The 144,179-nt window shown below is 37.9% G+C and overlaps 1 protein-coding gene across 3 annotated transcripts; it reads right to left on the reverse strand.

Annotated features, from left to right (window-relative positions):
- Window positions 1–7,614: 7,614 nt before the first annotated feature.
- On the reverse strand, window positions 7,615–116,774 carry CAMSAP2 (calmodulin regulated spectrin associated protein family member 2). Of its 3 annotated transcripts, none has more exons than XM_035010368.1 (17): window positions 115,835–116,773; window positions 95,245–95,504; window positions 55,874–56,035; window positions 44,140–44,223; window positions 30,566–30,707; window positions 30,126–30,265; window positions 26,012–26,105; window positions 24,082–24,175; window positions 21,105–21,184; window positions 20,746–20,815; window positions 18,130–20,347; window positions 15,875–16,011; window positions 15,199–15,419; window positions 14,105–14,204; window positions 13,255–13,370; window positions 11,197–11,315; window positions 7,615–10,559 (listed from the first exon to the last, which is right to left on the reverse strand). In XM_035010368.1, the coding sequence occupies exons 1-17, from the start codon at window positions 115,971–115,973 to the stop codon at window positions 10,254–10,256; spliced, it is 4,482 nt and encodes a 1,493-aa protein (XP_034866259.1). In that variant the 5' UTR covers window positions 115,974–116,773; the 3' UTR covers window positions 7,615–10,253. The 3 variants fall into 3 exon arrangements, 2 of the variants coding, with proteins under 2 accessions (XP_034866259.1, XP_034866260.1); XM_035010369.1 differs by having other exon boundaries at window positions 10,254–10,559; window positions 14,105–14,177; XR_004680227.1 differs by lacking the exons at window positions 7,615–10,559; window positions 11,197–11,315; window positions 15,199–15,419 and having other exon boundaries at window positions 13,344–13,370; window positions 115,835–116,774.
- Between the last annotated feature and the right edge of the window lie 27,405 nt (window positions 116,775–144,179).

The following is a 144,179-nucleotide window of genomic DNA, read 5'->3' on the forward strand; positions in this document are numbered from 1 at the left end:
ATTTCTCCAGTATTTTTTGCTGTTACAGAAATTTGTAACAACTGCACTTACAAACTTTTACTTTCACATTCTTATAGTATAAATGCCCTTGAGAAGGTCAAAGGCTATGAAAATGGCTCAGTACAGATGCTTATAATGACTAGTAATTGTATGGCATCGTATGAAGGGTTTGGGTTCAATGCAATCTTGTCAGAAATATTCATCAGTAAGATAATTTTCACTTTAATAGGTAATGAGGTAAAAATGGTTCCTCATTTTAATGTACATTTCTTTGATTATAAATAAGACTGAAAGTCTTTCCGTACTTAATTCGTCTTATGTGACCTGTCTAATCATGTCCTTCATACATTTATCTACATATTTTTTATATGAACTATTTAGGATTAAGCATTGTCCCATTTAATCCAAATATTCTTCCAGACTTTTTTTCTTGGCTGTTTTCCCTTTATTTTTAGTTTTACATTTTCATATAGTCAAATTTGTTGGTCTTAGCAATTCCAGAATTTAGAATGTTACTTTTTCTTTGATGGTCTAAAAACATTCAACTGTATTCTTCTTTTTAATCCATCTACAGTATAGTTTTTTTTTCTAGATGTCTATCCAACTTTCCCAACGCTGTTACATTAAAAATACATATTTTTTTATTCTTATGTTAATCCCCTACATTACATCATTAGTTTTAGATGTAGTGTTCCATGATTCATTGTTTGTGCATAACACCCAGTGCTCCATGCAGAATGTGCCCTCCTCAATACCCACCACCAGGCTAACCCATCCTCCCACCCCCCTCCCCTCTAGAACCCTCAGTTTGTTTTTAAGAGTCCATCATCTCTCATGGTTCATCTACCCCTCCGATTTCCCCCGCTTCATTCTTCCCCTCCCGCTACCTTCTTCTTTTTTTTTTCTTAACATATATTGCATTATTTGTTTCAGAGGTACAGATCTGAGATTCAACAGTCTTGCACAATTCACAGCGCTTACCAGAGCACATACCCTCCCCAGTATCTATCACCCAGTCACCCCATCTCTCCCACAAAAATATATATTTTTAAAAACCCTGTTCTCCGTGTTGTGATGTCACATTTATTGAATACGTATCTTATATGTCATTGTGTCTGCTTGTGGTCAGTGAATGAACAGAACTTTAGTCAGATTATTAGTGGCAGGAGTCTGGGTTCTGTATCAGCTTTATAACTTGACAGCGGTGTGATCTTGGGCTCCAGTCTCCACGTCTTAAAATGAGTGTGATTGCATCTACTTGATTGGGTGTTGTGAAGATTGTATTAGCCCCAGTGCACTGAAGGCCCTGTCCCCGAGCGGGTTGTGAGCAGGCATCCAGTAGATGATCTCCCCACCCTACGGGCTCTGCATCTGCACCCCCAGTGCTCTGCGCTCCCAGCCTGGGCTGCATCATGGAGGACTGCTCGTTTCCACCTGTCTTGCTGCCAGACTCCCCTGCTTGAGCCACCCCTCCTCCCCTCCAGGACATGAGGCTTTCTGTGCACATAGTGAATGATCAGTAAATGATTTTGGAATGGCACTGGGAATCCAGAAAGAGATAATCCCCATCTGGGGGGTCTTCAAGTCTTGGACAACCAGAGTTCATCGGACCTGGTGTCACTGATCGTGAATTTCACAGGGTGACAGAGGCTGCAGACAAACTGCTGACAAGGCCAAAGCACAGACAGATAGCATGACACCAGTTCAGTTGCGGTTGACAGGGAGGTTAGCAGTAATGGAGACCAGAGTGGGAGGAAAACCTCACAGAACCATGTGTCCTTGGGTGTCCACACCCTCTCTTGATAAGTGTTGAATTGGGAATGCGGAGTCCTCTGTTTTATTATTACTGACTGGTTGCCAAGATGAGGTTTCCCGTAGACCCCAACCCCTGAGCCCCAGAGGGGACCCTCCGGGTGCGTGGGTGGGTAGGTAGGCAGGAAGCCGTAGAATAATGAAGATCACGACAGTTCTTGACCCTGCCCTGCAGCCTCACCACCTAAGGGGTGGCACATACCAGGGAAGGGGCCCCACCCTGGATGCCAGAGGCCATGCAGAATGTTTCAGACGTTCAATCATTTCCGAAACTTTCAGGTGCTAAATACGGGGTGGCTGGGAAAGGACAGCATCTGAGTTAGCTTCAGCCCACACTGCTGAGGGGTGAGTCAGTGCAAAAGCCCATGGCCCGTAGCTGTGTGATTGTCTCGGGATGTACCCCAGACTTCGTTGTTGGCCTTTAGGAGGAGGGGGAGGAGTTCGGATGGAAGTGGAGCGTGAGGGCAAGAGTGTGGCTTTCAAGGAAAGTAAGGCTCCCATCTGTCCTCCGTTGCAGGTTTCTGCAGTTCTTTTCAAGGCCAAAACAAACCCATCAGAAACTTAAAAGACAAGCAGTAGGGAAGTCCCTCAATATAAAAATGGCCCCAGAATTTGTTTGGAAAGGAAGTAACATTTTTCTCTTTGTAATTATTCTGCCCACAGAAGCTTCTAAACTAGGACTTGCAATGACTTTTCAGTGATTTTACAGAAAGTTGGTTATGGGAAAGTTAGTGTGAATTTTCAGTTATTTGCAGCAGGAATTTGGCAGTGTTCCCTGTGGGTTGATAGGGACTCCCCCACACGGTGCCTCGATTCTGCCACGGATCAGTGAAACCAGTTTCTAAGGTCACCTTCAATGCAGACTGACTCTGTGAACAGCCCCTTCCTACCACGGGGCAAGTGCTCGAATAGGTAACATGATGGACACAGTGCTTCCTCTCAAGCAGCTAACACATTACTGGAGAAAATGAACTGTACAAATATCTTTGACGTGAGGCTGACTGTGGTATCCTGCATTATATCAAGGTCAAAGCAGGCCAGCCTTTCTGAAGAAGAGGTCGGTGTTATAGGAAGGAGCGACATGAATGACAGGAGTAAGACCTTCCATGGTCCCAAGCACCAAAAGGTTACAAATCAAAACACCCCAGCCCCATCCTCTCTGCAACCGAAAACAATAAACCATAAAATAAATATAAGAAAGTCCTTACAGTTTGGTTTTTTTTTCATGATTACTGTGATGAGTTATTTTGAAATGTCAAATTTTCCTGAGTTTTGGTGTGCCTGTTGGGTATTTGACTATCAGATGTTCTGATGTTGCTGAGAAGCCAAGTTTCGGCAAGCCTGTGAGGGCTCTAAATGCTGAGCTCACCGTGACGGTAAGGCCCCATGGGAGTTTTTGACTAGTGGGGAGGACGGGGCGAAAGCAGTGCTTTAGGAAAATTCAGTACCAGTTGGCAGCACTGTTTGTGGTGGGAAAATGGAATTAGGGAAAGACGAGCTGGAGGCCCTTGCAGAGTTTAAGCAGGAGCTGCTGGCACCTGGACACGAGGCTGGTGGCAGTAAAGATGAGGAACAGATGGCAAGTGTGAACACGGACAGGATCTGGTGGTTGTCCAGGTATGAGGGAGGTGCCTTCTGTGTCGGACAGAGGAAGGAGGAAGAGAAGACCGTGAGGGTTTCAGCCGTGCTGGCTAGATATATACCAGGTTTTACTAGGAGGTTGACATTTGGTTTTTAAGCTGGTTGAGTTGGGAAAAATCTTAAAAAAGAAAAGAAAAAGAGGGGCGCCTGGGTGGCTCAGTCGGTTAAACGTCTGCCTTGGGCTCAGGTCAGGATCCCAGGGTCCTGGAATGGAGCCCTGCATCCCTGCTCAGCAGGGAGCCTGCTTCTCCCTTTGCCTACCGCTCCCCCTGCTTGTGCTGTCAAATAAAAATCCTTAAAAATAAAAGAAAAAAAGAAACTTTTTGAGCTGGGGACAGTGGAACTTCTAGGTGAGAGGCTTGAGCTGGCAGTCAGGTGCACGAGTGGGGCCACGGGGAGCCTTCGGGTGGGAGAGGGAGGTCCTGGGCAGAGGTGCCAGTCGGAGCTGGTATTGAAGGCCTTCTTAGAAGGGAAGTGGAGGTTGAGCAGGGCATGAAGGAGAACTGAGCCTTGGGATTGGCCCATAATTTGGGGGTGGGGAGGCACATGAGGAGCTGAGAGAGAAGGTAGGGGAATTGAACACCACTGTGTCATGGTCACCAATGGTTTGAATTTTTGAGCTGCACCTGGGTCCCATGGAATAGCCTGTGTAAAGCGGAGGCAGTCAGACCATGGAGGTCAACGTGGGGCTATTTTTAGGGCAAAAAATATCTATAGTAGGAAATCAGTGGTGGCCTAGCAGAAATCATATTAAGTTTTGAGTGTGATTTTGAATCTGGACTAGGCAGTCCTCCTTCTATTTATTCATTTGACAAATCAATTTTGAATACCTATTTAGGCATTGAATGTAAGGATAAAGAATCCAAGCATGACCCGCCTAATATGCACAGATAGATCCGTGGTCCTCCCAGGTGTTCCAAGGCAGCCCTCTGATGAGTCTACAAACTTTTGTATCTGGTAGGAGGGGACAACAGAGCAGCAAAAAACAGTGCAATACCGAGGTCTCTGGCTACGAAAGTGAAGAGGATGCAGTGTACAATCAGCTAGCTTTGTCAATGTTGATGACCATAAAGTGGGCCTTTAAGGCTCTGTCACCAGAACACTGTCTCTGCAACTCAAAACTCAAGTCTCAAGAAAACTAGGATGTGGCCCCTTATTGGCTGATGATGTAACGTAGTCTTAAGTTCTTTATAAAGTCAGTTTTGGTTAGAGTGAACTTGCTTAATAAACAAGACCTCTTAACTATTCATAAGAAAGGGGCTTATCTGCCCCGTGCTTCGGGTCCACGCCTCTATTACAGCGCAGAGTTTATCAGATGCTTGTAAAGGTCTAACCGCATCCGTCTCAAGACGGGGGGCTGCTTGATGAAAGAGCCCCCATGTCTTTGTGACCTAGTCTCTTGCACCTAATTACAGTTTCCTGGATAAATTTGATCAGCCTGTTAGCAGAATTCATTTCTTTCCACATCTGTACTTTCTCCATTCCTCTCTTCTTAGGAATCTAGATGTTTAAGAGTATGAGGACCCACCAGTCTGATTTCAGCCATTGTTGTGTTGATGCTGGTTACAGTTACTAGGCAAGAGAACAAAATCCACTTTAACAGCAGGTTCTCAGTTTTCCATCAATGATGAATGTATTACTAACTAGTATAATTATTAGACCTCACGTATTTTTATTCCGCCACATCCACAGCAGTGGAAAATGCGCACTGTGAGGCACAGCGAAGGGGATGTGAAAGCTGGTTTAGACCCCAGCTGTGATGCTGCCACTTACTAGCTTTGTGTCCCCGGCCATTACTGACCTTTGAAGCTTGACCTTCCTCATCTATGAAATGGAGATCTTCATATCTCTTCACGGGAAGGAGGGAGGAAGGGAGGAAGGAAGGAAAAGAAAAGTACTTTTACATCATAAAGCAGTATTAAAGTGAAGAGTTTCTACTTGCTTGAGGGTTGAGAGCCACATTTCCTTTCTCATATAAACATGCAAACCGTGAAGTATGAATAACTGGGTGGGGTCAGGAATCACTGCAGCTGAATATAATCGTAAACTGGCGGCCACGACACATGCCCTCCTGCGTGTCTTCCAACCCTGGGGTGCACTTCTAACACCAACAGGTGCTACTGAAGGAACAGATCAGCCACCTGAAACAACAGATTGAGGTTAAGCAGAATGAAAGACATCTGTATTTTAAGTACCACAGTGGCTGTGCTTACCATGTTAAGAAAACAAAAGCCTGAGTGGGTCTTAAAACATTTTTCTTAACTTGTTTGCTTTTATCATCTTCAATGGAAAGTGAACTCATTTTTTTTCTTTTTCTGACATAACTATAAGCCACTGTGGATAGAGGTAACTTGAGTTACAGACAGCATAGTGACATTAAACACACGCACACACTAATCCTCGCTGTCTGTGCATCTGGACTTGAAATACCGAGGTGCCAGAAGGCCTGAACCCCAGATGCCAAACGCAGACGACTGAAACCAGATTCTAGACAGCCTTATGTGACGAGCAGCTGGGACGTACCGACCCAGGCACACACCACCCTCCCCAAAACGGTACAGAATTTCTTTTAAAAGCAAAACTACCATTTAAGGAGACACGGATCTTTATATATTTCTTGAAGATTTTATTTATTTGAGAGAGTGAGCTCGTGAGCAGGGAGAGGGGCAGGGGGACAAGCAGACTCCACACTGAGCGCAGAGCTTGACACCAGGCTCGTCTCAGGACCCTGAGATCAGGACCTGACCCGAAACCAAAGAGTCCGATGCTTAACTGATTGAGCCACCCGGGTGCCCCAGATAAGATCTATACAGATAAGCATCCATACACTTCTGAGGGATAAGAGAACTTCACACTCATTTTATAGATGTGTTTTTCCAATGCCTGATTCCTAGGTCAGTATTACAGCTACATTTCTTTTGCTAGATATTATTCTTTATTATTTCTCCGTGTGCACAGGTTACAAAATAAAAATGTTCTCTTCACTATAGAACATTTCCCTCTGCCTAGTTTTTTTTTTCAAGATTTTATTTATTTATTTGTCAGAGAGACAGCACAAGCAGGGGGAATGGCAGGAAGAGGGAGAAGCAGGCTCACCGCTGAGCAGGGAGCCCGATGCGGGACTCCATCCCAGGACCCTGGGATCATGACCTCTGAGCCAAAGGCTGACGCTTAACTGACTGAGCCACCCAGGCATCCCTCCCTCTGCCTAGTTAAGAACTATCAAGCAGGGTGCCTGGGTGGCTCAGTTGGTTAAGCGACTGCCTTCAGCTCAGGTCATGATCCTGGAGTCCCGGGATCGAGTCCCACGTCAGGCTCCCTGCTCAGCAGGGAGTCTGCTTCTCCCTCTGACCTTCCCCCTCTCATGTGCTCTCTCTCTCTCTCTCTCTCTCATTCTCGCTCTCTCAAATAAATAAATAAATAAAATCTTAAAAAAAAAAAAAAAAAGAACTATCAAGCAGCCAGATCAGGGAACACACTCTCAAATTATGAGTGGGCTCTAGGGTACCGTAGTTTGTGTAGACTTCTCTAATGCTGCATGAGTCTTACAGTTAAATATTTTTATTTCTGAATACTACAGCATTACAAAATACTGTGGAAGTACAGCTCTGTTTTTGAAGCTGGGGTACCCTATCAGGATCTAAAGGTAGAGAACCACACCTGTATTTAGCAATGGCAGAATTTCTTCAGGTATATAATTGTGTATGAAGATTTTGTTGTTTTGTTATTAGATCTTTTTTTCTTAGTTGCTCTGGACTGAATGAATATAATCTGCAAAATCAAAGTGAAACTTAGAGTAAATCAAGAACTGTTTTGGCTACTATAGATCAGTGAGTTCATTAGCCATTCAGTTTCAAAGGTATAAAGTGTTGATTCTGGCACATTTTAATCCTTCACCAAAAGAAAGCGATTTCACATGACAGAAAGATGTATCATGAGTATAAACATTTATACACCACAACTTAGATGGCCTGAGCTAAGCACAGAAAGTTACAGACTTTTTAACATTGCCTTAAGTCAGTATTCAGACAATGTCCAATATTATCAAAAGTTGCCAAATTGTTACATTTAAACATAGGTTAAGAGGTAGGAAAACTGATGAGTTCACCCAAGTTCAAATATTAGGGGAAAAAACACTTTATTCAAGAAACAGAAAAGGAGTCATTTGGTGCCATGCTTTTATTCAAATGAAAGGGGAAAAACTACACTGTACCAGGAAATAGCAAATATGACAGTATTTTACAGCACAGCATCTTAAAAAAACCTGTAAGCAATGCTCTAGAGTGGACAGGTAAGCACACCATACACTGTACATTGCCCAACAGTGTCCATGAAACCTTAATTAAAAAGCTGAACTTGGCTTTAAACAGCCAAATAAAAACTGAAACAGTCATTCTAAAACAAAATTCAAAAGTCAAGAGGAACTGAAAGCTTTCCAAAGCTGCGTCAAACAGAATTTGACAGGCTACACTGGAAACCCTGACAAGTGTTTGGCAAACTTAAACTCAATCATCATCATCATAATTTGACCTCTAACAATGAAAGCACCAGTGTGTTTCAGTAAGGTTGATGGAAATCTCCAGACTTTATGAAATGCCATAATTTTCATTTGTATAATTTTTAAAACATAATTTTTTTAAAAAGCTGCACCATAATAAAAAAAAATCTGCAGACTTAAAGAAATATATCCATATTCCTTCTATATTAATAAAGTAAAATATTATTCTGAGAGCAATGAACTTCTGTGGCAATGTTCACGTTCTACCTTTAGACATTATGGACATTCATTGTTGGACACACATAAATTTAGGAAGAAAGGGTGGTCCTACTTAGCTTTATATAGTTCCTCCATTGTCTTGCAGCCAATTTTAAAAAATTTAATGGCCAAGTAATATCACAAAGAAGATTGATTTGGTAAGGGAAATTTGATTGAAAAGAACAAATTTAGTAATGTAAAGTGCTTATTAATTCTCCCTTTGACTATTATTTACCGTATTTCGATTAGATTTACTATTTTTTTAAACTAGGCTTAATCTAAACATGTATCTGGCAATCATTTCCTTCTGTGATAGAAACTGTTGTCTGAAAGGTAAAATGTGCAAGTCCCCATTCTTAATATTCATATATTATATACACAATATGTATACACTTAAAATATAAGAGTTACATATCCTGGTCTCTTACATGCAAACAGTAGATCACAAATAGTTTTGAGCTACACATATATCTTGCACAGGTATTGGAAAAAAATCTGTGAAATTTTTTTTTACAGTTTTAACAAATATACATAAATATAAGAACATAAATTACAGTAAAATATTGACAGCATTTGAGAAAATGTTGATAACCCAGATGCACTGATGCCTAAAGGCCTTATAATAATAGAAAAGTACAGTTCAGGGACATCTCATTCCTATTCTCTTTTAAAATAAGTAAATACATCATATGATATTAGTTATTTCTCTAAACAACTCAATTAGAGAAATGTATATATTTTAGTCTCTACTTCCCACGAAAGAAAACCAACCCTGCATCTCATTTATGATACAATAGTGTCTCTCCCCTCTACGTGTACACAGTTGTCACAACACTGAAACATAACAGGGTCACATAATCATTCAAGTCTTTTCCTGAGAATGAAGTTTTTCCCCAACTAACCCTCTGATACATTGTTAAAGGAACAAAGATCATGTAGAGAAGATTTCAAGTGTGTACTTTAAGCTGTTCCACTTGAAAAGGATAAAAAAAGAAAAACTCAATATAAGTAAAATAATGTGAAGCTATTTTAAAATTAAAATGTAGCCCTTTGTACATGTTTAAAAATTCTAAATATATTTTTTGTATCAGTTATAAATATAATGTAAGGACCTCTTGAGAACTTGTGGCAGGAAGTCTTACATCTTCAGATTGAAAGACTACTCTCAAAGTGTCCTTCACTTCTGCCAGCTTATAAAGTGACTTACTTTAAAAGAGATAGAAATCCTTTTTTGTTAAAAGAACAATCTAAATTATTCTGAGTTGGCCAGAAGTGGTGTAAAAACAGCACTGATTTAATCAGCAACTTCTTAGAACATATTCTTGGTTAAGCTCATGTGGTTTAAAGCGAACCTACTAGCAGCTCTTTACAATACCTCCTCTTATTTAATAGAGAAATGTTAATACTTGAGTGAATAATAAATACAGAATTGTAAATACTTAGAATAATTCTTGCAAATGCTCTAACACCATTAAAACATGAGGGTTATTGTAAAACTAAACACTAGTGTTTGTCTTAGCATCGTAAGAAAGGTGCGAGTTATTTCTGAAGGCGCATTTCCTACGCTCGTGATCTCCACATGAAACAAAATACAAAGGTATCTTAGATTAAACCCCCAGGAGAGAAAAACAGAAAAATAAACCATCTGAAGACAAGAACGTACATTAAAAAGTTAAAAAAAAACAACAACAACAAATAAAACACATAATTTGTAATCTTAGCCATATTTCAACCATAAGTCCAACTAGTGTCCATGAGAATTCAGTGCTTCAGTGTGTCTACTATCAAGCAGGTGAACCCGATGACACAAATCTCCATTTGTGAATCAGAACATTTCCTTCATCACTTGGACTTTACCACCTATGTGAGAATCTTCTGCACTCCAAAATACTGTGGCTTACATTCCAGTTGTTCATGACAACAGAGCTTAATGTTCAGTTTCAATTAATAAAAGTTTTGTTGACAATCAGAAAGATTTTCTATAGGCAGGAAAGATGAAGTGCAAATTTACCACGAATGTTCTGAAGCAAGTATTTCCCAACTCCTATGCTTTAGTGGGTAGAAGTTTTTTGGGTGTTACTGGTCTCTTGGTCTGCCATAAATGACTATGAATGGTAATCGCATCAACACTGGCAGATAAAGTTTTAGCAGGTATGTGGCTAAACTGTTTCCTGTCAGAATTATATTTGTACAGTCCCTCAATCATTTTTTTAGTGATAGATTTAGGGCCTATCCCAGTCAGTTTATTAATTTCTTCAGTTTCTGGGCAGTAAGTATACAAAGACCTGAATTGGCAGCCTGAATCCCGGAACAAGATTAAGAAGTTGTTGGCATCTGACTTCTCCATTTCCTTCAGAATAAAACAGAAAACAAAAAACAAAAACAATAAAAACTCTTAAACATTTCACTGTATAAAATTTATATAATTGTTTTACCCCTATCTTGGTCAAATATTATGACATGATTTAAAATACAAATTCTGAAGAACTAAAAATGTATATTATAAAAGCAAAATACACTATAATTAACAATGTATGTGAACACTTCACTTCTGAGGTTCTCTTGGCTCTGTGTGGATATTATTATCGTTCAGGAAGATTTGAAATATCTGCTAAATCTTGATCTTAGTCAAACAACATTAACAAACCAGGCACTGATTATCAACTTTGCAATACAGCCTCCTTTTAAAAAAGGAAAATTACGTTACTTACATTTATGAAACATGAACAAGTAGCTCTGGGCAAGAAAAGAACTTATAATTTTATATTATTATCTAAGTCTATCCTAGTCTTAATTAAGTCAGTCTTCTAAAACCCCATTTGAAAGTGAACTAACTCAATCTAAAGTTAAAACATAGCTAGAGATCTTTTAAATACTGTTGAAATCCTAGGAGGAGATGAAGGGTATTTTCTCTTGAATTGGTAGCAGAGAAGACTCCCACAATTTTAGAATACTGCCAAATTTAATTTTCATGCAAACATACTTACCTCCAGTATTTTTTTCTTCTGACCTTCATTTACTTTTCCAGCCAAACAGCAATGAGCTAAAGCATTTTGTATTATGTGCTTATTGGATTTTGCACTGGGTTCTTTGTAGAGCTTTGGTCCTGTGATAACAATTTAGCAGCAAAATAAAAATACCATTCCTAAGTCAGAAATACTGTTTAAATGATGTAATTGTTCCTATACTGAGGAAACACTAACAAAAAGTCAAAATCTGTGCCTAAAGGCATCTGAGTGGCTGTACTCCAATCGGAACATTGTTTTATCCACACAGGGAGACATCTTAAGGACCTTGCCAAGGCTGCTCTGAGACCGTAGCGCTAGAAATCAGACAGGTCGTAATTGCCACACTGCTTCACCTTCTTTCTCAAGTCTGCTATGGTTACTGGTGAATTTAAAGCAGAATGGGCCCATGAGTAATTATAGATTTTAAAAAGACAAGAAAAAGCTTCATCTTTTTCTTCATCCACATACCTGAGTTTTTTAAGCATTTGTTTTCTTTTTTTTTTAATAAAGATTTTATTTATTTATTTGACAGACAGCACAAGCAGGGGGAGCGGCAGGCAGAGGGAGAAGCAGGCTCCCCACTGAGCAGGGAGCCCGACGCGGGGCTCGATCCCAGGACCCCGGGATCATGACCTGAGCCGAAGGCAGACGCTTAACCATCTGAGCCACCTAGGCGCCCCATAAGCATTTGTTTTCTTTAACCAATTCTACTCCTCGGTCTGCAAAGCAACGGAAGTACCTTCTGCCATTTTCCTGGAAGATTCCTACTAGGAAGGGTAGTAGAGTACAGACTCCCTACTTCATACTGACTCACCTCTGTCCCAGAACGCAAGGACTGTCCTTACCCTTCGTAGTGAGCTGAGAAACCAGCCCTGATTGGCAGCATTTATGTCTTTCTGTGATATAAATCATTCCTACCATGGCTACTATCAAGCTACCAATGGTTCTGCAGCTGGCGTAATTCCTGGAAGTTGAACAGTTTCAAGAGCCCTATGATAGGAGCTAGTCCAGCACACCACTGCCACTGTGTAGCTCTAGGTTTGAAATAGTGCCTGGCAAATATGCTTGTTAAGTGAACTTACATAGAGAAGCAGAGGGAAAAACAAGGATATACCATCCAATTCCTGGCATTAAAGGCTGTCCCACTGGCTACAGGAGTGAAATGCACATGGGAAGTCAGCAAGTGCTAACCTCCTTAGGCCTTCATGGGGCTTCCATTTCTAGTGGGTCACATGTGGACGGAGGCAGTCTCCACTGCCCCCTGCTCTCCCCCTGCACATTCTCCTATACCTTTCCACTTTAGATCCCAATGGCTGCTCACGTTCCTTCTCATTTTCTCTCCTGATTCATTTCTTTTCAAGTGTCTTACATTCTGTTCAATTTGCTTTTGTTTCAGTAATGCCTACCCAAATAAAGGCTGGAAGAGGATCAGATGTGAGGCTGGATGCCTTCCCGGATCCAATGCATTCTTATCTTTTAGAGCCCCTTCATACTTTGTTGTTGTTGTTTTTAGTAGGCTCTATGCCCAACATGGGGGTCAGACTCACAACCCCTAGATCAAGAGACAGAGCCTGCTAGGTGCCCCCATCCCAGCTTAATACATTTTAAAGATGCACAACTCTAGATACCTGAAATCCCAATGTTAGAGAGGCCTTTGTGGATTCTAGCCTTTTCTCAGTACTCAGAACCTATGTATTGCTGGTAGAACCTCTCTAAAACTTCTTTAGACCCAAACCAGAACACAGATATGGTCAGCATCTTAAAAAAAGAAGTAGAGGGATGAGGTATAAGTGGTACTGCTAATTTTGTTTAGAAACTGATCTCAATTCATCTGGGACAAGTCACTGCCTCCCTAAGTGCAACCGTATCACAGAAACTGACCTCCCTGAAAGGGATCATCTGCACTCTGTGTTCTTGATCAGACTCCCCCGTGTCTAGACCAAGAGAAGAGCCCATGAAACTTTCATTAGGATAGCCTATATTTGTTCTCATGACTGTGTTAAATTAAAATGTCTCCCCAAAAATACAGACCCTGACCTGTGTATTCTGTTCCAGAAGCCACTGAAGAAGTTGTTGATGCATTTTCCCAGTCCTTCTCCCCATTTCGACTGCCGCAACGACTTGGAGACAAGAAGCCTTCTACAGACTCGGATCTAAATGGTAAATAAAACATTTTTTATGTCTCAAACAGAAGACTATTTGGGGGTCAGAAGGGATATATGTGAAAGTACCAACCAAAATCAACCTAGAAGCTTAAAAATCAAAAGCTGGTGTAGCTGCCTTATTCCAGCTATACATCCAAGTGCCTGGACACAACGGGCACTCCGTACGTACCTGCTCACTGAGAGGATCAGTGTTTTCCCACGTGAAAACTGGCAATTACTGCAACAGGATGGTGATACAAAGATCACAGCTCAGAACTCATGCCTGTCACTACACACATTCTCTTTCTATATGGGTATTAGAGTGTGACATAATGAAATAGAACTTCAGTTTCTAATCTACATCCAAGAGAGACAGTACAAAAGGGATTTTTCCCAAGTTAGGCAGCCTCACTTTGGAATTATTCTGTGGGGGGAAAGTAGAGAGGCTGGCACTTATATAGATGATGTGCTATTTCTGCACACTATGATTTTACCACAACCATGTCAGCAATTACTGTTAATGTTTTATAGTTTATAAAAAGTATCTTATCAATGTCAGTAATCATAAAAGATAAAGAACAGTCAAATATGAATAGCCTCTTTATACGTAAACTTATTTTAACAGAAACACAAACAGTCCCAGTCAGCAAAACTATAAAAATTTGTTATTCATTCATTATAAAATACAACATAATTGCTGGAAACATTCTTTTCTGTGAAAAATGTTCACATTATGGATTTACCTTGGTGTCCTCTTGCCTGAATGCACACTCTCGTTATCACCTGTGTTCAGTGATGCCAAAGAAAGGCTAGAGACTGAAAAAACACGATAAATTCGTGATCCTGAATAAAAACAAAATTAGAAATTTAAAAGGAGCAACTAGAAAAGAGTCTGTTCATTAGATAACACCAGCATATGAAAACTGAGCTTCTGTAGTTTCTTTTTTTTTTTACTTTTACTCTAAACACATAGTATGCTTGCATGCATATATGCACAATTTATTTAAAATTAGCAGTGTACCTACTTTTAAGAAATAATGATAAAACTAATTGCTGTTAGGATTTATTCCAAAAGGAAAGTGGTTAATATGAGACACTGATATTGTAACTGTAAGAAAAAAGTTAACAAAAGAAATTAACAAAAAGAATAAAATATATTTAGGAATATTTAATTCCTATGTGGGAAATTAATTTACTAATTTTAGCCAGTACTAGGTATCAAAAAATTCTGTTGGCTAGAAAAGGCAGAGTTCTCTTTAAACAGTCAATGTTATATTATTTTTCCTCAGTTTTAAAGTAACTATGGGAATTCTCTAAAGTTTTCCATGGGGTTTAGTTTTAATAAAATATATATTTTTTTAAAAAGTGAGTATGTGTGCTGAGTTTTAGGATACGTTCTCTCAACTACAAAAATTATAGATTTGGACATTTGACCATTTCTGTCTTAAAGGAGGGACTCATGAACTCTTGCTTTTATATTCCTTATTATACCAATGTGTTTATGTATTTCCGTGCATACAATGTTTATCCTTAAATGGACAAGTATGGAAATGGTATTAACAATTCAGAGAGATTATATCTGAGGGCAGAGTTCCCTGATAGGTTAGTATTTATACTGGATGCTTTAGCACTCACACTGGCTCTACTGAATATATGCATGCACACATAACACACTTAAGTCATAAAAAACATTTGCTCATTTTGGTTTTACAAATTAGGAGCATGCATCATCTCAAATTGTGTATCCAATTTAGCATACCAAAGCACAGTCGAGTTAGTATGACAAACCAGGCTGGTGTTTTTTTATGAACAGACTCTTCATAATAAGCTGTGTTACCTGGAGGACCTTTTATTGGTGTTTTGGGAGACTCGATATGATCTCTGTGAATAGATTTTGGGCGCTGTTTTTTTTGTTTTGCTATTTGAGGACGGGGTTTAATTACTGTATCCATGTCTTCCATTAGTTTCAGTTGTTTTCGCCTCATATACTCCTGTCTGATAAATTCTCTGCGCGCTTTCTCATCTTCCTTCTTCTGACGCTCTTCCTCAGTTTTACGCCTAAGAAACCAAATGGTTGAATTTCTTATTCTGCACACTAAAGAGGGAGTATGGCTTTGATGCGAGAAGGGAGAATTATTACATTTCAGCACCTTGGGAAAAAATGGTTTGTTTAAAATACGCTTGAGATAATTTAGATCATTAAAATATACATAAACATACCATTAGTAAATGACTGCTTTTAAAAAATATGTGTGTAAAAACCAGTGAAGTTTTTTTAAATTAATGTTTCTGGAGAACATTACTTTGAAATGCCTCAAACTTAGGATAAAAATGTACAAGCGACCAATACTTTAGGAAAATAACTTGTAAAGAGCACCAGAAATCAGCATTAATTCAGTTGTCTCCATACGCTGCAAACGTCTGAACAAGCTGTTAAGTATCCCTGAGAAAGCACAGCCCAGCTGCATACCCTCAGCACTCAGATCCAGGGCCGGCACGGCCCTAGCCTTTACCTCGTTTCCTCTTTCTTATGCTCCATCTCTGCTTCCAGCTGCTGTTTCCGAAGCTGAGTCTCCTTCTCCCTCCGCAGTCGTTTCTCCAGCAAAGCTGCCCGTTTCATTGCCATATCATTTTCTGCTTTTTGGTCATCCTAAGCATGGATTTCATTGAAAAACGTGTAATGTTGTGTGCACCAATATTCTCATTTTCAATTGTGGTCACATTTATAACTGAAAATTCAAACTATCTAGTCATCCTTATTCCAATCCCACCATATGTGGACATGTTCCAGAAATTATGAAGGAATAAGTGAATCAGGGGCGCCTGGGTGGCTCAGTCGGTTAAGTGTCTGCCTTCAGCTCAGGTCACTCAGTGGGGAGTCTGCTTCTCCCTCTGACCCTCCCCCCCCACCCTTGTGCGCTCTCTCAAATAAAATATTTTTTTTAAAAAAGGTGAATTAAAGTGGTAACAGTTCTATCAACTACCAAAGGACACTTAAACTTACTTAATAACATGTTTACAAAACCTAGGAAGTTTGCAAAGAACAACCGTAACGAGGGGAAAAAAAGGGGCGGAGGTTTTTTTTTTTAAACCTTAATAAATAACTTAAAAGCAGGGAGTTTTCCCTCAATTTTAAAAATTGCATTCAAACTAGGGCACCTGGCTGGCTCAGTCGGAAGAGCACACGACTCTTGATCTTAGCGTCATGAGTTTGAGCCCCATGTTAGGTGTGGAGATTACTTAAAAATAAAATCTTTTTAAAAACTGCATTAAAAATTGTATTTAAAATACATGCTCAATAAAGAAAACTCAAGTAAAAGTACCCAAAAATTAGCTATATGGTTATATCACATAAATGAAACCACTGCCACATGACAGAATGGACATGAAGGTACAGATATGCTGCCTGTTTCACCCTGAAGGATTCTCTCCCTTCCGTTTTCCTTCCTCTGCAAGGAACAGAGGTAGCCAGGGTCTCTAAAATTAGTAAACTGTATCTACTCATGTCTACAGTAGCATTCTATTAAAAATTAGTCATGAGACTAAACATGACTCACGTTCAAATTTCTAAACTTTAAAAGGGGCTAAAGGGCAATCACCCTGAGAACAACTTTAAAATAAGTTACAAATTTCCAATATTAAATGAGCAAAAGTAAAACTAGCGACTGTAATCACTTCAGTATTCTTAGGTTCTTATTCCAGTAGGACTGCTGTTTTAATTTAAAATCTTAAATTATAAACTGATGCTGTTGAGTGTTTTTTTCCTCTGTATTCCAAATTGTGGAGCTAGACAGGATCAGAGATGATCTTTAGTTCCTTAATTAAAAAAAGAAACAAGAGTAACACATCCACATGTTTCTGATTATTAAAAAAATATTCTTTCCTATAGGTAATTTGGAAAATACAGGAAAACAAAGATGAAGAAAATGGGTAATTAGGAGAAAAATTTAAAAATACTAAGCTCTTGTTTTTCTAATACCTATGATAAATTTTAAGATCTTGACCATCAAAAGGTGATATTGTTCAATATTTGTGTTGGCTGGCTACAGTACGTTGTATACAATATCAATACTGAGATTAGGAGTCATATGCTAGACCTTTATCCAATGCTTTTAAAAGGAGCTATTTCTGTTCAAACTATATATGTTACTTTTAAATGTTTCACCTTGCAAGATTATGTCTGGTCAATTTTTTAAAAAGATTTTTAAGATTTTTATTTTTATTTATTTGTCAGAGAGCGAGCACAAGCAGGGGGGGTGGCAGGCAGAGGGAGGAGGAGGGTCCCTGTGATGCAGGACTTGATCCCAGGACCCTGGAATCATGACCTGAGCCAAAGGCAGACACTTAACCAACTGAGCTACCCAGGCATCCCTTAAAAAATTTTTTAAGAAACATAAAAGGAAAGAAAATTTTAAAAAAACTAAAATATTCTTACATGCAATGCCAAATTATGTGCTTTTTACAAACTGACAACTCTTGGAAGAGATCCAAATAGCTTAACATTTTTTTAAAAGGCTTTTGTAAAAGCAAGCAAGAGAGGCAGAGGAGTAAAAACAGCATATCTAAACATGTACCATGACCTTGGTGAAAGGAAGACTGTTCAGTGTGCTTGGATGTTACTACAGTCCACCAAGGGGAGCCCCAAAATATATTTCAGGGTTAGTGGCAGGCTTGTAACAAAAGGGACTACTTTTAAAAGATGTAAGCACATCAACTAAAACCAAACCCATCTAATGATGATGCCCAAAACGATGAAGATTAGTATTACCTTAAAAAAGAATCCACAGCATACTTTCTGGTCATCATCAAATTGTTCTTTATCACTTTCTCCATCATATTTTTCAACAGATACATCAGCCTTTTCAGGAGGTTTCAGATCTGAGAGGGAAACTTCAATCAGGTTAACATTTTTAGGAGCAGCAGGTGGGAAAACAGGTTTAGGAGGAGGCTCTGCAGGCAGGTTCAGCTGGTCCTCATTTGGCGTCAGTCGGATGGTCTCTGTGATAGGCTGGGACAGGACTTCAGAAACTGTTGACTCAAGAGGCCTGATCTCCTTTTCTTCTGGGTTATGTACATGCTGTCCCGCGGGCCCTTTGGATTCCAGTTCTTCCTTTTTAACTTCTTCCTTTTTAACTTCTTCCTTAGGTTTGGATTCCTTTAACTGAGGCTCTCCATCATCCCCAAAACATACAAATGACCTAGTCTGAATAGGAACCTGACTTGGTGAAAACCTCCGTAACCGAGGAAGACTATCCACAGACCTAGGGGGTGTCAGCGTTCGATTCAAAGGTGTTATTTTTAATTCATTTGGCCTAGGAGTCCTTTGATTTTTAACAGAAAAAGATGTGCTCTTCCTGTTGGAAGACTGTGGGGATGGATGGGTAGGACGGGGGGCATCTGACGAGAAGGGTGCAATGGCTGACGACAGGCCTGCCTGCCTGGAAGGTTTAAAATCTCGGATCTGTTTTTGTGGAGAGGGCTGAGGAGGTGAAATCACCCAGGACTGCTGCTCCCTCATCTGCATTAACATCTCCTGCTGAAGTGACAAGCGCTGCATTTCTTGTTGTAGAAAATGGAGAGATGAATTTAACTTTTCAATGGACTTTGTATATTCTAAGATCTCTCCCTCATTTAAAGTCTCCTCCGAGGGGCTTGCCAGGTTCCACTGCTTCTCTGGATCAATGGGTGTGGTTGGAGACTTCAGCCATTTGGCTTGAGGATTCTCCATGCTTTCCTTCAGATCCGCCAGAGACTTACTCCTCTGTCCATTAGCCTTTTGTGAATCCTTTTCTTTTGCTCGATCGGTATACACTTTCTCATCTTCTGCACCGGCTGCTTCCTCTCGAAGAGGGGAAATGCCATCCCCTCTCTTTTTCACCACAGTAAGAAATGCCGTCCTTCCCATCTTCTGCCTCTGCTTAGTGAAAGCAGCCTCCATCTTCTTCTTCTGGGCTTCTATAGCACGCCTTTTTTCTTCCAGTTTCATCCTAAGATGCACCATTTCAGAGGCCAACAGCTGGGTAGTGTCCCGGCCTTGTGGAAGGCCTGTTTCTTCTGGAATTTGTCCCCAAGCAACCACGTGCGGAATATTAAGTTCAGAGCCTTCTGGCGTAGTTTTCTGAGAACTGCTCCCGCTACTTTTCCCATCAGTATGATTCAGTTTCCTGAATTTCTGTTCAGCAAAGCTGGTCATTTTAACTCCGGCACTAGAAGAAGCACTGCTACCTGGTTGAGACTTGGTACTTACAGTACTTGGACAAGGACTCAAAGCTTCTCTGGGGTTGCTGGTTCGAATATCATAATCCTGAAGAAATTTAGATGCGTCGTCCATGTCAGAGTCTAAGCTTACAGTATAATCTCTCAAAGAAGAATCTTCATCCATGGTTTCAGGGATATCTTCTGAAGGAACATGAATTCCAGTGTCTACTTCAGTATTATCGGTTATGGGACTCAAGGCACCTTTTGTATCAGTTATGTTATCAGGACTAGACTGATTTAGCTTGATGTTTGAATTTAGGATACTCATTTCCTGGTTATGAAGAAAGAAGCCATTAGCAATGTGGTCTGGCTGAGATGTATGGGGAGATTTTTCAGTATCATGAATTATTTGTAATGCTTCTTCAATGCTTGGTGTCTCGATCTGATTGCCAAACTCATCTACAAGTACTCTATTTTGTAAAGCTCCGTTTGGAAGCTTATAATGAATATTCTCATTGGAATTTAGTTCATTTGTATTAAGGGGCGTGTAAGATTTGAGGCCACTGTGAGAGTCTATATCAAGTTCTTCTTCAATGCCTTCTGCTTCCTCTTCTCCATTTACTGGCTTAAAGGACAAGTTTTTCCTAACATTTTTAGATACACGATTACTGTTCAGAGTAAGTCCTTCATTACTAATAGAACGAGTGATTCCTCGGTTTGGAGTGGATCTGTGTACAGTATTTTCTTTATCAAAAGAAATATCAAATGAAACTCCATGCACTGATGATCTACAAAACATTTAAAGAAAAAAAATCCTTAAACACACCCAGAAAAGAAATGATTTGATACCCTTTAACAATTATTTAAAATTATACTTCCTTTCTTTTCCCATTTCTCATAATCCTATTGTGCTCAAGGTAAGTGTGGGTTACTGGGCTACCTTTAACATTTAGCCCCTTTGAACTCTCAGTCATCTGCCTACATTGCCCTTTTCAAAGTGAGGTACTAATTGCAAGTTGGCTATCAACAAAACAGAGAGAAAGAATTAGCATTTCTTTCTCTCTCTTTTTAAATTACTGAAGTATAGTTGACCATGTTATATTAGTTGCAGGTGTACAATATAGCGATTCAATAAATAGCATTTATTGATAATGTGAATATACTAAAAATAATTCCCTTTGTTTACCTTTTCTCTTTGGGCCATGTCCCTATGAAACCATCAACATAGGACATAGATGAAGACCTTCTAATTCCTCCTTCAAATGCGAAAAAGAGAAAGTCATTGAAAGTATGTAAAAAATTTTAACTTACAGCTTAACAGATTTCAAATATTTCAGGATTCATTAAGAGCACTAAAAAGTAAGTAGGTGGGATATATGGAGAAATAGAGATCATTTTATTAAGAAAAGCAAGCACAGAGAAACAAATTAACCTTTTAGTGTATATATTAACACTTTTCCAAAAAAAAAAAAAAGACTAGATATTTTTATTTACATTTATTCTCAATCATTTCCCAGTTAACCTAGGTTTTTTCAAAAATACTACCTGAAGCTGAAGAATGAGCTTGGGAGCGTGAATGTCTAGAAGGCAAATGATGAGAGTGTGTAAATGCAGCTCCTTCCCCACTGCAATGTAGAATAAATTAAAAATGTTTTAATATGTTTTAGTTCTTTAATATAAACTTTACACAGAACGGCTGAAATTAGAAACAACATTATCACCTCTGACTCTGCATCCTAAATTAAAAAAAAAAAAAGGAAACACATTGTTTAAACCAAACATGGCCGTTAGTATATGTATCTCTATGTATTTTATATCTTTTAGTCAAAGAGCCTGAAATATTTTCATACACACCTCAATGGCCTTGTGAGATAAGATACAGCATATTATTTTCATTTTACAAATAGAAAAACAAATGAGTAAGTTAAATGAAAGTCATCAGCTGGAAATATTTAAGTCTCTAGAAACTACATGTATAATAAACCCTTGTAAAAGATCCTGACAGCCTCCCTGCTCACGGACCTGTGTCTGTACATCTCTAACAGTTACATCAAAATTAATATTAATATACTGAGCTGCACCTTGAAGACCTCAATGCCTATAAAGATAGGAAGCTTTCCTATTTCTTAATTCGACCCCATTCAAATTAATTCAGGGGATGAGGTAGTCTATTTCTCAAATTATCATGACATGTGGCCCAAATTTAATTTTTCTCCAAGTTTAAAGTCTGTTGTAGCCTACCTTATAGTCAAGTGCAGAAGTTACACGTCCCAACCCCTAATCAATTGAGAATAAATTGGGGAACAGGATGTTATGTAGTGACTTCTGTAGTCCCCCTTCAAATGACATCTTTTGGCTATTGTAAACTGAGAACATGAACAAGTCAACCAAAAAGTGCAAATGAAACAACAATATCGTGTTCTTACTATTTAATGAAAGCTTTATCAGTGAGCTTCTAAAGGCAACAATACCTGGAAAACTTGCATAACCTTGTCTCCAAAGCAAATGCTTATCTGCTTCCGTGTGCCTTTCGCCCCTAAACTGCACATATTTTCTCTCAGAGGACTATCAGGAAGTACTCACCTGCCCCCTATCATGTTTGTTTCTGTTATCCCTCCAACATCACTGCCCCTGTTTCTACTCTCCCTTACATCTATGATAGGAGGCTAATCCTGAAGATACACAAGTTAGTAATTAAAATATATTCACTCTCTTCTTCTCCAGATAATGGCTAAAGTGTTTTAAATTCTTATGAATTGCCTCACTTTCACATCTGCATCTAGTGTAACTGCTGAGCAGGTTAGTGGTCAAGTGTGTGGATTAGCTGCTACAAATGTTTTTTGCTTTGCCTGTCTTCTTCCTTTGTTTTCCCCTCACAACTTCATTAGGGTCATTCACATTTGTACATGTGACTGCATTATTCTCAGGAAGAGTGGAAACTTTTGACTCCTTCCTGCAAAGTTCTACAATGGGAGAGCTCCAGTGGACCACGTGGGGACTTACAGAAATGAGAGGATTAGTAGGATCCTAGAATGACAGCTACACAGTGTCTCTTCAAGGAAAAGAATTTAGACATCCATCTGCTAGGAAAAATGAGTAAGGGCAGCCACTGAGATATCTGAGAAACAGAAAAGAGACGAGTCTTCCAGAGGGCCGTAAGACATTTTCCACTGTCAGAAATGTGAAGACGGTCCAACTAAGGTTCCTAAAAATAGTAATTTTGGGATAATCTAGCCTCAAAGCAGGAAGTTTCAGAGATTCTAAAGATTTAATAGTATAAGAGTCCTAACCTAGAATACTGAATGTTTTCTAAATTTTCAAGGAAGGAAATGTCACTATATAATCAACCCAGGAAAACACCAAGAAAATTAATGTGTAGAAAAAAGTTTCCTGTAGGAAAAAATATAGAGAAGCTCCTAGATCACCAATATCCTAACTTAACCTCTTTTTGTAAAATCTCAAGCATAGTTACAGAATAGAAAACTTAATGGACGTAGTAAGACAATCCATAGTAGTAAATCAGAGGGTAGGGAAGAAAAATGCTTTCTTAATCTGTAGGAAGGACTTTAGAGACATCAGCCAGTCCAGAGGTAAGAAGCCCTACAGAGGCAGTAAGAGTACCGAAAGGGTTCTGTCAAGGTTCCAGTTTTACACCCATTAGCACCCACTTGAGAGAGAAAACTTCTTAAATGTGTGAAGTGGGTGACAGCTCAGTACAAGTTCATATTTTTATGTTAAGCCAAGAATTCATAAAGTACTTTCAATTGCTTGTTCATCATTTTTAAAATGTAGTTTTAATGGATCTGCTTGGATTTCTGAAACGCTGCAAAATGTAACAATTTTAAACTTAAAAAAACAGATAAATTAGGAGTCCAAAGTCAATATAAATTTTAGGTTCTAATAAATACACATAAAAGACTACTTATAGGATCTGCTGAAAAACATTTTTAAACAAACTCATGTGTCTATCATATGTTTGGGTCAGAAGTCAGGATTATCCTGATAGTAAATTTTTACTTTGCTCTCAATTCAGTTCCTGATATATAAAGAACATCAAACATAAAGATTCAGTATTACAATAAACATTCTATTGTGATCGTTGTTTAGCTACAGTAACCAGCAAACAAAACAGCAAGGGAAACTACCCCAAAGATTAAAAAAATAAAAAAAATTAAAAACCCAAATAGAAATTTAAAATTCCCCCCACCCCGAGGCCTATCATTTAAGCAGTTCTCAATGATAAACAAGTTTTACAGCAAAAATTTGGTTTTAAGTTGGTTATTTGAAACTCAGAATGTATTCTCCCACTTTTGAGTGTGATTCATTAAAGCCTATTTATGAAACATTCTTTTCTGTGTAAATTCAATTACATTTAAGTTAAAACAAGCTGTAATACATGCTGTTAGCTAGTTAAAACTTAGTTCAAAGTCCAACTGAAATTTTAAAAACTAATGAAATTTTATTTTGATTTCATTAGCAAATGGACTGGAAACAGTGAAAATGAAGTCATTCTGGACTCTACCTTGAAGTGAAGTCAGAACTACACGAACTGTCCAAGATATTTGTTTTGGCTGCATTCAAGACAGGAATTGAAGGCATATCGTTCACAGGTTCAGCTACAGTAAAAGAAAAAAGCCTCAAAATTATGTATTTAGCATGTTTCTACCATTATTTCAAGAACTTCCATTTTCCTATTGTAGCATATTGAGAATTTTCTTCTTAAATAATTTTCAAAGGTAAAATTTAAAACTCTTCAAGTTCTCGCTTAAAAAATTGATTAAGGCTAACTGGGGGGAAGGAAGTCAGGGGAAGCCTAACATAAAAAATACAGATATTTAAAAATAAATCTGAGTGTCTAATTTTGTTAAAGCTTTCATAGAACTTCAGTTACATATGGTAATTTTTGTTTCTTTATGAAATAGTTGATATTCTGGTAGTCAATTAAGAGAGACAGAATTTCACTGGTCAATAATTAAACCCCCTGTAGAGTTCATGTTTTTGTAAATAACTCTGGGGAAGACTCCATTTACGTTTTGCCTTTGAGACCTAATGTAATAGCTGTTGAATATTTTGAATAGTGGGCTTCACAGATAAAAATCACAGAACACAGTGTAAGTGAAAATTCTGTATTAACTGTAAAAAGTTGTACAAATATTGTTTATGATAATTACTTAAGACACCTGTCTTTATTTTTTATTTTTATTTTTTTTTAAAGATTTTATTTATTTATTAGACAGAGAGAGACACAGCGAGAGAGGGAACACAAGCAGGGGGGTGGGAGAGGGAGAAGCAGGCTTCCCGCAGAGCAGGGAGCCTGATGTGGGACTCGATCCCAGGACCCTGGGATCATGACCTGAGCCGAAGGCAGTCGCTTAACCGACTGAGCCACCCAGGCGCCCAAGACACCTGTCTTTATTACATGGCCTTAGGGAAGGATCTTAACTTCTTTGTAGGTACTTTGATACATAATGGTTCAATAATCAGAATCTGCCCTAAGCAGCTTAGAGATGGAACAGATGAAATACTCTTTATTGCATAGTTCACAGAATTTTGCCTGAGATGCAGTGGGCACGCTGGAAGCAAGCTCATTCTACTCACTACGGTGACATGCCTTTCTCTTGACTACATATTTTTTCCTCCTTCCTGATCTTTTTCTTTTAATTTTTTTGAGAGGGAGGAGACAGAGGAGAAATAAGGGTAATGGTGAGAAAAATACCAAAATTTGGAGCCAAGGAAAGCAGCTAAGTAGTTGGGAAGCACAATAATCATGTTTTGTGTTTGGCAGGACAGCCATCAGCAGCAGAAAGAACTGGTCCTGTAGTTATGCTAGAAGAAAAGTTCTTTAGTTGAGCTAAACTTACAATTTAAAATCCTTTTTCCCCAAGAGAAATAAACCTCTGGTTTCATAATGGTAGCAAAGGAAAATTTGTTTTAGAGAAAATGCAGGAAGATTTTTTGTTCTTTATTTCTAGGGATCTTTACAGTGACCCCTTTATTTTTTAGTTTTCTTATGTGCAATCAATAGATCATGATATATAATAATCATAAAACATACCGGACTTAAAAATATATATATAAACCTTTTTATGGTTTAATGGTCAATTCAAATTGTAGGTTAAAGCCAAGACATCATTTAAGTGGATTCTGGGTAGGAATATTAAAAACTCAGCATCTAACAGGGAATAAAAGCTAGAGATGGGGGTAAAAGATGCAAAGAGAAGAAAGTAGGCCAAGAGTTAAAGCTAAAAATTCCACAACATAAGGCTTCAAATTCAGAGCTGTTCTCTCCTACATCATCTCATAGAGAATTTAGTAGCTTTAAATATTAAAATATTCAGAATTTATCAAGGCTAATAGCTGTTTTATAACAATAATAGGATTCCCTCGAACAGAATAACCAGGGGAGGTTAGATAAACTCTCCATTTTGTTTGTTCCCAGGAACACCTACTACCTCCTTGTGGACGAACGACACGAGGCTGCACAAACGAGGGCTTCACAACTTCGAACCACCAGAAGAGCTCTGCCATGAACACCAAGTAATTACTCTACGTAAGAGAGTTAAGAAAAGGAGAAAAATCAGGTAAGATTTGACCAGAAAGTAATGATAAATACAATTTTATTGTTTTACCTATTAAAATATAGGTTTAAATCTCATTCCTTCATTGGAGTATATCTAATCTAGGCTATTAAATCTGGGATAGAATATTAATGCTTATAGGTAAAATTTATAACAGCTATTCAAAACCTCTTTGCTGCTTTTCTCTATATTTCCAGAACAGTAGTCCAATTTATGTGGCAGGCATGGGTACCTCTAACTGTAGAACTCTGAGATAACGTATAAGGCACTCTTCATCCAAAGTCAATACAATACAAACAACTTAAACAGCCTCTGATGCTCTGAAGAGTGGCTATCATTTAAAAAAAAAAAAAAAAAAAAAAAAAAAAAAAACTCTTCCCAGATCCCTAGAAATTTCTCCAAAACTTAATCAGGTATCCATGTGCTTGATGATGCTAAACTCAACTGTAATCCAGGCACTAAATATAACAGAAAGATTCTACATCATTATGGCTAATTAATAATTTTGAAATGTACATACAGAAGCATTATACAATTTAATATATCAACCTAACTTTGAAAAGTTACTAGTAAGTTAACAATGTCCTTTGCCTTTTGATTTATATTTGAAAATTGAGTAATTTTTAAAATATCTTAAAATTATAAGAAAAGACTGAGGGTCCTCAAAAGCACATTTCTAAAACAAGCTTATATTTTAGAAGTCTAATGCGCTATCCATTGCGCCACGGAGCCACCTTAAAACAAGCTTATATTTTAGGATCATACATCATAAAAGCTATAAACATGAAGAATTACTTTCATTGTAGGCATCTGGTAAGTTTAAAAATTAACACTATACAAAATCTGCTTTATAATTATTTAAAATAATATACCTTTAAATTTGGCATCTAATAAATTATCAAATTAATATTTAATGAGGTTTTATTTCATATTAAATTTTAGTTTTGAAAATTATCATTGGAAATAAGGGTGTTTTCCAATACCATGCCTTCCTCCTGTTTTGTTGTTGTTAAGATTTATTTATTTTAGAGAGCTATAAGTAAGGGCAGAGGGAAAGAATCTCAAGCAGACTCCCTGCTGAGCGAGGAGCTGCCCAGGGGCTCAATCTCACAACCCTGAGATGATGACTTCAGCCAAAATCAAGAGCTGGATACTAAAACAACTGAGCGACCCAGGTGCCCCACTCCTACCTGTTAATTATGAATAATCCTCAGAGCGCTATATACGCTCATTTAGAGTTCATCTACTCTGTTTTCTCATATTTAAGCTGGTAACTTTCAGATATTCATCTTTTACCTCATAGTTCGAGAAGGCTAATTTGTATGTAGAAAAGAGACGAATCAAGGGTAACTCAGGTTTTTGTCTTCAGCAACTGATGGTACCATTTAATGAAATGGGAAAGATTGGGATAAATAGGTAGTGGAAGGAATCCTGAGTTAATAGCTTTGAAATATTCATTAGACATTTAAGTGGACTGCCTCTGTTCAAATCTCCCAAATGAAAAACAAAACAAAACCACTCAGTAAGTTTCTCCTCACTCCCACCTTCTTACCTCTTCATAAACTTCTCTAAGGTAGGCCTATGCTAACAATCTCCTTTCAGCCTTCTGGCGCTCTCATCCACTCCAGTCTGGCATATAAGGGCACATCATTCCTCCAAAACAGCACTTGCTCAAGTCACCTATGTAAGTCATTTGTTGCTAAATCAAACACATTTTTCAGTCTTCATCTTACTTGACCTCTCAGCAGCATTTGAAACTCCTGATGTCTCCCCTCATTGAAAACTGCCATCCATGCTCATCAGCTACCAAATGACTCCCAAATGTATTAACTGTACTTACATATGCACTGGCCAAGAAAGGGTTTTCTCTTGGATATCTCAAAGGCACCTCAAATGTCTGGAATTGAACTAGTGATCTTCCCCACAAATTTGACCTTCTTCCAGTTTTACCTCACTGAATGGCATCACTAAATGTGCAACCATCAAGGATGCCTCCTACTTTCTCCCTCCCCCTATCCAGTTCATCACCAAAACCTGCAAATTTTGCATCCTGAATATTTCTGGAATCCACCCACTTCTCTCCAACTTCATAATTACTGATTCAAACTGTTTCCATTTCTTGTTTAGAACACAATAGCTAGATGGCAAGATCTCATTCTTTTTTTTTATGGCTGAGTAATATTTGTGTGTGTGTGTGTGTGTATACACCACATCTTTATCCATTCATCTGTAGATGGACACTGGGTTGCTTCCATATCTTGGCTATCGTAAATAATGCTGCAGTAAACAAAGGGGTGCACTTATCTTTTCAAATTTGTGTTTTCATTTTCTTTGGGTAAATACCCAAAGTGGAATTACTGAATTCTATTTTTAATTTTTTGAGGAACCTCTATACTGTTTTCCATAGTGGCTTATCAGTTTGCATTCCCACCAACAGTGCACAAGGGTTCCTTTTTCTCCATATCTTCACCAACACTTTTATTTCTTTTCTTTTTTACTCTAGCCATTTTGACAGGTGTATCTGTCAGTTATCTATTTTAAATATGCCTGATTTAAGAAAATGTCTTTATATGTAGATCATGCTCAGACTAAGTCAATCTAAACATCAGGGCTACATATTATTATTTGGAATTCCAAGGTAAGCAACTTAAACCAATGTACTCGATCTTATGTCTCAATGTATTTAATGAATTCTTCAAGATTATAGAGGTAATATTTAAATTTTTTAAAAGGCAAGTGCCAGAACAGGCATTAACAAGATATATATGGAAACAGTTATTTCCTATCTTCCATTTTGATAAAAATGGCAAGGTAGAACCTTCAAAATAAATGAATGTTTTTCTTCTGATGTGTCAGGTAGTGGGGAGTGGGCCCATTTTGGGTCAATAGGGATAGTGGCTCATTTTGGAAAGGCCTTTACCTTTCGCTCTTTCTTCTACCTGTGGTGATCCAGAAATGGGTGAAAGAAAAAGAGATCAGAAAGTAAGAATGTCAAGAACCACGAGGCACTAGTATCATGGTAAGAGGGGTCCATTAGCAGTTTCTATTAAAGTTGGTATTGGAACTGTGAATAGAATGATACAAAGTTATTCCTCTCAGCCAGACTTTAAAAAATCTATTATAAGATTATCCATCCTTAAAACCCTAAAGCAGAACTGGTAAACTTTAGGCAGGTCTGTAAGAGATATGAAGGAACTTTGTAGCTATGAGCTGCTGGGAATACCAAGGTACTATGTCACATCACAAAATTCTGGAACAAGCGGCTGCTGCTGCTTAACTTGCAGCTCAGAAGCAGTTACGCATGACACATGTCTCTCTTCACCACTACAAAGTAAGTTCCACCAGCACATGGAACTTACCAACACGGGATGTTGGTTTTGTTCACTTAATTATCCCAACCAGCCCAAACACTACTAGGTGCTCAATAACTGTTTCTTGAAAGAACGCAGTGAGCAGTGGCCTACAGCTCACAGACAGTGTGGTATTCTGAAGCAAGGGGACAAATTCATGAAATTGAATTCCTTTTTAAAAGGTTCATTTCCAGACTATTTTAACATTTTCCTATCCCTTTGTCTTTCCCTAGGTTTTGTCTCAAGTCCTGGGACCTTAAGGATTCCTTCTTCCCACATTCCACAGGCCTGTTGAATGCTGAAAGTGACCAGAACTTCCGTTATGCTCCCAGCATACTATCACAGCATCTAAGATTCAGAAACATGTAGTGGCTTATCCTCTATTTTGCTAACTTTAGGACAACAGGTCAGTTTTGTACCACAACTTTTAAGTTTAGTTTTGTCTTGTAAAAGAAACCTGTAGCTAACAGTGCGTTAAAACCTAAAATAAGCAGAAAAATAAAACTTTTCCCAAAAGTTCTTTTGACTGATATTACAGTTAATTTGTAAGCTTATAGTGACTATGCCATTTATTTTTCTAGTTATATTTTTTTTTCAAAAACCTCAAGACAAAACAAAAACACCAAGAATTAATTTACCTTTATGGATGAAGCAGCATACAGCATATCTTCTAGGGTGAAATGGCAACACTGGTTCAAATATTCTTGGCAAAATTCTTGAATCAGCTGCAGATTATACAGGCTATCAGCCAAAGACATGGTTTCTTTCAAACAAATATCTTCAAATAGGAAAAGAGCAAGGTGATGACTGTGGGTTAATTTGATAATATACATTTCATATCTAATTTTATAGTTAGTGGCTTAGTACAAATACACAATTATGTGGAATCTGTTTTACAAGCACATACAAATAAATATAGGGGCTGCTACACAGAAAGCCTTAGCACTGCTTTACTAAACTATCTTCCTCAGGATTATATATAAATTTTTTTTAAGCCTTCATTACTTATTAAATACTGTTGTCTCAATACTTGTCACCATCTGTCTAAATCCCAGAAATATTTCACTGGAACACTTACCCTCTAATCTGACAACACCAGGACAGTAAAAATGAATAAGAGCAGCTATAGCACAGCCATCTGTACCATCTTTCAACAAATTTTCTACCAATGGAATGCAGGGCAGTTGCTTGAGCAATGTCTGCTCCTTCCTATAACGAGCCTACAATATAAAAAAAAAAGAGAGAGATGAAAATAAATACTAAACAATATACAGGAAAAAAATTGCATTGTAGATTCTAATGTACCAGTAATATACACCAAGAGAAATGAGAATTATTCAGCAACATCCTTTTCTAAATAATACTAGACGTTACCAAAGTAAAATACAGAGCAACAGCATTATAGTTTCAAAGTACTTAATATAACATTATTTGCCAATTTACATGACCTTTAGGCTAAATATTTAAATATAAAAGCATCACAAAATAGATTCTGAACATTCTGTATCCAAATCATCAGTTATGTTCTTTTGTAGATAATAAAATTCATTTATTTTAATGTTGGACTTAATTTAGACCACAAGTTCTTAAATGCGAAGAGCAAGAGTACTACTAGAGCATAAAGAATTATAAGAGTTCTCAAAATTGGGGAGCAGGTATAAGAATACGATACTATTCTTACAGGAAATTTGGCAATAAGAAACATCACTTTGAGGAACTAGACTATCGCCAAAATATTCTAGTTTGGTATTTGAATGTTAAGATAATGTAAATAAAATGTAACAACTTTGAAACTGAAAAAACCAACCCAACTGAGGTTTCATTCACCAGTAACAGAGCATATACAAGGATTTCTGCTCCCCCTCAGAAAAACAGAAGAAATCTTTGTTTTTTAAAGACTGCTTGGTGTGACTGGATACAAATTTGTAAGACAGTTCTCTAAAAATGAGACGTACTCTTAAGTCAGATTACCTGGGTTCAAATCCTGGTTCTGCCACTTACTAGTTCTGTGATATTGGACAAATTACTTAAACTCTCATTTCTCAGTTTCCCCATCTGTAAAATGGGGATAATAATAGTACCTACTTGATAGGACCACTGAAGGATGAAGTAAGGTGCTAGGCACACTGCTGGGGACATAGTAAGCAATAACTAAAGGTTTGTCTGTTTTTAGCTGTCAGCTCTCCCAAAGCCAAGAAAATAAAGCTGAAGACTTAATGAAAATGCATACTGAAGTATTTTATTAGAAAAATTTATTATTATATTGGTTACTAGTATTTAAAGTTTTTTTAAAGTAACCAAAACTGATTTTTCTTCTAACTCCATCTGAACTGGTTATCTATATTTTATAATTAAAATATAATTATGAGGGGTGCCTGGGTGGCTCAGTCGTTAAGCATCCGCCTTCGGCTCAGGTCATGATCCCAGGATCCTGGGATCGAGCCCCGCATTGGGCTCCCTGCTCTGCGAGAAGCCTGCTTCTCCCTCTCCCACTCCCCCTGCTTGTGTTCCCTCTCTCGCTGTGTCTCTGTCAAATAAATAAAATCTTTAAAAATATATATATATAATTATGAAATAAAATACTTTTGTGAGAATAAAAACAGAAAAATAATTTACTGAAAGGGAACATTTATGATTTGGTGGTGAGCTTAAACTTCCTTTAAATTGTATCCCTCAGAAAAGTATATGCATTAATGAAGAAAGAAATATTTATTCCTATTTCTCTTTGGCTACCCAAGAACAAGATTCATGGAACATTTTTTTCCTCTTGAAATACTCAGAGAGCTTGTTCTTTTTAATCAGTGCACACTAGACATATGTATTTAATGGTATGTTCCAAACTCAAGAGTACCTATATTCAAAAAAAATTACGTACACCACTATATAAATTCTTTAACTGATTGCTGATTTTCATATCCTTAGAAACCTTCCTCACTTTGCTGCTAGTAGAGTTTAAAATTGAACCATGAAAAAAGAGCAGAGAAGAAGGGAAGGGTGAGAAAGAAGAAATCAACCAGTAGCATCTTCTAGCCTTAAGTTACCCTTCTCACATTTAGTAAGCCACAGTTCTAGATCCTTACACTCCTTTCTCTGGCCAGCTAGAAACAAAATAGTCTCCCTCTTAGAAATCCTCTAACTTGGCTGGCTGGGCTCATTCCCAAACTCCCAGATCTCTAGGAGTAGCCTGTTTTCAGCCTATAATCTGAACTGGACTGAGTTGAACGCCCAGGTCAGGGAATAAAGAACTGAATTGTGATTTGTCCTACTGCTCTCTGCCAAGTAGCACTTCTATACAAGGCACACACACATACACAGAGCCGTATAAGGCTTTAGCAATAAATGTAGATGGTTTAGAATAGATTATTAGGGATTTATGAGCAGCATGCTAAAACATTTTCCTGAAGATTACATCCTAAAAGATGTATCAGGTAAATCAACTTTTAATCTTGAAGTCATGTACAACTCCCATTTGAAGTTCATGAAAGTTGTCATCTTTTACACTTGACCTTATTATATGGTTTTATAAACTTGCTGTATGGAAACATTCCCTGTTCTTTCTACAAACTGAGAAATCTGGTATTTAAAAGGGGCATCGTATTTTCTACCTTCCAAAAACTATAGTGTATTTCTAAATTATCTATTTATTTCTGAGGGTATAAAAGACTTAAGTGGTCTAACCACCCAGATTTAATCCTTAAAGAACAACCCTTCAGGTCAAATCAGAATCAAATATAGTTTAGGTACAATACTGGTGTGGCCACTGAGAGAAAATGTCACTTTTTTATCACACAAAAAGTGTACCCTACAACTCAGGAAATGATTCCTTAAAAGAGATTTAAAAATACAAGAATTTACATGTGCAATTCATATTTACTTTTCCTAAAGTTATTAAAACTAGTCAGAGTCTCTATCCATGCATGTTTTTAACCTAGTTACTGACAGTCTGTAAATATCAATAGGACTAACAAAAGAATGCTTATGCTTTAAACTACTTTTGAAGCTTCTAATCCAAACTTTGGCTAGATTTTTTAATCTTTTTATTTTATATTATGATCAAATACCTTAAAATCCAATCTCAATGCAGTAACTAACAGAATTATATGAAATGACTATACCATCAAGACATAAATGATACCATTCTACAATTCTGGAGAGCAAACTGAAGTAGCTGGGCAAACTTACTGGAACCAGTTTCCAAAACCATTTGGAAGGAGACTTCAGAGAAAGCAGCGGGGAAAAAAGGGAAAGCAAAAGGTAAAGGGAAAATTCATCAGAATGATTTTTAATTAACAAGTGACAGTAAAGCTTCTGAGAGTGGAGTTCCAAATTTATAGTTCTCATATTTTTAAATGCTAATTAATATTTTAAAATATACAGGCTCCTAATGATAAAGACTTCCACCTTCTCCCATCATCTCCTCTCCCAACACAACAATTCATTTTTCAGATACTCAGGATATCTGTGTACTCTGGCAGCAGAGAATTTTATTTCCAAGTTCTAGAATCACACATCATATTAAAAAGTAAATCTGTATCACAAAAGGGAAGTAGAAAGATTCCAGGGCTGGATTTGCAGTCATTATAATGCTTAGACATTAGTAAACCAAGTCTGATATGGCAGTTTCTTTCCAAAGAGAAAAGAAGACTATATCAGTAAGTGTATGAATAAAGCAAATAGCATTGTAGACCTGAACAAGATAATCATTTCTTTCAACTATATGAAGAATTTCTTTTAATTAATGGGATAGTGGCAATTCCTACTAAGATTTTTACAGTCTCTAAAGCACGTAGCTACTTATATAAAGAGAATATGTGTTATTAATTTTACTATCTAGAGGTATCCCAAAGAATATAATTTTACTTTAAAATGATGAATAAACTCATAATTTCAGTTAATATGAATAATTTGTGATTATCTTTGTATTTCCTAGCACAATCTCTAACAGCCCTGAATAAACATTTACTGAACAAAACCAAATTAAATGGGGTCTGAGTTAAAATTCATGTTCAACTTTTATGTAGAAAGTTTATTCTGCAGGGGTGCCTGGCTGGCTCAGTAGGTAGAGTGTGTAACTCCTGATCTTGGGGCTGTGAGTTCAAGCCCCACGTTGGGTATAGAGATTACTTAAAAATAAAATCTTTAAAAAAAAAAAAAAGGTTTTCCTAAATAAAATTAACTGTAAAAAAAGATTATTTGGAAAATAATATAAATAAGATATTTTCAAGAACTTCAAGAATCAGAAAAATGTCACCTCAAGAATCAGAAAAATACCAACTTTCCATAAAGAGATAACATGTCCAATAAGTTTTCTTTATTGCATCAGGAAGAATAACCTTAATAATTTTGTTGCATGTATTTTAATCTCTCATTTAAAGTACAAGAACAGGAGCAAAGGAAGCCACTGAGAATGCATCAGGATCCCAATGTATAATAGAAATTTCAGAAACAGGGGTTTTCTTGATTTTGAGACTGGAAAAATTCATTATACACAAACTGATAACAAATTTATTGTGAACTATTAAAACAGGAGATATGCAAAGGAGTCTCTAATGGTTCTATATATCTGTATTTCTATATATCTTGTAAAATATTCAATAGGACTTTTCACTAATTCAGATGCTCTGGCCTTCCTCCCACCTCTCCACTGACCTAATTTAGTGATAGCAATCCTATTTGAGGAAAAAGGAAAACCATACAGATTGCCTAGCTGAAGGAAATAGGACTAAAAAAAGTAAATATACTAAAAGAACAAACACATATCTTTGCTATTCATGCTTATAACCTCATGCTTCCATAAGCTCAAATATATGCAAAAGCTCCTTGCTGAAGGATAACTGTATTTCTGAAGGTAACGGCAACTGCCCCCTCCTTTTAATTTTCTGCAACCTCAAATCCTGTTTTAAGATGTAACTATGAGACCAAAATGTTTTTAAAAGGGCACAGACAACTGGTGGAAAATTTTTTATTAAGTCCTTACTGATGACAAAGACCAACCTGGGCAGTTCAGATTTTTTGGAATAGTTCTAATTTCCAGCATTCCTTTCTACTGTCTTCTTCACACGTTTGGCTCACCCTAAATTTTGGTTGTTTTAGGTCTTGCCATTAATACTCCCCAAACAGTTCTATGTCTTCCTCTGGATATCCACAATCACTCTGGGATTTGGGATAATTCCTGAACTACTTCTGGGTGCTCTCAAGACACTTTGGGAGCATGCTGGTTTGACTGGTCTTCACTGGAGACTTCATGAAATTGGAATTCTTTAAGGAGTTAATCGTAGTGTGACCTGTCATCTCATAACCCATTAGATTTAAGAATCTCTTTCCTGCTGTAGGTCCAAAAGTTGTGCTGAACTGCTGATAGGAATGTAGAATGGTACAAACCCCTCTGGAGAAGATTCTGGCACTAGCTACCAAAACTACATAGGCATTTACCGTCCAAATCTAGCAATCCAATTTCTATGGAATTTACCCTGAAAATCCCAAGAATACAAAAGGACATTATTCTTTGTAGCATTATTTGTAATTGCAAGATACTGGAAATTACTTAAATGCCCATAGGAAAGTGGTTGAAGAAACTATGGTTCATACACACAACAGAGTACTATGCTGCTGAAAAAAAGAATGAGGAAGGTATCTAGGGACTATGGGGAGTCATTTCCAGGATATACTGTCATTGAAAAACACAAATTGTGAAAGATTAAATATGTTTTGTTAAAGGAGAATAAACAAACATATATACATGTGCTTACTTCTATGAAAACAAGAACAAGAAGGATAAGCCAACTAGTTACCTATATGGGTTGGTGGGGAGTGAGGGATAGGAAAGAGGTAGAAGAGATAAGGGGAGAGACTGATACCTGAGTACAACTTTTGCATAGTTTTGACTTTTGGAATTATATTAATGTCTTACATATTCAAAAAATGAAATTATATCAACAAGGATGGAGCAAAAAAGCCCATAAAAACTAAATGAAAACAGAAACCAATAAAACCAAATACATTTCAAAGGAATAACAGAACTACAATGAAGCGGTGGTGGTGGTGGTGGGGACCCAAGTAATTTTAGAACACAGCATTTTGACCACATATTATCAATCTAAAGAAAAAGGAATTATACCATATCTATATGAGATGATAGATGTTAACTAAACTTACTGTGGTCATCATTTCACAGTATGTGTAAGTCAAATAATTATGTTGTGCACCTTAAACTTATACAGTGCTGCATGTCGATTAGATCTCAATAAAACTGGAAAACATATAAAAGCATTAAAAGGGTAAAACAAACCAAAAAAATTTAAAAAGAAAAAGGAATTGCAAACAAATCTTAAACTCCTTAGTAGGTTTCTTTTTCATATTGGTATACACATAGCAATTCTTTTTTTTTTTTTTTTTTTTAAGATTTTTATCTATTTGACAGAGAGAGACACAGCAAGAGAGGGAACACAAGCAGGGGGAGTGGGAGAGGGAGAAGCAGGCTCCTGGCCAAGCAGGGAGCCTGATGTGGGGCTCAATCCCAGGACCCTGGGATCATGACCTGACCCGAAGGCAGACGCTTAACAACTGAGCCACCGAGGCGCCCTACACATAGCAATTCTGAAGCTACTTTATATGTATTGTAGAATTGGGCAAATAAGTACAGTTAACCCTTGAACAGTACAGGCCTGAACTGCACAGGTCATTTACACATAGGGGTTGTGTTTTGGTTTTTTTTTTTGATAAATACAGTACAGTCTTGGAAACATATTTTCTCTTATGATTTTCTTAATATCATTTTCTCTAACTTTACTGTAAGAATACAGTATACAGTACATATAACATACTAAATACATGTTAATTAACTATTTATGTTATTGGTAAGGTTTCCAGTCAATAATAAGTTATTAGTAGTTAAGTTTCTGGGGAGTCAAAAGTTATAACCAGATTTCCAACTGCATGGGTGGTTGGCACTCCTAATCCCTGCATTGTTCAAGGGTCAACTGTAAATATCAATGTCCTCTCAAATTACTTATTATAAAAGTAAAAATAGGGGGCGCCTGGGTGGCTCAGTTGTTAAGCGTCTGCCTTCGGCTCAGGTCATGATCCCGGGGTCATGGGATGGAGCCCCGCATGGGGCTCGCTGCTCAGTGGGGAGCCTGCTTCTCCCTCTCACTCTGCCTCTGCCCGTCGCTCCCCCTGCTTGTACTCTCTCTCTGTCAAATAAAAAATAAAAAATCTTTAAAAAAAATAAAAGTAAAAATAATAACTATGAAGTTAAGAAACCAGACAATATCTTAACCAAGTGATCAAAATTAACATTACCTAGTAGGGGCAAATGGTATCACATGCCTCTGGATGTAATACTGTGAGAAGGACACAATTCCAGTCCAAAAAGCACAACCTTAATTTAATTGTAAGGAAATACCAGAAAAAAATAAATTGAGGGATGAAAATGACCTGTATTCTTTAAAAATGTCAAGGTCATGAACAAAAAAGAAAAGCTAAAGAACTATTCCAGTTTAAAGAAGACTAGAGATATGAAATTAAATATATTACATGATCTTGGATTGGATCTTATACTGAAAAAAATATTATAATGTACAATTGAGTACAACTGGGACAAGTGACAAAACTGAAATACAGGCTATAAGACTGATCAAAGTATTATACTAACATTTAATCACCTGTACTTTGGTTATACAAACAAACAGCTTTGTTCTTAGGAAACATAAAGAGTTATGATGTATGCACCCTCTTTCGAATGTTTCAGAAACATTTACATACATACATGTTTGTGTGTGATGTATATATCTATGTATGTGTATATACACACATACACACACACAAAATTAATGTGGCAAAATGTTAAATTGATGAATTTGGGTAAGGAGTATAAGGGCTCTTTTTCTATCTTGAAACTTTTTATAAGTCTAAAATACTTCAAAATAAATATTCTTAAAAAGCCATATTAAGTCTATACCAATCCAAATCTTTGTAGAGTCTGTGTCCAAATGCGTAAGATCTATAGAGCTGTTAAAGAAATCTAATTTTTACAGCCCTCTTAAGCAAAGATGAGTATCATAGTACTAGGACATCTAACTAATATTTAAGTCTCTCCAGGTCAAGTCATCTTTATAAAATATTGCTTGGAAAAAGTCATGGTACCATCTCTGAATTTTAAAAATGTTTAAAATGCAAAGTTCCTCATACTAAAATGAGTTGATAACACAACAGGGGCATATTCTAGATTGGGAAGTTACTTTACCAGTAAGGGTGAGAAATGACAATGAAAGAGAAAAGGTATATTGGCAATAGGTATAAAGAAAGAAATGAATCAGCACTGACCACAAAAGCCCACATAAGAATAAACTGTAATTACAGAATAGAATCTTAGGGGTAGAATTCCTTAAAAATGATCTAATTTAGGCAGGTCAGGTCTTCACAATTATTTGAGTGAAATAATGGTAGGAAAAAGAAACCAGATAAATCTAAGAGTCAGTGCAAATGATGTATCTGAAAATGATGTAGAACATTAAATGTTTCATATATATATATGAAACAGACAACTTAATCAATTACAAAATTTTAAGTTATAAATCAGTGTTTCCCAAAGCATGCTCCAAATAACACTAATTCTACAGGATGTTAGTAGATGTCATTCACAAAAGAGGTCAAAGATTAAATACGTTTGAGAAACAGCTAGACAGGCTTCTTAACTGGCCTTCAATGTACTAAAATGGGCTGCAACATTTTTAAAGGGGCACAGACAAGGCAGCATTTCCCAAATGCACTTGACTTTAGAATCTTTCTTTAGGGGCACCTGGCTGGCTCAGTTGGTAGAGCATGCAACTCTTGATCTTGGGGTCGTGAGTTCAAGCCCCACACTGGGCACAGAGCTTACTTAAACAAAACTGGATTCAATAAAAATTTTTAAAAAACTGATGTTATTAAAAAAAAGGATCTTTCAAATAGTATCTCAGGTACTGTTTGAAGAAATAGAATTTAAAACAAAAAGTTGGTCGTAGTTTTTAATTGCTAAGGAACTTTGGTAAAAATGGAAATTCACATGGGCTGAGGTAATCAAGCAAAGATGTACAAGCATTCACCTACTGTCTCACTGGGAAAAGTGTAGTCTATTTTGAGACTATACCTTTAAATGAAAAGCAATTAGAGCTCAGTTAATATCCTTTCTCCAAAGGTAATTCCTTCAACCAATTCCCAACCCTCTGTAAAATATCTCACCAGTACTTCTATTTTAAAAGAGGCAAATGTTACATTGAATAGACATGTGTCTTTAATATTATGAGAAAGACTTTACTCTCTATATAGTTAGTACTGTAAATTTAAGAATACAAACCCATGAATTTGCAGCTATCTCAAAATCTATCCAAATGGTCTACTTACTAATGCCCAAATATGTCTTTTACTTGTAACTTCATGTCTCCACTCATGTTATTCCCTATGACCTAGTGCCCTACTTTGCAAATACCATAAAACCTACCAAGGCCCCATTCAAGTCCCACATCTTCTAGAATACATTCTTAGATATTTCACTCCCACAGTTATCATAAATCTGCAAGTTATATATATATATATATATATATATAAGTTATATATATAAATATATATATTATATATAAATAATATATATAAATATATATAAAAAATCTACAAGTTATATATATATGAAAGTTCATAATAACCAACTACTTAATCTACTTAAACTACTTAATCTTTTTTTTTTTTTTTTAAGATTTTATTTATTTATTTGAGAGAGAGAGAATGAGAGAGAACACATGAGGGGGGGTGGGTCAGAGGGAGAAGCAGACTCCCTGCCGAGCAGGGAGCCCGATGTGGGACTCGATCCAGGGACTCCAGGATCATGACCTGAGCCGAAGGCAGTCGCTTAACCAACTGAGCCACCCAGGCGCCCTAAACTACTTAATCTTTTCACTAACCTTTTGCTTTGAATCCCTTACTTTTACTAATATATTAAGAAAGGAAAATTTGAGAATCATTTTAGTCATAGAATTTAGAAGCCATTTAATTCAACTTTTACATTTTTACAGATAAAGAAAATGAGGCCCAGAGAGGTCAAGTGCCTTGGTAAAGGTCATGAAGCTAGTTAGTGGCAGAACTATTCTGACTTTAAGTCCATACTCATCTTACCATAGCACTTTGTACAAACTCCTTAAAAGAATGAATGCTGGACTCAATGTCATTGGCTATAAACTTTAGAGATCTTTCAAGTAGGGTTGTCAGGTTTAGCAAACAAAAATATGAGATGCTCATGCAACTTACACCAAAAATTTTTTGGTGTTATCTGAAATTCACATTTAACTGGGCATCCTACTTTAGAATAAAAAGGAATATTAGAAGGAAAAAGAGCAACTTGAAAAAGAAACCTGAGAAAACATTAGTAAACTGCTTAAACAAAACATTTTCCTAGGACATGGTACTACTTAAAATGCCTTTCTTAGGACACCAACCAATTCAACAATCAGAAATACATCATCAACAGAATGACATATCAGATAGAGGGCTAGTATCCAAAATCTATAAAGAACTTATCAAACTCAACACCCAAAATACAAATAATCCAATCAAGAAATGGGCAGAAGACATGAACAGACATTTCTCCAAAGACAACACATGAAAAAAATGCTTAAAATCACTTGGCATCAGGGAAAAAGAAATTAAAACCACAATGAGATACCACCTCACACCAGTCAGAATGGCTAAAATTAACAAGTCAGGAATCGACAGATGTTGGCGAGGATTCGGAGAAAGGGGAACCCTCTTACACTGTTGGTGGGAATGCAAGCTGGTGCAGCCACTCTGGAACAGTATGGAGGTTCCTCAAAACGTTGAAAATAGAGCTACCCTATGACCCAGCAATTGCACTACTGGGTATTTACCCCAAAGAGAATGTAGTGATCTGAAGGGGCACCTGCACCCCAATGTTTATAGCAGCAATGTCCACAATAGCCAAAGAATGGAAAGAGCCCAGATACCTATCAACAGATGAAATAAAAAAGATGTGGTATATATATACAATGGAATATTATGCAGCCATCAAAAATTGAAATCTTGCCATTTGCAACAACGTGGATGGAACTAGAGGGTATTATGCTAAGCGAAATAAGTCAATCAGAGAAAGACAACAATCATATGATCTCACTGATATGCGGAATTTAAGAAACAAGGCAGAGGATCATAGAGGAAGAGAGGAAAAAATGAAACAAGACGAAACCAGAGAGGGAGACAAACCATAAGAGACTCTTAACCTTAGGAAACAAACTGAGGGTTGCTGGAGAGGAGGGGGGTGGGAGGATGGGGTGGCTGAGTGATGGACATTGGGGAGGCTATGTGTTGTGGTGAGCGCTGGGTGTTTTGTAAGACTGATGAATCAGACCTGTACCCCTGAAACAAATAATACTTTGTATGTTAATTTTTTTAAAAAAATGAATAGGAATAAACCTGCAGACTAAAAAAAAAAAAAGAAAGAAAGAAATTCCCTGGACAATTATCAATTATGCAATATTTTTGGTAATGAGGAAATGTTAGCTCACTAAATTAAAGTCTGAAGTAAAAAAAAAAAATACAGTACAAGTATCCCTCAACATATGCATATATTTTACCAAGAAGATGGTTATAAAAGGAAGTTTCATAAAATAGATTTTACTGGACATCTAAGTTGAGAATAGGTGGGCAAGGACAAAAGGTAAGAAATGTTATCATCCAAACCATGGGCTCTGTCTATAGCTGGATAAATCAGAGACAACAAGGTTAGCATCTGGGTCACTAGGCCAGCAAGCCTGAGTAGGTGGTGAGCGTGGCAACTTCTTGCCAATTATATAGCAATAAAAAAGAACAAGTCATTCTACCTCTCATCCCTAAAAGGAGAAAAGGATCAAGAATTTTGCTTCTACGGGAATAAAAATCAAGAACGAAGTGATTAGATTTCCAGCCAAACCAACCAGTTCAAATGCCAAAAATCTCACTGTTAGGTAACAGAGATTTCTGTTCCTAGTTTACACTGTCACAGAGTGGTTCTTCATCATGCTGACACCTACACTTCGCAGTAAGACTATGTAAAATTAACATGGTCTATGTGAAATTTTCACAAAGACTCTAACAATTGGAAAAAAAATTCATTTGAAAATAAAAATATGTATTCTGCTAAAATAAAAATATGTATTAATCAAAATATTTAAAAATGAATCACATTCATTGCTTCAATTACTCAATGACTCACTTAACAAATATTGGTTGTGAGGTTAATCTGTGCAATTGTATGAGACTAAGTGCTATTAAAACATCAAAGAGGTATAATACAAGTAGTGTCCAGATTCCATACAGCTTTTCTTAAAGGTCATTTACACTGTTTGGAATATAAATGGCATTTTTTATTCCATAAAATTATGTTTATTGGGTCCTATGTCAGCAAATAAAATCCCCATTTAGTTCATGATGTGTATGCAATACTACAGAATTTAATCATTATATTTAATAAACAAGATTTCTATGAAAAAAGGCCATCAGTGTTATAATTTAGGATGATACCATCTTAGCTTATTCCTGATTAGAGCCAGGAGCAAAACTGGGGGCAAAGGTTTCAACTCCTACGGATGAAAAAGAGAAAAGGAGGGAAGTTAACAGGAAGGACTGGGGGACGAAGGAGGGAAGAGACAGGGACAGAGGCTGGTGGAAGTCAGGGAAATGGAACATATGATCTGGGGTGACGGAAAAAAAAAAGATTCCCATTCTGATGTACCTAATTTAGGGGATCAAGTATGGACAGTATTTTCAGCAGCTAGTCAGTAAGCTAAATGAGGGAAATCATTGTGATCCCAAAATAACAAATTTAGATAAAATTTAAGGTGATCTCCCACAGAAGTTTTCTACTGAAGTTGATAATATACAAAATCCCTTTCCCTTTCCTTCCTTTTTTCTCTTTCTCTTCTTATAGAGGTATCAGTGACCAGGAGCATTAGACCATAATGAACAGAAAAACTGTGTAATAATAAAGAAACTTTAAATAATCCAACTGGAAAATTAAGATCTCTGAATACTTATAATTTCTTTCACCTCAATTCAAATGCTACAGAACATGTTTTAAGAGCTCTCACTATGATACATTTTAAAAAATGTGATATACTATAGAGTAGGAAATGTACTTCTGGTCTTAGTACATGACAAAAACACAAATTTTCAAAGAAGAAAAATCTAAAAGCCACAAGAATTTTTAAAGAATGAATCTGTATTTTCTTCTTTCTTCATAGAATAACCATGTATAACTTACAATTCCTGGAATATACTTTAAAGGCTGGTCTTACTACAAGTCATTGTAAGGCTGATACACTGAGAATGTTTTCTTGTTGTTTCACATATTTTACCAAAGGCAAAGCCATTGTTTTTGCCAAAAGTATTCCAGAAATTGAGTTCTAATCATTAACAGTTTTTCCTAAACACCTTCATCCAATTAACCTCCATTTTGTACTTCTACTTACTTGGCATTTATGACATGCTTTCTAGGACACAGTTAACACCACCAAAAAATAATTTAATGAATATATCTATTAATTAATATATGTATTTCCCAAACAATACATATATGTGAACATACACAGTCTATTCATAAAGGCACCTTTTTTTCTTTGAAATATATACCTTTTGACCTCCTGGAGCTTCAACTGTGTGATGTTCTTTCAATTTCTGTTCTTGTTCCATAATGTCTTTCAAATGTTCATTTACCTTAAAATATAAAAACACTAATTTGAATTTATACTCAAATATGACAATAAAATAACATGAACCATAAAATGTCTGTGGTCAGATCTCTGATATCAAATATCAGCACCACTCAAATGAGAAAATTTCATTTTCCCAACCAGAAAAAAGGTATTTTACAGGTGTTTTATTTGATATTCTAAAACTAATTTATTAAAATTTTGTTGAATACCTACTATATGTCAGGAGCTGGTTAGAGTTCTAGAGAAAAAAGGTACTCAATAATTTCCAATTTTAATGCTTAGGAAACAAACTTTTTTAATTTTTATTTTTTTTGAAGATTTTATTTATTCGAGAGAGAGTGAGAATAAGCAGTGGGGAGGGGCAGAGGGAGAGAGAGAGAGAGAGAGAGAAGCAGACTCCCTGCTGAGCAGGAAGTCCGACTCAGGGTTCGATCCCAGGACCCTGAGATCATGACCTGCTCTGAAGGCAGACACTTAACCGACTGAGCCACCCAGGCGCCCCAATGAACTTTTTTTTTTAAAGATCTTATTTATTTGAGAGAGAGAGAGAGAATGCAAGAGAGCACAAGTAGGGTGAGCAGCACAGGGAGAGGGAGAAGCAAGATCCCCACTGAGCAGGGAGCCCAATGTGGGGCTTGATCCCAGGATCCTGAGATCGTGACGTGAGCTGAAGGCAAATGCTTAACCAACTGAGCCACCCAGGCACCCCAACAAACTTTTTTTTAATAAAAATTTTATTACTTCTTTTAGGACTAGTAAATGGAAATTATTTGCCTTAAAAGTAATGTTTTCATTATCAATAGAAAACACTTTAGGGTTTTTTTTAATGGCATGAAGCATTTATTTTATTTTACTATTATTTCAATTCCAGTATAGCTAACATACAATGCTATATTAGATTCAGGTGTACAATACAGTGATTCAACAATTCTGTGTATGACTCTGTGCTCACCAAGGTAAGTGTACTCTTCATCCCCTTCACCTATTTCAACCATCCCCCAACCCTTCTCCCCTCTGATAATCATCTGTTTTTTCTCTATAGTTAAGAGTCTGTTTTTTGGTTTCTGTCCTTTTTTTCCTTTGTTTATTCTGTTTCTTAAATTCCACATATGAGTGAAATCTTATGGTATTTGTCTTTCTCGGACTTATTTCACTTAGCATTATACTCTCTAGATCTACCCATGTTGTTGCAAAGGGCAAGATTTCCTTCTTTTTTAATGGCTAAATATTATTCTACATAATAGAAAACACTTTGAATCAAGTTCTTAATCTGTGATTTCACAGACATGTCCCTGAATCATGAGAGGGTTTTACTGCGGTCATAAGGCCACAGCTAAAGTAGATGAAAAAATTTTCCCTAGAACTTTCTTGGGAGAAGGTCTAATTTATCTCCTATTAGATTATTCAAACATCCATAATCCAAAAAGGTTAAGAAACAGTCTACGTAATACATAAAATCTCTCTTAAGAACAGTTTAAACAATTCTGGATTTTGAGCTAATGATTTTAAGGTCACTCTAGTAATGAAAAATAAATGTTCGGCTTGTTTAATTATGGCACTCTGATTAATGCCATTATCAACTACCATAACTCTAAATTAAACCCATAATTTTCTGAACTCTTCTATTACCTAAAATTTAGTTCAGTGGCTAAAAACAAATGGTGACTTTTAACTTATGATAAATTTTTAGAAAGATTTTACTTATTTATTCATAAGAGACAGAGGCAGAGGCAGAGCGAGAAGCAGGCTCCCTGCTGAGTGGGGAGCGCGATGCAGGGGCTCAATCCCAAGACCCTGGGATCATGACCTGAGCCGAAGGCAAGCCACCCAGGCAACCAATTTATGATAAATTTAACTAACAATAATCAATAAGAGTCTTCTCTATTCATGATATTTCTAAGGGGTTATAAGGGATTTAATCAACAGATTTATTTTGGTATGTGAATCTGCAGCACTCTAAGATTTCCCAGTTAATCTCTTAGATTGTCAATTTGGTTGTATAAAATACTCTACGAGAAAGCAGCATTAGAAAAGACCTGGGTCTGAATCAAAACCTGCACTTACAAGCTATGACCTTAATAATTTCTTGATGCCTCTCAGCCTCAGATGCTAGTCTGAACAAAAGCTACCTCATAAAGCGATTTGAGGTATTACAGCTCTAAAATGGTCCCCAGTGATCCCCCTGAGTGTGGGCAAGACCTAATTTGCTTCTAACCAACAGAATACAACTAAGGTGATAGGCTATCATGTCAGTGATCATGTTACATAACATTCTAAATTCCATCTTGCTAGCCGACTCTCTTATTGGCTTTGATGAAGCAAGCTGCCATGCTGTGAGCTACCCTATGGAGCAGAGACAGTAAGAAACTGAGGCCTTCAGTCCAACTGCCTGCACTGAGCCCTGCCAACAACCACATGAACTGGGAACTAGATCCTTCCGTAGCCACACTTTCAGATAATACTGCAGGCCTGGCCAACGCCTTGCCTGCAGCCTTGTCACAGACTCTGAGCCAGAGGATGTAGTTAAGCAGTGCCTGGTTTTGTAACCCACAGAAACTGGTTAATACTGAAATAATAATAAATAATTAAATAAGTAGCTGAGACAATACAGAGCATAAAAGAAATAATGTGTAAAACGTACCAAGTAAAGTGGATACAGAGCACATACACCATAGATAGAAACTACAGCCACTGCTTATAAACAATATATCCCCAAAGCAATACCAGATAGCTGAATGTCTGTAAAGGGCTTCAACAAACCCTAATAAAATACTTTAAGCTGTTGTAATGGTATAAATCATCCTAAATATCAAAATCATGATTATAAGAAAATCTGACACACTGATAATTCATAAACTTTCATAATAGGGAGAATAAAAGAAAACTTTAAGACATATTATAGACATGACAAGACATGCCATGCTATTAACCTACTTAGGTACCCAAGACAGAGAAATGAAATAATTAGCTTAGTGACTCTCAAACCGGTTCCCAAATGCTGGCTACAAAGTTCTACCACTGAAGCTGAATCATGATATTTTTTGTGCAACTCAAGGATAGAAGTTAAAGGAATGTATCACAGAGCTCATGATGACTTTGAGGTAGTTCACTCCCTGAACCAGTGTTGGGGACTAGTAAACTAGAGAACAATATAACAAATAGTTGGCTTTAGCCATATGAATTAAAAATAAATTTGCTAAAATGATATATTAAATTTAAAATATCCATTAATTTAAAAATACTCACTAGCTTTTAATTTTTTTTTTCATTATAAAATATAAAATAGTAGGGTGCCTGGCAGGCTCAGTCAGTAGAGCACACGATTCTTGATCTCGGGGTTCTAAGTTCCAGCCCGAGGCTGGGTGCAGAGATTACTCAAAAAAAGAGTAAGAATAAAGATAATTTAAAACACAAAATTGTAATGTGTGTCCTTGCTTTAATATAAGTCTAAAGTTAGTCAATATTTTACCTTCCTCCTGAGCAATACAAAAACCTTACAAAGGCTTTAAATCAAATCACCTCGTCTCATCTCCATGTTATTTCACCTAGAATTATAGTTCTTCCTTCTTATGGGTCTCAAAATTAGTAGGATTTTCTGTAATACTTATTTACATTTACTCATATGTACACTGATTTTGCTTTTTATCATTGCTTCCTACATCCCACCTCTTTCTCCTAGGTTCAATTTCCTTCTTACTGAAGTACCACCTTTTTAGTAGTTCTTTCTGCAAGGGAAGTGATGAACTGTCTTTCTTTGAACAAATCCTGATTTCACCTTTAATCTTGAATAAAAGGTCTAGAATCCTAGGTTCATTGCTATTTTTCTTCAACACTTTGTAGATTTTGCTGCATTGTCTTCTGGTTGCATACATTACTGTTAAAAAGTCTACTATAGTCTAACTGCCATTCTTTTTTTTTTTTTTTTTTTTTTTTATTTATTTGACAGAGAGAGACACAGCGAGAGAGGGAACACAAGCAGAGGGAGTGGGAGAGGGAGAAGCAGGCTCCCCACGGAGCAGGGAGCCCGATGCGGGGCTCCGGGATCATGACCTGAGCCGAAGGCAGATGCGTAACGACTGAGCCACCCAGGTGCCCCTCTAACTGCCATTCTTTTAAGAGACTTTTATTTTTGGAGTTCTGCAGATTTATTACTATACATGTGTCAGTGTGGATTTATTTTAATTTATCCTGGTTGGAACTCACTGTGTTTCCTGAATTTGAAAGTTTCTTTGTTGTAGAAAATTTTATATCTTGGGGCGCCTGGGTGGCTCAGTTAGTTAAGCACCTGCCTTTTGCTCAGGTCATGACCTCAGGATCTCGGGATGGAGCCTGCAACTGCTCAGTGGGGAGTCTGCTTCTCCCTCTCCCTCTGCCCCTCCCCCTGCTCGTGCTCTCTAACAAATAAAATCTAAAAATTAAAAAAAAGAAAATTTTGTTATCTCTTCAAATATATTCTCTATCCCCCACTTCACTCTGATAATCTCTTTTTGGAATTCCAATTAGGCCTATAGACCTATCTATGAATCTTGATTTCATATATTCCATCTCACCTCTCTGGGCTTCATTCTGGGTAATTTCCTCTCAGTTACCTAACTCCCTCTTGAACTATGTCAAATCTTCTATTTTAAACTTCTGATTTTCAATGACTAAAATTTTTCATTTCTAAAGTTATATTTGGTTCTTTTTCCATTATGCCCTCCATGGTGCTTTTTTTTTTTTTTTTTCATTTTAGTGAACATAAATGCAATATTGGTTTCAGGAGTAGAATTCAGTGATTCATCACTTATATACAACACCCAGTGCTCACCACAACAGGTGCCCTCTTTCATACCCATCACCTATCTAGCCTATCCCCCACCCACCTCCCTCCCATGGTGCCTTATTCTTTCCTATAGTTGTTATTCCATGTTTTATTTTCGGTCATTTAAACATTTATTTTTACAGTCTTTTTCAGACTGTTCCACTCTCTGAAGTTCTTGCAGTGTAACCGTCATTTGTTATCTTTACTAACTCTCATATGTGCTAGATCACTTCTTCATGTGTTTCATAATTTTTGATTGTCAGTACTTTCGCATCTGAAGCGAAGATACTCCCTCCCCCACTGCCTGAAGGACTTGTGGCTTTGGGTGTGGAAGTGAACTTCCAGAGTATTTTTAAATTTGCTTCGACTCTGACAGGTGCCAGAAAGATATCACTGGCCTGGTACTAATATTCTGGTAATGTGTTGCTTTCTCCCTTTTTTTCCTTGCTCATCAGTTGGGTGCTCATGTTCCTACATGGTCATTCAAGGAAGCCTCTTTCCCAGACCTAGACAGAGACTCACAATCAGCCTAAGACAATCATGATAGCCTCGTTCTTCTTCCTAGAAGATGGTTTAGGTATAGGCATGAGAACCAATCTTAGTCAATGGACAGCCTGGTGGGAGGACCGGCTGAGGGAAAGTCTTCCTTGTAAATAGAAGAGTCCAGAAGACCCTCTCACCTTTGCTAGACATTATTCTGACTACATATGATCCCTGGAATCATTATACACTGCTGCCATTATACAACCATGAGTGGAAATATCATATACAGTTAAGAATAACAAAAGATGGAAAGCCCCTGCATTCTTGTTGACACTGCTGAGCCCCTAAATTAACTAACCCTGGATATGCCCTACCTCCAGATATGCTGCTATATGAGATAATAAATCCTTTAAGCTACTTGTAGTTGGGTCTTCTGGCACTTAAAAGCATGCTCTCCCTTTTACTGAGGGTAGTACAGCTTTTCATGTGTCTTAACTCTGTGCGTCTAAACAGATTGTAGTTCCAATGTCCCACAGCAGGCAAAACTAAGACCTTATTCTTGTGTCCAAGTGATTTTAAAACTCCAGTCTAGGGGCACCTGGGTGGCTCAGTTAGTTAAGCGTCTGCCTTTGGCTCAGGTCCTGATATCAGGGTTCTGGGATGGAGCTCCGCATCAGGCTCCCTGCTCAGTGGGGAGCCCGCTTCTCCCTCTCTCTCTGTCCCTCCCTCCCTCCCCGGTTCGTGCTCTTTCTCTCACTCTATCTCTTGCTCTCTCTCAAATAAATAAAACCTAAAAAAATACAATACAATACAATAAATAAATAAATGAATGAATGAATGAATGATTCCAGTCTAGGCTTGGTAGACCACTGGAGAAGGCCACCAACACTTTCAGTCCCCACTTTGTTTCGGGCACCTGAGAACTTCCTTTTCTTTCTTTAAAGCACAGCTATATAATATAAACTCTTCTAATTACATTTTATCAAACAATTTGAGGTGTTTATAACCAGGAGAGTTGTAGTCTTAATCTAACAGGAGAGTTGTAGTCTTAATCTGACATGTTGCCAAAATCACTAATATTTTCTGTCTTGGTAATATACGTATTATAAGGCAGTTTTATAACTTACATTCATCTTGAAGCATTTTGGTCAATTTACCAATTGTGTGGTGGGGAAGGTTAGGCAGAGTGGGGTGATAGGACTAAAACCAGTTTTCTGACCGGGAATATTTATCTTTTTTTGTTGTTTTGGGGGGTTTGTGTGTGTGTTTTGTTTTTTTTTTAAGTTAAAAAAGAAATACTTTCAGGGACACCCAGGTGGCTCAGTCAGTTAAGCGTCTGCCTTCGACTCAGCTCATGATTCCAGGGTCCTGGGATCAAGCCCCGCATTAGGCTCCTTGCTCAGCAGGGAAGTCTGCTTCTTTCTCTGCCTGCCTCTCCCCCTGCTTGTGCTCTCTTTCTCTGACAAATAAGTAAATAAAATCTTTAAAAAATTTTTTTAATTAAAAAAATACTTTCTAATTCATTATCATATAGTTGTAATTGATCTATCAATTTGGAAATATCTTCATGATTTTTTTAAAAGTTTTTATCTAATTCTGTTCAAAAAGTAGACTGGTCACATATTAACATTTTAAACCACTATTCATTCATTTATTTATTCACACATTCAAACAGCTACTTACTGAATGCTAGTTACATGCCAGACATTGTATTAGGAGGCTAGGGATACAATGATATATAAATCCAGAATGATCCCTATACTCATAGAACCAAAAAAAGGGGCAAGAGACCAAAAAAAAAAAAAGCAATTCATTAGAAGAGCTGTAAATAAAGATGTGAGAAGAAAAGAATGGGGCAGGGGGCATCTATCTTAGAAAGGCTGGATATATCAGAGAGGTAACTTAAGCTGAGACCTAAAGATGAAAAGCTGGCCATGATAAAAATAGAAAATACAGCATTCCAGACAAAGAATAAACAATACAAGCAAAGGCCCTGTGGTTGGAGAAAATTTGGTATGTTTGAGGAACTGAAAAAACAGTATGGCTGAAACATGTTGAACCCAAAAGAGGGGTTTTAAGATAAAACTGGAAAGAGAGGTAGGGCCAAATAATGTAAGGTTCATGTGTTCATAACTTCTGTGTACCCCTGCATGGATTTAGTCATTTAGTACAATCTTGTCTTCTGTGGTTTTGCTTGTTTTTAAGTTCCAATTCATTTTCAGCCAATAATGCTGAAGTTAGCCATGTTATTCCCATTTTTCTATGATAAGTTTTTTATACCTATGGGTGTATTATCCAGAAAAAATGGCAACTTAGGGTGAACCAAAATAAGAGCCAAAAGGAGCAAATACATACTAAATCTGAGAGTACAGAGTGAAGTCATGATGAGAGAATAAGTAATGAACTGGAATTGGTAGACTGCAGCAAGAAAAAAATACACTAGGAGGTTCAGGTTGAATCAAAGGGTTTCAGCCTTTATCTAAAAACTGAATAGGGTGGATATGGCTGCATAAAGGTGGTAAACATTCCCAGTTAAGTGAATTCTTTATCCTTCTAGAGAATCCCAAAGTTCTAACATGCCTAGCTTAATTCTGTAACTTTATCTACCTCTTTGATTTATTAAATATCATCTCTCTGCCAAGCACTGCACTAGTCTAGGCACCAAGACTAAAAAAAGATGGGCACTGTACCTGTCCTCACATAGATTATTCTAGTTTGTTTAAGCGATTTAGCAAAGTAATTACAAACTCTCAAAAGTGCTATGATGTAAAGAAATGGAGTGTTACAGCAGAAAATAAGACATGACAGATGCCTACTTCAGATAAGGTTGTGAGGGAAAAGTGCAATCTAAACTGAGAAATGATGAATGGAAGCCACACAAAACCTTGGGAAATGAGCTGCCCAGGAACAGGAGACATGATCAGAGACCCAGGGATGAGGCATACAGCTGGAATGAAGTGAGAGTGGTGAGAAAGGAGAGCAGTGGCCATGAGCCGAGGATGGAGAAGTACACAGGGTCAGATTAGATGGTACTCTGTAGGCCATGGCACATTCTGCATTTTCAATGAAAACTGAAGCCCCTATGGGTTTTAACAAAGGAATGACATGATTCAAGTTACATTGTAAGAAGACACTCTAACAGAGTTCCGGTTCTGGTAATAGTGGAATAGCATATATTACACTAAGCTTCCCAGAACCGCAATTATAAACCGGACAAAATATAAAAAGCAACTGTTGAAAGTACTGGAGAACGACCAAAAGCAGGCAGAAATGGGAAAGGACATGACCTTTGAAAGAAAGGAACATGTTGAGTGAAATCTATGTTTCTATGGCTTTCTCCTCAGTCCACACAATGCACAGTGGCTAGAACTCAAGCAGAAAACTAGTCTCGTTGGAATGAGGAACTGAGGGAGAAATCGGAGACTGTGAGAACGGCTAGACTTTGAGGAAGAGTATCCTGGGAAAGAAGGAATCACTACGAGGGAGAGCCCAGCTCCATGTAGAAGCTGCCCTCAAATCCCTGGCTGAGCCCTGAACTGTGCAGGTGGAGGAAGACCCCAAGGAGCACAGAGAGGGGACAAGTGCTGGCAGGCTGAAGAAGCGGCCTGCTGCAGAGGACACGGTGTGGCACTCCAGTCCTGCCAACACCTTGGGTTCTCCACTGAAACTTTAGAAGGGTCACACATGATTTAGAAGACTGAATTTAAGATGAGTACAGAGAAGTATTACTGGATTTGTCAAATGGAAGCCATCTTCCAAACCAACTCAGGAGCAATCTCAGGAGGATAGGAATGGGGATGGGAGAGAGAGCAGAGAAGGCGAGTGAATGAGTAAACAACTCTCTGGAGAGGTTCTGTGTATGGAGGAATGGGGTTGTATCTGGATTGGGAAGTTTTGTTTATCAGGATGGGAAACACTACAGTAAGTCTATATTCTTGGGAGAATGACCCAATAGGAAGGGAGAACTGGATGATGCAGGAGAGTGAGGGAATAACAGTGTGGTCCACACACCAGTAGCATTAGCATCACCTGTTCTTAGAAATGCAGACTCTCCACCCAGACCCCAGACCCATCAAGTCAGATCCTGCATTTTAACAAGTTCCCAGGTGACTCATACGCACATGAAAGCTTGACAAGAACCAAAGCAGAGGATCAATGACCAGGACAAAAGAAGAAAGAGCTCTAGAGCAATAAGTAAAGAGAAACTGCCCTTTGACAGAATGTGGGAGGGGCAGATTCTCTACTTCAACAGCAGAAAAGAAAGAAGGAGTACTGATGCAGAAAAGTTTACAGATTTGGTGGCAAGAAGGGAAAATTCCCACCTGATGGCTCCCCATCTCTGGTCTCAAAAAAGGATGAGGCAAGGTCCTCAACTGACAGTAACAGGGGATGTATTATAGAAAGTGTGAGGACCAGAGAAGAAAGGATGAAATCGCCTTGAAATGTGGGGAAGTGAACTTCTTAGGGACACACTTCTTAGCCTGGCAGTAAGCACTGAGTGTCCATTTGAAGTTTGTACTTATAAATTTAAAGTGAAACTGGCTTCCTTGTGTAAATTTCTCCAGCAACATTTATCTCCATAATATTTCCAATATTTATCTCCATATCTGCACCCTAGACAGAAGGTCGATAACTGAGCTCAACCAGGGTTTTATCAGATAAATCACAGGGAGGGAAAAGGAGGCAGAAAAACTGACAGGACTTGCAAGAATCTAGTTCAAAAAGGAAAAAGCCTGTAAGAATTAACGGGCTCAATGGTTTGGAACTCATGATGAAGCTGAACACTGTTAATAGCAGGGGGTATTAGAGTAAGTGAAGGAATTATTTAAGAATGAGACGCTTGCAAATAGGATATTAAGGTTATAACCTGATGATGAATAGGTCTAGGATGTGACCATAATTCTCCATAGCTAAGGAGGAGTGCAGAAAAAGATCGCTAAAGATGAAGAAATAAAGGAACTCCAGGGGCAGAGTATTAAACGGGCCTTCTACATTGATACTGATAATGATGATAAATGAAGTTTTTACATTTATAGCTTCTTGTTATGCAAGCATTCAAGAAAGGATACCTCAAGATATAACCTTGTTAATCTGCTCAGGTCTTGCTCATGGATAAGGTTTCACTTTCTCTGGAGTAATAGTTGCAAATGAATGCAAATCAAGAGGAATTAACTACTCAATCTGGCAAAGGGAGTGAGAAATTGACAATTTAAGCACCTTCAGAGCACAAATAACTAATCACAGTTCCATAAAAATTTCCAAAAGGAATCTACAATCTTATGCAACTTAGTCAAGCAAACCTAAGAATCACGTAATAGGAAATAGGACAAAATTATTTCATTCTTGTATTCAAAAAATATTTACTCAACACTCACAGTGTATAATACCCTACTCTGAGTGCTAGGAATTTTATAATTACCTGATATGAACTAAATCATTATTAAATGCAATTATAGATATTGCAGAATATATAGAAATCTATTTTAATGGAATTTTTTTTTTTACTCAAAAGGTAATGGGAAATTTTAAGTAACTTAAACAACTTTAGCTTTCATTTTGATTTAAAACAAAAACAGTAATGGAGTGTGCCTTAGTCTGTTCAGGCTGCTGTAACGGAAAAACCATAGAATAGGTGGCTTTTAAACAACAGAAATTTCTTTCTTTTTTTTTTATTTTTTATTTAAATTCAATTTAGTTAACATATAGCGTATTATTAGTTTCAGGGATAGAATTTAGTGATTCATCCATTGCACATAACACCCAGTGCTCATTATATCAAGTGCCCTCCTTAATGTCCCTCACCCAGTTACCCCATCCTCCCACTCACCTCCCCTCCAGCAACCCTCAGTTGGTTTCCCATAGTCAAGAGTCTCTTATGGTTTGCCTCCTTCTGTTTTTATCTTATTTTTCCTTCCCTTCTCCTGTGTTCATCTATTTTGTTTCTTAAATCCAACATATGAGTGAAATCATATATTTGTCTTTCTCGGACTGACTTATTTCGCTTAGCATAATACCCTCTAGTTCCTCAAAGTTCTGGATGCAGGGCAGTCCAAAATCAAGGGACCAGCAGATTTGGTGTCTGGTGAGGACCTGCTTCTTGGCCATCTCCTTGCTGTGACATCACATGGTAGAAGGAGCAAGGGAGCTCGCAGGGCCTCTTTTATACAGGGGGCCTTAATCCCATTATAACCTAATCACCTCCCACAGGCCTCACTTCCTAATATCATCACACCGGGGGTTAAGATTTCAACATAAGAATTTTGGGCAGAAAAAACCTGCAATCTGTAGCAGAGTGGCAATGCATAATTGAGGATTTCACTTTTTCTGGTTATGAGACTCATTTGCACTCAAGTGAGTATATTCCTACCTTATTAATCCAGTACATGACAGCATCCTCAATATCATAGGGCAGATCCGTGGCTTGAAAAAAAGCTGAATACTGTTGAGCACACGCAATTACTTTCTCTATACTGACCATTTCTACGGTATAAGCCATCATTAGGGTATCTACCATGGCCAAATGAGCACTCTGCAAATATAAAACAAAAACACAGAGTTTAAAAATTACACTTAGAAACTGCTGTTTATGTATTTTAAAATATTAATAGTAATTCCTAACCAACAGTAACAGAACTAAAGACTACAGAAGACAAGCCTTAAGAAAGTACAAATGAGATGAGCTAACTGAACCAAACTAATTTATCATTGAAATAATTACTGAGGATTTTTAAGACACTCATATCTTCTACTCAGAAAATGTTCCTTTTCCTGTTTTTCCTATTTTTAATAATGTTGCAATCATTTACTCAGCAATATAATTTACAAACTTCAAAATGCTATGTCTGGTGCGCTGATTATTAATGGTACTAGTCAATTTCCAATCTTTGACTATGCTCTTGCCTCGGGCTTCACATCCGTAGAATTCTATAGATTCTACTTCTAAAATGTCTCTCAAATCTACTGATTGCCATAGTTCCAGTGCAGACCATCAACATTTCTCACACTTGAAGGAGACAAAGAACTCTCTGATTCTCCTGGTTCCAGCTTCTTCCTCATCCTATTCACCCAGCAGCACAGGACTTCCCATCTTTCCTTTGCCTTTTTTGTTTGGTTGGTGTTATATATGGTTGCTTGTTTTTAAATACAAAAGTGTTGTTATATGGTGATCCCTAAAAGTTCCAAACATTACAAGGTACATAATAAAGTAGAAATTACCTCTCTCCTAGTCCTCCTCCCCTAGCAATGGGTACAGTTTGGTATGTATTCTTACAAAAACATTTAATGCACATCAAATAGGTAAACATTCACATTGTTTCCTATTCTCTGGCATTACAAACAATACTACAATATTATATTTCTCTAGAGATAATTCTCTACTGTGGGGCTATTGGGCCCAAGAGCAGCCACATTTTAAGTCTTCATAAATACCCATTAATCTGCTTCCTAGAAAGTTTGTGGCAACCTTTATCTCCTGTCAAGAATGTTATCACTGTGCCTGTTTCCCCACATTTTTTGCCAGCATTTGATATCGTTCACTTTTTATCATATGTATCAGTCTGAAAGGTTACCAAAATACCCACTCTTGTTTGACTTTGCATTTCTCTAAACAAGGATGAGCATCTTTTTAAATGTTAAACAAAGAATTTGTATTTTTTCCTTGGAAAACTGCCTCCTCATATCTTTTGCCTGTTTTTCTCTTTGGCATGTTCATCTTAATTTCTTGATTTGTTAGAGCTCTTTATATATTAGGAACATTAGCTCTGTGTCATTCTGATAGCAAATACATTTTCCTAGTTTGCCTTTGGATTTTCAACTTTGTTTAGAGTATAGTGAGCTATAGGGAAGTGCTAAACATATTCCTGGTAAAATCTCTCAATCTTAATGTTCTCCTTTATGGCTTCAGAATTTACCTCATGTTTACAAAAGGCTTCCCCCCACCCCAAGAATATGGAAATATTGTCCTCTTTTTTTTCTATTACTTTCAATCTATCTAGAATTTGTTTTTGAAGACAGTATAAACTAGGGCTCGTCATTTTTCCAAATCAGATTTCATCATATCATTCTCTCATGAAGTTTACCTCATTTACTTTATAAAAGTCTAAACTCCTTAACAGAGATAAAGTTCTTTAACAGTTGGTCCCTATCAGTCTAGACTTATAACTTAACATTTCTTTCCCCCAATCCACACTCCTTTCAAAATAGCCACAGAAGACTGCTGTTTCCCAAATCTGTCACCAATTTTCAGGTTTCCATGCCCTTGCTTTTGTCATCTTCCTTACAATATAGACTGAAGTCCTGACATTGGTCTGATTGTCACCTTCATTCTAAAGGTTTTTTCCAATCATTTCCTGATCAAAATGACCCGTTTTTCCTACAGAATGAGTATAGGTTCCTACAAAATAGTGTTTGTACTTGCATTAAATTCTGACTTATGTGAAGAAGGGCATGGACACTGGTTTTGTTTTTTTTTTTTAAGATTTTATTTATTTATTTGACAGAGAGAGAGATAGCGAGAGCAGGAACACAAGCAGGGGGAGTGGGAGAGGGAGAAGAGACTCCTGGCTGAGCAGGGAGCCCGATGCGGGACTCGATCCCAGGACCCTGGGATCATGACCTGAGCCGAAGGCAGACGCTTAACCGACTGAGCCACCCAGGCGCCCTGGACACTGGTATTTTTAAAAAGCTCCCCAGAAGCCAGGCTGAGAATCACTAACTTATCTCACTATAGTAGTCACCTGTACACAATACTATTTCCCTAGTGAGGACGTAAGACTCTTGAGGGCAAGGACATGATCTTAGTTATCTTCATACTTCCTACACCTAACATGGTACCTGGCAACTAGCAAAAGCTGGAAAGAAGGAAAGAAGCAGGGTGTCTGGGTAGCTCAGTTGGTTAAGCGTCCGACTCTTCATTTTGGCTCAGATCATGATCTCAGGGTCATGAGACTGGAGCGTGCTTAAGATTCTCTCTCTCGGGTGCCTGGGTGGCTCAGTTGGTTAAGCGACTGCCTTGAGCTCAGGTCATGATCCTGGAGTCCCAGGATCGAGTCTCACATCAGGCTCCTGGCTCAGTGGGAAGTCTGCTTCTCCTTCTGACCCTCTCCCCTCTCATGCTTTCTCTCTCTCTCTCTCTCTCAAATAAATAAATAAAATCTTAAAAAAAAAAAAAAAAGATTCCCTCTCTCCTTCTCCCTCTGCCCCTTCCCGTTCGTATGCTCTCTCTCTCTCAAAAAAAAATTAAATTAAAATTAAAAATTAAAATAAAAAAGAAAGAAGGAAAGAAGCTAGTCTGTGGGTCAACGTAAGGAATGAAGAGCTAACTTTACACTGGAGCTTAAGAAAGAGGGTTTTGACTAGGAGATGACAGACTAGCCTATCAAAAGGTTAGCACTATTTATAGAAAGGCAGATACTTTATCTTAATAATGGCAATCATAAAACCAATGGTAACTCCTACTTAATAAGTCTAACTTATGTGCCAGATACCATGCTAAGTACTTCATTAATATATTAGTTTTTTCATTTCAAATCTTTTCTTTTTTTTTTTTTTAAGATTTTATTTATTTATTCATGAGAGAGAGAGGCAGAGGCAGAGGCAGAGGGAGAAGATGTGGGACTCAATCCCAGGACCCTAGGATCATGACCTCAGCCGAAGGCAGACGCTTAACCGACTGAGTCACCAGGCGCCCTCAAATCTTTTCTGAAATAAGGCTGGAGATAATATACACTTTCTATAACCCTCACAACTCTCTAAAGGAAGTATCATTTACATTTCATATGTGAGGAAGCTGAAGTTCAGACAATTAAATAGTTTGTCCAAACCTAATGTGCTTTTTCTACTGTATCATGCAGTTGGCAGAAATTAAGTCATTTAGTTAGGCAAGAAATATGTTTTGGAAATGATAAATGAACATCATATGCAAGAAAGAAAATAAACATCCATAATTGTTTCAAATTCAGATCATATTTTCATATTCTACCTTATCCGAGAAGTCTTTTCCAGACTGCTATTGCCCAGATAGCCAGTTATTCCTTCAGACTTGAAGTGGCACACTGTATCAATTCTAGCATTTCCTTTCACTCAAGTCATTTATCTGTATGTGTCCTATTAAACTCTAGCCCTAGAGAACAGAGATCCTGTCTTTTTTTACCTTAGTTCCTAGCACAAAAGCTCTTAGAAATTAGTATTTAAGAGAATTAAAAATTTTAGCATAACTCTTTTGAACAAAAAGGTGAGAAAACATTTCAAGAGCCATAAAACCATTTGTGTACTCTTTATTAAGATTCTTTCTCTCAGCAATTTATTCTACAGATATAACTTGAGAGGAAAAAATAACTATGTGAATGAAAGTGGCCATTATATTACATATATCCAAAAGGAAGGAAACAATGTTACAACCATAATGAGTAATTTATGTTATCTTAAACTATTTAACAATAGAATATATGCACAATACAATATGGAGGGAAAAAACAAAACTGCACATAATAATGTTCAAGATATATATACACACATCCCCATATATGGATACCTATATGTACATCCATACATGTATGGATATACACATATAACATATAAAACAGGAAGGGAAAAGCTGCAAAAAAAACTTACTTGGAAACTACCTTGTTATAGTATATAAAAAAATGCATATAAAATCTATCATTTACTTCAAAAATTAGGATACTAAACACTAAGTATAACTAATTAGTAATACATTTTCAAAACAAAAACATTTTCTCACTTCACTAATTACTTCTACAAATTCAAAAACAAATTTTTAAGAATTTCACTCTTGTCCTTACAGTTATTTCTATATGATATTCAGCCACTTTTAAACTAAAAACTTTAAAACTAAATAAGTAAACTAAAAGCTTTCAAATTTTAGTATTTTTTTTTACCCTTTAACTTTATAATATGTGATATAGAGGTAAATTAAAAATTATGTAAAACAGAAAGAAAGGGAAAAGCTGCAAATAAAAAACTTAGTACATAATGTAAATATAGCTGCAGATAAAGCTGCAAATAGAAGAGAATATACATAAATGTATCTAGAAAAGATCAATAGTAAAAAAAAAATAAACTCTAGGCTACAATCAGTAGAGTAATTTATATCTCTAAATAAAATATACATATGTAATTTCTTACCTAAAACATTAAGATCAGAATAATAACGATGACAGCTAACACAGGGTACTATGTGCCATATAATGTTTTCAGCATTTGTATTAAACTCATTTAATACAGCAACCCTGTGAGAGGAACTATTATTACATTTATTTTACAGATGAGAAAACTGTGTAACCTGTTCAAAGTTACTCAGCAAGGAGGTAGTGATGTAGGGATTCAAACCTAGAAGTCTGACACCAACACTGCAGACTCATCCGGATGCTCCCCACGCAGTGTGCATATTGCGTAGGAGGCGAGGCTGCAGAGGCAGAAGTAACAGCTGCCACCACCAGGTGGCAGAGTAGAACGGGCCGTCTCAGGGCAGCAGTATAAAGACTGCTTACGGAATAAAAGCAGTTCCAATGGACAAGGAAAGGATACAGAATCCCAATGAATTTACTTAACAGAGCTTAAAGTATCATTACAAAGGCCAATCGCAGGTTCTGTATCTTTGTTACAAAAGTTATATTTTTGTTACCTCCAATCAGTAGAGTCTAGATAAAATAAGTTACATTTATGTATTAGAAATGAAAGTTAAAGCTATGACATAAAGAAGAGTGTTTAATTAAGCCTCATAAATTAGTAAGATAGACTTTCTAGTATTGCATGCCTCTTATTATTCTTGTATCAGATTTAGACACAGAACTTAAAAAAAAAAATTCCTAAGAATCCAGGTCTTGGTTGGCCTACTATGGTATAGCAGTTCCAGCACCTACCATGTCCAAGCAGTCCTAGAGGGATATAGGAGGGAGCCAAGACTTAACAAATCACTCAAGAACATGAAGTATTTGAATTATTCTGCTAAAATGATATGCACAGCATATACATATCAGACTGTGGTTCATCAAAGTTAATTCCAATTCAGAAAATTATACCTTGCATATTATTTTTAAAACAGGTTTACTGTATGTTTATCTTTAGTTTACATGGAGATAAAAGTAAAATAGCACTAAACCTACTGAAATACCACTACACACCCATTAGGAAGGCTATAATTAAAAAGTCACATAATAACAACTGTTGGCAAGAATGTGGAGAAATCAGAACCCTTATACCCTGCTAGTGAAAATGTAAAATGATGCAGCTGCTGTGCGAAACAGTTTGGCAGTTCCTCAAAAAATGAAACAAAGAATTACCCTTTGGTCCTACAATTCTACTTTTAGGTATATATATGCAAGAGAAATAAAACTGTATGTCCACACAAAATCTGTTCAGAAATATTCATAATAGCTGAAAAGGCAGAAACAACCCAAAAGTCCATCAACTGATGAATGGATAAACAAAATATAGATATTCCATACAATGGAATACAATTCAGCAATAAAATAGTGATATATACAACACAGATGAACCTTGAAAACAATATGTTAAGTAAAAGATGCCAATCTCACACACACACGCACACACACAAATACGTATTATATTATTCCATTTATATGAAATGTCCAAAATGGGCAATATATATAGATAGAAAGTAGATAAGCATTTGCTCAGGGTTGGGGGTGGGAGATGTGGAGATAGGATGGTGATAGTAAAGGGTGTAGGGTCTCTCCTCAGTTTGATAAAAATTTTCTAAAATTGATTGTGGAGATGCCTGTACAATTCTGAATATACTAAAAACCATTACATTGTACACTTCAAATGGTGAATTATATGGTATGTCAACTATAGCTCAAGCTGTTACTCAAAAAAATCAGATTGATTTGTGACACTCTTCTCCCACTTTTCCAGTATAAATACCTCATATATCACCATTTCTGGCTCTAAGTAAGCCATCATCCATATGTTTGCAAAGTATCTTCATAAATGCTTCAAGGTGAAAGGTGATTTATTTTTCTAGATAGTGAGGTATTTTAGTATTTTGAGTAATATCTAAGAAAGATCATAAATGATGATCTTTAAAAATAAACTACGTATCTTTTATCTAGATTAGCTGGAGCCATAAGAAATTGGAAATAAAAATCTGTGAAAGGAAAACAGAATTTAGCGTATTTTTCTTTTTATCATCAATATATAGGTATCTTCTGCTTAAAGGCATTCAGAATGCAAACTTATGGAAATAAACAAGTGTTAATTTATTTTTAATACTATCTAAAATACCCACTGTCTAGAAAAATAAATCACCCTTCACCTTGAAGTAGCTAGAATCTTAGAGAATTCTATAGTTGGTATGAAAATAGAAATTTTCCAGAAAAAACAGACACTTCTAATCATAATGTCTGTCCTCTGCTGTAAGGAAATCATAGCACATCAAAAATCCAGCCTATCAAAAGTGGGTTGACCCAAGAAGCAAAAACGCACCAGCCTTAGAAACAAAGTCAGGAGTACACAATGACCAAAAAAGATTTTTAGCTGTAACCTACAGGGACTTACGGCACGGCTCTTCATGACCTCCTGGTGTTGTACCCAACCTGTATTAAACAGAGGACCAGGGAGCACCACTGCAGCTCTGCTATCACCAGATGGAATGGTGAAAATGGCAACACCGGCAAGGGAGGCGATGGCCGTGGGATTCAAAATACCCGTCTCCTGAGATTCAATACTAATTCGGCCTAAATTTAACAAATCTAGCACACAACAAAACAGCTGAGATCTCTCTTTGTTTCTGTAAGGGTTGCGTGGGCATCCAGTTTATATTCTGTCATCTACATTTGGTGAATTTGACAATCATACTACCCGATGGAGAACTGTTTTCAAGATAATGTTGAATCAAACTGATACTAATAATTGCAAAAGGAATATATACAAAAAATGGTACAGCTCAAATGTCTATTAAAAGCTCCTGACCAATGAAAGATACTATGTCTCCTGAGCAGTTCCATCAACTTCATCTGGAATATGTCTAATCTCTAACAGCAAGTGTATTTAAATGAGGATCTACTGGGTAGACACATACAGGAACAGCATAATAGTAACCAAATACATACGGTAAACGAAGAAAATAGTCTACCACAGTGGTTCTAAATCTGGCTGATCATCAAATCACAAATTCCTTAGCCCCAAACCTTAGAGATGGGGATTCTTCAGATCCCCAGAGAGAGGCCCAAGAATAGCATCCTAACAGGAATCTCGCCTCCAAGAGTCCCCACAGCCACAAGAAATTAACCTTCTACAGTGCATCTCTAATCACAACATTCTACAAGCAAAAGCCTTCTGTGACTTCCCAGGGCCTACCAAACAAGTCCAAAATTATTTGATTAATGAAGTTCCTCATGATCTTAAAATAATCACTCTTGTCCGGTCACATCTTCCACTACTTCTTTTTTAAACCTTATAGTCTGGTCCTTGAAGAGCAAGGACTATTTAAGTGGAGAGCCTAGGTTCAACCTCGACTGTGCCACCTACTACGTGGTTTTGAGCAAAGTCCTCAATTTCTCTGTGGATGACAATAATAGTACAAGGCATTTTGTGCTCTAAAAATAACATGGTTTCTGTCCAGGATAGGGTTGCGGCAAACCACTCAAAAGCTATGCCACTTTGTAACCAGGAGGTAACCTGGACTGTCCAAGCAGACAACTCAACCTGGCTGCAAGCTGCCACAGCAGACTTTGGAAAATGCACAAAAACAACTGTGAAAATGCTGCCGGCCCTCTAACTAGAGCACGGCTGGGGGATGCTGAGATACTGCTGATGGAGCCATATGAAGATGGGCACAGGAGGCAATGCAACGGTCCCTAACCAAGAGCTGCATTAGGATGGGGACACACCTCTCTGGGAAGGAGTCCTGGGGGCAGTTGCTTATTTTAAGATTCAAATATGGAAAAACTCTATGGTTCCAGTTTTGAGTTATAGGCAATCCGTAAGAGCTCGTGATTATATACATATATTTTTCCTAGCCCTAACTTGCTTGAAGAAAGGGCCTAGAAGCAATAACTACTAAAGTAGCAATAAATACATCTATGCCCAGATCTTGGTATCTAAATAACATTTCCCCCATTAAAATAAAACCAAGGATCTTTAGAAAATGACTGAATCCAAGTCAGAGACAGAAAAAGGACAAAGTGAGCCTGGAATATACAGATGTGTCAGAAAGAAAAAAGTATTCAAAGATTGATGGGGAGATGTCAAAAAGTTATAGAAGCCAGCTTGCATGGGGCTCCCTCTGGCCAAATATAGGCCCACTTGAATATAAAAAAAGATTAATGACAATAATGAGTTATATTACAAGGAATTAAAAAGAATCCTTGAGTCCATGGTGATAATTATTACAGGGGAAAGAAAGAAAAAGCTTTTCTTTACAGAACAATACCAAATAAGAAATGTAAAAGGAACGAAAGTATTTTAAAAATCACCATATTCCAACCACCAATGCTGTAATTAATTCAGCACAGATAGATCATCAACAGATACTGAAACCACTAGGTAAAGCATTACTGGGAAACAATATGCAATCGATGTCAAAGTATCACTTCACACAATACTTCCTAATTACAAAGGAAAATATGGTCAAACTTAGTACCACCAATAATGGGACCAAATGACATGATATGCCTCCTGATGAGATTCAATGGAAAGTACACATCGCCTATGTAGCATTCATGCCAAAAAATTTTAATCTGAATCTAATTTGGAGGAAACAACCAGACAAGAGTGGGTTAGGGTATAGTCTACAAGCTAAGTTGTTCGCACTCTTCAGAAATGGCAATGTCATGAAATAATAATAAAATAAGGTAGGGGGAGACAACTGTTCTAGACTTAAAGAGAACAAAAACACACGGCTAGTAAAAAGTAGTAAATGATCTTTGATTGGTTCCTGGTTTGAGAAAGGAAAAGAAAAAACTTATTATAAAGAACATTTTAGGCACAATAATTGCAGAAATATAAATATGGGCTATCTGTTAGATAATATTATTGCAACAACATTTAATTTCTTCGTGTGATCATAGTACTATAGTTATGCAGAAAAATGTTGTTTTCATAGGATTCTGAAATGTCTGTGTGTGTGCGCGTGTGCACCAGCAAAGAGACTGGGAGCCAGGGGGTAGGGGGAAGGGAGGGAAAGCGAGGAGAGAAGATAAAAGCACATATGGCAGAATGTTACTGTCAAATATTTTTTAACTTTTTAGCAGAACAAAAAGTTTAGATAGAATAATTTAGAAACAAAGCTCATATTCATTTTCCACAGAAATAGGTAAGTACATTTTATACACACATCCTTATATATGCTATACCTAAGTCATCTAAGGTCTAAAGAACAGGGACGCCTGGGTGTCTCAGTCGTTAAGCATCTGCCTTCAGCTCAGGTCATGATCCCAAGGTCCTGGGATTAAGCCCGCATCAGGCTCCCTGCTCAGTGTGAAGACTGCTTCTACTTCTCCCACTCCCTCTGCTTGTGTTCTCTCTCTAGCTGTCTCTGTCAAATAAACAAAATCTTTAAAAAAACATTAAAAATGAAGAAGAAATTTTAGGATCAGGATGCCTGGGTGGCTCAGTCTGGTAAGTGTCTGCCTTCAGCTCAGGTCATGATCCCAGGGTTCTGGGATCGAGTGCTGCATCAGGCTCCTTGCTCAGCAGGGAGCCTGTTTCTCCTGCCTGCCACTACCCCTACTTGTGCTCTCTCTCTCTCCCTCTGACAGATGATGATAGATAGATAGATAGATGATAGATGATAGATAGATAGATAGATAGATAGATAGATAGATAGATAGATAGAGGAAGGAAGGGAGAGAGGGGGGAGGAAGGGAAAGAAAGAGAGAGAGAGAGAGAAAGGAAGGGAGGGAGAGAGGGAGGGAGGGAGGGAAAAAGAAAGAAAGAAAAAAAGAGAGAGAGAAAGAAAGGAAAGGAGGAAGAAAAGAAAAGAAAAGAAAAAAGAAAGGAAGGAAGGAAGAAAAAGAAATTTTAGGATCAAGTGAAAATAAATTCTATCCCTTTTAGTTATCATTTTGCTTTATTATACAAGTAACCATTTTTTTGTGAGAACTTCTAAGATTTACTCTCTTAGAAACCTTCAAATGTATAATATACAATTTTTTAAACTGAAGTATAGTTGACATATAATATTAAATTAGTATAATGTGGGCGCCTGGGTGGCTCAGATGGTTAAGCGTCTGCCTTCGGCTCAGGTCATGATCCCAGGGTCCTAGGATCGAGTCCCACATCGGGCTCCCCGCTCCTTGGGAGCCTGTTTCTCCCTCTGCTTCTCTCTCTCTCTCTCTGTCTCTCATGAATAAATAAATAAAATCTTTAAAAAAAAAAATTAGTATAATGTTAGCTACAAGTCTGTCATATACAACCTTTGTTATGTTGAGATATGTTCCTTCTACATTCTGTGTTGAGAGTTTTTATCATGAAAGGATGTTTAATTTTGTTAAATGCTTTTTCTGCATCTATTGAAATAATTGATTTTTATCCTTCATTTTGTTAATGTGATGTATCACATTGGTTGATTTGCATTTATTGAGCCATCCTTGCTTCCCTGGAATAAATCCCACTTGGTCATGGTGAATGATCCTTTTAATGTATTTTTGAATTCATTTTGCTGATATTTTGTTGAGAATTTTAGCATCTATGTTCAATCAGGGATACTGGTCTGTAATTTTCCTTTTTAAAGTAAGAAGTTTGCCTGGTTTTGGTATTAGAGTAATACTGGCCTCATAGAATGAATTTTGAAGCATTTCTTTGACTTTTTTTTTTTAATAGTTTGAGAAGAATAGGTATTAACTCTTTAAATGTTTGATAGAACTCACCTGTGAAGCCATCTCATCCTGGACTTTTGTTTAAGTAACCATTTTTTATATAACAATATATAGTTAAGTATATTATTTTGGATAACTTATATACTAATATTTAACTTTTAAAAACCCTAGGAATAAAAGTTGGGCAATAAAAACCAATCATATTTACTAAAGTTTACTGATCTCTTATTATAGGTCAAGAACTACATTAGATGCTTCACAGGCACTATTCTATTTAATCCTCACAATCATAGAAAGTGGACAATATTTTCATTCCTTACTACCAATAAGAAACTAGCTTAGAGTTTCAGAACTAGTCTAATGTCAAACAGCTAATTGTTGCAAACCCTGGTCTGTCCTATTCTAGAAACAAAGTACTCAATTACTACAATTCTGCCTCATTGGCAGTGAAGCATTCACCAAAAGACACTGAAACCATTTCTGCTCCAAACTGTAGCATTCCCTTTTAATCTCAAACATCGATTCTTCATAAACATTTTTGTAATTAAACTTATTTTGAGATAACTATAGGTTCACATGCAGTTGTAAGAAACAACACAGAGATTCCATGTGCCCTTTACCCAGTTTCCCCCAAAGGTAACATCTTGCAAACCCATAGCACAGTATCACAATCAGGATACTGACACTGATAAAATGAAACTACAGAACCTTCCATCATTAGGATCTCTCCCCACTGCCCTTTGCTAGCCACATATATTTCCCTCCTGCCCTTCCTTCTCCTTAAACCCTGGCAACCACTAATCTGTTCTCCAGTTCTATAATTTTGTCATTAAAAGAATGTTACACAAATGGAACCATACAGTATAAAACTTTTTGGGTGGCTTTTTAAATTCAGCATAAATCTATGGAGATTCAGGTAAGCTGTTGTAAGCAGCAATAGTTTTGTTCCTTTTTTACTGCTGAGTAGTATTCCAAAAAACCTCTTAAAACACTGATTATGGTAATCGACACTTTTATAAATGTAAATACATCAGCTTGACCTACATGTTAAACATGTAACACAAACTATCTCACTTTTACTTGTAGGAGACTGCTAAATATATTAAACTGAAGTACTGGGCGCCTGGGTGGCTCAGTTGGTTAAGCAACTGCCTTCGGCTCAGGTCATGATCCTGGAGTCCCGGCATCGAGTCCCACATCGGGCTCCCTGCTCGGCGGGGAGTCTGCTTCTCCCTCTGACCCTCCTCCCTCTCATGCTCTCTGTCTCTCATTCTCTCTCTCGCAAATAAATAAATAAAATCTTGAAAAAAAAAAAAACTGAAGTACTAAATTATTTAATATAAATGGGTAGCTGAATTTTCCCAATTTAATTTACCTTTCTTATGAATGTTTAAAGTTCTAACTAAATTAAAGTTTTCACTCTTAAAAAAGAAAAACCCAGATTATATGGCACTGTTAAAATAAAAAAATAGTGGGGTGCCTGGCTGGCTCAGTTGCTAGAATGTGCAACTCCTGATCTCAGGGTCATGAGTTCAAGCCCCACATTGGGCATGGAGCCTACTTAAAAATTAAAATAAATAAATAATAAAATAAAAAATATTTTTGGTCGGTATTAATTTAAATTTTTTTTTTTTTTTTTTTTTTTGCGAGAGAGAGGATGAGAGACAGAGAGCACGAGAGGGAAGAGGGTCAGAGGGAGAAGCAGACTCCCCGCTGAGCAGGGAGCCCGATGCGGGACTCGATCCCGGGACTCCAGGATCATGACCTGAGCCGAAGGCAGTCGCTTAACTGACTGAGCCACCCAGGTGCCCTAATTTAATTTTTTATAAACTAAATGCCTGTAAGGGTCTTGCAGGAAAGGAAATAATCACAGGAGGCAGCTGCCCCGAATACATCTTTGAAGGAAAACACAGGAACAAGACCAGAAATATAAGACTTTCCTGTTTTCAACTTGTAATATTTCAAATTATCAAAGAAGTGGTAATATGAGGCAGCCTACTCAGAGATACTTATATACAATTTTACTCATCTCCTACGCAAGTGGTATTACAGTGCTTATTGATTATGCACACATACACATGCATGCATGCATGTACACATACAGAAAAACACCAAACCATAAAAGTCTAAAAACGTTACTTAAAAATTCCACAAGTACTTGTCTGGCAATGAATAAAATTCACATCTTCTTTTCTCTGTTTTTACATGTAATCATCAGTTAACTATTCATTTTATCCATGAGAAAATTTTAAGCTAACTTCTATGCATTTAAATGAAATATCACAGCACCCAGAAAGTTCTCCTTGACCACTAATCCCTACCTCTGACTAGGATTAGGTGCCCCTCTGATAGGTTCCACAGCACTTAACAGTAGCAGTTACCAGGAAGTAACTGCCTAGTTTTTTGCCTGCCTCTCCTTCTAGACTGTAAGTGTCCTAAAAGTGAGGAATGTGTCCCCATGATGTAGCTCCATATTTAACACACATTAGTGACTGATAGACAAATTTCCTGAATGAATGAGTATGCATAAAATACATATTAGCATTGACCAGAAGACCTAGAAACGAGTCCTTCCATGATGCTGTATTCAGTGTCAACAGAATTATCCTAATGTGCTTTTTCATGGTTTTGATGGAGGCTATTATTAGTTATTTTTAAATCAGGCACTTTAAGATATAATGCTATGCTTTTAAAAATAATTACTATTGGGGGCGCCTGGGTGGCTCAGTTGGTTAAGCAACTGCCTTCGGCTCAGGTCATGATCCTGGAGTCCCGGGATCGAGTCCCACATCGGGCTCCCTGCTCAGTGGGGGCTCTGCTTCTCCCTCTGACCCTTCCCCTCTCATGCTCTCTGTCTCCCATTCTCTCTCTCAGATAAATAAATAAAATCTTTAAAAAACAAAACAAAACAAAAAATAATTACTATTGGGCGCCTGGGTGGCTCAGTTGGTTAAGCAACTGCCTTCAGCTCAGGTCATGGTCCTGGAGTCCCTGGATCGAGTCCCGCATCGGGCTCCCTGCTCGGCGGGGAGTCTGCTTCTCCCTCTGACCCACCCCCTCTCATGTGCTCTCTCTCATTCTCTCTCAAATAAATAAATAAAATCTTTAAAAAAATAATAATAATAATTACTATTATAAAAAGAGAGTAAACCATCACTCTACCTAAATCTTCTAGAACCAAGTCATTCACTTACCATGCAGACTGGCATTTTAAGAATTTTAAAAGGATTTAGATAATACTTTAGATAAATACTTTAGAGTCATCTTGCTAAAAGTATTCTTTTTTAACTGTATCCAAAGGTAGCTAAAAGTAGCTCAGTTCAATATTTGTAATAATATGTGATATGGTTAATTCCATCCATTTCACTTCATCTTCATTGCTACTATGCTAGTACCATCTCTTGCTAAGATTTCTGTAATACCTTTATTAGTCTTCCCACTCTTACTACATCCTCTCCAGAGCAGCATGAGTGATCTTTTTAAAACACAAATCAGATCATGTCACCTCTATATTTTAAAGAACCTTCTGGGACACCTGGGTGGCTCAGTTGATTAAGCGTCTGCCTTCGGCTTGGGTCATGGTCCCAGGGTCCTGGGATAGAGCCCCTACGTTGGGCTCCCCATTCAGCGGGGAGTCTACTTCTCTCTCTCCCTCTGCCCCTCCCCCCACTGGTGCTCGCTCTCTCTCTCTCTCAAATAAATAAAATCTTTAAAAAAAAATAAAAAATAAAGAACCTTCCAATGATTTCCCACTGCACTTGGGATAAAAATCTGATCACAATTCATTAGATGCAACACAATTGGTCCCTGACTACCTCTCAGATCTCATTTCTTAGAGCCATGCTGTTTTTTTCTGACAAGCCTATTCTGGCCTAGGAATTCTGCACTTGCTGGCTCTTCTGACTACATGGCTCTGCCCTCCGATCTTTTCATGCCTAATTCATTTGTTTCTTTTTTCTTCCAATTCCAGCCAAAATATCATCTCCTCAGGGAGATCTTCCCTAAAGATTCTGCCTGCCTCCCAATTAAATTATTCTTTATCAAATCATGCTGCTTTATTTTCTTCATGGCAGTTAGCACTACCTGATGTTAGCTAATTCACTCATATTTGTTTTCTGTCTACCATGTTGCCCCCCTTCACCTACTTCTGCGGCCTTCTGCTTCTCCTACTCTCCCTCCTACCCTCTGCTTCTCCTACCTCTGCTACTCCAGAATGAATACTTGAAACAGGGGCCTTGTCTAGTTTACAAAGGGCCCTAACACACAGCAGGGCTGAATGAAGGAATACATTTTCAACCCCAAAGAAACCCATATCTTGTTCTGAACCATTTTGTTTCATCCTGCCTTGTACCTGACATTGATTCTTGATCTTGCTTTGTCTCCCACTAATAGCTTTAACCTTATCTTCTCAAGCCTTGTATTTGATATTACTCTAACATTTGGTTCCCTTCCTCAATGACAACTCATATTCACCTCTTGGATCATGTCTCCTCTGACTAGTTTCTTTTAAACAACCCACCTGATTCAGTTAGCTTCCAGAACTCTCCTCCAAGATGGATCCCCCAGGTCTAGAGCTCCAAAGCATGGAGGGAACACAAAGCACTGATTAAGTGTGTAGGCTCTGGAGTCAAGGTGCCTGGGGAAAATCTTCTCTCCATTTTGAGTCAACTCCATGACTCAGAATAGTGCACTTAACACCTCTGTAGTCAATTTTCTTCACTTACAAAATAGTAGATAATAACACTACCAACCTCAAAAAAAAATTGTTAGAGATGAAATGGATTAGTAAATATAAAGGGCACAGAGCAGTATCCATACCTAATACTGTATAAATATTATCTACTGTTATCTAAAATGCAATCACTTCTGATTATGAAGGAGTAAACGGTACCAGACTTGCCCTCCTGCCACAAACAACCCAAAAACTGGAAAAAATATATATAAAACAACTAGTCTCAGACACTGGACTACAGACAACATAGGGCTGTGATCCCTGAGTGAAAGGAAACAATGAGAGCTCTACAATCATCTCACCTCTATGCCTGAAAGCACTTTCTGGAACACTGAACAGAAAAAGGAAACCCACCCTCCCCATGGTGGTCTCACTGAGTTGAAGAGACAAGAGTGCAGTTTGGGAGAGAGAGGGGTTAGGTTGCTAAAACTTGTGGGGAAGAGTACCAGAGAGGAGGAAGCTACACAGGGAGCTCTGTATGGGGTCCCATTTGATTGAATACTGACCTGCACATGAACAAGGTAACACTCTACAAGACTAGACAAAAATCATCTACCAAGGAAAAAAACAACTATAAAGGAGCTAGAAGTAGAATAATTCCCACCTGGGAACTGGAATCATCCAAAGTGCAACCAGCAAGAATGGAGAGACCACACCAAATATCCAGGGTTTCACAAGAGACCCTGGAGGGTAACATCTGAGTAGTAGGTTTAAAACATCCCTAGAATGAGGCTACTCTAGACCCAAATTAACAAAGCTCCAAAACAACGCCCAAAAGAATCCATGCTGATTTGCAAGTAACTGCCTACAAAAACAAAGTTTAAAACTTTTTTTTATCTTAAAATAATTATAGGTTCACAAGAAGCTTACCAAAATTCTAAACTATAAAGGAGAGGGGAAAATCAGACCCTCAAAAATGTGATAGTTACAATGTCTACCATTAAATAAAAAAAACTACTAGACATACCAGCAAGAATCATCTCATAATTAGGAGGAATCAGAAATGACAAAGATAACAGAATTACCAAAGACTTTAGAACAAATATCATAAAACAGGAACATATAGAAGAGAGAAATATAAGTTATAAAAAAAGAAACAAATGGAATCTTTATAGCTTAAAAATGCAGTATGAGAAATGAAAGATTCACTGGATGAACTTAATAGCAGAAGAAGCACTGAAATAAACTTGAAGACATAGCAAGTGAAACTATCCAAACTAAAGCACCAAAAGAAAAAAGCATAAAACAACAACAACAAAAAAGAACAGAGACTTAGTGACCTATGGGTGAATAGCAAGCAGTTATATAGTCCAAAAACGGTGGTGGGGGGACAGATATATTCAAAGAAATAAGGGCTGAAATTCTTCCAATTTTGGCAAAAGTTACAAACTTACAGATTCAAGTAGTTAAAAAAAAAAATCCCAAACAGAAAAGCTCACTAAGGCACATCAAAACCAAACTGCACAATAAGAAAGAAAGAAATCTTAAAACTAATGAAAATGACACAGTACATACAGAGGAACACTGATAAGAATAACATCTGACTTCTCCAGAAACAAGGCAAGCCAGGAGACAGAATGCCATCTTTACTGTTCTGAAAGAAAAAGCTGTCAACCTAAAATTCTATAACTAGCAAAAATATCCTTCAAAAATGGAGGCAGAATAAAGGCATCTTTAGATAAGTAAGGAAACATTGAGAAAAGTTGACATCAGCAACAAAAAATGTTCTTCATTAGTTCATTAGTTCTTCAAGCGAAAGGAAGATAATACCAAATGGAAACTAAAATCTCATCAAAGAAATGAAGAGCACCAAAAAAGTTTATATGTGTACAAATATGAAAGACTTTGCTTCTCTCGTTTTTTAAAACTCTTGCCAAAAAAAAATTCTAGGGTTTATAAAACACATTCAAGTACAAAGGACAAAAGGAAGAAATAATGGAGATGATGTTTACAATACCCAATAGTTGGTAAGTATAAAATACACACTGGGTTTTGAAGACTTAATACAAAAATAAGAATATAAAATACTCAATAATTTTTAAATAGAATAACTGTTGAAATAACATTTTCATTATTGGGTTAAACAAAATATATTCTTAAAGTCAATTTCACCTATCTTAATTTTTTTTACTGTGGCTACTAGATTAAAATTACACATGGGGCTCACATTATATCTCTACTGTACACTACTGGTCTAAGTCTAAACTACACACAACACAAGTACCAGAAAGAGAAGAGACAGAAAGTACAGTAGAAGAAATATTTTAAAAGACAGTAGCCAAAACAAAGACTTTTCTAAAATTAATGAAAGATATCAACCCACAAAACCAAATGTTTCAGTGAACCCTTAGCAGAATATATATATAAAGAAAACCAGGGGCACCTGCGTGGCTCAATCATTAAGCATCTGCCTTCGGCTCAGGTCATAATCTCAGGGTCCTGGGATTGAGCCCCACATTGGGCTCCCTGCTTGGCCCCGAGTCTGCTTCTCCCTCTCCCGCTCCCCCTGCTTGTGTTCCCTCTCTCGCTGTATCTCTGTCAAATAAATAAAATCTTAAAAAAAAAAACCACACGTAGGCATCTCATAGTCAAACTTCTGAAAAGAGAAAGAAATATCTTGAAAGACGCCAAAATGCAAGAAGAAAAATTCCTCTGTATGTACCGTGTCATTTTCAGTTGGACTGCATTAAAAAGAGAAACAGAGAAATCCACAATTATTTGGAGCTTTCAATACTCCTTTTTCAAGAATTATTAGAGTAAGGGAACAAAAAGTCAGAAGAGAATAGAGAAGACCTGAAAAGCATTATTATTAAGCAAAATGACCTGATATTTATTTATAGGACACTACAGCCAGAACAGCACAATACACATTCCTTTCAAGTGCACATGAACACTCATCAAGATAGATCAAATTGCTGTGCCACAAACAGTCTCCGTATATTTGAAAGGGCTGAGATCATACAAAGTATGTTCTCTAACCACAACAAACATGTTAGAAATCAATAACAAAAAAAGGTATCTACATAGAAAATATCCAGGTATTTGAATGAGTAAAGAAGAAATCACAAGAGAATTTAGAAAATATTTTGGGGCGCCTGGGGGGCTCAGTTGGTTAAGCGACTGCCTTCGGCTCAGGTCATGATCCTGGAGTCCCTGGATCGAGTCCCGCATCGGGCTCCCTGCTTGGCGGGGAGTCTGCTTCTCTCTCTGACCCTCCCCCCTCTCATGCGCTCTCTCTCTCTTTCTCTCTCTCAAATAAATAAAAAAAATCTAAACAAAAAAAAAAATATTTTGAACTGAACAGTAATGAAACACCATTCACTGGTGTTTGGCACCATGTCAAAATCTGCAGAACTGAGAGGGCAATTCATGACTTTAAGTGTTTATATTAGAAAAGAAGAATAGTTTAAAATCAATTACATAAGATTCCATTCTTAAGAAGTTAGAAAAAGAGGAGCAAATTAAATCAAAATAAGAAAAAAAAAATAAGAAGGAAGGAAATAAAGGTAAGAGCAAAAATCAGCAATATAGAAAACAAGCAAAACAATAGTAAAAAATAATAAAATGAGAAGCTAGTACTTGGAAAAGAGTAACAGAATTGATAAACCTCCACACAAATTAATAATGTCAGGAACAAGGGGACATTACTACAGGTTCTAGAGATATTAAAAGGATAATTAGGGAACATTATGAACAACCTAGTGCCAATAAATTTGACAAATGTATTTATTTTTAAAGATTTTATTTATTTATTTGACAGAGAGAGAGAGAGAGCACAAGCAGGGGGAGTGGGAGAGGGAGAAGTAGGCTCCCCAGTGGGAGGGGAGCAGGAAGCCAGATGTGGGTCTCGATCCCAGGACGCTGGGATCATGACCTGAGCCGAAGGCAGACATTTAACTGACTGAGGCACCCAGGCACCCCAAATTTGACAAATTTAGATGAAATAAACAAATTCCTTGAAAGGCTACAAAACAACCTAAATTAATACAAGAAACAAAAAATCTTTGTAGCTGTAAACCTATTTTTTAAAATGAATTTGTAATTTAAAAACAAAGAAAGCATGTAACCCTGATGGCTTCACTGGTGAGTTCTATATCCAACATTTAAGAAAGAAATGATACCAAACTTAGACAAAAGTTTTCAGAGAATAGAAAAGGAACACTTTGTAACTCATTATATAAAGTCAGTATTGCCTTTATACTGAAATCAAAGAAATTAGAAGGAAAGGAAAAACATCTTTCATGAATATGGCTGCAAAATATCCTTGAGAAAATATGAGTAAAGTAAATCCACCAATATATAAAATAATACATCATGGCCAAATAAGTTTAATTCCAGTAATTTAAGATGAGTTTACTATTTGAAAATCAATGTAATTCACATATTAACAAGATAAATAAGGAAAGCCATATGATCATCTCAACAGAGGCAAGAAAAAAAAGCATGTGACAAAATACAGCACCTATTCATGATTTAAAACACATACATTCATACAATTCTTAGCAAACTAGGAATAAAAGGGAACTTCTAAACTTGATAAAGAGAATCTTCAAAATCCTATAGATAACATCATACTCAATGAGAACCAAATACGTTCCCCATAAGATCAGAAACAGGTGAGGATGTCTGGTCTCACCATGTTTATTTAACATTGTTTGGAAGTCTCAGGTGCAATAAGGGGAGAAAAGCCATACACACTAGAAAGGAAAAAGTAAAACTGTGTTTATTCACAAGTAAAATAATTATGTATGTAGAGATTCGGACATATCCACAAAAAACCTACTAGGGAATATGCATTTAGCAAGGTTACAAGATATAAAAATCAATGTTCAAAATTCAATTGTATTTCTCCATATAAGCAATGAACAACTGGAAATTAAATTTAAAACCAATTCCATTTACAATCAAAATAAAACATATGAAATAGAGTAAAATTTAATAAAATATGTACACAACTCCTATACTAAAAACTAAAACACTACTGAAATAAATTAAAGAAAAGCTAAGTAAATGGGAACAGATACCATGTTTACACTGGAAAACTCAATATTGCTAAAATATCAATTCTTCCCAAAATGATCTAAATTGAACACAATTCCAATCTCAATCCCAGCAAGCTTTTTTTGTAGAAATTGACAAGTGATTCTAAAATTTATATGTGAACACGAAGAACCTAAAATGACTAAAACAATTTTGATAAAGAACAACAAATTTGGATGACTTACACTACCAGATTTTAAGACTTATTATGAAACTACAATAATGAAGTAGTACTGTGTGGTACTGGCCTAATAAACATATAAATCAATGGCACAGACACACATATCAAAGTAAGTCAGTGGAGAAAGAACAGCCTTCAACCACTAGATATCCTTGTTTAAAAAAAATATATAACAAAATAAGCCTTAAATCTTCCCTTCCCTTATACAAAAATAAATAAAAGTAAATACAAAATGAATCATAGACCTAAATGTAAAAGCTAAAACTATAAACATTTAGAAGAAAAAAACAGAGAACAAATTCTTCACAACCACAATGTAGACAAAGATTTTTTAGGACATAAAAAGTACTATCAAAGAAAAAAATAAACTGGCCTCCCTCAAAATTTAAAAGTCCTTGAAAGACACCATTAAGAAAATGAAAAGGTAAACCAGAGACTAGGAGAAAATATTTGCAATATATGTATTTGACAAAGGACTTGTAGTCAGAATATACAAACAACTCTTACAGTAATAAGAAAATTTTTAAAAAAATTAAAAAAATTTAAGAAAATGAGAAAAAGATTTCAACAGACACTTCACAAAAGATGTATGAATGACCCAATAAACATATGAGAAAAACACTAAGTTATATTAGTTATCAGGGAAATACAAATTAAACCACAAGGAGATATTAACTCACATTAGAATGGCTAAAATTAAAAAGACTGATGATACCAAAACTGTTGACAAGAATATGGAGCAATTAGAACTTTCACATATCTGCTGGTGGCAAAATAAAAAGTACAACCACTACTTTGGGAAACTACTTGACAGCTACTTAAAAGTTAAACATTCACTTACATAAATATGGCCCTCCAATTCAACTCCTAGGTATTTGCCCAAGAGAAATGAAAATATATGTCCCCACAAAAATGTACACAAATGTTCATTCATAGATGTTTATTTATAATAGGCCAAAACCTGGAAATATCAATGTCCAACAACAACAGGTGAATGAATTGTGGTATTCATACAATGGAATAATATGAAGCAATAAAAAGGAACAAACTACACATAACAATATGCATGACTCTCAAAAATAAGAGCAAATGAATCCAATTAAAAGAGAGTTCATGTGGGGCACCTGGGTGGCTTAGATGGTTAAGCATTCAACTCTTGGTTTCAGCTCAGGTCATGATCTCAGGGTCCTGGGATCAAGCCCTGTAACGGGCTCCACGCTGGGCATAAAGCCTGCTTAAGATTCTCTCTGCCTCTGCCTCTGCCCCTCATTCCCTCCCACTTGCAGCACATGTGCTCTCCCTCTCTCTCTCTCAAAAAAAGAAGAAGAATAAATAAAAAGAGTTCATGCATTATGCTTCCATCTATATGAAATTCTAGAACAGGCAAAACTAATCTACCGTGACAGAAAGGAGATTAATGGATGCCTAGAGTGGGGTGAGGGGCTTACAGCAAAGAGACACAAAGGAATTTTGGGGGGTGATAAAAACATTTTATATCTTAACTGGAGTAGTACATGAATACATACATTTGTCAAAACTCAAAAACTATTTGCTTCAAATAGGTGTATTTTCTTTTATTTAAATTATGCCTCAACAAAGTTGATTTTAAAAAGAGGGATCTGGCCTTAGGAAGTCATTGAGACTTCACTGAGTTTCATCTTCCTCTGTTAAATGTGGATAATACCTGATTTCTCACCTCACATGGCATCACATAAGGTGTACATCAAACTACTCTAAAAAGTTCTAAGTGATATAAAGGTTTGCAGTGTTTTTATTACTTAAGGTATTATATAGTCAGTGTATGACTTTGGGATTAACCTATAGAATTGTTTATTTTTTAAATATAATCTTCAAACTTCATTGTCATCGTTTATTTTTATGCTTTCCCAAACAAATGTTATATCAATTAATACTTTAAGGAACTAAATTAGGAGATTTCTGTAATATCACCTTCATGTGTGCCTAGTCCATTAAGAAAAGAGGTGCCAAAGAGCCATCAAAAACATGTAAGCAGGAAAAAAAAAATAACCACCAAGACAGTAAAACCAGGTTTTTATGACCAAAAAAAAAAAAAAAAAATAGACTATTATATCCAACAAGTCAAGATTTAAGTACAGAACATATATATTTTCCAAATGTCCTAACCATAGTGACCTGGGAAAGATTTATTTTTATGATAGTTTATATATGGCAGCTCAGACTTGTCCACCACCACTCAACATAATTGCTGCTACTTTATGCCAACAATGTAAAATGGCAGCTATGTTCTTTCATTTGCTAACCAATATGACATTCCTAGTATATTTTAACCAGTCACATATGGGGTACTTCAAAGTATGTTTGTGCTTTACAGCTTTCCCAATCTGAAAGTTTCCCAAGCATATGTGATGATGAGTCAAAAATTGCTTCAAATCTCAAAATCTAAAACAAGCTACATAAAATACACTGAAATACACTTTATCACATAAAAATAAGCATCAATAAAGGCTCCACTTAACAATGAAAAAATTGCCTGAAAGGAAGCTTGTCAGTAGATTTCTTTCAGCTGGGCGTGTATGAAAAATGCTCCTAACAGTACTCACTTTACCAGAAAAAAAAGAAACATAAGGTTGCAACACAATCATAGCTGTTCTCTAATTTGGTTCTACCACCCAGGCAGGCTTCATTTCCCAACTATCTATGAGAAAAAGAAAAAGGAAGGTTATGATGTCTCCCTCGGTAGCTAACCCATCCTAGGTTTGTAGAAAATACAAAGACAATTTAAAATTGAATAACAACAGAGAAAGTTTCACAACATTTGAACACAGCTATGGCAGAAACTCAAACAGCACAGTAAAAGTACAAATACCTTTTCTCCAACCTACCAAGTATCTGGAGATCACCCACCTCCTTCTAGAAGCAGTGCCCAGATTAACATGCCACAGTGGTGGAACTAAAAGATCACACTTTCCCTAAGCGGGTCTCATGGCCTCTACACATAGACGTTGACCAGAGCCCACAAAGCTGCAGCTATCAGAAAGAGTAAAGAGCTCTAGCCCTGGGAGCTACCTCACCAGCTAACTGGCAGGGAAATGTATGCACACTTGAAAGTTCAAATTTATGAACCAGTGTGCTTTAAATGGATGCTTGTCAGCTATGAAGCAATTATTTTCCTTGCCCCACAAAATAACCTGTTGATATAATTCTCAAGAAATGCTCCTACCTACGGGCACCTGGTGGCTCAGTCGTTAAGCGGCTGCCTTCGGCTCAGGCCATGATCCCAGGGTCCTGGGATCGAGCCCCGCATTCAGCGGGAAGCCTGCTTCTCCCTCTCCCACTCCCCCTGCTTGTGTTCCTGCTCTCGCTGTGTCTCTCTCTCTGTCAAATAAATAATAAAATCTTTAAAAAAAAAAAATGTAAAGAGATCAAGACCGTCAAGTTTTTTTATCCCCTCGGCTGGCAACACTTTCCTAGCACTGACTTTTCAAATAGACAAGTACTGCCACATAAAATGCCACCTCTATAATTTTGGTAGACCATGATATCTATAAATCCATTAAAACATTAATCCGTAATGAATCATTAACTATTGGCATTATTAAACTTAAATTCTAATTTAGATCACTAAAACTTCATTAAATGATGCTATTAATTAAAATGCTATTTAACAAAAGAAAGATTAAAAAAAATTAGTATTCCTTGCATTTTCAGGCCTTCTCCAGTAATATTATAACTACATGGTAGCTAGTGGTATGACATAAACTCTATATAAAGACGGAAAGGAAAAGCTTACTTTACTTATTTATTTTTTTAAGTTTTTGACAGAGAGAGAGAGGGAGAGAGAGAGTGTATATGCCTGTGAGCTGGGGGTAGGAGAGAGAGAGAGAGGGAGAGAGAGAATCTTATGCAGGCTCCACTCTCAGTACAGAGCCCAACACGGGGCTCGATCTCACAACTGTGAGATCATGACCTGAGCAGAAATCAAGAGTTGGACACTTAACCTACTGAGCCACCCAGGCGCCAGAGGAAAAGCTTATTTTAGACAAGTGGTACCAAGGCACAGCATTACAATTAATAAAATGTCACAATATCCAAATTTCTAAACCTGTATGCCTTAAAATTTTATATTAAAAGAAAAGGTACTTTTAGTTTTTATTTTAAAACTACTTTAGGAAAATCTTTGAGATTCCTCTAAATATATCATGATGTTCTGTATTTATTAAACAGACTCTTAAAATATTTTCCCTGATATACAAGACCAAAAAAATTATTAGTCATAAAGTTTTGGCTTAAGGAAAAGGAAATACTCTTTCTCTTCTGAGCAACCTCATCCTTCCCTTTACTCCATACCCTAGAAAGAAATTAGTGGTAAGAAACAGACTCTGAAACACTGACTGGGCCCCTACGTTTTGCAGGGATGGTGTATTTAAATATCAAGGTCAGCACCATGTCACGTGTGGCCTCTTGTCTGTCATCTGTCCATGTGGCTGCAGTGTTCATGAGCCCAGAACCTGCTCCCTCAAGAGGAAAGGCCAGTCATCCTTCTCTTGTTCTCTCTTCCCTATGACTACTAAGATATTAAGAGGATCTATGAGAAATCTAAGTTCTTTCTCTCTCCTTTAAAGGTTTTCCAAGTAACAAACCTATAGAGGCAGCACCTACCTGGTCCTGGTCTTCTCACTACAGCTCCTCCTTTCCCCACCTTTAGTTCTCACTGCCTCCTCCGTCTGCTGCTCACCCAACTTCTCCCACTCTTCCCACCATTGGCCAGTTCTCTATTTTCTCCTGCCCTCCCTGCACGCTCACCCAGGCTTCTCTCTCCTCTCAGGTGCTTTTTCCTCTGAAACAGGCAGGATAGCCATTGACCCTACTGGAATAATAAATCCCACATTTGGCTGTTACAGGAACATAAAGGACATCCTATTACTACTTGGTTCTAGGCCAAGGTAACGGAGGACAAAAAGAGCCTTTTACTTGGTTCAGTGTAGCTTACCAAAATTCTGCACTGGGGGCTGGAACCGAACCTGAGCTAATACTAAAATGTTTTGTCTTGCTTTGCTTTTTCTGCCTTTTCTTTCAAGTATTTCTCTACAAAGCAACCTGAAGTCTTAGTCAAAGAACAAGACAAATGTTCCTGAGCTCTCTGACCAAATACTATGATAAGAGCACCCAACTTCTTGCATTTTCCACACCCAAGACAACTAATTTTTTCTAAAGAATAAGTTTGGTAGAACTTTTTGATATATGGAAGAAGCTTTTGAATGTCCTTACCTATTAATTTACTGCTTCACCATGCAAGAAACTGATTTTATATTAATATATAGCACTTTGTACTTACTAAATTTATCACATACATGTTATCCAGTCTTTTTTCAAATTATTTTGTCTTACTATGACGTTACTACACTAAAACACTGACAATCCCAAGAAGGGAAGCTTCTCTGCTACACTATAATTACTGTAATGGCTTTTAATCATTATCTACCCACCTTCTTTTCCTAAGTGCTTTCATTCAGGCCCATGGACTTCAAATGCTGATGACTCTCAAATTTAAATCTCTACACAGGACTTCTGAATTTCAGACTCATATATTCAACTACTTGACAGCTAGAAAGCATTGAAAACTTAACAGGTCTAAAATACAATTCCTGCCTCACCCCACCCCACTTCACCCCACCTACGATCTACATCCACTATCTACAAAGCAACCTGAAAGCACTTTTTAAAAAGTAAACCAGATCAAACTCTTTGCCCTACTTAAAATCCTCCAATGATTTCCATGCACACTCAGAATAAAATTCATTCTTATCATGGTCTACAGGGCTCTACCCGCTTTGGTTATTATCTTTATCTCTATCTATTCTCCCTATCAATCTAGTTCATGACTAATCTCAGTGGCCTTCAGTTCCTGAAATATACCAAACTCACTACTACATCAAGGCCACTAACCTTACTGTTCCTTTTGCCTGGAGTGTTCTTTTCCCAGATTTCACATGCTTGTCCTTCTGGTGTTTGGGTCTCAGTTCAAATGTCAACTCTCTAGACAGGACTTCCCTAACCACCTCCTATGAAAATAGCACGTTCCACTTCCTCTAGCCCCTTCTTCTTGATTTATTTTCTTCACAGCATTTGCCACTGTCTGAAATTGTTAGGATTTGTTTACCTTTTTACTGCTTGTCTTTGCTACTAAAATATTACCTCTATGAAAGCAAGGGCTTGGTGTGTCTTGTCATTACTGCATCCCATTGCCCAGGCCCAGAAAAATTTTCAACAAATATTTACTGAAAGAAATCAGTATTTCATATTGTACAAATTATATAATTTTATGGTAAATAAATGTAACCCTAAAACTTCAATTCCTGAAAATGTTCCCTCCATGAAATTCTTAGTTACGAATCTTATCATCCAGACATGAAGTTTATTTATTTTGTGGATGACCTACCAATTCAGGGCCTTTGAATTTGTTTCCTCTGCCAGCTATGCTCTTTCCCCTTATTTTTGCTTAACTGGCTCCTCATAATGTAGATCTCTGCTCAAATACATTCCGTGTAAGGATGCCCCTAACCATGCAAACTAAAGAGAATAGGACACAATTGCCTCAGATCACTCTGTCACATTAACCTGCTTTTACTTTCTTCATAGTCCTTACCATTCTCTGAAGTTACCTTTTTTTTATTGTTTACTTGTTTGACTGCTTACCAACAAAGTAAAATGTATAAATTCAGGAAAACAATAATCAGCATTCTTACATCCCTGCAAGTTTATTTTTTATTTTTTTCATTTTTTTAAAGATTTTATTTATTTATTTGACAGAGAGAGGCACAGCGAGAGAGGGAACACAAGCAGGGGGAGTGGGAGAGGGAGAAGCAGGCTTCCCGCCAAACAGGGAGCCCGATGCGGGGCTCGATCCCAGAACCCTGAGATCATGACCTGAGCCGAAGGCAGACGTTTAACGACTGAGCCACCCAGGCGCCCCCCTGCAAGTTTATTAAAAGAACTTCCTGAAGGGGAAGAATGAAGGGGGGGAAATCAGAGGGGGAGACAAACCATGAGAGACTATGACTTTGAGAAACAAACTGAGGGTTCTAGAGGGGAGGGGGGTGGGGGGATGGGTTAGCCTGGTGATGGGTATTAAAGAGGGCACGTTCTGCATGGAGCACTGGGTGTTAAACGCAAACAATGAATCATGGAACACTACATCAAAAACTAATGATGTATGGTGATTAACATAATAATAATAATAAATAAATAAATAAAATAAAAAAATAAAGAACTTCCTGAAAAGAAAGATGGACCCCTGGGACAGCTTTGTAACATATCTCACTTTGTAACATAGCTCACTATAACCCTCTTTTCAACCACAGAACAGTACAGGCTCAGAAGGAATATGAATAACATAAGGATTTTTTTCTTTTTATTACAGAAGCTTATTTATCCAGGTGTATGAACATAAGCAAGCATCCAAATGGAACACTTTTAAAGTGTTTGTTTTAATGATCATCTATTTTCTTTAAATCACATCACTGACATGACTTAAAAACAATTTATTAAACTATTATAATCTACCAAGCTGCAAAAATGGGTTGGTATCACGGAATTGAGGTGGGAGATCAAACTGTGCAATAAAGACTGGGGATATAGATGGTTACAGACAACTATGACCACCCACTGCTCTACAGCAATGGACTGTAATTGCGCAAATAGAAAAATCTACATTTCTGTATCAAACCTGCCAAAACATCTCAATCTTTGTGCTCTAATTATATATGTGTGTATATATAATTATATAGCAATAATTATGTATCATACATAAATACAAACCACCTTCTACTGTACCATCTACTGAAGTTTAGTAACCTATAATGAACAGTCTTCTTTTTGTGTTGTTTTAAAAGATGAAAAGCCCCAGTTAATATATGTTTAATTCATCGTCAATAAACAACAAAAATTATTACCATCAGGTCTGTAATATCAGACAACTTCTTAAGTATCTTAGCTTTTGCTACTTCGAGTTATGAAGGTAAGATCACAAACAAAAAGAATATAAAATTTTCATTATTCCAAAGTGAATTATCAAAACATTAACTAGAAAAGATATATGCACTCCCATGTTCATTACAGCATTAATATTGTACATATTACAATAACCAAGATATGGAAACAACCTAAGTGTCCATCAATGGATAAAGAAAGTGTGAAATGTGAAAACACACACACACATACACACAGAATATTATTCAACCATAAAAAAAGAATGAAATCTTGGGGTGCCTGGGTGGCTCAGTCGTTAAGCGTCTGCCTTCGGCTCAGGTCATGATCCCGGGGTCCTGGGATCGAGCCCCGCATCGGGCTCCCTGCTCTGCGGGAAGCCTGCTTCTCCCTCTCCCACTCCCCCTGCTTGTGTTCCCTCTCTCGCTGTGTCTCTCTCTGTCAAAAAAAAAAAAATTTAAAAAAAAAAAAGAATGAAATCTTGCCAAGTGTGATAACATGGATGGACTTTGAGGGCATACGCTAAGTGAAATCACTCAGTCGGAGAAGGACAAAAATCATACAATCTTACACATATGTGACACCTAAAAAACAACAATAACAGAAAAACAAGCTCACCGATATAGATAACAGATTGGTTGTTGCCAGAGGTGGAGGGTGGGGAATAGGCAAAATGGGTGAAGGGGGTCAAAAAGTACAAACTTACATGACTTAAATAAGTCATGGGGATGTAATGTGCAGCATGGTGACTATAGTTAATAGTACTCCACTACATATTTAAAAGTTCTAAGAGAATAAATCTTAAAAGCCCTCATGACAAGAAAATTTTGTAAATATATATGGTGACGTGTGTTAACTAGACTTACTGTGGTTATTTCATAATACATACAAATATCAAATCATTATGCTATACAACTGAAACTAATGTAATGTTATGTATCAATTATACCTCATTAAAAAAAATTTGAAACAATAAATTATCTATTTTACAAAGTTTGAAGCAACTTTTTCCATCATCGTTGGATGCTAATTCTGAAAAGCTAAATTAAAAAAAAAGAAGGAATTGCACATGAAACTGTAGTGTATCCTACATTTCAAATCAAATAAAATGATTAAAATTTTTTGAATTGGGAAATAAGACAGATATCAAAGTGTAATTTCAGGAAAATTAATTGACAGCAGTATACCACAGAAATTAGATAAAATAAATCTTAAAGAGGCAAGTCCACATATAAACTCTATTCCCACAGTTCTTTTCATTAAAACAGATAGAAGGTATTAGTAATTGAATATTAAAATACATTTTTAAGAAAAACATGGGTGTGTACCTAGTTTTCAATACCAACACTGTCATTTACTGCTCTTCTCTAGAAAATAAAGCAATTTAACTAAATTGGTTTTTAATGTGGGCTTATAACCCATTCATGGGTCATTCATGAAGTCAATTCAGTTAGTCATAACTAATATTTTTTCCAACTAAAACAATAAAAATCAAGTTAAAAGCACAAATACTTTTATTTCTGTATGTATAACTAAGTAAACCATGTGTGGTAAATACATTTGCAGTAAAATGTACTTCTGTGAGTCACAGTCAAAAGAATTTCAGAACTCCAGACCAAATGATTGCCAGGGTCTTTCAGCTCTAAAACTTTATAGCTAAAATGGGTCCTGGATTGGGGGGGAAAAAAGATGGACGGCTTTTTCTTTATTTAATGTTTGGCTACAGTTCTTTTAATAGCAAGCAACAGAATATAAATGTTGAATTAACTATGCTAATTTAAACAAAAATTGGGGCTTATCAGGATGGGAGGGCACAGCATGTATGGAAGAGCTGGACCACTAAGCTCAGGAGAGCCAGAAGCTGAGCAGTCCAGGCACCTCAGCAGAAGGAGTTCACAGACCTTCCGCTTAGGGCTCCGCCTTGGTAAGATGGGGTGGCTCCAACGACCTACTATCAATGTGCTGTGATTCTCTCTCCATTTGGGTTTTCAGATTCTCAGTAAACAATCCAATCAGCCCACCATACATCAGGTGTCTCAACCCTTAGATAAATCAGCAGTGGCCAGAAGCAGAGTAAGATGCACACACATGGTCCCTAGGGAAATAAGAAACTGCCCATCTCAATTTGTCTAAAATATCTGATCGGGCGCCTGGGTGGCTCAGTCGGTTAAGCGACTGCCTTCGGCTCAGGTCATGATCCTGGAGTCCCGGGATCGAGTCCCGGGATCGAGTCCCGGGGTCGAGTCCCGCGTCGGGCTCCCTGCTCGGCAGGGGGTCTGCTTCTCCCTCTCCCGCTCCCTCTTGTGCTCTCTCTCTCTCTCAAATAAATAAATAAAATCTTAAAATAAAATAAAATAAAATATCTGATCTTTGTGGCCAGAAATTAACACTTCATTTACTGAGCCCTTATTGTACAAGACATAACACTTGGCTCAATATGATAAATATATACAATGAATATGCACACTAAAACATTAAGTTGTACCCCTTAAATATATGCAATTTTTGTCAATAAAGCTAGAAAAAAAGAAAAATAAAATGTCAGATAAAGAAGAACCTAGATTTTATGTAAGAACAAAACTTAATATAACATACACTGAACATTATAATAAATATATTTTTCACTTCACATGTGTTCTTAAAAACTTAGTTATTGTCCTATTTTTTTAAGCCAGGATTTTTTTTTAAACCAGAGAAACTGTGAAAATGAAACCTAAAATATTTTTTAAATTAAAACAATATTTTGCAAAGTAAACTGTAACTTTATATGTCAGCGGTCACTAAATGATATGCATCCCTTACCTAAGAAAAGAGTACCTGCTATGGTCTGGATGTCATGTTTCCCCAGAATTCGTATGTTAGAATTCTAATGCCCAAGGCAATGGTATCAGGAGACAGGGCCTCTGGCAGATGATTAGGTCATGAGGGCCATGCCCTCATGAATGGGATTAATGCCCTTATAAAAGAGGCTCCAGAGAAATCCCTGCCCTTTCCACCATGTGAGGACACAATGAGAAATTTGTAGTCTACAACCCAGAAGGAGGCCTTTACCAGAACCCAACCACGCTGATCCTTGATCTTGGACTTTCTAGTTTCCAAAACTGTGAAAAACAAGTTCATTTATAAATTACTCAAGCTGTGGTATTTTGTTACAGCAGCCTGAACAGACTAAGACAGTGACCAAAACAATTCCCTTTTCTCCCTACTATTCCTATTCTTGGGATTCCCTTTCATTGCTGCACACTCTCTGTGTGACATCCTACTTCATGCTAACATTCTCTGTGGGTCTCCCCAGAATCAATGCAGATTATAATCCACAAGGACAGGAATTAATACATATCTTTTAGGTGTACAGAGGCACCAAACTTGGTCTTACTCTTACACTGAGTTTTGAAGGAATTTACCAGGGAGGCAAAGACGGGCATGTTATAAGATAGTGTATATAAAAGTATAACAGGATGTTAAAAGGGAGTGTGAAAGCATCATGAATTGCTTAGGGAAAAACAAGGAGTTTGGCTGTAGCTTTGAAATCACGTACGTGTTAGGGAACAATGAGAAATGAGACCAGAGAGTTAGATGTGGACAGGGCATGAACGACCTTTTATGTCATGCCAAGTGTGTACTTTATCCTGAAATGATAGGGAGCACTTAGTATATAGGATTTTAAACCAGAGAGGATACCATCAGATTTCTTTACAGAAAGTCACTCTGGTGGTATTGTGAAAGAGATAGCACTTAGGAGGCTGTTAAAATAGTCGGGGACCTGAAGCAGAAGCCTTTGAGATGCAGAAGAGAGTTTGATTGGGAGAAGCATTTTTGAGGTAGAATTGAGGTGATTTTTCACTCATCAGAGCTGGGAAATGAAGAGAAGCTAGAATAGGATCAAACTGTATCAAACTTAAAAAACTTCTGGGGGGGAAGGGGGGGTGCCTGCTAGGCATTATTATACAACGGTGACCAGAAATTAATATCTCAACTACTATTGCAATATTTACATTTATATAATTCTCTTCTTCTAACATGCAATTTTTAATCTTCTTAAGTAGGGGGAAAAATTTTTAAGCTTCTACATGAGTAAATTACACTGAGTTCCAACAGATGATGGCACCATGGAAATCCGAAAGAATAGCTGCCAAACAAGACCAATATGTTGGAGAAGGGCAGGAAGGAAGACAAAGAAAAAAGGAACAGCACAATGTTCCTGGGATCAGCTTCTCTGTCCTCAACACCTTTCATTCATCCAGCAAAAATAATGGTTAACAAGGGAATTACCTTGCACATTCTTAACATCAAGAAACTCATATCCACCCAAACAGGCTCTGTCATAACTGCCTCATCATCTATTAACAGTCAAACAAGTCGAAGACTACAGTTATTCCCTAGTACACGAAATTAACATAACCTTCAAGACAGGAACTATGGGTAAATTACTTTGAGAAGAAGCATAGACAAATTACCAAGATTTCAAACCACCAAGCAGATTTCCTGGTAGCATACCATTTCACTTCCCTCTACCACTCCACTTCCCACTTTCCTATTACCTACTCCTGTTATCCTATTCCAATTACCTTCCTATCACTCAGGCAAAGACAAAAAAAAAAAAAAATACAATGTAGTGGCTAAGAACATGGGATTTTTTTTTTTAATTTTGTTCTTAAGTAATCTCTACACCCAACATGGGGCTCAAACTTACAACCCTGAGATCAAGAGTCACATGCGCGGGGCTCCTGGGTGGCTCAGTCAGTTAAGAAGCCGACTCTTGGTTTCAGCTCAGGTCACGATCTCACGATTGTGGGATCGAGCCCTGTGTCAGGCTCTGTGTTCAGTAAAGAGTCTGCTTTGGATTCTCTCTCTCCCTCTCTCTCCTGCTCTCTCTTTCTCAAATAAATAAAATCTTTAAAAAAACCAAAAAAACAAACAAAAAAGTCACACTCTCTACCAACTGAGCCAGCCAGATACCCCAAGAACATGGGATTCATAGTTAAAGCAGAGATAGTCTGAATCCTGCCTTCACTAGTTACTATGATTGCTCTGTGACCTTACTTCGGTTCTCAAAGCCTCAGTTCCTCGTCAGTAGAACAGAGACAATATATTTTCCTGTTAGGGTTGTCCTAAGAATTAAATTATGTGAGATACAATATATAAAGTGTAATCACACTGCCTGGCACAGTAAACTAAATAAAAACAGCCACCAGAGAGTCTGAGAAGTGAACAAGTATACAGACAGATGTAAGCAAATCAGAAAGATCTGAGAATTAATAAACTATTATATTTTACACTAAGCTGACAGTATAAGAGCTCACAAAGTGTTTCAGTGTTTTGCAATGTTTTGTTTACTATAGGCAGGAAAAGAACAAATCAACAAAGCAGCACCACCATTACCACCACCACCAACAAAAACCAAAGAAAATAACATGAAAACTTATTCCATGATCTTGTAACCCACAAAAAAGTTTAAAAATCCTTAACTTTAGCTCATAGCCTCTTCATGATCTAACCCCAACCTATTTTTTAGCCTCATCTCACTTCTATGCCTCCATGTAGTCAATACTGTCACTTGTTCAAACTTGAGTCAAACAAACTTTCACAGTTCAAACTTGAGTCAAACAACTCCTTCAGCCTGGTTACCATTCTCACCTCATCCCTTTTCCTATCCACTGAAACCCCATTAGTCATTTTATCCCATTCTGTCCCTCCCTGGTCCTCCCTAGAAGAAATCATCACATACACCTCTCCATTCCCTGTTGCTTAAACTTCAGCACCTACTTCATGCGGTCTGATTACTGTTTTTCTGCAGGCTTCTTCCTCACTAGATCCTAAGCTCAATGTCATTCAAGGGGAGGCATTAATGGTCAGCTGAATGCAGACCATGAAATGTGATAAAATGAAGTAACACTTCTTTACATATAGGAATATCCTTCTTGAGAGTAAAAAAATACTTCCATCATCTTTCTATGTTTTAACCACAGCTTCACTGGCCTTCCATTATAACAAAGCAGTTTACTGGCCAGTAGCACAAATGTACAACTCCTTAGCTTATATTTTCTGAATATCCAAAAACACCCATAAAGCAATACTGACACTTCATGAGAGAACATTTTATGCCTTACTTATCAAATGACCTAACAACCCACTTTAATTTCCATTAAACAAACAGGATATTCAATCTTTTTTTGGTAGTCATTAAAAGAAAGCACATCAAAATAAATATTTTGTTTATATAATAATGATCGTCCCAAAACAAGATTTGATTTAAAAATGTTACTTTGTAATCATATGAAAATCAATCTCATTATTTCATACCCCACATACTATATACATACACACACATATATATACACATTTACTTAAATAATTGACTTTTACAAATATCAACTCTCATTTCCCATATATGCAAACATGGGTGGAAAGCTGATTCACAACCAAGAGTTTAATTCGTAACCAGACTGCAGTTTAGACAGATAAGTAAAGATGACTTCACATATTTAAGTGCATAAATTTGCTTCAGATAACAGCACTGTAAATTAGAAAGTAACAATTCTAGCTCTTTCAGATTCTAATTTTAGTTTTGCTAGTGTATAACACTTCTACCTTAGGCAAATCACTTAACCTCTCTAAGTATCACATATGTAAAATGACTCTGGATCAGATCAAATTTCCCATACATTTTTTTTTTTAAGATTTTATTTATTTATTTGACAAAGAGAGACATGGCGAGAGAGGAAACACAACCAGGGGGAGTGGGAGAGGGAGAAGCAGGCTTCTGGCGGAGCAGGGAGCCCGATGCAGGGCTCGATCCCAGAACCCTGGGATCATGATCATGACCTGAGCTGAAGGCAGACGCTTAACGACTAAGCCACCCAGGCGCTCCTCCCATACACTCTTGATCATAAAATTCACCCAGAACACCTGTTTAAAAATACATATCCAAACCCCTCTTCTAAAGGTACTAATGTCACAGTTAGGACAAGAGGACTGGGAATCTATTCAAAGTTCCCAAGTATTCATGTTCCCCAGGTTCCTCATCACTGGAAAGTTTTATACATACTGGTTTCTGATTTCTAAAGTTCTTTCTGGCCATAAAATTCTACGAATTTAAGATTTTAGGACACTGATCAAATCCCCCAGCCTAACCTGGTGATACTGAATGTAATAAACATGCAAATTCATTTTGCTAAGGAAAAAAGTTCGAAATCTTCTCTGTACGTTTAAGCTATCTTTTTCAGTATCTGACTCTATTTGCTACAAGTCCCTTAATTTTTACATCATCCTAGATACCAGTATTATTTTCACAAATAATTTGATAGATAATGTGATTTGGGCTACAGCACACTTTCAGTTGAAAGATGTTCCCCTGTGATTTTAATGTATACAACTCTTCCTCTGGTAACTATTCAGTCATACACTTAATGCTGATTCAAGCGCACATTAAGTTTAGTTCTCAGAACAGTATGCATTTTAGCACTGTAACTGTATATTGTTTGCATTTGTCTTTTACTCACATATTACATTTGTAATATTCAATAGGCAGATCACAACTACAATCTCTTCTCACAATCCTACAGATGATTATGTGCTTAATGAACTTTAATACATTGTAATTATTAATTGGCTTTAAAGACAGCATCTAAAATATTTTCCCATTGATATAAATACAGAAGAAAATTTTGTTTTTGTTTTTTTTTTTTTTAAGATTTTATTTATTTGACAGAGAGAGACACAGCGAGAGAGGGAACACAAGCGGGGGGAGTGGGACAGGGAGAAGCAGACCTCCCACCAAGCAGGGAGCCTGATGCAGGGCTCGATCCCAGAACCCCGGGAACACGACCTGAGCCGAAGGCAGACGCTTAACAACTGAGCCACCCAGGCGCCTCCAGAAGAAAACGTTTTAAAGGCTATACTCTCAAAATCTGTCTGTAAAAGCACTGTGATAAAAAAGCATATGTTCTCCAACATGTGTTCTCATTTAAAAAAAAAAAAGGCATTCCTCCCAAGCCCCACCCACCCCCAAATTAATAAAATCTGCTTAGTCGAACCTGCCTTATACTTATGTTGATACTTTTGTTACCACCACGTGGCTTTTCCAAAAGGTTGTAAGGCAGCATACAGAAATAAAGATCCCAAAAGTACTAAGATAATTTAGAGATGAAAGCACTGGAAGTCAATATATTCAGTGCAACTAAACACACTATTTTTCATTTTACTTCCCAAAAAGCAAGACAAGAAAAGTGAAACTTATTACTCTTATTATTCTAAAACCAAAGTTTCTTAAGGAACAAAGTTTTTAACAGTACTCAGAAATTTTCTCACATAGCTTTTAGAAAATTGTAATATAATATTACCATATCACCAATCAAAATTTCACAGCAATTGAGAAGCCTTAAATCAAACTGTGACAAAAGCTGAAAGCATAAACTTAAAACACAGGTCAATAAATGTGACACTGCAAAGGGTCAAGATGATGTAGTCAAACATGAAGTGTTCTAAAAACCCACAGAAAGAGGTCAGAACCAGACAAAGAGCAATTCTGTATCACTTAAATCATGGCCTTTAAATACCTTTTCCTACAATCAAATATAAATGTGTTCACAGCTATCACCAGGATCAAATACAGTGTGAAAGAAACCTGATAGTAATGTAACTAGCAGTCTTCCAAAACCCTCATTTTTTAATTAATTCTGTAAGTATCTTCATATTTTATCTTTATGTGCACCAAACTACACTAGGAAAATAATCCAGAAAATGTTAGGTTTGTTTCTTTCTTCTTAAAGAGGACCTGAAATAGATAATAATAGGTTACCTAACAGATCTAACTGTATCTGAAAGAGCAGCTACTAAGCAAACACAGATTCACAAAGTCACTGATGTGTTTTATAACCATCTACTTGGCCTTGAAATAATGGAAGTAGAAATAATCATAGCAGGAGCATCCAATCGGTGCAATGATTCTAGAGAGGATGAATGTGAGATACTGCTAGGACACCTAAGTAGAATTCTGCTCACTCCTGGCACTGGCAAACTGTTCACATATATGATATGTAACCAAAGCAGACATACAAAAATCAGAGGGTAACCATAAGGTGAATTTAAAGCATCAATGAAAGCTGAAAATCTCATATCTGATAATAAACATTCTTAGTTATCCTTAATAATTCTACCATAAATCTATGAATTCATTAAATTTTTCTTGAGACATTATTCTCTATTTCTCCTAACAAAATAGTTGTGTGTTTTTTTTAAAGAAGGAAAATAGGCAGAAAGTAGATCATCTCACTTAGTACTAGATTTGGTAAACTAATTTTTGCCTTCAACTTCATAATTTCGTGTATTTCTGAATATAGTCTTCTACATGTATTTCTCCCCTTCTACAACTAGTCTCATGTAAGAACATGATTTAATCAAATGTGCAAATCTGTTTTTCCTTCTAATACCATTCTTGATGACGCTCAGCATTTTGTGAACTTAAGCTAAAATAGTACACCAGACTGAAGTACCTAAACTCTGGATTTGTCTCCAGAGACCATCATGACAAAGCTCCTGCATGCTTGTCACAGGCCAGCTTAGAGCCCTTCATTCACAAGAATGAATTAATAGTTATTAAATAAACTAAAACATATATGCAGAAATTTACCAAGAGGTCATTCAAACATGTAAATGAACACTTAAAAATCTCATCTCCTTCCTAAGGAGAATAAAACCAAGGATACATTTTCTATCTCTTCTAGATAGTCTCTGTGATGGAAAAAATAAGTTTTTAAATTAAATAAAAATCACTTTAAAGTAGCGAGAAAGAATGTAAATAGTTTCTCCTGGGTATTAGAATGGCTCCAAACATTCCAAAATAGTATATTAAAATCTTCCTTCATGTGGAAACAAGGTTTATAAGAAAATGACAGTCTTTAAACTCTAGGCAGAGATGACAATCCAATTTCAAAGCATATTTCCCTCCATTTTATAATATAATTCACAAAGGCCTGCACTTCAAACAAAGTAATTTTGGGTAAATAAAGACTCACCATCTGTATGGGTTTCTTGTGGAGATCTCGTTCGGTTACCAGTTTTTCTTGGTCAGTGACATAAAGACCTTTCTGTGCTAAAGCCTGGATTACAGCATCATGGCCCAAAAGGGGTTTCGCAGCATCACTCTTGAGAATGAGACTCCCAGCACGACAGTATAGTTCAGCCGATAGAAGCAAATTAACAACTGGTGGTTTGATGTGTTCCTGATCATACTGATCAGTGTAAAATGGTTCTCGAAGATCCTCTGGCACATTTTCTATAAAGATTAAGGGGAAAAAACTCTTAGAATATGTTTATAAAAGAAACACAATTTATTTAATAATTATTATGTCACAGAAGATACCTTTTAAAAATAACAATAACCCTTTAGCTAAAAAGATAATTTATTAGATCTTGGCAGATAATCTGGAATAAAGGAGATAGAAATTTATTTTATAGAAGATACTGTTCCAAGTATATTCGAAAAAGGGACTACAAAGCAACCAAAGAGAAAAGTTTTCTAAGTCCAGCGACTCTCTTGGGAAAGTATTCCCACATGTATACTCAAATCCACAGAATGTGCTAAAAGATTCCTAAAAACTAATTTCAGTGAATCCCTTCACATTCAAGCAGTCAACCAGGAATTGCACTGTAACAGATACTGCAGGGGAATGCTAGCCCTTGCCAACTGACGGCATAAAATCACTTGCCCAAAGTTGTACAGCTAAGCACTTGCAAAACAGAAACTGCCTAACTTATTCTGTCCCTCTGTCTCAGGGTCTCCAGTCTCTCGCCCTTCTTGCTAAGCCTGCTGAAGCTATTTAGGAGCAGTTACAGCTATGGTTTAGGGGAGAACTACTCTTAAAAATCCCTAACCTAGTAAATCACTGTTACCTCCACCTTACCACTCACCATCCTATCCCAAGAAGCCCTCCTGGACACCCAACTGATGCATTAAATGGAGACACAGAAAGGAGAGTTTACAAATGGGACATAAGAAAGAAACCAAATTCTTCTGAGTTTCTTTTCTGCTAGCCATTTCCCTTGAAGAATGTCAAGCCCCACTCTCCCACTGTCTACTTCTAAATCAACCTTAGGAGCTGCTTCTGTATCTGATGGCAGCCAGATTACCAAAAAAGCACAACAAACAAAACACTTCTCACTGTTTTACAAGTTTTCTTGTCTTTTCTACCTTGTATCTCTTCCTCTTCCTCCCCACTCCTCACCTGGGCTCTGTGCTCTAATCAGAGCCAAGATAAGAATGGGGTTTGTCTTCCAAAATGAAAGGAGGCATCCAAGTCACAAGTTAACATGGAGCTACAATCACAGAACCTGAGAGCTCTGGAGTGACACCTAGCCAGTCCTTTGCCTGCCTTCTCTTTGAAAAGTGAGGTTTCAAAGCCAGACATCCCCAATCACTGATTTTAGGAGGCTTCTGAATAGGCAGCTTTAATATAAGCTCAAAATAAGCCACATTACTAATCAAAGTGAGCATTTTTAAAATGTATTCACAAAATATTAATATACTCCTTAGCAATTTTCACCCTAAAGTTTTTGAAGAGTTTTTATTATTTAGAAAAATATTTTCATCACGGGAGCCTGGTTGGCTCAGTGAGTTAAGTGTCCGACTCTTGGTTTCGGCTCAGGTCATGATCTCATGGGTCATGAGATTGAGCCCCACGCTCAGCAGGAGTCTACTCGAAGATTCTCTCCCTCTGCCCCTCCTCCCACACACGTGCATACACATGCCCTCTCTCTCTCTCTCTAAAATAAATAAATAAATCTTTAAAAAATATTTTTTCGGGGCACCTGGGTGGCTCAGTTGGTTAAGCGACTGCCTTCAGCTCAGGTCATGATCCTGGAGTCCCGGGATTGAGTCCCACATCGGGCTCCCTGCTCAGCAAGGAATCTGCTTCTCCCTCTGACCCTCCCCCCTCTCATGTGCTCTCTCTTTCTCATTCTCTCTCAAATAAATAAAATCTTTAAAAAAAAAAAATTAAAAAATATTTTTTCATCAAACAATATTATAGTAATGATTGCATGTTCATTTTATATACCATCATGGTTCTGAAGAAATTCAAGGTATTAGAAATAATCCCTACCTTCAAGGAGCCAATAATCTACAAAAAGCCTAGACAGACAATAAAGTTAAGCAATTCAGAAACAATGAATGATTAGGCACCAAATGAAAGAAATTAAGTGCTAAATGAACAATTAAAGTGCTTAAAGGTCAAAGCAAGAAGCATCATAGTGGGCTGAGATGACTTCATCTTTAAGAAAAAGTATAGAAAGAATAGACAGAATTTATTTAGCCAAGAAAAAAAGAGTATCTAAACAGAAGGGGAGAGCCAGGGAGAGAAAGAGAGAGGAAAAGAAGATGTGAAGAGACACCAAACTGAACAATTTGGGTGGAGAAAAGGGTTCCTATAGGATAAGAGTGAGCAGTAAAGCTGGAATGGGAGGCTAGGGATAAGACAAAAGTAGTTTCTCTTTTAAGCATGAAGACTATACAATAACTAAAAAGGAATTGCTTACTGTTTAAAAGGAGAAGAGTGACACACTAAGAACGATGTTTGCGGGGGCACTTGGGTGGCTCAGTTGGTTAAGCACCTGACTTCGGCTCAGGTCATGACCTCATGGTCCTGGGATGGAGCCCCACATTGGGTTCCTCGCTCAGTGGGAAGTCTGTCCCTCTGCTCCTACCCCTGCTCGTACACTCACTCTCTCACTCTCTCTCAAATAAATAAATAAATAAATAAAATCTTTAAAAAAAAAAGAATGATGTTTGGGGACAATTAATCTGGTCTTCAATACTGATAGTGGTAAAAATCAGACATAGATTATAAAGATAAGGAAATGAAATTGGAAAACAGTAGTGAAAACCAAGAAGTAAAAGACATAAAGGACTACTTAATACAAACTCGAAAGGACACAGGAATAAAGCTAAGAGAGGGGGTAAAGATGGCAAAGACCATTAGGCCTGGGTTACCTGAGAAGCACTAATTCTGGAAGCAAGATCATAAACTCAGTTTTAGACATGCTGATTTGAAATGATAGCAAAAATATCCAAAAAGAAGCTGGGGATACAGGACTCTGGAAAGAGGTCAAGAGTAGATATATCAATTTGGGATTCTGATGACATCTAAAAATATCATCCCCATTTAATAATTGAAAACACTTTTCTTCCTTCATAGCTACCTTAACCAGTAGTGAGCCAGCCTTAAACTTAACAATTGCCTCAGCATGATATATAAGCACAGGCATAAATTACAGAATACAGTGCTGGCAAATTAAATTTAGTATCATAGGAACTATATAGAAGTTATTTAGTAGAACTCTAAAAGAAAAATTACTTGATTTTAAGATAATTATTGTAAAATGTAGGCCTAATGGATATTTCCTGTAACAATAAAAAAATGACTAATATAGGTGACTTGGTATCTGAACATAAGCTATGCAAAGCAAAGTGACTGCTAATTATCAGGATTACAAACTTCTCTACCATACCTGTCATCCACCTAACATTCTTTTACTGCTTTTATATCCATTCTCACACTGATCTTTGTAACAACTTGGTGAAAGTGTTAGACAATCAGACAAAATACAAATATATATTAGGAATATACTAATACTTACTAAGGACCTTTATGTGTCAAGACACTGTCCTAAACGTGCCTTCTGTCGTTCAATATTAACAATTCTCTTGTCCCCATTTTAAAGATAAGGAACCTAAGAAAGGTTATCTTGCCAAGGGCACATATTTGATAAATGCAGAGTCCTAGCTCCAAACCATCTAGCTAAATAGCTTAAGAAGTAACAATGGTTTGCCAAGATCACTAGCCTAGAAGGTGGAAGACATGCAGCTGAGGGGCTATTTCCATTTTATTATGGCATACCCACAAATCTAAGTTATGAAAGTGCAAGTCTTAAAAAGATCCTAATGCAAGGAAAGGGAAAGGATCCATAACAAGCCAAAGAATGTTTCACAAATATGACAGAAAAAAAAAAAAAGCCTAAAACGGATTTTTCCCACCCCCTAAAAGAATGCAAAACTACACACTGAGTATTATAAAATAAGTCACTTTCAAAAACAAGTCTTCAAGCACTAAACATGCTTAAAAGACTTCATTTTGCCAACTATCCAAAACTATTTTAAGTTTGAAATTGTATCACATTGTGAAACAAATGAACTGAAACAGCATTTTAAGAAAACAGACAAAATCAAAGATAAGAGGTTTCACCCTTTCCCTCACCTCCAGAACACAAAAGTTAAGAAATTAATGCATAAGGAATGGATGAGTGAAACACCACTCCTAGAACTGCAAAGGATAAGAGACAAGTTTTTCTTGTGTACCAGGACTTAAGCAGAACCTATCTTAATCATGTTATTATAAATCCTGACTAGATCTAAGTTTTGAAATTAACAATCACCTGAAATGCTTGAAGTACAAGTAAAGGGAGTAGACAGTGAATTGCTCAAGGCAACTTTCTATAAAGATGGGTTAGTTACTAGTTGCATACATATACCAGCAAATGATACAGATTTCTTTAAAACAATGAAGGGTGGAGAGGCAAGAGGGGAATGCATTTCAGAAATATCACCACGCTCAGTCATGGGAACACTGCCTTATTTTCCACATCTGAAAAATTATCTCTAAAACAATTACTGAGAGAGAACTAGTTAAGTTTCAAAACTTAACCGCTAATTATCAGGATTACAAACTTCTCTACCATACCCGTCATCCAACTGAAATAAGACACAGACCTTGAACTTGAAATTAACCAAGACATGAAAATGGTCAACAGGAAAAAAAAAATAGTACCAGTATCAGAGAAAGTTATAATGAGTCATTTTTTACCTATGAAAATGGAAAATTTTTTTAAAACCCACTGTTGACAAAGATATACCCCTACACATGACCAAAGGGCAAGGACCATGTCGGTCTTATTCACCAGGATATAAATCCTCAGCTCCTAACTTAATGCCTAGTACATGGTAAGCACTCAATACATATCTGATAAATGAATGAAAATGTTATTTTTAAAAAAATATTAGTCATTAGCCTTGTCCTAAAAGGACTCTAATATTTCAAACCTCCCCTGAACTCCCAGATTCTGTGCTAGTCATCATAATTTACTCATTGTACCTGTCTTTAAAAACTTTAGAATTATCTCCCTAGGTCACTCTTTACTTCTGCAAAGAAGGAGTGGTGGGGGGGTGGGAAGGATGGGGTGGCTGGGTGATAGACATTGGGGAAGGTATGTGCTATGGTGAGCGCGTGAATTGTGTAAGACTGATGAATCAAAGATCTGTATCTCTGAAACAAATAATACATTATATGTTAAAAAAAGAAGAAGATAGTAGGAAGGGAAAAATTAAGGGGGGGGGAATAGAAGGGGGAGACGAACCATGAGAGACTATGGACTCTTGAGAAACAAACTGAGGGTTCTAGAGGGGAGGGGGTGGGGGGATGGGCTAGCCTGGTGATGGGTATTAAAGAGGGCACGTACTGAATGGAACACTGGGTGTTACATGCAAACAATGAATCATGGAACAGTACATCAAAAACTAATGATGTAATGTATGGTGATTAACAAAATAAAATTAAAAAAAAAAAAAAAGACAGTGGGTTTAAAAAAAAAAAGAAGCAAACCTTCAAAACCAAACCTCTTTTCAGTTAACCTACATTCACTGCCATCAGGAGGCAGCATGATATAGTGGGCAAAATTGGGGCTTTTTGAAAGTAATGGGCTTTGGATTTAAAAAGATGAGCCTGAATTTTACCAGTTACTTGCTATGGGATTTTTAGTGCAGTAATTAATTTCTCTGAGTTCAAGTTTCTCCTTATTCTGCAGATGTGCCTCAGCCTCCTCCTCCTCCTCCTCATCCTCCCCATCTCCCCTCCCGCAATGGCCCACTATGCTCCAGACATCCAAGTCTTATTGCTGCTACAGCATGCCCACTTTGTGCCTTTTGGCCTGTGCACTAGGTCTTCCTTTTGCTTCCTCCCTCGTTCCTCCCTCTAACCTTCACGTGGATAGCTCATTCCATTCAGATTTCAGCCAAATGTCACCTCTTCAGATATACCTTCCCTGACCATCCATCAGTCATCCTATTTTAATCCTCTATATAACAGTTATTACTATCCTATAATATATACGTTTATTTCTGCCTCTTCCCACTACAATGTAACCTCAAGGAGAGCAGGATACTTCTTTGTCCTGTGTCGCTAGCACCTAGAACAGTGCCTGGAACACAGCAGGCACTCAAATGTTTACTAAAACAACATAAAGTACCTAAAACATAGAGCTTTGCCTTCAAATGAGATGCCAATTAAAAGTGAACTCCCTCTACCCTTCCACTTACCAAATGATGTGTTAAGTGCTGTTCAGCATTCCTGAGTTTAAATTACCTCTTCCACTCCTCCCACTCCCCTGTGAGACTAAAAGCACCTCTTCTGAGTCCCAGATCCTTATAAGCCAGCTAGTCTACTCAACTCTTCACTTGGATTTCACAAAGAAACGCCAAATTCAAAATGGGTGCCAAGTTTCTCACTGACAAGGGGAGTTACAAATATAGGAAGGGACTAGAAATGAACTAGAAAGATTAGAACGAACTCTGTGGTGTTGGACTAAAATGCAAAGTGTCAGTATGAACACGTGGTGCTCTATATCTGTCTATATACAAAGAAAGAAATAGATGAACTTTATGTTATATATGCATATGTGTGTTCCTAGCTCTGTCTGCAAACCCCCAGTAGTAATAAGCCTAGCATCTATATCTTGGTTTCTCACTAAAAGGAAAGAAAAGGTGATTTCCAGTGCTGGAGAAGACAAAGTACAAGATGAGCTAAGAATGTATTTGTATGTATTGGGGGGGGGGGGGTTGTGTACGTGTGCCAAAAAGAAAATGTCAGCATATGATGGGGCCATGTCAGAAAGACATAGGATCCAGAAAAAAGGAGATCCCACTGGCTAAATCTGGGACAATATGAACATCAAAATACATAATGATGATAAAGGATTATAACCCATTGAATAAAACAAGAATCAATGAGTCCATCCTGATATAATGAAAAAATAAGCAAAAGAGAAAGAAGAAAAACCTCTTTCTTGTTGGAGAACACAATTAATAAATGGAACAGTAATAATCAATAGTAATAACTGATTAAGCAAGAATCATTATTGTATGCTAAAATAGTGGATACAAGCTTGATAAACAGGATATTTCAATTTATCTCCCCATAAATTATTAATTAAAAATGGAATAATAATAATTTTATGGTGCAGAAACATGGCAGATACCACTTTAACCAAGTGATCAAAGTTAACATCACCAATACCAAAACAAACATTAGGTGTTTCTTGATACGATTTACTGAGAATATAGCATCTCTTCTGTGGTAGTTCTGCCAGACTTGCATAACTTTAATCATGAAGACACTTTAGACAAATCCACATTGACATTCTATAAAATAACTGGTCTATTGTATTTATAAAACAAAAATTTTAATAAAAGGAAAAATCAACACTGCGGGCTCATACCTTATGGGGTACTGAGAAGAGGAATTTCCTACTTCTTTCCTCTCCCTCTGCCCCACCCACCTCCCTAGCATCATTATATATTAGGGAGGATGTCAAGTTGTTCAATCTTAGGAAGAACAGAGAGTAAGGAAATTCCCTCTGGCTAAACAGCTCTCCTCTGGGGCTGCCTAGATGCCAACTGGTTTGTCTCTGGGTGCCTCCCAGGCACTCTTGCCCACGTCCCCTGTGCAATGCAGGGATGGAGATGTATAAGGGAGCAACAGGGTATATCTGTTGGTGGAAAGACAGGTGGCAACGGCAGCAGTGATGAGAGGCGGTGCAAGGGTAGGTCAGCCAAGGAAGGGAAGAAAGAGAAGGGAAAAGAACAAGAAAAAAAAAAAGCCAAAGAAGATAGCAGGAGGAGCAGTAGGTTGGGAAATGGTCTCCAGTGTCTGGATCTCCATCAGTCCTTGTCTGGGAGCAGGTAGGTCTCTGTGCACTTTGTTTTTCTTCGTAGTGCCTGGTTATTCTTGTTGGGACACTGCCAGCACCCGCACCCATGCCAGGATCTTAGCATCATCCCAGTCATTCAGACCAAAGGCAGAAGGGACAGTGGCTATGTAAGGGCCCATACTCCAGAGCAGGGTGTAAGAACACAAGAGGGGAGGCAGCCCAGTCAGCCCCTGAAGAGAACTGGCCACTTGTAACACAGGGTGAAGGAAGTTTAGCAAGAGCTAAGACAATGCCCAGGGAAGGAGCCAGAGGCCCAGCTCAGCATGCAGCTCAGGATGCTCAATCTTTAATAAAAGTGTCAATATCATGAAAGACAAAGACAGACCAAAGAACTATTCCAGGTTAAAGGAGACTAAAGAGACAAGTCAATTAACTGCAATGCATTGATCTTGAATCTTGGAATGGAAAAAAAAAAAAAATAGCAATAATGACATTAAAACAATTGGCAAACTTGAATTTGGACTGTGGATCAGATAATAATATATCAAAGTTAAGTTTCCTGATTTTTATAATTTTACTGAAATTATATATAAGAAACTGATCCTTCATTTTTGGAGATAGACTGAAATATTTCGGGGTGGGAAACACAATGTCTCTCATGCATTCTCAAACAGTTCAGAAAATATTATGTATGTATGTTATGTATGTATGTATACACACATGTTTATGTGGGAGGATGGGAAAGAGAAAATGATAAATGGGAAAAATGTTAACAATTGATAAATATGGCTAAAGGATACTTGGGAATTCTTTGTAGTATTCTTACATGTTTGAAATTATACTGAAAAAGTTATGAAACCTAAAAATGCCCCAAATCAGTCTTTTCCCCCCAAACCTGATCATCTTCCAGCATTCCCCATGTCGATGAATGACACCACCATCTATCTAGTTGCACAAGCCAGAAACCTAGGAGTCATCATCAATGCCTCCCTCTCCCTCAAACCCCAGATAAAATCCATCCCCTTCTCACAGTCTCAACTCACATCTCCAGGCTATCGGTGCTTCTCATGTGAATCACTTCATTAACTCCTAATCGTCTTCACACATCCATTCCTGTCCCTATTTCAAGCCATTCTCTACTACAGTCAGAATTTGCTTACTTCCCATAAGCAAATTTGATCATGTCACACACCACCATGAAACCCTAGGGTTTTTAATGACTTTCAGCACCTTTAAGGATTAAAATCCTCAGGGCGCCTGGGTTAAGCATCTGCCTTTGGCTCAGGTCATGATCCCAGGGTCCTGGGATGGAGCTCCGTATCAGGCTCCGTGCTCAGCGTCTGCTTCTCCCTCTGCCCCTCCCCCTGCTTGTACTCTCTAATAAATAAATAATATCTTCAAAAACAAAAGAATTAAAATCCTCCCTCTGACCTTAGAAGGAAGAAATGATCCTGTCCCTACCCACCACCTTGTATTAGACACCCCTGCTAGTCACATTCAGTTCCTAACAATCACACACCCTTCCAATACAGAACCTTTGCCTTTGTACATTCTGGTCACTATTCAGAATGTTCTTTCTCCCCATTCTTTACCCTTTCAGTTTCTTGGGGGCCAGTGATCCACTCAGTTTGGTGCAATTCCCCTCCCCAATGAGGAGAACAACATAGCATTTGTTCTTCCTGCCCTGTACCTCAGTGTAATGTACTTTTACTTTCTAGTCTATTCAATTATAAAAGAGTAAGTCTGTGGTTTGTAAAATATAGGTGAAAGTGTAGATAAGTACTATTAAGCAAGAAGTTTGTTAAACGCAGAATTCAAAGAATGTGTTAAATAAAGGTAAGTGGTTAGTAATGTGTATGTTAAACAAAAAAGGGATGAAAAAAACCCAAAGGATACCTAATATTCATGAGGTACCTAGGCACTTAATATTCATGATGTATTCATGAAATATATATAAGGTTCTAAATATTCACAATATATTAAATATGCATGAGACTAAACAAACAAGAGGTAATGTACACTAAATATACATGAATACTTAAAACCTGTTGAGTCCTTAATTTGGTCACCCACTGGTGACACCCATTCTGGCCTATCTGTCCTCTGACCAAGTAACATAAAACCCATGGCTATTCATCAGGCTTATTGGTAAGCTACTGCTGTGGCAGGCATGCTTATTCCCTGTGTCTCTCTGATAGAGCAAGTGTGTATCACTGGCCTACGTGTCACTATGGGGCTCCTTGTTCAAACTTCAACTCTGGTCCTTGTGACCACACCATCATCATTACGGAAGGCTAATGCAGCAAGCAGAAAGAGATGGACATATAAACACTGTACGTTGCAGGATTCAGGAAGCATGGTTCTCCCTACTTGTACTCTCTTAAATGTGTTAACTTACTTCATCTCTTTCTCCTTGCTTCTCACTGTAAATTGATTTAACAAACCATAGGATTTAAGCACTTTAATTTGGTCTGTGAGCCCTTCTTTTCTGTGACCTCTTGAGTTTGCCTGGTAGTATACTTGGAGGCTACCATTCATTAAGGTAATTTCCCACATAAGACAACCATATACTTAACAAAGAGAAGTTTCCTTTTAAAGGAGCTTTCCAGCTAATAAATGAAATCATGATAGTAAGAGAGATAACTAGACACTAGTAGGGCCTCCTGGTAGAAATACGCACCACCTGTGAAGTATGCCAAAAAATAAATAAATAAACTTGAATCTATATAATTCTCTAGATCTAACTGCCAATTTATAAGAAACATGTTAAACAATACCACAGAGATCCAGACTGCAGGAAATTTTAAAGGACAAATACTCAGGTTCCTCCAGTAAATAAATGCAAGCAAAACAAAATGAAATGGAGGAGGAGACTATATATTAAAAAAAAAAACTTAGGGGCACCTGGATGGCTCAGTCGTTAAGCGTCTGCTTTCGGCTCAGGTCATGATCCCAGGGTCCTGGGATCGAGTCCCACATTGGGCTCCCTGCTCTGCGGGAAACCTGCTTCTCCCTCTCCCACTCCCCCTGCTTTGTTCCTGCTCTCGCTGTCTCTCTCTCTGTCAAATAAATAAATAAAATCTTTAAAAAAAAAAAAAAAACTTAGACATATCAACCAATTACAAAATATGACCCTTATTTGGATACTGACTGGAACAAATGAACTGCAAAACAAAAAAATAAATAAAAACAAAGATTTATGAGACAATCAGAGAAATCCTAATACTGATGATACAGAGTGCTCATGACAGTCTGTGATGATGGCAAGTACCATGGTTATGTTTAAAAAAAAAGAGTTCCTGACTTTTGGAGATATATACTAATATATTTATAGATGAAATGATACAATGTCTGGGATTTGCTTCAAATAATCAGTGTGGCCAGAAAAAATCAGTGTAACTGATAAATCAGGACTGGCTATGAGTTGATGGTCATGGAGGCTGGGTGAAGAGTACATGAAAGTTTACTGTCACTGCACGTATTTGGTATTTTCTAAAATCAAATGACTTTGTTTGTTTAAAGAGAAAGAAAAAAGAAAAGAGTACAGAACTTTCATTCAGTGACTAGGAAAGAGTTCTGAATACCGTGATACGTGGATGTGAGGCCTGGACCTACTACAGCCATTTGCTTGCATGAGAGAAGACAGTGGGAGAATGAAACTCACACATGAAGAAAAGCACAGCTAAGGGAATCACAAAGAAATGCAACTGGATCCTTGATCAAATCAGATCAAAAGCTCATCCTACCTCAGAACCTTTTCAGTTATGTAAGCCAATAAATCCTCTGTTCTATAAGCCAATTTGAGATGGATTTTCTGTTACTACAAGTGAAGATACTTTGACACGATCTCCCATTAACTTTCAACCTACTTTGGTCATGGTTCTGCCTCTACATTCCCCTCAACGTGTTCTCAGCCACGTCATCAATAATTTCATCATTGCTAAATCTGACAGAATTTTATGAGACTTCCTGCTTAATCTGTCTCAGCTCTACCTTATTCTCCTCCACCTCAATGTTCTCTTCCCTATGCCTGAGATTCCACACTCGCCTGACTTGCTTTGCTTTCATCCTCTCTGGCTACTCTCTGTCTGGCTCCTTTGCTGGCTCTCCTGTCTTGGGTCCCCTTCTCTCTCCTCCATACTTTCCCTCAAAGTGACTGGCAGTTACTTTTTTAATAGCCACTTATGTGTCTCATCCCGGAGGTCTTCTAAATTCCACATACGAGTCTTCTTTTTTTTTTAAAGATTTTATTTATTAGAGAGAGAAAGAGAGAGAAAACAAGTAAGGGGAGGGGCAGAGGGAGAGAGAGAAGCAGGCTCCCCACTGAGCGGGGAGTCTGATGTGGGGCTCAATGCCAGGACCCTGGGATCATGACCCAAGCTGAAGGCAGACACTTAACCAACTGAGCCACCCAGGCTTCCCCCATATATGAATTTTCAAGGGCCTAACGCATACACCACCACATTCCTCAAATTCAACGCTGTTCTCTCACACATACACAATCTGGCTCTCTTCCATTGTTCCCTTTCTCGGTAAACAGAAGCAATCTTAATACTCCCCACAATCTCATCTTTGCTTCCACATGTCCAATCAATCACCAAGTCTTATCTTTTATATTCATCCACTTCTTTCCATATCCAGTGCTACCATTCAAATTCAAGGTGTCTTCATCACCCACCTGGACTATAGCTTCCTAATTATCTCCCTCCTTGTAACTCTTGGTCGGTCTCCAATACATTTTCTACTTCCAAGAGATCCTTTTTTCTTTTTTTAATGTGGTAAAATACACATAACATAAAAGTTACCTTTTTAATTTTTTTTTAAGAGTGAGAGAGAGAGGGGGGCGCCTGGGGGGCTCAGTCATTAAGCGTCTGCCTTCAGCTCGGGTCGTGATCCCGGGGTCCTGGGATCGAGCCCCGCATCGGGCTCCCTGCTCAGCGGGAAGCCTGCTTCTCCCTCTCCCATTCCCCCTGCTTGTGTTCCCTCTCTCGCTGTGTCTCTCTCTGTCAAATAAATAAAATCTTTAAAAAAAAAAAAAAGAGTGAGAGAGAGAGGGACGCCTGGGTGGCTCAGTCGGTTGAGCTTTTGCCTTCAGCTCAGGTCATGATCCCAGGGTTCTGGGATCGAGTCCCACATGGGGCTCCTTGCTTGGCAGAGAGCCTGCTTCTCCTTCTGCCTGCCACTCCCCCTGCTTGTGCTCTTTCTCTCTCTCTGACAAATGAATAAAATCTTTAAAAAAAAAAAAAAAAAAAAAGAGTGAGAGAGCATGGAGGTGGGGTGGGGGGCAGAGTAAGAGGGAGAGAGAGACTCTTAGACTTGATCTCGCGACCCTGAGCTGAAACCAAGAGTCGGACGCTTAACCAGCTGAGCCACCCAGCCCCCTCCTCCTGATTTAATCATTTTTCATGTACTCTAAGAGCGCTTTTAAAAGACAGACTTCCGATAATGTCACCTAGCTTAAAACAAACTGAGTAGCTCTGGGTCCAGATGGGAAGGAGACTTTTCACTAGATCTATCCTTATATACCTTTTGAGTTTTCAATCTGTGCCTGTCTCACCTATTCAAAAAATATTTTTGTGTCAAAAAGTAAATTTTCAAGATCTTATAATCACAATTTCTAGCATCTATGTAAAAAAAAAATGGAGGTGGCTAAAAAAAAGACTGTATTTCTGCTCTTTCAAAATCTGTTACATTACAAAGTTCCACAAAACTTACAAATTAGAGAAAAACTAACAAGGTCAGCAACTCCTTTGTTTGAATGTCTTCAAAAAAGAGAAGGGAAAACAAGACGGCTGAAAAAGAGAATCTTGAGAGTAGTAAAAAATGTCAGCAAAAAAATGAAACCATCCACAGTTGACTCTCAAACAACCCAGGGGGTTAGGAGTACCAACTCCACCCCCTCCATGCAGTCAAAAATCTGCATATAACTTCTGACTCCCCAAAAATCTTACTACTAATAGCCTACTGTCAACCAGAAGCCTTACTGATAACATAAACAGTGGATAACACATTTTGCATGTTATATTTATTATATACTACATTCTCACAATAAAACCTAACTTTTCTTCATTTTTTTCAGTATTTCCAGGCTACACCATTCATCTACAAGTTTTTTCAAATTATCACAAACCTCAAAAAAAAGTTCCAATATATTTCTTGAAAAAAAAATACATGTATACATGGATCCATGCAGTTCAAATCCATGTTGTTCAATGGTCAACTGTACTTTGAAACTTCTATTTGCTGAGGACAGATGTCTTTTGAAATAGTTCAAGTTTCATCAAATGTCTTTTATTCCAAGAGCCTAAAGTACTTAGAATCTGCATGCAATTCCTATTTTAGAGACAGAAAATGGTGTGAGGGAGATAACTTTTTAAGATCATACAAATATATTCCCAGGAGCCTATGTCTGTGAAATATGGAGCAGGGAGATGAATGCATATTTCTGTTAACTGAAATTCCATCTCTTTATCTCAAGAAAATAGGATAGAGATACTTCATAAACCTTACTGGGCATAATACAGCAGAGTACAGCTGTAAGGATTACAGAAAGAGCTCAGTGGCCTCTCTATTGCTATATGCCTAGTCTCTGTTTTATTTTGTCTAGTTTGTAGTGAAAAATATTTTTAATAAAAAGAATTCTTTGAAATTATTATAAGAAATATAATCCTATTCTACAATGGGAAACAGAATATCTAAAGGCAGCCTAAGTGTGAGACTGATAAATTCTAACACTTTGCAATTTATTTTTCTTCTAAAAAACTCAGAGCAGTGTACAAATGTTTATTATCATGACTATTCAGCAAGTAGGGGAATGAAGAGTATTTCAGGGAAATGCCCCAGAAAAAAAAAAGGGAGCAAGTAGTAGTAGGAGAACTGGAAAGATACTACTGTATAGGCCTTTAATCTAAAATATGTTGATGAAGAGTCAACGTTTAAGAAGAAAAGGAAAAACTGTGCAAGGCTTAGGATGGAAAGTGCTGAATGTCATAAATGAAAACAACTGTTATCTCAGCTAAAGCACAAAGTTTGTCACTACTAATAAATGTGCAATATTTAAGTATTATTATTTATAATTTTCCTATAGAAAAGGTCCATAAGCTAGTCTACATGGAAAACTGGATTCACTGGGGGTGGGAGGAGACTCTGAAATGACACACCAATGCTAAATATATTTTCTATCCCTGTACTAATTTATCAAATATAAGAAAGATTAAATATACTTTTAAATTTTGCAAAACAAATTTAAGACTTACATTTGAAAGATTTTCATATGTTCTTTTATGCCTTCACTTCCAGTACTATACTATAAAATTGTAATGAACTACAGAAAGCATATAACATAAAGGTTAAAATACAAATTTTAGTATCATAAAGGATTAGACTCCAATTGTGGTTCCACCACTTATAAGCTAGATGATAAAGCCAAGTTATTTAACCTCTCTGTTTCCTCATTAACAAAAAGAGCAAACTACCTAATTTCCTAAATTCTTATCTTCCATTTGAATACTTCTGAAATCAGGATGTCTTACAATTAACTTGGACTTTAATGTATAAAAACCCTTTTTAAATTGCAGGCGTATCTTATAATCTTTATAGCAATGGTTCTCAAGTTGGGGTCATTTTGTCCCCCAGGAGACCTAGGCAAGGTCTATCCATTTTTGGTTGTCACAGCCAGAGTGGAAGTGAGGGTGGAGAATACTACTGTCAACCAGTGAGTAGAGGCCAGGGATGCTACTAAAATCCTACAACGCATAGGATGGCCCTCCAAAGCAAAGAATTAGCCAGCCAATAGTTCCGTGGTTGGGAAACCTTGCTTTAGAGTAGAATGGAAGAAATAAAATGGTATCCACTTTAATAGGATTGTTCTTCGAATTAAAAAAATAACCATATAAAATGTTCAAAATTGTACTTAGCACAAAGTATGTTTTCAATAAATTCGTCATAGCAGTTTCTTTTTTAATCCACTGTGCTTAGAATAATTCATCTACAAAATAAATGCCAAATTCCTTAACTTGGCTCTTCCAACAATTCTGTTCCAATTTACCTTTCAAGCTGGATCTCCCACTTTTCATTACATAAACCTCCTTTAATCCTATTGGTCTATGTTGTTCCACTAACATTACCTTAGTTTCAAAACTCCATGCCTGCACACAAACTATCTCCTCCACCTACAAGGCCTATTCTCCATTCAGCCTGACTCCCTTCAGGGTCATCCAACTACCACCTACACTTCAGGGGTCTTCCTTCACAGTTCACTGAGGCTGAGAGTATCCTCTCTCCGCCTCTGCTACTTCTCCTTCCCTCTTCATGTCACTGTTCCAGTTACATGGCCCTTACATATTTCCTGAACTCTACTATAGTTACACATGTATCACATCTCCCCTACTAGAGCATAAATTCTTAAAAGAATGGCATGGTTTAAAAACCTGTAGGGGTGCCTGGCTAGCTCAGACGGTAGAGCATGCAACTCTTGGTCTTGGGGTTGAGAGTCTGACCCCATGTTGGGCGTAGAGATTACTTTAAAAAAAAAAAAATCTTTTAAAAATAAAAATTAAATTAAAAAACTGCAGCATTTGACACTGTTAATAAGACCACCCCCTTGAAATTTTTCCTTCCAGGGCCTCAGTATTATTACACTTTCTTAATTTCCTTCCTAAGTCTCTGATTGCTTTAATTCTGCTTCCTTTTCCCCAGTGCTCCCTCCAAAACACTGTAAGTGTTCACCACCCTAAATTCTGTCACCCTCACATCTACTCCAATTTCAGTTGCATTTTATACACAGAAGACTCTGAAATTATTATTTCTAGCCTCAACTTCCCAATCATACTCCATACCTACATTTTTAGCTATTGACTTAATTGAATTTTTCAGATTAGATATTTGGCCAATACATCATGATCAAAGCTTCCAAAAACAAAGCTGACTTCCCATTACAACGTGCTGCTTTCTCTGTCTCTGCCAATGGCATAGCGATTCATCCTTCCAGTCACTAAATCTCAAAAGCTCAGGTAACCTCTTCCTCCTTAAAACCTCAGGTAACCTCATCCTTTTATATATTACCTTTTTATTTCAATAATTTCCCATGAACCCCAAATTCAGTCATTTAGAAATACTAGGGATTATAACTCTGCAACATTTTTTCTGCCTTTTGCCTCTTTTCCATTAATTTCACTTCTACCCATATAGTACAGTGGTTAAGAAATAGACTGAAGTCAGATTTCACAAGTTCAGAGCCCAGTTCCATAAACTGAGCGGCTTTGGATGAGTTCCTAAACCTCTGAGCTTCATTTTCCTCAGCAGTAAAATCAGAATGATTAATAGTTTCCACCTCTTAAGGCTATCATGAGAACTAAAATGATAGGACATGCAAAGTGCTTAATACATAGCAAGTACTTAATAAATATTAGCAGCTTTATTCTCATTTCCACTCTACAATAAGCTTTCTTGATATCTTGCTTGAACTCCTGCAATAACTTCCCAAACTGGCCTCTCTGCTATTAGTCTTTCTTACCCACAATGCTACCCATTGTCATCACAACCTTCACACTTGCCTAAGTCACAGCCAACATAGGATTCTGACAGCAGAATGTGTCCAGACATACAAAGAAATGTAACAAGGTATATTTATAATAGTAAATGGTATGGAGAGGAGAATGATTAAAAAAAAGAGGAGAATAATAGTTGATAAAGTTGAAATGATACTAACACTAGGAAGTGGGCCTTAAAGTCCATGTTAAGAACTCAGCAGGGAGTCTGCTTGGGATTCTCTCTCCCTTCCTCTCCCTCTGTCCCTTCCCCTGCTGCACATGCTCTCCAACTCTCTCAATACATAAATAAATCTTTTTTTTTTTAAGTGATTTTAGTAAATCACAACTTAAAGTTGGGCTAATTTTTTGAATGATTAACTGAATACCATTAGGTAATACCTTTGAAATATGTTATCTATTAACACTTGCTACTTAAGTGTCTGCAGCAAATGAAGAATATTACATCAAAAGAAATGAAACTTTACTTTTTCTCTATTCACTCCATATAAACGTGGAGTGAACAGAACAACTTTTGAAAGGTTGTTGATTAAAGAATAAAATGCACAAACTAACATTCTCAATAATGTATTAAGTTCTGTTACTAAGTTACCCTCTGAAGGTCTTCTAAGTTTGGTTCTCATTGCGTTTTGAGTATGATCTTTATATCCATTCCAACTGTTGCCAAGGCAAATGTAACCAAGTACCAACAATATTCATCTATACCATCTGAGAGTGTGTTAAGATCTGCCCACTCTTTAAAGAAAATAAATAAATAAGACTTCTAACAAGTACTATTGTGCACATTTTTCACACTCTGCAGAGTGGTGTAAAGAGCAAAGACTTCAGAGTCATAAAGACCTGAGCTGGCATGCAGAATCCACCACCTGCCAGATGTTTCATCTTAAACAAATTAAAAGCTCTGAACCTGTTCCCTCATCTGCAAAATGAGAACAGTATCTACCTCGAGGGTTGCTGTAGGAATAAATGAAGCAATGTATGTAAAGCAGTGAGTACTTAGCAGGTTTGCCCTGCCTCCACCAATGCCATACCCCTGGGAGTTAGTCAAGTGAAAACTTATCTCTGCCCTTACTAAAAGTATGATAGTAGGAAAGTTGTTTAACCTCTCTGTGCACTGGGGAAAATGGGGGGAACAAACTACCTACAACACAAAGTTGCTGTGAACCTCTAATGTACAATTTAATGCAAAGCATCTAGCACAGTGTCCAGCACACGACAGATTCCACTGATACTAGATTCCTTTCATTTCCTTTCTTCTTCAAGTGTGTTCAAGATGTGTTCCTCAAGTGGTCCAGAATCTAGCAAACTTGCCTGACACATATCCAGAAAGTAGGCCATTTTCTGGTTAGTAGGCTTTGTGAATCAAGGGCAACATTTTGACATCTTGTATTATAAGCATCCTCTCAGTTTCAGAGGGAAAGAAAATATTTTTGTTGTTCCCTCTTCCTTCCATTTTGTACACACTGTTTTTCCACATAGGTCATTATGTAAATTTCCCTCTCTTTTCTAAATACTTAAATAGCTTTCATTTCTCCTCCAAATGGGTATTAGCTTCAGTATGCTGCTTATGTTAAAACCAAAATACATCTATTACTCTCACTGCTGATATCAGTGGTGCCAGAAAATAAAAATACACTGACAATTTGTGCTTCCTCCTATGTGTTACTCCACACATTTAGTTCCAAATAAATCTTTAAAATGTAAATTATCTCAAAATGAGTTTCAATTATACTTACTCCTAATGCCAGTTTTAAAACCTTAACATCCTTCTACTTCAATATCAAAGTACAAGAATTTAAATAAAACAAAAGTCGTCATAAACATAAAATCACGTTCAAGTTTCCCTCAAACTAATTCCAATAATTTTCCAAACACTGAGATTCATTTGCTAGTTAACTAACATGTGAAGCTCTGAAAACATTCAGTTATGGATGATGTTTAAGAGGAATGAATTAAACCATTAACTCCCATATTCTCAGTCTTCAAAGTAGAAATAAGCCAGTCTCCTCCCACAAAAACAAACAAAAAAAAAACAAAAAAAACCCTTACATTTAACATCTGGAGAAAAGTCTGCAAATACTAAGAAACTTTTCTACAAATATTTTACACATCTAAAATTTATTAACCAGGGCACAAAATCTTACAAAATGATTCCTGAAGTTACCAGACAAAATTTCCTTACACCAACATCTTCCTATGAAAAGCTCTCTACTTTTTTCAGAGCTCTACAACATGGGCTCCTGAAGCAACAGCTAAGGAATTACAACAGGAGGCCCTTTTCCTGTTATTTTGCAAAGACTGGGTAACGGAGAGAATGTTTAATTGCTACCGCACTGTACAATCTGTGTCAACAGCACATTCCCTCAAAAAAACTCTATTAAAAAAAAAAAATCCCACAGTAGCCACTGTTTCTCTTAATTTATGAAGCCAAAGTATGTTTGGCAAAAGGAATACGTCTCACTGATAATAGGAAATGAAAATGGCATCCCACAATCAGCAGGCTAAATACTGGTTTTAAATAAATGGTTTAACAGAGCCTGGAATGTGTACGGAAGGATGATATAGGCTTTAAGAATGACAACAAAAATTAACACTGTACTTCGACACAGGCCACCTTACATTCTACGGAGCCTGAACAGCAGCCATCATAACAAATGTCAAAATCAATACAGTACTATCTGCCATCCACCTTCTTCCAATAATAAAGAAACCAACTCAAATTTCCTGGTGGTATAATCACAGTTATGACTGAGGGGGAAATGTATGCAACACAATGAGGAAAATGCCACAAAATAAAACCACCCTATGTAAAAACATGATAAAATAGCTTACTGAAAAAAAAAAAAAAAACCAAAACACGTTTGTTATCCAATAAAAGAAATCTGGGTAAATCCCACCTGACCAAGGGCACTTGATTTAAGACCAAAGCTGCTTTATTTCTCCTTTCGTTTTTGTCTTCCCAGTCCCCCATCATCTCCCTGAACCTGTGCGAGAAGACATGGAGGGGCATCCGATGATCGGAAACAAAAAACCGGCATGTGTACATCCTAAGGAGGAAGAGGGAAGGGAAGACACCACTTACCTGTTCCAAAGGCTTTGGCCACCAGCCAGGCCAGATTGCAGGCGATTTTGGCCCTGGAGAAATCATAGTGGTCAAAGGGCTTGATGGCTGGAACAATGAACGTCTTTCTCATCTCCCTGGGGTCTGCAGCATCCCCCATCTTTCACGGCGGCTCCTCGGGATGTCCGGGCTCTAACCTTCACATGGTGTGGCCTCGCCGCCGCGGGGGTCGGGATGGGAGGAGGGAAGAGCTCAAACCATCGGGGCCGGGGCGAGGCCCGCCCGGGCGACGACGGGGGAGGAGAAGCTCAGCTGTCCGCGCCGCGAGCCGGCCGCCTCCCGCGGGAGCCGCCGCCGCTCCTCCCGGGCATAGGAATGTGACGGCGCAGCGTCCGTCCGTCCGTCCGTCCGTCCTCCCGCCCGCCCCGCGCCGGCGCCCCGCCGAGCCACCCGCCCCGCGAGCGCGCGTGTGAGCGAGGCCGCCTCCCCTTTGTCTCCGTTTAGTCACACGGGTTTGGGGGGAGGGGGGAGGCTGGAAGGGCCCGGAATTTTAAGGTGGGGGGGAGGCTTTAACAATCACGTTGTGGAAAACGTCCCCGCCATCGCGGTGCCCGCACGCCCCCGCCTCCCGCTTCCCCTCCCTCGGAGCGGGGAGACCCCCTCAGGCCCCGGCGGGTGAAGGGGCGAGCCGGGCGCGCGGGACAGGGGCGCTTCCCGCCCCACAGCGCAGCCCGGTCGGGGGCCGCCGGAGACGGAGCGGAGAAAAACGTCAAAACCACTGCGGCTCCCAGGCCGCCGGCGGCCCGGCCCCTCCTCTGCGCTCCCCTCCCGTCGCCGTCTCCTCCTTCTCCGGCCGCCGCCTCCCGGGCCTTCCTCCCTGCGGACGGCGAAGGCGGCGGCCCGCGAGAGGCCGTAAATCCCACGCTCTCGGTCCTGCCCTTATCAGTTCTGCCCTTGTATTCCCCCCCCCCTTCTGCCGCTCGGCTCGGTCGTTCCCCGTCAGCCGCCGCCGCCGCCGCTGCGGTTTTCCGGCTGCCGCACTAGATGGAGTGAGCAGATGCGGGCACTGAGCATGCGCCCCGGCGCCGCTCCGGCCTGCGCCCCCGCCCCGCTTCCCTCCCGCCGCGGAGATCGCTGCCGCCCGCCCGGCAGGCCCTCTGAGCATGCCCAGCCCCGCTCCCCGCCCGCGCCCGGGCTTCGGTGCGGCTGTTTTTTAATCATCACTTAGGAGTGCTCGCCTGAGTGGACGTCCTCCTCGTCCCTGGCGTTTGGCTGCCGCTGCTTACACTGCTGAAAGAGGAAAGGGAAGGGAGGGAGGGGAGAGAAGGGCCTAGCAATAACGCTCGTATTTCAGCTACACAGTGGTTCAGCGGAGGGAACTGATGTTTGCTAAAGTGCTTGCTATGGGACACACACTTTGCTGCGAGGCTGATGTGCATAAAGCTTATTTAGAACTCGAAGTGGCTCTAAGGGTTAGGTGTTATCGATGGTTGACCACGAAATTAGAGAGATGAACTGAGTTGATGGAGTTGATTGAGTCACACGTGGGGGCTTAACCAGGACTGAGAACCTGGGAAGCCCCAAACCTGTATTAATTTCATTACATCAAGATCCTTTTCTTGACTCCATGCTCTCCATTTAAGCACTCCCACCAAGTGAGGGAGCGCATCCACCAATGCCTCCCCGTTTCCTCCAAATAAAGCATAAATTCTTTCACACAGCAAACTGCCACTCACCATGATCTGATATCTACAAACCTGTATGGCTTCATTTTATCAGAGCCGCTCTCCATTTTCCCAAAAGGGCATGTTTTCTACAAGATCTCTGCGTCCTTGCTCAGGATTGTACCTCTGTCCACCTGGCTTACTCCTACTTCATAGTAATCACTTCCCGCAAGAAGCCTTCCCAGATCGCTCCTGACACATCCCAGTCAGTGCTGTCACATAGGTTTCCCTACTGTTCCCAGAGCACCCTGTTCTTATTTCTGCCATAGCATTTGCCACACTGTATCATCATCGTCTGTCTTTCCTACTGGTGACAAGGTCTATCTCCAGCACCTGTTTACTGCTCAGCCCCATAGTAGTTGCTCAATTAACCGTTAGGGACTAAGAATGGATGTCATTGTTAGTTAACATTTAAGTGATGTAACTCACTAATTCCTCACAATTTCTCGTTTAAAACATTATCTAATTTTAATTATTGAAAAATCATGTGTTATCTTCATTTTTCAGATGAGAAAACAAAAGCTCACAAAAATTTTTTAATTACCCTGTATCACACAACTAATAAACTGGCAGATCCAAGATTTGAACCTAAGACGGTCTTACTCCAAAGCCCATGTTTTTTGTTTTTTGGTTTTTTTAAAGATTTTATTTATTTATTTGAGAGAGAGAGAATGAGAGACAGCATGAGAGGGAGGAGGGTCAGAGGGAGAAGCGACTCCCTGCCGAGCAGGGAGCCCAATGCGGGACTCCATCCCGGGACTCCAGGATCATGACCTGAGCCGAAGGCAGTCGCTTAACCAACTGAGCCACCCAGGCGTCCAAAAGCCCATGTTTTAACTACGAGGGCCTCCCTGATATTACCTGCCCTTAAGATAGAAGCAAGACATAGAAAGCATGAGGGGAAGGGCATTGGACCCTAGCTCCACCAGCAAGTAGGCCCTTTTGATCCTGTTTAATCCCTACGATTACTCCACCCTGAACCTACTAGGGCACTACAGATATAAGTCTTGCTAACAACCTGGGCCAGGAAAAGAATGTGAGTGAGAAGAATACACCCCAAATTGGTTGATGTCATTTTTCAATAATTTAATGAATATTAAGAAAGTATTCCTCAGAGGCAAGGCACTTTGCTAGGTCACATAGGGGATAATATCTGGATAATAGTTACAAAGCACATTCATATGACTACCTAATTTTCATATCCATTCTGTGAAATAGGCATTATTACCTTGCAATTCTAGATGCAGGAGTGAGGGTCATAGAGATTAAGTTGCATGGCCAAGATTTCATGGTTGGTTAATATCTGGGTCTGCCTTCATAAACAAGGACAAGTCTTCTGGCTCCCCTCCTCAGGCACCTTTCCCTGTGCCTGTTCTCTCCCTAGATTATGGAGGCTATAATGTTCATAAATAAATATAATCCAATGTAAAAGAGGTAAATACTGTAAGAGTTACGAAGTGCAGAGAGAACATCTAAGTGGAGGGATCAGGAAGGTTTTTTTCAGGACTTCTGTTAAATCCAAAGTATTCAAATTCACCTTCAACTGAATTCTAGAGCAACAAGTCAAATTAAGAGAAACCTATAGCCTGGACACATTGAAGAGAGATACTGAAACATTTCACCAGTCATTATAATAATCTGCAAGCCAATACAAGATTCTCGAGACCAGAAACCATGCCTAATTGACTTTATGTTGCATGTGTGACCTAGCACAGTGCTTTGTTCACAATGGGTGCTGGGTAAATGCTTGTTAAATTTTATTGAAAACCATTTCAACCTAAATAAACATGATGAGGAAGAGAAGGAAATAAAGACAGTTGCTCTGACTTGTCCTTTGATTCACTAGTGATGCATTTCATAGCAATGGCATTACTATAACCCCAGTTGGGGAGGTGTGTGTTTAGGAATGGGGAAAAAAAAATGCCTACACAAAGAGCAGCTTTTACTTTCAGGGAGGCTGTGAAACTTGGGGTCATAGTAGGAGGCTATTATTAACAGAGAAACACTCTGAGTACAAAGAAGAAGGATTCATTTTCAGAGAGACAGACACTCTAATAGGGTGTTCTTTGTGACACCTTCAGAATGATGTCTTTTTTTTTTTTAAGATTTTATTTATTTATTTGACAGAGAGAGAGAGAGAGACAGCGATAGAGGGCACACAGCAGGGGGAGTGGGAGAGGGAGAAGCAGGCCTCCCACTGAGCAGGGGGCCGATGCGGGGTTCCATCCTTTTAAATATGATTCTCTGTAGAATACCAGTGTCAAAAAGAAAGGCTCTCTAAAAAAAAAAAAAAAGAAAGAAATGCTCTCAACTACCTTCTTAAGATATCTGACTTCACTAAAAACAAAAACGAAACCCAGTGATTCTCTGGGCCAGCTTGTATGACTACACAGCTATTTCTCTATTTTTTATCTCCAGGCATAGACTCACTATCCATCAGGCAACAGTTACACAATTCCTACATATATAATTCCCCTTCTCTCTATTTCCTTTCTCCTGGAAAATCTACAATGTAAGCCAGATTTTCTTCTTTGTGGGCGTCCTCCATTTCTCTGTCTTTGGATAGATTCATAAACGTATTCATTCATTCATTAGCTAATATTGATTGAGCACCTGGGTGCTGAGGATGCAACATTGAACAAGACAGCTGAGGAAGCAAAATTTAATGAGAAAACTTAGGGATCCGAGGGCCTGAGCAGCCCAGTTCTCCTTCATTTTTATGTATCTATCTCCTTAGGCTAGAAGCCTTGTTACTTCACCTATGGAAATCTTCCGTGTGTTCCCTTAAAAACAGAGAAACAAAGAAACCATTGAGCATTGAGCGCTGCAGTTTTTTTTTTTTTTTTTTAATTGAACGCATGTTTACATATACTATCATCTACTTTTGAAAGGTTACACTAATAATAGTGAACTCCTATTGAGCACTTTGTATGTATCAGGCCCTATTTTACATGTATTCAATCCTCACCGCAAACACCCCCCCCCCCAGTATCTTCATTTGGCAAATGGAGAAACCGAGGCACAGAGGATTTAAGTAAATGGTGAAGACCTTGTGTTATTTTGAAACTCAGGGAACTAGAGTAAGTAAACTTTGAATCAACCAGGTTAAGAATGACCAAAGGGAGGGGGGGAGAAAGGCTTAGCTGATGACAATAAGCTGTTTGGTTGGCTGAAGTTTCGCAGCATCTGATAAACCAATATGGGATAGAAGAGTCCGTGCTGCATATCCGACATTCTGTGTCGACATATCCAACATATCCCCATCAGTTCTAGACACAGTTGTGGCTTTCATCTGAATAGCTAACAGAATTTTATAAGGATTACCTCATCAACCTTCACAACATTTTCTGCAAGGCCTGTGTGGTAGGAGGCCAAATGTGTAGCTGGAGCAGCTAAAACACATGAGGACACATGACTTCGCGAAGTCGTACTGTGAATCAGTCTAAACCGAAAAGTGAAACCAGGCTCTCATGTTCCCAGGTACAACATTATATTTTCCCAGATCCTAAAGACATTTTTCCTTTATTTATTCCCTACTCAATCCAAGGTCTGGTTTGAGGTCAAACACTGGTTTGGGAGTAAAGACCCTGGGTTTCATTACTGTTTTGCCACATGATTTGAGGGAATATATGTCACACTCTCTGGTTTCCACTGCTATAAAACAAAGGGGTGGGACTGTGCAACTTCTAAGATCTTTCCAACACCAACAGTCTTCAGTGGGAGGCTGACATCTATATACTTTATGACATCATAACTAAAGGCTAAATCAGATGCCTAGTGTTCAGGATATAAATGTTTATTTCCAGAAAGCCTTATGATGGGATTATGTGGAAAGGCTAGGGGAGGTTGCAAAACAGGAAATGGAATCCTCCCATGAAGGCAGGAACCAAATCAAAACTGGAATGAGAGAAGGGGATGGATGTAGTTGTTTGTTGGTAAGTACAGGAGTCCTACCGCTTAAGTCATCCAGATCTAGAGTTTTAGAGTATCACCTAGTCAACCAGGAAGATTTTGTTCTTTTTATCAACTTCTTGATGGAAAAAACCTAAATGTCCATCAGTAGAGGAAAGGACCAACCCAATAAATTATGTTTCACATAGGGATCACATAGGCATCAAATGGAGAGATCTCTGGGACATCATGTGGTCAAGGGAAAAAGAGAAAGGTGCAGAGCAGTATGTTTTAATGTGGTGTTTAAAAATCATATATATTCACGGCATATCCCTGGGTATTCCTGGAGGGATGCACAAGAAAGTAGAGGAGTGGTTGAGAGACCTAATTTTCTCCTTTTATGCTTTGGTAGCTTTTGATTCCTAAGCATCTTTCCTTATTCAAAATATAAATGAATATATGTATTTTAACTAACTTCTTCACTCCTTTCCGTCAGTGGGATTTCTGCATCTACTGCACCACTGAAACGGTTCTCACAAAAGCCCTTAATGAGCTCCTTGTTTTGACTCTTCTGCTCTTGTGTCTTTGGCCTCTAGGGGACGAGGCACTTATGAGCGTCCCTTTGTTCTTAAAACTACCTTTTCTCTCTCGGGTTTCATGGCCCCCCTGGAAACACCTGGTCTTTCTCACTTTTCGAATCTCCTCCCTTCCAACCTCCTTTTCTGCTCACCCACCCAGTAGAGGATCTACTCAAAACTCAGTCCTTCGTCCCCTCCTGCCTCAATACTCCCACGCTTGGCATTACAAGGGTGTCTTTATGGCTTCAACTCACATCCCTATACAGGGGATTCCCTAATCTATATCTCAGCTTCTGACTCCTCTCCTAAGTTCCTAAACCTGCTGGCCATTTCCACCCAGATACAGCCCTAGGACCTCAAATTCAATAATCAAAAAAAACCTCCTCACACTGACCTCTCACTGGGCTTCTAGTCACAGTCTCCCAGATTCTACAAATGACACCATTCCGTGCTTAAATGTGGCATCATCCTTGAGCACTCCTCTCTCATCCCATACATGCAAGCAGTCCATATATCTCTCACTTCAATTTACTCCTTTCTATTCCCACGGATTTCTCATTTCCTCTCTTTCCCTCCCACTCAGTTTCTGTCTCTCTCTTTACTTTTTTTTTATTGAAGCATAGTTGACACACAATGTTACATTAGTTTCAGGTATATACCACCTAGTAATTCAGTAAGTCTGTAAGTTATACTATGCTTACTACAGTATAGCTACCATCTGTCACCATAGGTCGCTATTATAATAGCTTTGACTATATTCCTTATGCTGTACCTTTCCACCCTGCGACTTATTCATTTCCATAACTGGAAGCCTGTACCTCCCACTCCCCTTCTCCCATTTTGCCCATCCCCCACCCCCCTCCCCCCTTGGCAACCATCAGTTTGTTCTCTAGTTTCTCTTTTTGAACCCACAGATTAACACAATAATCTTCCTAAACCTGAATTTTGATGATTCAACAATATTCACAGTCAACAAACGTTAATGATTTCAAACTGTATATCCAAGACTCTATTAGACTTTTCACATACTGCATCTTATTTAATTATAAAATAGCATGCACTTGGGCGCCTGGGTGGCTCAGTTGGTTAAGCGACTGCCTTCAGCTCAGGTCATGATCCTGGAGTCCCGGGATCGAGTCCCGCATCGGGCTTCCTGCTCAGCAGGGAGTCTGCTTCTCCCTCTGATCCTCCCCCATCTCATGCTCTCTCTCTCTGTCTCATTCTCTCTCTCAAATAAATAAATAAAATCTTTAAAAAAAAAATAGCATGCACCATAGGAATTAATCTCATTTTACAGATGGAAAAAGAGGCTCAGAGGGATTAAGAGAATTTCTCAAGCTTTCATGGGAAGAATAGAGTTGACACTCAAACTCATGGCTCCTCATTTCAAGTTCAGGAGTTCTTCCATCCCCACTCACCTGCTTGGTGGTAATGCCTCGCTTCCTAGATGTAGTCTAAACATTTGTCTTGACTTTGAAGATCCTCTGCAAAATGGCCTCTTCATATTTCCCCAGTACTCTCTTATTTATATCAAGCCAAATTACTCTCAAGATTGTCAACATATTTAATCCTTCACAAGGCTTATTGGTTTGGGTAATTTTATTAACCATCTTCCATAATGCCCTCTACCAGACCAGCATAAGCCATTGAAATGTCATCTTATAATAAACCTCAAATGCCATCCATGCCTGCCCACTGCTCCCTTCCTCTAGGTTTCCCTGATATATTTGTTCCCTCTTATGGTATGTTTTGTCTTGAATTATAATTTTTTCTGTGCACCATAAGAGAAGAGACAATCTTATTTTGCTTTATAATCTCCTTCGGTGCCTAATATATAATAGACCACATGAAGTATTTGTTGAATAGTTGAAAGAATCAGTGAATTAACAGGCAACAAAAAAATACACATTAACACATTCTAGGGCCTTGAAGCAGATCAATATAACTTAACTAGCTTATATGGGAATTAAAAATGAAAAGTTGATCTCCTTAATACTTATAGTGGTTCCCAGTGGTTCCTAAATACTAGTCTATTATGGTTTATTAGAAATTATACATAGAAAATGTAGTGATTTTTTCATAAAACCAATTTTTTTCCTCTTAAGGGTTGTTTTTTTATTATAAGATTATTCCCTTCTTGCTTTTTTTTTTCTGTTAAAATGTCCTTTCTCTTATGAAATAATGGTTGTCATTGATGACGATTGAGCTTTTATGTATCCTCATTGGTAAAATAAAAAGTTAATAACCCTATGTTCTTTACTCTCCCGTTTATTTATTTATTCATTCATTTGGGAAACTTGGCTGCTTTGTGAAATCCCAAAGTCTGGAGGCCACAGCGCTAGTCAACTGAACTAAGTAAGTTAGTCTAGATCAGCTTCTTAAACAAAACTGGCTCTAAATAGCATTCAGAAAAAGCCAAAATCTGTTGTTTTTGTGTATCACATTTGCTATGGAAACAGTTATTATTGTAAATTCCAATATGTTGGTATTTGAAAAGTCATGGTATATGGGCTAAGTTGTTGGGGTTTGCTTGTTTGGGTTTTTTTGGTCACTAAATATATAAATCAAAACTTCCTTTAAAGCACTAGTTAGGAGCTATGCTTAAACTTTTGTGGACCTCTTTCTAAACAGATTTGGAACTATCAGTACACATAGGAAATGATCATTCCTTTCATTATGACCTATAGGCAACTGGAAAAAAATATACTTCTTTCTGATGTTTGATCTTTTCAGTCAGGATACTAGGAGAATTTTGAATATATAATTTTGATTAATGGAACCAAAATATGGTGGCTTCCTTCTCCTGATTAGTTTTCTCATCTGTTCCCCATCTTCCTCCTAACTTTCTAGATCAGAGAAATGTAACTTCCTGTTTAGTTTCTTATGTTGTTAATTTAAAGGTTCTGGATAAAACTAGAAGAGGAAAAATTACAGCTTGATGTTGGGAATTAGAAAAAGGCAAAAGCTTGTGGCATCCAAAATGATATTCTTTATGGAACTTAGATAACTCAGAACATTATTTTTGCCATAAGAAACACTTTACTTTTAGGTGACTGAAAATGAAAGCTGGAATTGGAAAGGAAAGAAAAGCAACAAATGGCCTAGTGAGTGAAAAATGTGCTGAGATAGTCCTCCACAATTCCAAAATAAAAGAGGTTTCTTTAAAAATAGAAGCAATACTCTGGTGCTTTTACTAATCCACTTAAAATCTGCTTAAACCTATTTCTTACTGTATTTTAAAACATTTTTTGTTACGTTATATTAGTGGACGTAATTCAGAATAATAACCATTTGTAAATAAAATAGGCTATTTTATTTGTTTGTAAGCAAAACTGGAAACGCTAGGAACCACCTGGATGTGTGCAGATAGATATGATTATCTCCCCATCAAGTCTTGTATGTTTATGTTAGTAATCACATAGAGGGGCTCAAGCAAGTACATCATTTAAGTTTTTATTTCACTGGAAATAAATTTTATTGTTTATCTTCCAAGGGCCACTTAGCTAGTTTGGTTAACTTTTTAGAGTGGGAGTGGAAAATGGGAGCAAAGATGTGGGGGCAGGAATCAGAAGGAGGTGGTTGTAACCACAGCCTGTTCCCAAATCCTGGCCTGAACTTCTTTTTTTTTTTTAAGTGTGTTATTTTTTTTTTCACTAAAAAGCAAGAAAATACTATAGATAACTTGAGGAAACCTGCATCACTACAAAAAAATGGGGCGCCTGGGTGGCTCAGTCGGTTAAGCATCTGCCTTCTGCTCAGGTCATGATCCCAGGGTCCTACCATCGATGGGGCTCCCTGTTCAGCAGGGAGTCTGCTTCTCCCTCTCTCTCTCTGCCTCTTCCCCCTGCTCGCACTCCCTCTCTCTTTCTCAAATAAATAAAATCTTTAAAAAAAAATTAGAAAACATTCTTCTAATTGCAATTGAGTGCATTTTTTATACTTAAAAAAACTCACAATTTTTTTCTCGTGATAAAAGCAAACTATATTCATTTCTTTAATTTAAAAAATACAAAAAAGCAAATGAAAAAATAAACACCAGGGCACCTGGGTGGCTCAGTTGTTTAAGGGTCTGCCTTTAGCTCAGGTCATGATCCCAGGGTCCTTCTCAGTGGGGACCTGCTTCTCCCTCTCCCTCCATCCTCCCCGCCAGCCCCTGCTCAAGCTCTCTCTCGCTCTGCTCTCTCCCTCTCTCAAATAAATAAAATCTTAAAAAAAAAAAAACACCTATAATTTCACCACCCAGAGACATGTTTTGCATATCGTTTCATTCATTTTGTACCAAAATGAGCTTATATTGTGCATCCCATTTATAACTTGTTTCTTTTACACCTTGATATTAATATTCATCTAAAACATCAACTTAATGCATAATAGAATTTCATTGTATGAATGTATTTTAATTTTAACCAAGCTCCCCATTATAGAATATTTTTGCTGTTTCTATATTTTTTGTTTTTATGAATAGTGCTGTCAGGAATACTCTAGAACATATATCTTTGCCTACTTCACTGGTTATTCTTAGATATGGATAAATTTTTTTTTTTTTTTTTAGTGAGAGAGAGAGAGAAAGAGAGAGCACAAATGGAGGGAGGGGCAGAGGGAGAGAGACAGAGAATTCTAACAGGCTCCTCGCTCAGCACAGACCCAATGCAGGGCTCCATCTCACGACCGTGAGATCATGACCCAAGCTGATATCAAGAGTTCAATGCTTAACCTGACTGAGCCACCCAGGTGCCCCAGATATGGATAAATTCTTAACTGTGAATTGCCAAGTCATTTTTGTCCGTCTTTTTATATATATATGTGACACTTCCCTTCAGAAAGGTTGTACCCATTTTCATTCATACTAGCAATGTATGCGAGTATACATTGTTTTTTACTTTTTATTTCTCTAATTACTAATGATGTTAAACTTTCTGTCATAATTTCATTTGCTTTTTTTTCCCTTATGAGACTAATTTTCCATTTATTATTAGGGTATCTTCTCATTGATTTGTGAGAGATATATATTAAATACATGAACTCTTTATCTATCAAACACAGTCATTTTTCCAAGCTATCATTTCTCTTTTAATGTTAACTACAGCATTTTTGAATGTACTTGTTTTTCTCTAGTGAATTCTGTCAATCTTTTCAATTTTAGTTTTTGCCTTAGACATTAAACTTTAAAAAGCTATTCCTCCAAGGCCACTCTACCAAAAGGTTATTTAATGTATACATGAAGTAACAGATAAATTGTCACAGGCATGTTGCTGTTGTTTTTTAAATAAGCTCTACACCCAACATAGGGCTCAAACCCATGACCCTTGAGATCAAAAGTCATATGCTCCACACACTGAGCCAGCCAGGTGCCCCTGTGACAGGCATTTTGTCTGCAGAGATACTAAGCTTCCACTGTTTTGATCTCAAGAGCATTTTTACTCTATGCACTAACACAAGCATCTTAATCAGAATTATACCAACAATGTTGATTGTGAAGACTGTTTCCAGAGAGAGTGTCATTAGGCTAATTTCATTCTTTGATCAACTTTCTCTACTCTGTAGTTAAACTATTCCCGGTTTTGTTTTGTTTTCATTTTCTTTTGCGGTTCTACTGAGATTATTTTCACCGGAATTGGTCTTTTCCATGTAAATTTACAACCAAGATTTTATTTTTTTATAACTCTTTTGTTCATATCAAGTTCTAACAGCAACAGGCTACTGTAAGTTTTCTTTTGTGACCATTATTTTTAACAGTCCAATTTCCCTGAGTCACATTTTTATACCTCCAATTTTGTTAAAAAGATGTGATTCTCCAAGCAGTTTTTTTATTTATTACAATTTTGTATGCAGTCTGGTCCATTGTCTGTGTGTGTGTGTGCACGCACGCATGTTATTTTTACTAGTAATTTTCCATATGAATAGAATAAAAGAATGACGGAGTCACAAGCTGCTGTAAATTCCTTGGCTACCATACCACACAAGAGAGCAGAGAGTAGGACCCCTTTGCTGGCCCAGGGAGAGTAAGAGATATGGTGGTTTAAACTACGTTCACAAATTCTTTGAGTTTTCATTCAAAAGATAGAGCCTAAGTTCCCTTCCCTTGAGTGTGGAATGGAAAAAGGGACTCAACTGTAGAGAATAAGAAAAAAAAGCACAAAGGACAGTGTCTATAACCTAGTCATTGGAGACAAGGTCATAAAAGGCATTGCAACTTTTAGCTTATTCTGTCTTGGATCTTTCCTCCTGGGGACATCCTGCTGCCATGTCATAAGGACACTCAAGCAGCTTACAAAGAGGTCCACTTGGTGAACAAAGGAGGTTGCCTGCTAACAGTCATGTGAGTGAGCCATTTTGGAAGGTGATCCTCCAGTCCCTGGCAGGCCATCAGAAAAAGCCAATAGCCTCCTGGGAGGCTGAGCCATAGTGACTCCTAAACCACCACTAGACTCCTGACCCTTAGAAACTGTGTGAGATAGTTTTGGGTTAATTCATTATGCAGCAATAGTAAAGAGGATATGAAAATGCATTGAGGGAGGGAGGTCACAAAAGACTTCTTGGGGATGGTAACTGGGCAGTGATTTGCTCTCCCCAATGACATTATAGCAAAGTTCCTCTCTGTATTCTCCAACCTCCTCGACACACTCTCTCCTTTCAACTCCACCTCTCTATCCTCCTGTCTTTATCCTTCTTCCCCTCCCCATCCTCTCTCTCTCTCTCTCCTTCTCTCTTCCCAATCAGATAGCATTGGGAAAGGTTGTATAAATCACTCTGGATCTTTGGTAAGAAGAAAACAGCTTTGATGATTATATATTACCCCCTTTAAGATATATTCGTTTCCATGGTGCAGATTTATATGTGATAGACAGATACTCCCTCCCTCCCCCTCTTCCCAATCTTCCTAAAGTGTATACTCATTTTGTGCCCATTATGGGTGGGCACCACAGGATTTCAAGTGAACTGTTTAGGAAATAGCTATTTTATTTATAGCTTAGGGAATATTTAAAATCAACTACAATATAAAAACAGTGATTCTAAATAGTCTAATTAGATACTTGGTTTTTATTAACAAACAGAACTAAGAGAACGGATCCACAGCTCTAAATGCCTTTTACCAAGAAGAAAATTTGCTGACAGAGACAGGTTGAACAGCTGAAAACACAGAAGTAAAGCCTATTTGTCCCACCTTTCAGAAAGTTTGCATTTTGAGATTTTGGTAAAATTGCTTACAGAATTGTCCATTCTACTTAGAACTCTTTTGGCCTCAGTTGTTCACCAAGTGGGTCTCCCCATAGGCTGCTTGAGGGTCCTCACAACATGGCAGCAGGATTCACCAGGAGGATTCTCTCTCTAAGAAAGAGCAACAGTTATAAAAGACAGGATGTAGTTTGTAGTTTAAGTAATAATCAGATTTTCTTTCTTTTTTTTTAAGATTTTATTTATTTATTTGAGAGAGAGAGTGAGAGAGAGAAAGAGCACAAGAGGGGGGAGCGGGAGAGGGAGAAGCAGACTCCCCGCTGAGCAGGTAGCCCGATGCGGGACTCGATCCAGGGACTCCAGGATCGTGACCTGAGCCGAAGGCAGTCGCCCAACCAACTGAGCCACCCAGGCGCCCCGTAATAATCAGATTTTCAATTTATTTATTTACTCCTGTCACTCACAAAAATGAAGCATTTTAATTGCCTCTTACTTTTTTTGTGTGGTGCGGGGGTGTGTGGGGGGGTGGACGTTTGTTTCTTTTAGTAACTAGAATCATGCTGTATGTATTGTTCTTTGATATGTTTTTTGGACATGTTCCCAGCCCAACACACTCTTTTTATCCACTACATAGCATTCCACAGAATTAGTGTTACCATCTTGATGGACTTTTGGGTTGCTTCATTCGCTGTTATAATTATGCCCACTTTTGTGCACAAATTTGAGTACAGGGGCTGGAATCTGAGGGGGAGAGTCTCAGTTTGAGTCCCTGCTGATCTGAGGTGAAGGCACCTCTTTATTTATTTATTTTTTATTTTTTTTTTTTAAAAGATTTTTATTTATTTATTTGAGAGAGAGAATGAGAGACAGAGAGCACAAGAGGGAAGAGGGTCAGAGGGAGAAGCAGACCCCCTGCTGAGCAGGGAGCCTGATGTGGGACTCGATCCCGGGACTCCAGGATCATGACCTGAGCTGAAGGCAGTTGCTTAACCAACTGAGCCACCCAGGCACCCGGCACCTCTTTTTTTAAATAGCTCTCTTAGCAAATACTCTCTGGGATCCATCAGCTATAATATGTTTTGTGTCTTGATTTCTTTCCTTCAGTAAAATGTTTTCTGCCAGATACTTCCAACTGAACATCTAAATGGATAGTATATTATTCTGTGGAATAATTGTATGTCATAAAGCAATCAAAACTCAAAATATGATGACCTCATGATAGCATGACTCTACACAGAACTCTCTTCTGAAACGTAGTAACTAATCACAGTAAATATTTGAGCTAATGCTTAATCTATAAGTTGTATACCAGGCTAACACCCATCCCCAAACAGAATTCCAATATTATAAAAGTGCCACGGCCTTAATTTAAATCTAAAGAAGATTAGAAGCAGCATTCAGTTTAGAAAAATCATTTCTACTCAGTGTTGTTCCTGTTGGTGAAATGCTAAAATAACAATTGTAATTCAGAGGACTATACTGTGTTGCTTTAGACATTCCAAAGGGACTAGAGAAAGTGCTGAGTAAAACAATGAAAGGGACAATCCTGCTGGGAAGAAAGATGGGCCAAGTGACTTCTGAGGCTTTGTTCAATCTTTGAGTTCTGTTACACTTCCGTGGTTATGCCCAGTTTCATGGGACTTATAAAAAACTATTTTGTTGTCACCTTTTTAAAAAAATATATTAATTGTAGTTTAGAACACATTATGTGGTTTTCATTACAAGGTGTTTTTTAACTGATTCAGTAGGATTCTGGGTCCTTTTTCTTCAAGAACATTATCTAAAAGGAAACACATTACCACACTTTTTCCAAGCGAATGCCTTAGCTCTTTCTAGATTCCAAATTCTAGAACTTAGAATCTATACCATGTAACAAATACTTGCCAAAGAGTATGACTGGTTTTTAATCAAAGGTCTTACTGAAACACCCACTCTTCTCATTGCATGCTTTCCCCAAACATCTTAAAATAAAAGGCGAGAACATAATTCATGAAGGAAGAAAATCGGCTTCTATATAACATGTGTGGTTTGTTCTACTTGGTGTGTGTTGTTTTCAGAATTTGTAAAAAAACAAAACAAAACAAAAACTAATCCCTTGACACAAAGTGGTAATGATGAATAATGTGCTCCAGCCAAGTTATAAATCTCAGCAAAGGGAGGTTTAAATGGCAAGTGCCGGGAGGGACAGCGCTCTCACTACAACACAGCTCTGTGCGAACAAAGAAGCATTTATTAGCCTCGTCAGTCACTTAATGCTTCAGTCTGTCACCAGCTAAACATAAGGTTCCTAGAGCTGTTAGTGAAGTCTCTCCAGAAAACTCATATATTATTTTGGCCCATATATCTCATTAGGTAATAATGTGCATTGACAGTTCAACAAAACTAGGAAACTTCAAGCTCAATGTACCACACAACCAATTTGATTTTTGTTTGTTGGTTTTCTTTAGCTACCTCCTGATTAGAAAAGTCAAACAACCATTAAAAAAACACAGTTTATGGGGTGCCTGGTTGGCTCAGTTGGTTAACCGTCTGCCTTTGGCTCAGGTCATGATCTCTGGGTCCTGGGATTGAGCCCCAAATCCTGAAGATGGAGCCCTGCATCTGGCTTCCTGCTCAGCAGGGAGTCTGCTTCTCTCTCTCTCTCTCTCCCTCCCACCCCTCCCCTGTCTGCCCCTCCCTACCACTTGGTCTCTCTCGCAAATAAATAAATAAGATCTAAAAAAAACAAAAAACCCCCCACAGTTTACTATTTAAATTCGATATAATTCACTTTAAATTTCAAAAAGAAAAAAAAGGAAATCACAGTAATTGCAGTGGAGCTGTGTGTAGGCCAGTCCTTTGTGAGTTGCAATCTTATTTTAGGGCTTAATTAGAGAAGATTCTTTTTCGATACTTACTCTACTTGATTTTAAGGAATGTGTTACAGAGAATGTTCTGCTGGAAAAGCAGAAATAAAAATAGTATAAAAATGGATTCATACAACAGTTCTCAATGCCCAGTTTTTGTAGTCCCCATATCACCTGTCCTATTAAATTACCTAAAGTAGGGGCGCCTGGGTGGCTCAGATGGTTAAGCCTCTGCCTTCAGCTCAGGTCATGATCCCGGGGTCCTGGGATCGAGCCCCGCATCGGGCTCCCTGCTCCGCGGGAAGCCTGCTTCTCCCCCTCCTTCCTGCTCTAGCTCTCTCTCACTATCTCTGTCTCTCTCAAATAAATAAATAAAATATTTAAATTACCTAAAGTAGAAGCAGCATGCCCCATTTAAAAAGGCTTAAAACACAAGAGGAAGATCACAGAGGCATAAAAAGTTACTGCTTAATTTGGTTGCCATGATTTTTTGTTTTCCTTCCCTGGGTGAGGTCCCTGTGGGGCTCTCTTACACCCCGCTGCCACCCAGTCCTGGGTTCAAGCCAAATGGGGTCCCAGATGATATAAAGCAATGCAGTGAAGTGAGAGAATCTCCACATCAAGGTGTCCTCAGCTCTGCTCTGAACCACAGGCCAGCTTACTTAACTGGGACTCCGTTTCCCCATTTTGAAATAAGGATGTGGAAGAAGACATTAATAACCGTAACATTCCACGGCCTAAGTGAAATTAAATCACATCTGGCATCTAAATCTGCCTTTTAAAGTAGTTTCTGTAATTACATAAAGAATTATCCACTCTATTACTTTTCAATTTGCTTTCTTTATTGTTGGTCTTGGGCATGCTTTCTTTTAAATTCTTCTCCTTTTCCCTCTGATTCCTGTCTCCTCCTGTTCCCTCAGCAGATTCCTCTCTCACTCTATCCCCATTCTCCACCCCAGCCTGTTCGAATTTCCTTCATCATTCTCTCATTTTCATTAAAAATTGCTCAGTCTTCTTTTTTACCTTAGTGAAGCAATTTCAGAAAGCACTGCTTGATTTGATTTGATTTGATTTTTCTAAAGATTTGATTTATTTATTTGAAAGAGAGAGAGAGAGAGAAAGCATGTTCACACAAGCGGGGGGGCAGAGGGAGAGGGAGAGAGAGAATCTCAAGCAGATTCCATGCTGAGCAGGGAGCCTCACATGGGGCTCCATCTCATGACCCTGAGATCATCACCTGAACTGAAACCAAGAGTTGGATGTGTAACAAACTGTGCCACCCAGGCACCCCAACAAGTGTTTTTTTTAAGATTTTATTTATACACAACTAATGAATCATTGAACACTACATCAAAAACTAATGATGGCTAATTGAACATAATTTTAAAAATGAAGATTTTATTTATTTATTAGAGAGAGAGAGAGATCCCGAGCAGGGGGGATGGGTAGAGGGAAAAGGAGAAGCAGACTCCCCATTGAGCAAGGAGCCCAACACAGGGCTTGATCCCAGGACCCTGAGATTATGACCTGAGCCGAAGGCAGACACTTAACCGACTAAACTACCCAGGTGCCCCCGACAGTGGTTTTGTAAGAAGAATTTTAACCTTTGAATCAATGTATTTAAAGGTTAAAATCTATTCAGGCTCTCTATTTCTCTTGAGTAAGTTTTGATGAGTTAAATTTTTCTAGGAAAATTTTCCGTTTCATGTATGTTTTCAAATTTATTTACATATACTTCCTCATAGCATTTTCTCATTATTTCAATCTCTGCTTTATCTGTAGTTATGTCCCTTTTCTTGTTCCCAATATGCTTCTTTGTGCTTTTTCTCTTATTTATCTAATTAGTTTTGCCAGAAGAATGACTATCTTGTTAATCTTTTGTTTTTATTGATCTATTCTCTTTGTCTTCTGTGTTGTTAATCCTCGCTCTTTATTTCCTTCCTTTTACTTTCTTTGAACTGTTGTTTTCTTCATTTACTGATTCCAGCTCACTAATGTACTTTTTTCTTCTTTTTAATTTTTTAATTTTTATATTTTTTAAGTATTTTTTGAAGACTTTATTTATTTGAGAGAGAGAGAGAGAGAAAGAGTGAGTGAGTGCATGAGCAGGAGGGAGGGGCAGAGGGAAAGGGAGAACCAGACTCCCCACTGCACAGGGAGCCAGATACGACCCAGGGATCATGACCTGAGCCAAAGGCAGACACCTAATGGACTGAGCCACCCAGGCACCCTTTTTTCTTCTTTTTTAATGTGACATTTAAGGCTATAAACTTTCTTCTAAGAACACCTTAGTCTTTGGCCCACAAATTCTTATGTGTAATATATTCATTACTTTTCAGTTATAAGAATTGTCTGTTTATGTTATTACTTTTTTTGACATTGGAATTATTTAAGAGTGTTTTTATTAAGGAACATTTTAAATATGCAATGAACAATGACACCCAAAATCTATAAAAATTCTGCCCAATTTGTAGGTGTGTGTTTTTAAATTTCCAAATGTATAAGATTTCTACTGACCTTTTTTGTTAGTTTTGTTAATAATGCCTACTTAACTGTATTATGTTAAGAGAGTACATCCTATGTATGATGTTGATTATTCGATATTTGTTTAGATTTTTACTGTGGCCTCCTATGTGATGTATTTTATATACATTGGAAAGAATGAAATTTATCTAGTTATTGTAGAGACCATCTTTAGGCAACAGGCTTAAGCAATGGAAACTTGATCAAGGCAGGAGGGCCCACAGAGACCACCAAGCTGAATGCAAACAGGCTTGGTAAGCAACTCACCTCGAAATACCATAGGCCCTAACTGACCAATTACAACCAGGCACAGTTCCTAAGATTACCAAAAAAGAGAAAATTCCATATGTTCTCATACTTCCCTCACTCCACCCTATAGCTGTGACCCCTTATCACCCCCTCATCACAGTCTCTCCATTGCTGTCCTGCCCACAGCCATGTATTCCACAAATTTCTCTTTTGTTCTGCCTTGGATGAATTCTTTCACCATCCACACCAAGAGCCTCCACCTGATCGGGATGCCCCACAATTATTTGTTGCAAGGTTATTTATATGTCCATTTGATTAATAATTAAGTTTGTTATGTATGTTTTTCAAATACCTGCATTTTTTCTAATTTTTCTCTGTTTAAGTATCAATTAGGGAGAGAGGAATATTAAAATTTTCCCATTTGGGGCACCTGGGTGGCTCAGTCATTAAGCGCCTGCCTCCGGCTCAGGTCATGATCTCAGGGTCCTGGGATGGAGCCCCACATCGGGCTCCCTGCTCTGCGGGAAGCCTGCTTCTCCCTCTCCCACTCCCCCTGCTTGTATTTCCTCTCTCACTGTGTCTCTCTCTGTCAAATAAATAAAATCTTTAAAAAAAAAATTTCCCCATTTGTTGATTTCTGTTTCTCCTTGTAGTTTGGACAATTTTGCTTTGTATAATCTGAGATTATGATATTAGGTGCACACAAGCTTAGAGTTATTATATTTTTTTCTGGAAAATTGTTTCTTTTCATCTTTGGATAATTATCTTCCTTGTCCTTAATAATGCTTTTTGGCTTGATTGTAGAGCTTTCTCTAGCATTTACCTGGCATATCTTTTCCCATCTTACCTTTTCAAACTTTTGGTGTCCTTATATTTTAAGTTTCTTGCTTATTGATAGGTTATCCTTGAGGCTCATTCCCTCCCCACATTTGGTAGCTTAATGTGAAGATAGCTCATTGAAATAGCTCAAGGGAAGGACAGGCTGATACCAGGATCTCAGGAATGCCAGCTTCTCTTCCTAATACATCCATTTCTTCAACCAAGAAGCTCCCATGGGGGCGCCTGGGTGGCTCAATGGGTTGGCCTGCCTTTGGCTCAGGTCGTGATCTTGGAGTCCTGGGATCCAGCCCCGGGTCAAGCTCCCTGCTCAGCGGGGACTCTGCTTCTCCCTCTCCCTCCGCCCCTCCCCCAATCATGCACGCATGCACGCGCGCGCTCGTTCGCAGACACACACACGCTCTCTCTCTCTCAAATGAATAAAATCTTGGGGAAGAGGAAGGGGAAGGGGAAGAAGAAGCAGCAGCTCCCGGGACGTCTGGCTGGCTCAGTCAGTAGAGCATGCGACTCTTGATCTGGGATTGAGTTTGCACCCCACGTTGGATATAGAGATTACTTAAAAAAACCTTTTTTTAAATAAAAAAGAAGCTTCCATTGTTATATAGTCAACTAGCTGTTCCTTGTTTCTCCTTCCAGCTTCCCTGGAAACACGTAGAATGATAAAGAGGGAGTCCCTCTCTTTGGATTTTTTAAGTGACCCATTTATAATGTCCCCAATTACGCACATCTCCCTGTGGGATAATGAAAGACAGGAAGATCATGCACCGTCCACTGTTCTCTGCCTCTAAGTTTCCTCAATGAACAGTACGTTAATTTTTCATCACTTGCAGCTGCTAGTGGTATAATTAGTCCGCTCGGACTGCCATAATAAAACCCTATTGACCGGCCTAAACAACAAAAATTTATTTTTTCTCAGTTTGGAGGCTATAAGTCCATGATCAAGGCTCCAGCTGCTTCAGGAGGCCTTTCCCTGGTGTGTGCACATAAGCACACAAACACGTACAGAGAGAGAGAGAGAATAAGCTCTCTGCTATCTCTTCTTATAAGGATACTAATCCTATCACATCAGACCCCACCTTTATGACCTCATGTAACCTTATTCTTTCTTCCGGAGGTTGGACTTCAACATGTGAATTTTGGGGGAGGACACACCATTTGGTTTACAACATGATGTATGTCTCCATGCCACCTTGCCCAACACTTATAAGCTATATCAAGTTGATTTCTGAAGCCTCATTTGACAATCTGTGTCTTCTAATTGAGCAGTTTATTTCCTTTTATAATTAGATTTATTTCTACCATCTTATTTTGTGCCTATTTACTCTGCTTTATCTATGTCTTTTCCTCCTTTTAGGTTTTATTTTGAACTGGTTGAGATTATACTATTTCCTTTCCCCCCTCTCCTGTTTTGAGACCTACATCTTTTTCTTTTATTTTAGTGGTTAGAGTTAAAATTTCAACATACATACTTTACATAATAAAGTCTAAGGGTTACCCATGTTTTTACCATCCTCTTGAATATAGGCACCTTAGACTCTATTATTAACCATGATTGCTCTTTTCCTTCTGACAAGATAATGTTGTCCAAGACTTCATTTGCACATTGTTTTATTCTCACAAATTAGTTACTATTCTTATTATTGCTGTTGATTACAAAACAGCATTTGTTTATATTTAACCACTGCTTACCCAATGTCTTTGCTCATGATTCCTTTTTCTGCATGGTAGATCTTCTTTGTGGGATTATTTTCCTTTGGCCTGAAGGACATCCCTTAATAATAGATTTTTCAATAAGGTTCTTGGATTGATAAATTCCATCTATTTTTGTTTGGGAAAAAAATTCTCAATTTCATCCTTACACTCCAGCAGTAGTTACTTGGATGGAGTATTTTAGGTGAATTGTTCTTTGCAGCAGCTTGAAAATACTGTTTCCCTGCATAGTGGCTTCTACTGCTGGTGAGATGTTTGCTGTTAGTCTAATTCTCATCCTTGTGTATAAATTCCTTTTTCCTTTGCTTACTTTTCTATGATAGGGGATGCTGCAATTACACTACTGTGCATCTCTATAGATTTTTATGTAACCTTCTCAGTACTCCTTTGTGATGCCCAAATCTGAGGATTTATGTCTTTCATTATTTGATAGTGACAGTTCTCAGCCATTATCTCCTAATGTTATAGACAATTTGAACAGCTTCATTATGTACATCTCCTAGGTTGTCATGCATATCTTGCAGGGGACTTCTGGTAAATGCATATATGTATATAAAACAGCGAGAACACTCCTTCATCTTCCTCTGGTGGAAAAGCTTTAATACTCGGCACCTGAGCACCAGGTCCATAATTTCTGATGTCTGTGATAAGCAGGCTACCACGGTGCTTCCTGCTTTAACCTCCTTGTAAGCAATGATATCCATGAAATCATGGTTTTGATGTGCTAGTTTTATTTTCCTAGCACACATTATTAATCCTAGCACGTGATTATTAAAATGAAATAATTCATCCATGTGACAAATAATTAAAATAACCTAATGTCCTCCACATGCACTTGGGAAATCTTGGCATTAGCTGAAACACAACACCATTTGGAAGAGTGGCCACTGAGGTGGACCTGTGGGTAACAGGAGCCACTGAACATATTTAAGCAAGAGAGTAATACAATCAGATGTTGTTTCTGGAAAGATCATGTTAGACATAGATATTAGAGAATGGAGTATCAAGTATTGGTTCTGAAAGCAAGAAGATACATACAGTGGCACAGGAAAAATAATGGGCTCTTGTATTAGCTATGACTATTGTTAGCCTGAGCAAGGCCCATAGTTTTCAGGGAAAATTTAGGGCTTTTGCTAAATCTAAGTAAACATTCCAATCCCTCATGCAATTTAGGGGCTCCTCTCTTGCTCTCAGCTCAGGCCAGACCCATGATTGGGAACCACCAGTGGGTAAAGGTCTGGTCCGTTCTCGTCCTACCTCCTCCCCACCACTGCGCTTGGCTTCTGTAGGGTTGGAGACAGTGGTGCAGAAGGGATTAGAGGAAAAGAAGCAAAGGCTGTTTCTCACATCTGATGTTTGTAATTCTCTTTTGGCTACTTGATGCATGGCAGGCATCCAATGCTGGCTCTTTCACAGAGCACATTAGTGAGGTCTTTGGAACTCCCACTGGATGTCCTGACACAGCACTGTTGCCCAGCCTGTATCAGCTCCAGCCTCCGGTATATCCCCCACAGCGTCTCTCTGGTGGGATCTTCTGACCCAGGCAGACAGTTCTCTTAGATGAGGTTCTTTCAAGGAAATCCTTTCCCAGCTACTTGACATGGTATCCACTTGGTCGATAGGAAATATTGCAAATCCTTACTCTGGGGAATGAATGACCATTCCCCAGAACAGCAGAATGCTCTCACTGCTGCCTTTTCTTGCCCTGACTCAGGGGCACCTCTAGCTAGGATCTCCACCTTAAGAGTTTTCCAGGAGAGAGTTAGGCACCAGTCTCTACTTTCATCCTATATGACCCAATTTCCTGGGGACATTTTCTCCCCAAAATGTTATGTTCCATTATGGTAGCAAAACTTGCAACTGAAAGATGAGATACCAGTCTTCCTTCTTGTAGATAGTATTAATCTCTGTAAGTGGGTCCATTGGCATGCCTTCTTTTGGTTTGGAGGTAGGAGGGGAAGCATTTTACTAAACTTTCTACTCATATGGATTCTCTTACTACCAAGAGTCTCATTAATGAATCTCTTCTTCTATCAAGGTTGGAAATGGTGGTGGTGGGGGGGTGGTATTGATTATTACAGATCAGATTGGTAACATGTTAGTCCTGCATGGATGTGTCTAGTATGTCTCTTAAATATAGGCACACTTGTCGCTCATTGTTCACAGGTCTGATCAGGGCTTTGGTTGAAATTTTGAGACAAAAATCTCATTCCATACCCTGTGAGATGGGTGATGGGCACTCAAAGAAGAGGAAGGCATGAGGAAGAGATCACAGCTACATTTTTCATCATTACAGTTTGTCTAGGACTCCAGTGTCCTGCCTCGGAGCCTCAGCAAACCACCTTAGATAATAACTTTGGCTTGTTGGCTAGTTTGAGCTGTGGCTGCCCGAACTTAGCTCTAGCTAGTGCTCCTAGGCTCTGATGATTGCAGTTTCATCTCTTTGCATCATTGATAGCGTATTTGCAGCCACATGGAGTCAGTCTCCTTCTTTCCTGCTTTGTGTTAGTGATCAAAATGTCCCTAGGAAATTGGGTCATACAGAATGAAAGTAGAGACTGGTGCCTGTGATCATAGGGATCATAATGCTTAATTTCCTGTCAGTTACTATCTAATATTCTTTCAAAATGAGCTTAGATAAATATTCATGCCCCTAAACTTGGGTGTTGTTTTCTCTTCTAAGCTGTGCTCCTTACAGCAAATCCGTTGTTTTTTTTTTTTAAAGATTTTATTTATTTATTTGACAGAGAGAGACAGCGAGAGAGAGAACACAAGCAGGGGGAGTGGGAGAGAGAGAAGCAGGCTTCCCGCCGAGCAGGGAGCCCGATGCGGGGCTCGATCCCAGGACCCTGGGATCATGACCTGAGCCGAAGGCAGACGCCCAACGACTGAGCCACCCAGGCGCCCCAGCAAATCCGTTTTAAGCCAATAATGCCGGTCCACTCTCTCCAAAATGAACATTTAGCGTATTCTTCTTTGCTATGTGCTTTCCACGTAGATTGTAGCATACACTTGATGTGCCAGGTGGGAAAACCTGGGGTTTACATTTTTTAAAAATTCTTTATTTTTTTGACCATTACACCAGTAGCCAAAGGTTCTAATAACCAATGAAATAATATGGAACAGGGGCGCCCCGGTGGCTCTGACGGTAACTGTCTGCCTTCGGCTCGGGTCATGATCCCAGGGTCCTGGGATTGAGCCCCACATCGGGCTCCCTGCTGAGCGGGGAACCTGCTTCTCCCTCTGCTTGCTGCTCCCCCTGCTCATGCTCTCTCTCTGCTGTCAAATAAATAAAATCTTTAAAAAAAAAAAAAGAAAGAAATAGCATGGAACAAACATATATAAAAGATAAAGCTGGGGCGCCTGGCCGGCTCATTCAGTAGAGCATACAACTCTTGATCTCGAGGTTGTAAATTTGAGCCCCATGTTGGGTGTAGAGATTACTTAAAAAAATAAAATCTCAACAAAAAAGTTAAAGCTAATTATCCCCTCTGTTTCCACCTCTGTCCCCACTACCATTATTTATTCACTGCCGCTCCCCTGGGATAACCAACTTTAATATTTTGTTAACATTTGTTAATATTTGGTATAACATTAATATAATAATACAAATATATATTTAGATACACTGGGATTTCTTTATCTGTTATCATAGAAATATAACCAAACTCCATACAGTTCCAGATTTTAGAAGATTTAATACTGTGTCCCAATTTTTTTTAAGGACCCTCAGTCTGTGTATTCCAGCTTACTTTTTTCATTTGACAGTGTAACATAGATTTCTCTGCAAGATGTATATCTACAACAATATTTTCTAATTTATACATAATCTCTCAAACACACACATTGCTTTATATGGCAGAGTTTACTCCATATATACTAAGGTATGCTCATTTTGTTTAGTCTTTCCATTTTATCTATTTATTTATTTGCGTTCTCTCCCTGTCTTTTCCCCTCCTCCACTATTCCTTTGCCCAGCCCCCTTTCTCCTCCAGGGAACTTGTATGAACAATATAATGCATATTTTTCTGTGTTTTTCTACAGACTCATATAACTGTACACAGATACATAGATTTAAAAATCACTTTTGCTTTACAAAAATGAGATTATATTATATATGCTGTTATATATGCTGCTTTCCTACCTTAATTTTCTCATGCAATCTTTACCAAAATCTCTTTATGTTGAATGGCAGAATGCTAATGTGTTTGTCTTTATGGCTGTATAATATTTTATAGTGTGAATGCATGTAATACACCTGTTCATTCTTCTCTTGGACATTCACTTTGTTTCAATATTTTTCACCATGGATGATGCGGCAGTGATCATCATTGTACATATACCCTGGGGACTTTTATTTCTAGGAAATAGATTTCCAAAAGGATTACAGGTTGAAGACATGTATGTAGTTTTAATTTTAATCAATATTGCCAGATTCCCTCCCAAAAGACTACATTTCCATCAGAAATGTATGAGAGTAGTTCTTTCTCCCAGTCCCAACCAGAAATAGGTACTATCACTCCTTTTAACTTTTAACAATCTAATGAATAAAGAGAGCATTTTATTGTTATTTTATTTTATTTTTTTTTAAAAGATTTTATTTATCTACTTGACAGAGGGAGATACAGCGAGAGAGGGAACACAAGCGGGGGGAGAGGGAGAGGGAGAAGCAGGCCTCCGCGGAGCAGGGAGCCCTATGTGGGGCTCGATCCCAGGACCCTGTGATCATGACCTGAGCCTAAGGCAGACGCTTAATGACTGAGCCACCCAGGCACCCCTTTATTGTCATTTTAATTTGCATTTCTCCGACCCCTAGTGAGTGTGAGCATCTTTGCATATGTTTTTTGGCATTTTGTATTTGCTCTTCTATGAACATACTCTGCACATTTAGGGTGAGTGTGTATGTGTGTGTGCGCGTGTGCATGTGTGTGTTGGGGGGTTTCCTTACCAATTTGTTATAGTTCTTTGTATATTATAGACATTAGCCCTGTTCTAGTCATACGCTCTATATGCTTTCCTACTCTCTCATTTATTTGCTTGTTAAATTTGTATATACTAGAGCTTGCCATTCAAAAGGTTTTTATTTTTTATATTGCCAAATATGTCTTTTTGAAAACTGCAATCTGGATTTCTTAACTTAGTTGAGAAGATCTTTTACTCTAAGTTCATAGTTGTTGCCTGGCTATTTTCGTACAATTTTTATTGTTTTATAATTTGTATAGTATGTATTTTTTTTTCCAGATGGATAACCAGTCATACCAGCACCATGTAGTAATCAACTATTCTTTTCCTCCAAATGGAAATACAGCCTTTGTCTTGTATTAAGTTCACACATGCCCTGGGGTCTATTTCTGGACTCTGATCTCCTACTGACTTGATTGTCTGGTCCCACAACAATGCCATAGAGATTTGATGGCAGTGGTCTTATGTTTGCATTCTGATAGCTCATGAGGCAAGTTCTCTGTCACTATTCTTTGTTTTTTTTTTTCAAGTGTTATAAGCTTTTTTTTTATTCTTATGTTAATCCCCATACATTACATCATTAGTTTTACTATTCTTTGTTTTTATATGTTTTTTATGTTCTCGAGCTTTATTCTTCCATATGAGCACTAAGATATTTTGATCCAACATTCTCTCACACCCATTTAAATAATCCAGTTAGAATTCTAATTGGAATTGCACTGAATTTGTATCTTACTTTTGAGAGGGTTGCCATTTTAAAAATGTCTTCTCATTCCAAGAATGTGGTAAATCTTTCCTTTTGTTCAGATCTTATTTTAAGTCCTTTAATAAGACTTTTAGTTTTCTTCATTCAGGCACTATGCCTTTTGGAAAAAAAAAAAAAAGCTGCATATCTCCAATAATAATGGTATTTATTTCCTCTCAATTTTAGTGCCCTTTGAGATACTGAAAAAAATTCAGAAGTTATTTTTATGTTGAAATTTTAATTGAGATAGTTATGGATTTGCATGCAGTTATAAGAAATAATACAGAGAGATCTTGTGTGCCTTTTACCCAGATTCCCGATGGTAATACAGTGCAGAAGTATAGTACGGTATCAAAGCCAGGGCACTGATGTTGTACAATCCACCAATTGTATTCAGATTTCCCCAGTTTTACCTGTATTAATTCATTTGTGTGTGTGTGTGTATTTTGTTCTACATAATGTTATCATATATGTAAGTTCGTGTATCTACTATCATAGTCAAGATACTAAATAAAACCGGGTGAAAAAAGATACTGAATAATTCTATCACAACAGAGATTCTTCATATTTCACTTTTATAATCACAGACACTCATCTACCCCTTTTCCCTAACCTCTGGCAATCACTAAACTGTTTGCTATTTCCGTAATTTTGTCATTTCAAAAATGGAATATACATGGAATTAAATAGTATGTCACCTTTTGGAATTGGCTTTTTTCCCCTCAGCATAATTCCCTAGAGTTTCATCCAGGTTGTTTACATGTATCAATATAGTTCATTCCTATTTATTGCTGAGTAGTATTTTAGAGAGAGAGAGAAAGAGAAAGCACAAGAAGGGAGGGCAGAGGGAGAGAGAATCTCAAGCAGACTCTGTGCTGAGCAGGGAGCCCGATGCTGGGCTCAATCCCACCATCCTGAGATCATGACCCGAGCCAAAAATCAAGAGTCCATTGCTTGACTGACTGAGCTACCCCAGATGCCCTGAAAGCAAAAGTTTTTAAAATTTTGATGAGGTCCGTTTCATTCACTTTCCCTTTTATGGCTCATGTTTTTGGTGTTAAGCATAAGAACCCTGGTCATCCCTAAATCCCAAAGACTTTTCCAGATACTTTTCAAAACTTCTCT

Source organism: Mirounga leonina, unplaced genomic scaffold (assembly GCF_011800145.1).
Source record: "Mirounga leonina isolate KUSES-001 unplaced genomic scaffold, KU_Mleo_1.0 Mir_154, whole genome shotgun sequence".
Taxonomy (NCBI): Eukaryota; Metazoa; Chordata; class Mammalia; order Carnivora; family Phocidae; genus Mirounga; species Mirounga leonina.

What these genes read in the sequence shown, in the direction of transcription:
- CAMSAP2 (XM_035010368.1), bottom strand. Translation starts at nt 115,973, where the DNA reads ATGGGGGATGCTGCAGACCCCAGGGAGATGAGAAAGACGTTCATTGTT. An exon ending in GGCCAAAGCCTTTGGAACAG is followed by an intron (nt 95,505 to 115,834) that starts GTAAGTGGTGTC and finishes TAATCTTTATAG; the next exon opens with AAAATGTGCCAGAGGATCTT. An exon ending in TGGTGTTGTCAGATTAGAGG is followed by an intron (nt 30,266 to 30,565) that starts GTAAGTGTTCCA and finishes TCCTATTTGAAG; the next exon opens with ATATTTGTTTGAAAGAAACC.